At 39.5% G+C, this 121,915-nt stretch overlaps 4 protein-coding genes across 5 annotated transcripts; 2 read left to right on the forward strand and 2 right to left on the reverse strand.

The window, feature by feature from the left end:
• Positions 1–13,032: 13,032 nt before the first annotated feature.
• Positions 13,033–75,213, reverse strand: poc1b (POC1 centriolar protein B). Of its 2 annotated transcripts, XM_042496702.1 has the most exons (13): positions 74,780–75,213; positions 73,143–73,227; positions 72,348–72,519; positions 72,041–72,220; positions 71,597–71,704; positions 71,037–71,152; positions 69,964–70,097; positions 69,304–69,372; positions 69,022–69,174; positions 68,581–68,658; positions 40,041–40,097; positions 14,655–14,951; positions 13,033–13,488 (listed from the first exon to the last, which is right to left on the reverse strand). In XM_042496702.1, exons 1-13 carry the CDS (start codon positions 74,792–74,794, stop codon positions 13,348–13,350), a joined length of 1,605 nt encoding a protein of 534 aa, XP_042352636.1. In that variant the 5' UTR covers positions 74,795–75,213; the 3' UTR covers positions 13,033–13,347. The 2 variants fall into 2 exon arrangements, with proteins under 2 accessions (XP_042352636.1, XP_042352638.1); XM_042496704.1 differs by lacking the exon at positions 40,041–40,097 and having other exon boundaries at positions 74,780–75,208.
• A 790-nt stretch (positions 75,214–76,003) lies between these two features.
• On the forward strand, positions 76,004–85,896 carry cep41 (centrosomal protein 41). The gene is made up of 11 exons (XM_042496705.1): positions 76,004–76,090; positions 76,418–76,481; positions 76,593–76,640; positions 78,882–78,943; positions 79,241–79,310; positions 79,480–79,624; positions 82,530–82,696; positions 82,776–82,843; positions 82,938–83,052; positions 83,538–83,756; positions 84,469–85,896. Exons 1-11 carry the CDS (start codon positions 76,058–76,060, stop codon positions 84,594–84,596), a joined length of 1,119 nt encoding a protein of 372 aa, XP_042352639.1. The 5' UTR covers positions 76,004–76,057; the 3' UTR covers positions 84,597–85,896.
• Positions 85,897–86,787: 891 nt separating this feature from the next.
• Positions 86,788–92,691, reverse strand: cpa5 (carboxypeptidase A5). The gene is made up of 11 exons (XM_042496650.1): positions 92,608–92,691; positions 92,003–92,084; positions 91,748–91,882; positions 91,439–91,543; positions 89,011–89,112; positions 88,766–88,867; positions 88,547–88,657; positions 88,048–88,138; positions 87,591–87,790; positions 87,369–87,453; positions 86,788–87,139 (listed from the first exon to the last, which is right to left on the reverse strand). The coding sequence occupies exons 1-11, from the start codon at positions 92,670–92,672 to the stop codon at positions 86,952–86,954; spliced, it is 1,266 nt and encodes a 421-aa protein (XP_042352584.1). The 5' UTR covers positions 92,673–92,691; the 3' UTR covers positions 86,788–86,951.
• A 5,445-nt stretch (positions 92,692–98,136) lies between these two features.
• Positions 98,137–115,071, forward strand: tes (testis derived transcript (3 LIM domains)). Its single transcript, XM_042496769.1, has 7 exons — positions 98,137–98,332; positions 104,001–104,086; positions 106,480–106,948; positions 108,223–108,993; positions 112,195–112,410; positions 112,580–112,738; positions 113,895–115,071. The coding sequence occupies exons 1-7, from the start codon at positions 98,306–98,308 to the stop codon at positions 114,084–114,086; spliced, it is 1,920 nt and encodes a 639-aa protein (XP_042352703.1). The 5' UTR covers positions 98,137–98,305; the 3' UTR covers positions 114,087–115,071.
• Positions 115,072–121,915: the final 6,844 nt, after the last annotated feature.

Genomic DNA, 121,915 nt, shown 5'->3' on the forward strand with positions numbered 1-121,915 from the left:
AACATCATCATGGATTGTGTGTCTTTAGAGTCAAACACAGTTGATTACAGCAATTTCGATTCCTCAAGATCAACGTAAAGCTGAGGAGTGTAAAGTAAAAACCCAACCCGGTGTGATTGGGATGCGTGATCCCTGGACCACTCAGAGACAGGCTGTGACAGCAGGCTTAAGGAAAAACCATTAACCATGAGAGGATCCTCGAGACTGGGGCCAAACACATGACTGAACAGACACATGGAGGCCTGATGTGAGAGGGAGGAAGGGACGGGGGGAGCGGAGAGGAGACAGAGGGACAGAGATGATCCCAGTGACACAGTTACTCACAGGAAGAGAGAGAGTATCGGACTTTCAGGATCTATTAGGCCGTCTGTCAATCACACAGCGAAAGACGTTCAAATACAAGCCATTATTATTAAGACTGATCGTCATATCATCAGCCGGATTAGAAATGTTCGTCAGTACAATTATTTAAAACTATGGTCTGTTCCAGGCTAATAAAATAAATCTGCATTCTCTTCTGTTTCTGGCACAGGACCTACATGTACCAGCATGTATTATGTTTGAGATTATCAATGGCAAGCCGATGAGCATGTTTACTTCACAAGGTAAGCTTCTTATCACATCTGCCAAGGGAAAGAAAGTATTCCAGTGAGTCTGTGAATCACTAGTTAAGGCCTGCATCTCATGATTATTTTAATAGCAGTTTATATTTTGTTTGATTTGTTGATTAATCAATTAGTCTACAAAATGTCAAAAAAAGTAAATAATGCCAGTCACAGTGACGCAGAGTCCAAGAGTCCAGTTTGTTAGAGTTTGTTAGACCAACAGTTTCAAACACAAAGATATTCAATTTCCCATGAAATAAAACATTAAACAGCAGACTATCTTCACATCTGAGAAACTGGAAAGAGGATATGTTGGCATTTTTGCTGGATAAATTATTTAAAGTCCACCTTCAGACATATTTTAAAGTATGTATACTTCTTATACTAATATTTAAAACACATGAATTCCACCCATGTAGCTCCTACTTGGTACATGTCTACAAACTGTGCGATATTCTTGCCATTGTAAGGTGAAAGGAAAAAAAAGCAAAATAATCTTGCTTGATTTACCAATAATATGAGTAAGAAATAGTATATTTTGAACAATAGGCTGCAGGCTGTTAAGACACAGTCCAGAGGTCACGACTGGCCCCTGAGCAGAATTTTTACATAGCTTATTTAAATAGACAAGAGAGAAAAGAAAGAAGAAAACGAAACTTACCTTCATATAGTTCCTCAGCCATCCACTGACGTCAGAGGAATACATGATGGTGGAAGTAAATTGACTGGTGCAGCTGGTTACAGAAGACATTGGCAGACATTATAAACATGCTATCCAAATGACGAATACTGAGAAATAACATTGGAATCTGAATGTTTCCATTTAAGGTAAAACAGTGACTAAAGACTTGGCTTCCTCTTGTTTTGCATCAGATTTTGGCCCAATATATATGCAGTATTGGCAACACTGTGCATACGAATGTATCAATGGACAGTCTGGACCTACGTAAGTATAGTAGGTAAAATTAGAAGTTGAGCAGACTCCAAACTAAAAGAGACCATCACTAAGAAAGTGAATAACATGGACATGGTGATCATAAAGCAGCAGTGATGAGTAGTATGTTGACTGTGTGTGTGAATTAGGCACAGTGTGTGTGTGTGTGTGTGTGTGAAGGGTAAATAGGATATGCCAGTCAGAGCTAACACCCACATCACAGATGGCACTTCCCGTAAATGTGTTCCTTAGAATCTACTGGGGCCAAAACACACACACACACACACACCTTTTTAGAGCAGCAGGTTGATGTCACCAGTTGGTCCAAAGTCAATGCTCAATGCAATGCAATCCCTCTACTGGCCACTAGATGCTGCCTGCAAGAAAACCAGAGATACAAACTAAATAAACAGACAACATAGAAACTGTTGATTTTTTTTATCCTTAAAGTTGAGATGAAATGAGTAAATATGTGCTAACATACGATAGTACCACAGAGTTAGTTAACTTGCTAGTAACAGAATGGTACGTCACTGTCGTTTTCCCAAAATACTGTGGTTGCAGGCTGAGGGCTAGAATTTATTCATTTGATAAAAGTGTATCTGTAACAGTGGCAGACTATGCACAGGCATTTTACAGTGGACTGCTTCAGCAAATAACATTACATGCAATACACAATAAGCTTTGTGATTCATACTTGGAATTGTTTTTGTACATTTATAAGGCGCCAGACTGCATGTAACTGCATCAAAATAGAGGTTGTTTATTAAAAAAAGTGACAGTGGAGTATCCCCCGCACCCTCAAAAAAGGTCCTAGCTAAGGCCTTAATGTTATCTTAACGTTAGTCCCTAAAGCCGAGAAATGTCCTAAATCCAACAAACGTCCTAAAATCAGAGAAATGTCCTAAAATCCAAGAGACATGTATGGAGCTGCTGCGACTGACCCCTGACCTCCTGCTATTTTGCAAAAGTGGCCCCCAAGCAAAGCAAGTTGAGCATCCCTGCTGTACACTGATACAGTACAGAGGCCAAGTCAAATTCTTGGAATTTGATTGTAAACATGCTTCACATCTGTGTGGTAAAAAAAATAGGGATTGGGGCTTTCAAAATACCAATGCCTCTTAAAAAAACCCCACAAAAACAGAAAAACATATTGGAGGCCTCGACAAGCTTCCTACTCACCAAACAGGTTGTGGTCGGCCAGGAAGGAAGGATGTCTGATCCACTAGAGTGACCTTCGACCCACATGGCTCTGGACCAGTAACACGCCAAGAAGCCAGGAAGTCCACCACTTCCTTATCTGAGGAACGGAGACTGGCTGTTCCCACGTTTGGGCCCTTGTTCCAGAGAAAAAGGAACCAGATAAAACAACTGAAAACTGAGCCATGTCAGAACCCGGCAGCTTTTATGGGAAGGGAGTAGTTGGACTTTTTTTTTTCCTTTTTTTCTGAGAACAAGTGTTCCTTTTTATCTGAACTCTTTCGCAGCACTGCAGGTCTTTGTAGGCAAAATGCATGTCAAGTGGCATTGGAACCACAGACTGTATAAAATAACGGACGTAGCCACCGTGATGTCACTCATTGGTTTGTGGACACTTTTTAAGGCCTCGAATTCTGTAGTTTGACCGTCAGTGATGCCACTTTTAAAGCTAGAAGTGACCATGTTTTTGGGAAGAGGGTGTAGCCCAAACATTAGCAGCTGGCTTTATCAGCACAGTGATGGTAATGCAAATATGGTAATGCAAATATGGTAATGCAAATATTCCACAAAAAAAAAAAATCATTCAAACAAAATGTATTCAACAGAAAAACTGAACATCAATCTCTACAGAGATCTTAAAGTAAAACCAAATGCTGGTTAAGACTGACTGAATGTTACAATTAGCTTTCATAAAATGAAAACACTGAGAAATAACGAAATCTACGGCTGAGCCATGGTTATGTTACCTAACCAATGTTGCCGCCATGGTAGTAATTGTTGAGGAAAGACACCTACCTGACACTCAAAGCAGCCTGCTCTTAATTATGCAAAACTTTAAGCCTTATATAAAATACACGCAGGTGAGTTTTATAAAAAATGTTTCTTGTACCATGCTGTAAACATGTTTATTTCTGCTGTGAAGTTGACTTTTGGACGTGGCGGTCTATGCAGATTGACTTGATTTTGGAGCTGCCCTCATGTGGCCATTAGAGGAACTGAATTTTTTGGCACTTGTGTGTTGGCTTAATTTTTCAGTCCTTGAGGGTTCAACTTGAATGTAACTTGTGAGCAGCGTCTGCCCATATGTCACAAATCCTTTTAATTTTTCCATCAGATTAACTAGTAAATGCTACCTGAAAACCATTAAAATAGGCATTTGCTAAAGCCCCAATTTTGTTACAGAAAAAGCATTGTAGAAAATGCAGATACTACGCAGGACAGGTTGAGGGACAGGTTAACACTAAAACATCAAATTACAGCTCAAAATAACTCCTGCAGTAAATGGTAAGAAATTCAGCTGCCAGTCACTGACATACTTAATCAGCATGCTTGATTTTATAAAAAAGAACATTACATGGTTGTTACAGAATAATAAATAAGGTTATGGAATTGTTAACTGACATTTATTTGTATTTTGGCGGTGGCTGAATCATTGGCATTGTTTTGGCATGAAAATTTGAGGATATAGAACACATCACCAGCTATTCATACTGTCAATAATAAAAAAAACAAAAATGGACATAACAGTTTGCTATGAATATGCTAACGATGCTATAGTACTTGAGTGATTATTATTATTATTATTATAAGTGATTATTACAATAATATCACATTATTCAGTGATGATAAAACATACAGAAATACGTTTTGGTGATATAGACGCAGTATAGACTACATACAAGTGATCTACAAATGTTGCTCTCAACCCTCTGGGCCTGTTACCTCCTTCAACGAAACTATGACGAATTACATGTTTAATTCTAATATTTCTAGAGGCTTCTAAATGTAGGTCCAGTAATTCAAGGCGGAAAAAAACATTTGCAAACAAACATGTAATTTTTTCTGCTGCTGTGACCTTACTTCTGACCTTTACGGGTTTTGTATCTGTGGTGCTTAGAATGCCAGAATATATTGGTAGCGTTGTGTTATTGCTTATGTTACATATTTTATGCCATATACTCTACTAAAGTAAATAATGACTTTATTGACTGGCTATAGCAACTTGTAATGCTTATTTTTCTCTTGGTAGAACTTTTTAAAACTACTTAAAGTATCTTCCTCAGGCAGGAACATCTGCTTGTGACCCTCTCATCTTGTAACCATCACGTCGGGCTCTTCATTTGTCACCTTTGTGTCCTGCATTTCCCCTCTCATAACTGCGGCATGCAAAGAAGACAAATCGTGGACACACAACTAGAGGAAACACATTTTTTCAGGGACACACGGTCCTGAGCAGCAGTAGCCTGATGCAGTGTAGCATGCTGGGACATCTTTGGTCTCAGCTAAAACACTCGTGGCCTGTTTTTACAGGGCTTAGCGTGTTGAAAGCTTATCTCCGGTGAAAAGGGGGGAGTGGTGGATAAAAAAAAGTGAGGGGAAAGAGAGAGCGAGCACAGGAAAAAAAGCTGACTTCCGCACAGGGAATGTTCAAAGGGACGTCCGCTCCTGCATGATCTGTTTGTTGTCATTTGATCCCGGAGTTGATTTTCTGTCTCTCTCTCTCTCTCTTTCTGCCTTCCTGTTCCTCTCTTTCACTCACAGGAAAAAGAGGGATGCATGACAAAAGGTTTACTCTTTTCCCTTCCTTTGTGTGCCAATAAAATGTTATTTGATTCTTCTCAGACTTCCTGTATCCTGGACACAAGTGTACTGGACCCTAAATAGTTTCACTTCCATGACATATAACAAGCTAAAGTCCATAACCGTCTTACAGTCCAATAAGCCACAAAAGGCGATAGAGTGCTTTTTTACTAATACCAATTCTTGGTCATTTTCCAGGAAAGACTAATTAACTGTGTTAAGCATTAAGTGTCTTTTCTTACTCGCATACCTTAGTTTTAGATATTTACATAACATGTCCAGTGACCATGCAATGTTTTCTTTGTGCTTTTTTACTTTCCTTCCTGTCAGCAAACAGCCAGAACAACTACAGGGTGCAACAGCTATGTTAACTACACAGAGCACTTGATTTGCATCAGTATTGGCTAAATTTGGGTGAAATTTGCCATTGTTTCATTTTAAACTTTCACTTTCAAAATTAGCCTAGGTTAAACAAACACTACACTATTGTTAGAGCTCACACTCAATATGTTTACATGCACAGTTCAGTCGAGCTATGGTCATAGCTCGATTAGGCCACTTAATTGGACTGCTGTCCTGTTCTGATCAAGCATCAGTCTCCTGGGGCTGAAAAATGAAGCCAATGGCCAATGCAGAAGTACCAAAAACTGTGATTCCTCTGATAGCCACTTGAGGTTGGCGTCCAGAGTCAGTCCCCATAGACCCCTGTGCTTAGTTATCATACTTTACAATCTAGTACAAAAACAGTTTGGGTCTCTATAGCTAATTTCAACATTCATGAGGGACAGGGGTGATTTTTTTTAATAACCTTCCTGTTTGAATATATTAAGGCTTGAAACTATGCATAATTATAGGCATGCTGCTTTGAGTAACAGGTGGGATGCTGTCTGTTAACAATGACTAACCTGAAAGCATAATGTGCTTTACAAAGTGCAAGGTGCAAGATGCAGGCACTAAACAAAGCCAACAAATCAAATCAATTGAAAATAAAAACTCATGAAATAATACTATAAATAATAAATAAGCCAATAAACCAATAAAAGTAAAAAAATGCACCTAAGTTAAAACCAATACAAGAAAAAAAAAAAAAGTTAAAATAGTCAAACTCAAGGCTAAATAACGAGATTCAACAAACCAATGGGTGACATCACAGTGGCTACTTCCATTATTTTTATGAATTTTCTGGACACAGTGCTAAAATCCAACTACACGTTTTCTTACTTTGCTCAGTCGGTCAGTTCCTGACGCATATCATAAAATACTGTCTTGACTGTTTACACCACACCACCAATCCTGTGCACTCTTGTGTCCTCTTGGGGGAAACAGGGACTTTATTTTACCAGATCCGCAGTAAGAACTTTAACTGCCAATCATGTAAAAATGAAAACCTGTTTTGTTTAGTTTTTATGAGCGAGGCAACGGAAGCAGGCTGTTAAACCCTTCTGGCAAACAGGCGGCATTTTTCCGGCCGAGGAAAAGTCAAACAGAGACATAAAAAACAAACAGAGGAGCCATTAATTGCACACTGTGCAGGTTTCACTGTTTACCTGTCCCCTTCTACACCTATTTGAACAGGTGTCACTGTGTGTGTGTGTGTGTGTGTGTGTGTGTGTGTGTGTGTGAATAGGTGTGCACATTAGATAAACTACAATCAATTATTGTTAGGTCCATAACCTGAAATCAGAGTGACACTCACTGTAACTCAATAAGCGTGGGTGCGAGGTCTTCCTCTCCTCCTGCCTGTCTTCCTCCTCTTCTTTCTCTTTCCACTCCCCTCTCCTTTGTCCCTGGCCTCCGTTTATCGCCTCGGTCCCTGGAGGGGGTTAAGGGGGAATTTCCGAAAAAGATAATCCTTCTGTTTTTCAGAGACAGGCAGGAAGTGGCAGAAAAGAAGAGAGGAGGAAGAGGAGGAGAAGAGGGTCTGTTGATTCAGTTGGGAGCTAAAGATAATGTTTGCCTTCCGTCTTGTGCCGGCTATGGGGAAACAACTTTTCCATGTGGGGTAAAATTATGGCGTACACAGAAACATTGTGGCCAATTATTGGTTTCTGAAAGCAGAAATACACATTTTTCTACAGAAGCAGAAAAACATCTGAAACACTATTTAGGGCCGTGGAGAACACTGACACTTTCATCTGCAACACAGATGAATAAAATTCTTCTGGAATTACCAGCTCTCTAAAGGGAGGATGACGTATCTGACCTATTAAACTGCAGGCGGACTTTTAAACCCATCCTAAACATTGTTGAACAATCAAAGGGCCAGTTTACTCAAATCACAATCCGAAGTTTTTTATTGTTGGCGGTTTTCTTAAGTAATTCCAATGAAAACTGTTGGCAGTGTAATCTGTGGATAATCTGTTTCCTATAAACACTTCGCTGTTTTTTTTTTTGGTGTGCAGAGTGTCAGAGATTTGTTTCCAAACAGATATTATATGTGCTAGCTGAAAAAAACATGTGGAAAAAAGTGCTTTGTGTTCAATGACCACAAAGTTTGAATTGTTTTTTGTGTTGAGGACTTTTTGGATGGGCCTGAAATCATGGCTTGTTGAAGCATTAAAGCCTTCCTTATCCAAACCAAGCGATATTCAACTTGCTTTGTTTGGGGGCCATTTTTGCAAAAAAATACAGTAGGTCAGAGGTCATCGGCCCCATTCATGTTTCTATGATTTTAGGATGTTTGTCGGATTTTAGGACATTTCTCGGATTTTAGGATGGTTTTAAGATTTTAGTACATTTCTCAGATTTAAGGATATATCTAGGATTTTAGGATGTTTCTAGGATTTTAGGACATTAGGGGCTTCGGCAGGACCTCTGTCAGGGGTGCAGGGGATTCTCCACTCGCACTTTTTTTTTGTTTATCAAGCTCTGTTTTCATGCTGTTATGCTCTCTGTGAATCACTTTATTTTTATTGTGAATTAGAAAATGGTTCAGGGGACCACCTAGCACCCTATCAAGGGCCAGATTTGGCCTACGAGCCATAACTTGTGTATCACTGTCCTAACTGCTCCCTTACATTATATTAACAGTAGATCATATAACATCAGTGTGTCTTCCCCTGCTCAGTTGTAAGTTACATCACTTAACGTTACTCGCCATAGTCTTTGCGTTTGCACTCACCAGACCTGTTACAAGAGCCAGTATTGAGGCCTGCATTGAAATTTTTGCTTAACTCAAAGCAGGTAAATATATTTTGGAAAAAAGTACTTAAAGTATTAAAAGTAAACATACCAAATGCAGAAATATCTTGAAAACAAAGAAAGAAACCACCCCCATAACTCATAATTGTGAAAAAGGGAAAAAGAAAGCCCCAAAACTCAAAATTACAAAAAAAAATAGAAAAGAAACATCTGAAATACTAAAAAAGTATTACATTTGTTTTTTTTAAACCTTCAAAATTATTTCGAAATAGAAACAAATCACACCCGAAACGCAAAAATATAAGAAAAAAAAAAAACACCTACAACACTCAAAAATATATTTAAAAAAAGAAAAAGACTAAAAAAAGTCTGTAATCAATTTTCTGTCAATTGACTGATTGATTAATAAAAATTGCAGCTGTACCATAAGTAAACTGTTGGGTACTAGTTTAAGTGTTCAGATAAATTTAACAAAGTAAAATGGAAAACGTGATACTCTGAAATGTAGTCGAGTAAAAATATAAAGTATCATGAAAATAAAAGATTCAAGTGAAGTACAAATACCTCAAATTTGTACTTAAATACAGTACGTAAGTTACGTACTTAGTTACATTTCACCTCTGTGCACACAGTGCGGGTCCAAATGGCAGTGACATGGAGCTGGTTATAACTTGTAACAAGTTTTCCCTTACAGAGCTTACTCAGAGCGCTGCTTTGTCACTTTGTCACACTGCATATTGACTGCTACTGCTTGTTGCTGCCAACACTGTCACTATATCAGGTGAATGAGACCACTCTTCAGCAGACTACAAACTGATGTTTAAAAAACTAATATCATGTATTTGGTGTTTTTTTAATCATTCAAATTTGACTGGGTTGTTAGTAACACGTTTGTCTGTGGTTTGACAAAATCAGAATACTTATGATATTATTACCAGGCATTATTAGTTATGCTACTTTAGACAGACTTGAAGTGTCATTTTTTTTAAAAGCAAACCTCAGTTGTTTTGGATATCTGATATCTAAAATCCACAACAACTATAACAAAAACATTCTGCATAGCTAGATACTTTTAGTGGCCCTTTAAATGAACAAACATGAGTGTGATTCCAAAGTCCACATTTTTTCTTGAACGTCCATCACATCAGCAGAAGACAAAGGCTAACCGATAACTGATATCTGATTAGAGGTCAATATCATCCTCCTGACTTAATCAATATATATCTAACACTCACAGATATCAGATCATTGCTTTCACTAACACTTCCACAGCCAATAAACTCAATGACAAACACACAAATACAAACACACAGTTCAGTGAGCATGCGCTCGCCTGGTGGCAAGTCAACAGCCCCGGCTGTAAGAGCTCCTTCCTCAATATCAACAGGAAGCCCCTCCTCCAGGAAACTATTAACAGGTTATGGGACCATGTTCACAACACACTAAAGACAGACGCACACACACACACACACACACACCATGCAAAACAAGGCCTGTGTGCACTTAATGAGAGCAAAGTAGAAGTGAAGGTGGAAACTGGTCTTTAATTGTTTGCTTGCAACTTTTTCTTCTGCGTTTATGCACAAAAGCTTTTGTAACTGAATTTGTTTGTGTGTTCTTGTGTTACCACTTGTTGGGAAACACAGGAAGAAGAGTTTGAGGCACCCAAGGGACACTTTAGCAAAGTCAGTACACTTTGGCTGATTCACATTTCTTCAAGGAGTCCCTTTTAAGGATAAGCTCTGGTTTCTAACAACGATCCACATACATTCTGATAAATCATCATTTTATGCTGTTTTTCAAAATTCAAAATTCTTTTTATTCTCCTGAGCATTTATAGGGAAAATCTGATTTTTTTTTAAGTGGGGTTGTAGAAGCTACTTATCTATAGTTAGTAGATTGTATAGTACTGTAGATGTCAGTCAGCATGCCACCAGTTTGGAGAAGCAGGCTGAAGTACTGACAAAGAAGCTAAGCAATGTACTGCTGTGGACAGAGGCAGGAACAACACATATTTTAGTCACCTAGAAAAAATCTACAACAGTTTAAATGTATTCCATATTGAAAATTTTTTCACCAGTAATTTTTCTTACATTCATTTTTCCTACATTTCCTAGAACGGGAAATGAGTGTAAATAAAATGTGCTTTCTAAAACAAGAGTTGTGTTGATTGTGTTGAAAAGCTGTGTTTTGTACTTTACCGATTTATGCATCTTGTCTTTTTAATGTCACATGACACCTCAGGTCTTCCACCATTCCAACAGTCTCCTCTCTGCAGTGGGTGAACTGGATTTGGTTCCCCATCTCAGCAGGCTGCTCCACTTTTTGTATCTGGGGAAATAAAAAGATGCAGGAGGAGGAAAGCCAGTAAAGTCAGGAGCAAACAGCGGCCAGCAGAGAGCTACCCCTTTGTGTGGCTTTTTCACTGCTTCCTTCCAACCAGGCCGCATCGCTCACCACATCTCTAACGCTGTGAAAACATAAACAGCTAAAGTCTCCACGCTGGGCGACAGCAAGCCAAAACATTTCACAGTCACTGGTGGAGAAAAGAGGCAAAATGACACGTATCACATGAACATGCTTTACCAGATAACAAGCAGGAGTGACATGGATGTATGTAAGCCCATTACCAGCCAAACAGAAATGACAGATAATAAATTAGTTATAATGAACCTTTTAGTTTGGATAAATTGCAAGTTAAGAGAGATTTCACTATGTTGCTAAAAACATTGCCCTTAAATTCCTATGTAAAATAGCAGGCACCAAATGAAAAGCTTAACCTCCTCGGTCAGAGTTATGAGATTTCTAAGCAGGTCTCACTTTATACTATGTCATAGTGTTGACAGTATATTTTATGAGATATTAAAGGGGTAGTATGGATGTTTTGAGGTGGGGGTTTTTATGGTGCTTATCCATAGGCAGTGTATTACATATAGTAGATAGCAGTCAGCATATCAACACTTCTGGAGAAGCAGGCCAGAGTACCAATACAAAGTCTGAGCAATGTGCTGTTGTGGATGGGGGTCACAGCAAAACATGTCTTAGCCACCTAAAAAAAATCATATCAGTTTAATGGTACACTATATTTAGATTTTTTAAATGTGTTTTTTTTTTTTGCTGCGTTATCTTGCTGCAGACTGCCGTTTCTGACAGAAGTTACTGGATTTAGTTCCTCATCTATGCTCTCGTCAAAGTCATTTATCTCGCTGAACATTGCTGGTCTACCACTGATTCGACCACTGATTCGATCAGTTCATTAGTTTGTGTAATTGTGTGACTTTGGTGAATCCAAAATAACCCTTTCAAATGCCAAAGTTACATAATAACACAAAGTCACAGACTGATAAAGGAAAAGCAGGAAAATCCATTTTTCAAATGCTGTCTGGCTTTAAAGTGAGCAACTAAACAGCTTCAGTTTGCCGTCGGAGATCACTGTCTGATGGTAAGGTATAGATGTTGAAATAAACTAAATATAGCATACACTTAAAATGATGCTAAGTTTTTTTTATGGGACTCTTCTTTAAGGTGGCTAAAATACATTTTGCTATTGCCCTGGTCAACAGCAGCACATTACTTAGTACTTACTTAATTACATATCTGTACTCCTGCCTGCTTCTCTAAATTGGAGGCCTGCCAACTGATTTCTACTGTATGTAATACACTGACTATAGATAAGTACCTCATACAGCCCCACTTGAAAAAATTTGAACTATCTCTTTAAGTCGTAGCAATGCTCTCATAATTCTGACTTCTGACTCATAAAATGCACCGTCACAAAGTTTTGGCGCATACATTTTGAATTACTAAGCAACAACATTCCCAAGCATCATTCCCAATTTTTGATTTTTTTTAAAAATGTTGTTGGTAGTATTGAGATTCAATATGGAAAACAATCCAAATAAAATATGCTTTTACTGGTATTAATGAATCATCTGTATGGGGAATAGTTTCTCAATAAAATTCAGAGCACAAAAAAAATATTTTTGACCTATAAAGATAATGTGAGGATTTAAAATGGAGGAATTAGAAGTATGTAATTTCACTGTGCTCAAAATTTAAGGGCCATAATTCAGATTGTCAACATTTTAGTCCTTAAGACTCTGTGAACATGAGTTCCAATCAAAATAAAAAACATAGTGTAAGTTTATTTTTTTTCTAAATCAGCCTTTGCCTGGACAGAAATACAGACAATACTAACAAAATAAGTGCAATAAAGAATATCATTTATCTGTATACATTATATTTATATGATGTGGGGAAACAGGGACATGTATTTGAGGCAAAACACAAATTTTAAAATTACAAAAATGATGCAAACAAATTACAATTAATTGTAATGTAATTGCAGAAACAACCAACTGCTACACACACACACCCACACACACACACACACACACAAAGAGGTCATACAGCAGACAAGCACCGTCTGTTTTCATAGCTGCAGCTGCCTTGATTCGATGTAACATCTATACCAACACACACACACACACACACACACACACACACACACACACACACACACACACACACACACACACACACACACACACACACACACACACTGCGCGCGCACACACACGGAATGTCCCAGCCAGACTGTGCTCTGCTGTGCAGCTGGATATCCTTAAGAGGTGAAGAAAGACATGGAGAAAATATGCTGGCATTACACCATTACACAGACACACAAAAACGCGCACACAAACACAGACACACACATTCCAGCCCAAACCCTGATTAACCCACTGACCCCTGAGAGAGACCACCAAGGTGGACATTTAGAATCACACTAAGACACTAATTCACAATCACAAACACACACAACCCTGTCCAGCAGTCTCTGCTGCAGTCTGAGGAAGGGCGTGGTCATCCTCAAGCGAAATGGACAGGTTATCCATCCGTGTCCTCGCTCTCCCTCCTAGACCTCTCCTCTGATGATCGCACGTCCTTGAAGATCTTGGATTGGTGGAGAAGACACTCCTTCAGCTTGTCCTCAGTCAGGCTGAGACGCTCCTCCAGTACTGAAACAGTCTTTGTGTTCGAGGAGGCAGGAGGGGGTCGGAGGTACAATAATTATAAAGTAGTCAGAGAATAATTATAGAAGTAGAAAATCTGAAGAGCAGAGATCAGTCTGACAGCCTTGAAATAAATCCTGTTGCCAATGTGGAAAAATATCACAAGAGCTAAAAAGAGTTTTTTTAGTTGTTATGACACATCAGGATGTTTTTTCAGGACATGTTTTGACCTTGGTGCTGGAAGTAGTTCATCAGCACTGTTCTGATTGTAAAATCTTACTTATACTTTTTAAAAGATATAGAAAATATCTATTTGTCTCTAATACGAAATGAGTTTAGCAGCAAATTGAAGACACCTTCATGAGGTGATTCTCCAATCCCCCCAAAAAACCCACACACAGTTAACTCAAAATGTATAGAAACTTTTCTGAGGGGTTTGCGTGTATGCATTTTATGTTTGCTGTTAATAAATATATAGGATGTGAACCTTTTTTGAAAGCCATCACTGTATCTAAAATCAAACACGGGGGCAGCATGATGCCAAAGTTGTTTGATTCTGTGTGAAAAAGAAAGACTGGTGTCATGAAGTGTCTTCGTCAAAGCAGTGTCACAGGATCTCTGTGTAAAAAAGGGCAAGCTACTTTACACTCAAACTCAAAGTACTTTTCAATCAAACATATGAATGAATTAAATAAGAAAAATATGAATATAAATGAATTGAAAACAAAAACGTCTCCAGTCACAGGTACCACATCAGCTCGCCAAATCATTCGTCAGCTATGTTTGTTCAGCTTCTGGTGACACCTGCTGAAACAGGTGCACACAAGGGCAGGTAAACCATAAACCTACTTCTACAGGTGTCTGTGTTGGTTTGTTTTTTATGTCTTTTTATTTGACTTGGCCTCAGATGCAAATCGCTGTGAGTTTGACAGAGGGGATTAATAAGCTGCTTTAACTGAATTTCCTATGAAGAAAGATTTTGCAGTCTAGATGGTGCATCAAATACATTTTCATTAGTTAATGTGACATTGAAATAAAATATTTCAGACAGAAAGATTTCATATCTTCAACAGTAACCCGTTGGCCCACCTCACTTTCGTAATTAATTCCCCATCTTTATCATGCCTTTTGGCTACTTCACACCCTGTCAGTTGACGGTTTTGACCTTTACTAATAACTGACCTGCGTTAGAATATCCAACTGTTGAACAATGTGCCGCAGGGTGGAGTCCAGACTCGATGGATGACCGGAGAGAACTTCCAAAGGGTGCACCTGCCCTCTCTCCTCCTCCTTTCTCCTTCCTCTTCCCCCCTCGCCGGCCCCGGTCTGGCTCCAAGCAGTTGCACATGCCCTTCCGGTCCTTTCGTCTTCTGTCCATCCTTCTACTCGTGAAGTAGTCACGTGACGCGCCAACAAACCGTTATAGTTGTGACTGTTGGCGGCCTGTGTGGGTGTCAAGTGTGTTCGACCATTTAAGAGCTGCAGATGAAGGCGAGAGAGAGAAAGAAAGACTGGTCTTCAGCTGATTGATTTTCAGTGGACGGTGCCCTCCTATATTTGTGTGGGTGCTTTCTTTAACATAAAAACACAAGTGCTAAGCTCTGCCATGAATTTTTCTCTCATCAAATGTATTGTATCCCAGAAGAAACCCACACTAAATCAAATCACCACTGTGACACCTTGACATTTAATTGAGTACCTGCCACTGAAAACAATGGGACCTCTAAATAATACCCCATTACAGGCATCCTGAAGTATCCAGCCAGATTCACCACTGTACACTTCAATGTACAGTAAGCAGAGAAAGAGAGGACTAGAAACAGTAACATTTTTCTGAAGAAAATTTTAGTGCACTCGCTTCCACTGTAAAACATTTCAAAGAGCTTAAATGTGTAAGCACTCAAAAAAGTTAAAGTGAAGCAAGAAGTTTAATCTCTCAGGTGAAATAAAATCTCAGTTTAAGCATAAGCACTGGATGGAGTTCCATTCTAAATTGTAAGTGTCAGGCAAAGTCTACACATGAAACGGAGTTAAAGTTTCAGTTGTGAATAATAAGAATAATAACTTAAGTTACTGATGATCTTGTTTAAAATAATAACTTCTGGTTTGGTTACACCCATTTTTAGTTCAAGTCTTGCCCACTTCCAATTCATACTCATTATGAGCACAAATAAAGATACAAATAATTTGGTATGTGGTGATAATGGTGTACTTGCTCATTACTATCACCCTATTATTCTCCTGGAAACACTACATTGTGTACAACAAATCCACGCTGAAATCAAAGAAACAGTGGCGTCTCGTGACTTTGCTTACTTTATACAACTTATGTTTTGGATGTTATTATCATACTGTCTGTGATGTTTCATTGTTTTTGTTACAATGATATGCACACCTCTGAAACCTGCCCTCTGAAAACTCCCCCAAAAAAACCCTGTAACGGGGGAAAAAAATGGTAGAAACCTCAGGAAGAGTGACTGAGGAGGGATCTCTCTTCCGGGACAGACAGACGTGCAATAGATGTCGAAAATAACAATAAAATGAACAACAAAACAACAGCAATAATGATAACAATAGCATGTCATTATAATAATGATGGGGTAAAATTACTAAATGCACTCTATGATAGCATGTGATGTTATCTTACATGGCAATGTCTGCTGTGACAGCAAATACTGAATTCACTCTTGTCTATGATGACCCAATGATGCTTTGCTGTCCAGGGGACGCACCGGGGTACGAAAATATTTCACCACTGCCATTTATCTACAGTTTGGGCACATCCTGTTTTGTTCATAGTCTTAATGAGTGAATGAAAAACATAAAAACTCTTCTCAGAAAGTACATGAACGAGCAAATTTCTCAAAATGGTCAAGTATTTATTTTTTCTATGAAATATCACATCTTACATTTGATTTACTAGATATTGGGTAGCTGATTTTGGTGCTCTCTTTACAATCAAACCAAAATGTCACATTTCTGTCATGTTTTGTGCAGAGACTTTATATAAAAGAACATATAAAGTCTCATAGTGGTTTTATAAATTAAGTTTTCAGATACGGGATTTGATTTGAATTTAAATTTTAAACATTTTTAGGATAAACGTATATAATCATAGTTATATTCATATAACATCAAAAACAAGTTTACCACAAAGCATCAAAAACAGAAACTTTATTTATGACTCTCTTAACTGACCACCTGTGGGTCCTGGGGACTTGCTACATTGAAAACCTATCAGCGTCACTGAATAATACTAATAACAGACCATGAATGGAGCCCTACACATTAAGCCTGCATTATTTCACTGTCTGATAGAGGAATCAGAGTGTTAATTAGCCTGCCTAATGTGCTTTGGTGATACATAATGCCACAAAGCCAACATCCTTCCTGCCTCATTCTTCTGTCAGCAGAGTAGGCCTTGAGCCTGTTGTAACTTGGCAGACTGAAGGAGGTGGATGACTCACACTGCTGGATTACTGACTGAACGACAGACTCTGTGACCGATTGACTAACTGACTAACTTGCTGGCTGAAGTGTTCACAAGGTTACTTGCATTCAAAGGCAGGGAAAGCTATAGCGACAGAGCAAACGAGAGAAAATTTACCTTTTGTGGAAATTTGACCTTTCCTTTTATTAAGAGTGGTCTTAACAAATTGATTTTCCTTTTCAAAATTTAAAAAACAATGACAAACAAACATGGAAAGGGAGACTAAACGAAGAGAGCACATTATGTTCACTTAGCCAGGGACACATTTTCCACGTTCATCAGACAACTGAGCATGACTTCACATTAAATAGTTTCACACATGCACAACAGAGGCTTTAGGGTACAGGCTCAGTATTCTACTGGTAGCGGCTGAGAAGTGTTGCTTAAGGACAAATAGAAAAACAGGAGGTTGTGATTCAAACTAGCCACTTTCTAGTCTTTACACTTCTGCCTCAACTTTACTTGAGAGTTTTAAACTAGCCAGTCAAAACTAACTAATGTAAAACATTCACAAACTAAACAAATTGTTAATTTGTGAATAAAGTGACTGACATATAAAAGCTTTGGTAGGGCTACAGGAAATGCAGAATATGTTCTTATCGGAGGCATCTAAGCTCTTCAGCTAACTTGCATTATTCTTTTATTCCCCTTTAAACACAGTCTGCAAATTATGACCATTTCCACCAGTCCATTAATCTGTTTTGATTAATAATTTAAAGCTGGGGAAGGCTGTTTTATTTTGGTATTACTGGGCAACAATCCCAGAATAAACTTTGAGCATATTGTAACTCAAGTGGAATGAGAGAAAGCAAGATTTTAACACCTCATAGTCCTGTTTTAAGCCTTTAGAATATCTAGCCTTTCACAGGAGACTTTGGCCAATCACAGATCATTTCAAAGAGAAAGTGTTCCCACTGGGTGTTCTACAAATGCAGATGCGTGGACCTTTTGGTGAAAGCTTGATCCAATGAGAGAGAATTCTTCAGAGAAAGTTGCTATTCCAGCATTAGCAACAACTGTCTACACTACAAAGCAACCAATTAAGGAAGACAGACTCTTAAAATAGTCTAAAAGAGTCTGTCAATAAATAAAATAAAATGTGTCAATATTAGAGAGTAATTTGAGAGATGGAGAGAAAATGTCACTAATAGTTTGGCCTTCCATTAACTGGAACCAAATAAGGCTCACGGCTGTGGCTTCATGTTCACATTTATATAGGTAATGTTAGCTTGAGCTTGGAATCACAACAGATCACCTCACTGGAAGGAGAGCGTGCAGCTCTTGTACAAATTGGTTGCCAGTCAGCAGCTACAGCAACACAAATCCAGTCAGCGCAAACCCCAGCTCTGGGGTCCTGACAGCACTGACTCCCTGCCGAACCAACAAACTTCTTTTGCTGCCATTACACATATCATAATAAATGGTAGGTAAATGGGCATGCACTCATAGTAGCACTATGAGTCACATTCACTGAGGTTACCGTTCAAGGTGTGGTAACTGGGACAGCCATCGTGAGCAATTTGGGGTTCAGTGATTGAACCCCCAACCTTCCGATAAGAGGACGATCTGCTCTATCATCTGAGCCACAGTAGCCCCTTGTTAGATGAACACTGGCAACCCGCTGTGACATAAATTGCTGGGGGGATTTGTGCAGGCTGAATTCAAGCAGCTACAGCTGCCAGCCAAAGGGCTGTCTACCAAGCTGCTGCCTGCTTTCCTCCGGGTGAAGCAGTCCACAGCGCAGAGGCACGAGGCAGAGGAACCATGGGATGCTTGCTATCCAATTCTAGTCTTATTTGTGGTCTGATAATAATGAGAGAGCCCTATAATGAACTAAGATGAAAGAAATCAGTGTATGGGAAACATCGGGTTACCATTGGAAGTGCATACATATGGCCAAGGTGGTTTGGTGGGAGGGGGTTAGGACAGAGAGGGGAGAGGAGGAGGGAGTATTTTCAAATACAGGCGTTCTTTTTTATATGGCCTTTTCAAGAATTCTGCTACCCCACTTTAATTGTTTGGCATATGAAATCTAAAAAAAGAAAAGAAAAAGTGAAAATGAACCATCACAATTTGCCACACTCAATACTTTTACATGATGGTAGGAAAAGTCGAATTATAGTGTTAGTACGACTAAAACTGGACTTTTAAAATACATGTAAACATAATACCAGTAATAACAAGTATTTTAAACAGGATGTGTAGTTGATAAGTTGATGAATTACACACTTATTACAGAAAAGCAGCACAAACCATGACACACATGAGTGTCTAGACTCAACTCATAAACAGTACTGGGTGAAGAAGTGCTGGGCTGTTGTCCAAAAAAATAGTCGGGTCTTGTGTGAAAGGTGGAGAGGGGGCAGGTGATGTATGGTGTGCACAGAGAGGAGCAGAAGGGGGGAAATAAATGAGGGATGTGTCAGGAGGATGGAGGAGGAAGGAAGAGGAGGGTGAAGAGGAGGAGGGTGTCACACATTCCTGGGCTAATGCATGGAGCAATCGATTCCGGCTCGCTTCCTGCGCACTGTCCTCACTTCAAAGACAGCGTGGAGGGAGGCAGGAGAGGAAGGAGGGGGGAGAGGAGGAGAGTGTGTCTGGAGAAAGGAGGAGGGAGAGTTACTCTTAACTCCTGAGTGGAGGTGAACAAAGCTGTCAGTGTGTTGATGGTGATTCTCTTTTGCACGTATTTCTCTCTTTATTTCTTCTCTCTTTTTCCCTCCACCCCCCATCCTCCCTGGCCACATCTGGCCAACATCTGCTCAGCTCATTTACACTCAGCAGTTGCAGATCTCCATCCCTCTGCACTCTCCCCCCTTCACCAGGAAGTTTGGGTGCAATCAAACATTTAACAGGCAGGGTACCCTGGCTGGCCTAAATGTCAAATCAATGCACACACTCACAAGCAAATTCAAACATATAAAAGTACACACACTTTAGATTTTATGAAACTAATAATCAGCAGCAGCAGCAGCAGCAGAAAACTGGACATATTAAGAGTATTCAAAGGAAGTCTGACATCTCATTACAGCAAAATGCTGAGAATTAAGCGACAAATGTATAAAAATAAAGCATCATGAAAGATATTCACAAGTTAGAAGTAATGAAAAGTGCTAATTGATAGCTATTTACTCTGTCAAGTATATAGAAAAATGTGCAAAATCATGTGAAAATACAGAGCATGTTACAGTCAAGTTAATCTTAATCAAAGCACTTAATCAAATGTACTGACTAAAGCTCCATTAGATCCTGCATATTAGCAAGAAGCTCGATAAGGACACTGTGCCACTGATGCAAAAATAAGTGCAACAGGAAGATTGATTATAATACTTTCAAGGCACACAGAGCTGACGCATGATATCTAAAACAAGAATCTTATGATTATAAGGGTCAGTTTGGAGATAAAATTATCTCTGCTCAGCTCTGTAATGTCAGGGGTCACGGCTCGCTGTAACTGTGGCCAGCAGGGGCAGGAATGTGGTGATGGCGTGCTGCAAGCTGGTGTTTTTTTTTTTTTTTGTGCAATGGGAGATGAGTGGGTGGTTAGACCAGAGTGGCAGAGCACAGCAGGAACTAGCTGCTGTGATAATAAGGAGGCAATGGGGGTGAAGTGACAGTGCCCTAGTGATGATACTGAGGCAACAATGTCAACGCTGTCTCTACGTGACATTGTTAATGGATGACTTTTGCACATCATTAGATTCTGTAGGATAAAGTGGCTCGGTGCAGAATGTTGGTTGAAAGGTTACCAGGTCACGAGGGGTGCTGATGGAGTAAAGACAAAGACAACTGCAATGTTTATTGAATATAATATGTACACTTTGTGTGGTAAGTCAAGTAAATGTGTCATAGTGTACCATGCATACAGCTTATATTACTGCAATACATAAAATGTCTCCAAATATTCAACCAGCTACTAGGCTTGGTCGGTATCATGGTATAATGGTATACCAGGATATTTATAAATCTCAGGGGAAGGTATGTTTTTCAATACTACTATAAATACTATAATACACCACTAGAGCTCAGTCTCTAGTCTCAACTGGTGGAACATGCAGCTTAGCTGAGCTTGGGGCGGAGGGGTGGGGCTGTTGCACTTATACTGTCATATACTGTGTACCCCGGTTTAAATTTCAGGAAGCTATGAAATATTACATTATGCTCGTGCTGTTAGCCTATGAGCATGGAAGAACAACAACGCATGTAAGATGGCAGAGTGCAGCTGCAGCGATGGTCCGCCTTTTCTTGAAACCAGTAAATTTTGTTAATTCTTTGCAATGGTTGACTTCTAAATTTCTGGTATCATGACATGTCTAATTGCACATACTGTTAATAATTGCACATGACTGCAGCAGATTTACCAAACATGGCAATCAGAAGAGAAGCCAATGTTAAAATATTAACACTAGCAGTGATGTTTACGATCAAAAAGATCCTCAAGAGAAAACAGATCAAAAATAGCCTTCCCAAATCAAATCACAGATGTCTGATCAAAAACATGATTAGCATGAGCACCAGAATTAGCTGCGCTCTCTTCTGCCAGGAAACCTCAGACACTGTGACCCTTACATAAAAAAGCTGTTTGATCTTAATTGAAGGGCCTCTCTGATGTTGCACCTCCCCTTCCTTCCTCCCAGTTCTACCTGAAGCCACATACTTGGCTTCAAAAAACTGCCTGATGTTTATTATTTGACACTGAAAATCCTCCTTACGATGAGAGCAAAGATCTTCCGATGCCAACAACTTAAACTACGCTTCACTTTTTCAAGAATAACAATCCTGTAAGATGTCAATGTTACTTCAAAATGACAACTCTTTAGCTCTAGTAAATTGTCAAAAATACACTTAGCCAGTATGAATATAGAATATATGAGTGCAAAATAAATATTGTAAATATATCAGCAGAATAAGCACGCTTCATAAGGTGGTCTGTCACGTTGGTCAGAGCATCCTGTCCGCTGCAGAGGACACAGATGGGCTCTCAGCCTCGTGATGTTTAGAATTCACACTGAGCTGCCTGCCCTTGTGATGGACAGCACTGGCTGTGTTTACATGCAAACCAGAATGTCACAAATATTATAAGCACTACTTAAGGTGAGAGTGTGACTGCACAAGTTCTACAGTGACACTTTAATTATCCACGTGACATGGGGTTAATGAATGGAATCGAGTCGAATGGAAATAATGAATAAAGAACCTCTTGCTACAACAGCTTTTCAAGGTTGATATTGTGTAGAGATGACAAGCAGGTAAAAGTCTGGCTAGACACATGCGGGGGCGAGTGATGACATCTTCAACCACCACAGCAACTGTCAAGAGTTTGTCAGTTAGTTTATCATCATTAGCAGTATATAAAGTTATGCTGAAAAGTAAAAAAGGAGTCGTCTTGTCTGAGATAAACATCAAGCAAATAGACAATGGAGGTGAGTTTTGCATTGTCTAGACATAAAAGGCATAAATTAGAGTTATGTGATACTAGCTAAAGATAAGGCTTAGTCATTATTCATGGGAAAGTGAAAACTATTATTTAAATGGGCTTCTCAGCAGGATAAAGGCCAAAAACAGGTAAAAGGTGTATGAACTGGACATCCAAGAAGGTTTGGAGCTGGCTACCCCCTAATAAAATGCATCCAGATAAATATGGTGTTTTGTTTACCTATACCAAAACCTCAAGGATGGGGTCACGGTTTGGTGCACGTAGCCTCACACAAAATAAATATTACGTAGACTGATATAAGTAACATCGAACCAAAGTTCACACACACAAGCTCTGCTCTGAGACATTTAGACCAACAACGTTAGCAACATATGTTTGGGTTAGTACAAGCAGGCAGATAAGCATATTGGCGGACTGACTCATACAATGGCGTGCTCAAATAAGAAAACGGAGCTTGAAGACCTGCCTGCAGGTTCCCAGTGAGCAATGGAGAAAGAGCTGTGTGCAGAGGGCAGAAGGCATAATACCCCTTTCCCACCAAAAGTAGCGCGTGCATGCATGTTTTTTAAACACTGGTAAATCAGCTAAAAATATGCTATAGACTGCTTTACAACTGCCCAGAGAGCAACACTGTGTACACGGCACTGTAGCAGACAAGTATGCCTCTCTGTCAGTGTGGGCGGGGTGTATTGGTGTGTCCAGTGGACATCACAGACAAACAGGAAAATGGGTGAACAGCAGACAGCAGCATGGGCAGAGGTCTGTGAAAAATTTACAGTGGTCACTTCTCTTCTATTTCTTTGCTTTCAGTCTCTCTTTCAAACTCAGTGCAGCATCATTTGGATCAATGTTTTAGTGCTACTTAGGAGGAGATGGAGGATAATTAGTGGCAGCACTTCATTGTATCTTGCAGGTTGTGTTTCCATCAATGGTGATCGTTTTTATTTTGTGCAGTGGGAATGAGGCTTTTGACACTTAAACTACTGTCTGTTTAAAATAAATAAAAAGAAACATAGAAAAATTGACAAAGAATTAAACTTACTTTAGGAAATCATTCGTACACGCAATGAGCCATAATGACAAAACATACCTTTTTTTAAACAAATGTTTCAAATCTTGAAAAAGGATTCTGAATGGTCTCTGAGGTTACTGTGTACCTCTGCTAGGGTTTGATAAAATTGCTTGTTGATTCAAACAACTGCCCTGACTTGCTGACCAAGTGCTGATATATTTTTTTGTTATTAAATATCCATTTCTAGCATGTTTTGCAACAAACACATATATAGTTTTCTTTACAAAAGTATGTCTATGTTGCACCGTGTTTACTGCCTTAGTTTTAATTGTAATATTGTCCCAGTGTCAGATTTCATTGATCAGAAACGTGAACACAACCCACAGTTAGAAACACACACACATCCCTTCAGTTTGATCTGAACAGTGGGAATACACACAAACACACAGTCCAATTAGTTATATTTGTGAGCTTTTTCAGCAGAGTAGCTTGAGTGCTTCAAACAATAAACCAATCAAACAGGTCTGCGGGTGGTTCCCTTTGTTGCTCTCTGTGGCGCTCACAGGAAATGGACTATTAGCAACTGTCAAGCTCCATCTGTTAACAGTGAGGTAAATAAACCACTGCTTGACTGCTTCCTGAGCCTTTTGTCCAGTATATCATGATGACATGGCAGCATGGCTTTATCTGGGAGGCTGTAGATGTGAGTGCGTCTTAAATGATTTGAAAAGAAGTGTGCTCAGCTAGCATGTTGGTGAGTCAGTGCTGTGAGTGAGCACTATTCTAATAAAAATCTGAAATTGGCCACTTCATGTCACCTACGGTTGATATGATGATTATTATTCAGTATGACTGATCGCATAATCATCATATTATGTAAAATTATGTAATGCATGATATAAAATTACTCATTTTAATTGAACCATTTTATACAAATAAATACAAAAATAAAATAGTCAAATTAGAAACATTCTGGACAACAAATACTGACATCTGCTTTAAAACCTTTATCTAATTCTATTGTGTATCCATTGAGTAACCTCACCACTCCTTTCCTGAATTAGATGGTTTGTGTTGGACTGAACTTGGTCCTGTGACGGTAAGGGGGCATTTCCTGGTCACAGGATGCCATGTTATGCCTTTTATGAAGCTGGCTCCATGAAGGGAGGAAATCCTAGTTAAAAATCAAAGGAGGCATTAGCTGGCTCTGACCCTCTGCCCTGGTTTCATTTTTCTATTTTTGCAGACCAACGCACATACAATGCCCTCTGGACACGAAACACACATTCTAGGCAAACTTTCATGATGGCACGTACACACATGTACAACTGGCTGTCATTCATACAAAAAGACAGACGCACAAACTACCACCGCACACCCAAACACAACTCACACAGCTGGAGTCACTCTCCAGAGATCTTCCCTTGATTGTTACCAGCAGTCAGGGTCCTACTCTTTTCCACACACACAGTCACATGGAGGCGACCCTGTTGAACTCAGTGAGACCAAGAAAATGGCACTGATGTTGGTGTGTTGCTTCAGGTATCAGTAAGAGAATGAAACAAAATCCAGGGTGGTCAGTTTGACAAACACAAAGTCAGCCGTTTAACAGCTGTATCACTACAGCATTCATTTCAACCATGGCTCGGTCCAAGAGACAATGCTTTTTTTTGTTTGTTTGTTTTTTAAACCAGAGACCTCTGCATTGGCAAAAGCAGTTCTATGTTTGAAAGTGAGCCCAACTTTTTCATGTCCGCTCTTAGCAAAAGGGTTGAGGTTCTTCCCAGAGCCTTTTTCCCCTTTTTGGAAGAAAGTGTTCTTTAAGGAAAGCATGGGTTTTAAAAAATCCCCACCCTCAAATGTTCAAGCAAACACCAAGTAGGTCTGACTAAACAATGACATGGCCAAGAAAACCCTCCTGTTAACCCTGATATCATGCTGGCTTAAATGCTCTGGGTTTCCCACAGATTACAATTTATGTATAAAATTAACAGCAAACTTAAAAAAACAACTATATCTATATCTATATCTATATCTATATATATATATGTGTGTATATATATATATATATATATATATATATATATATATATATCTATATATATAGATAGATAGATAGATAGATAGATAGATGAGTCTGTCCTTTAAATCAGTCTGTGTCCCCTCTCTAGATTCAGAGGTTTTTGTGGTCAGTGAACGCATCGCAGGTGGAACTCTACATGAGTTCTTTTTTCCTTAGCAAAAATTTCGACTCGTGGTAAGGATAATTGAACTATTGATCCATTCAGAGCTAATCTTACCAGATCAAAGGATGAGAGGAGCTGCTGCAAGTGAATGCAAATGATTAAACCCAGCTAAATGAACTGTTTCACTTTCAATGCAACTGGCGTTCTTCTGCTCCATCTGTGCCCAGAGTACGCTCTGCGCTCCAAGAGGTGAAATGCTTAACAGACAAGTATATATTTTAACAGCGCTCCAAATGGACAGTCCAGCTCCAAAAATATAAAATGTATTTGTGGCGGCAGATGTTTACAACATGGCGGGCAGCCACAAATCAATAAATGTGTCAGAAACCCTGATGTTGGTGACATTCTTTTGTAAACACACATGCATGAGCAATATCAGGGACAGCAAAATGATCAGAGTCATTTCCATGTATCATAGGATAAGTCAATAAAGTAATTTTCATGACAGTACTAGCAGAAAGAATGGTATTTGCAGTATAGTTCTAAAGCAGTAGCAGCAGCTTTAGTGCTCTGTGTGAGGTTGACTGCAATAATACAAGCAACTGTCTGTGCGGCAATAAACAAACACACACACAATATCCTCTTTCCCTCCGCCCCTGACCTTTATCCTTTAACAGGAAATCAGGTGGCAGGTAGAACCGGCAAGAGATCTGATAGCTCTGCTTCCTGTCTGTATTGCTAAGACATCACATCAGAGGATTCATGCTCCATTCATCTCTGTCACACCTAATTGTCATGTACACAGGTGCTGTCCACACCTACACCACGGCATTGTTGCTCTTCAAACAAAACACACACACACTCATGCACGCACGCACAAAAACACACAGCTAAGGATGTTCTAACTCACATGTGGTAACACAAAAACGTGCAGACTACGAAAACCAACAAGGGCACAGTCACATGAACACTCACACAAACAAACACACAAGTCATGTAACTATGATTTAAGCTGGAACCACAAATGTGATCTAACAGGATCTTTTGTCAGAGGTGCGGCAACATTGATGTTTTTTAACGCCTGAGCAAGAAGGAGAGCAGAAAGCCAAAACAAGGTTTATGTGGCTTTGAGGAAGTGAATACATCCTCCTTATTTCTCATCCTCCCTCTGTCCTTCTCTCTCTCTCCCCTATCTGTCTGTCTCTGACATCCGCACAGAAGCCACCCACACGCTCATTCAAAAATATCCTGCTTGGCGTCCGATTGCCATACAGTTCGTTTTCTGACCCAGTCACACACACATGAATGGGGACGGTAAGCACCTTGACCATCGACAATAACAACACCACAACATAGCAGCCACTATGCTTTATAATACACAAAAACATACTGATAGAAATCTTCCACTGAGGCTCTAGATGTACATATACTGAATTCGGTCACAGAGCTTTATAGAAACACAGAAATGTATGTGTGTCTTACATTTATTACAAAAACACACGCAAGCAAGTAGTTCCCATATCATGACATATGTTCCATGTCCGAGCCAAAACAAAGACAAAAAACAATTCCTTCAGAAATACAAATTCAATTGAATGGATGCAGCTGTTCATTCATAACATCTCTCCTCATCTCTCCTAACTCTGAGGTTTTATGTAACGGGGTCCTCGTTGGCTGTGCTATCATAATACACTGTCAGCATATATTAGATAAGTTATGCATAAATGCCGCTTCTGGATGGAAGGTGTGGATTCAATCCCAACGGTAGACAAGACTTATTCCTGAAAATGTGTGAACACCGGCAGATGGAGAGAGAAAAAATTGAGAGAGCAGCAAGACAGGACAGCATCTTGTTATGTAATAGATATAAAATTATATATGGCATGTATTCTAAAAACAAATGTAGATAAAATGAATTATGTAGTCTTTTGAAGGGGAAATGCACATCCTGCATAATGCAATGGCAATCTGTCTGTTTATATACACACTAGATTGGGCCATATTTTAATGGAATGGTATCAACTGAAATAAAGCAAATCAAATCTGATCCTTTCTTTACTGAACTAACTGTGTTTTGTCCACCTCAGCCTGCTGGTGTTGCAGCACTGCTCTCCACCCAGCAAATGATCATTTGTATGTCTATTACTCACCCTGTTTTACGTTGAATTTAGGAGGAAAACTGTCTTTTTCTCGCATGCCTCCAAAGTGAACAAATGGCAAAGGCACGGTCATCTTTAGTTTTAAGCCTTGACTTTGGAACGGCCAGAAGGATCCACCTGAGGATCAAAGGCTGCAAACTGGCTCATATGGGATCAGCAATTCACATATGCAGGTTGCGGCTTGACCAAGACACGCTTTACAAGACTAGGTTAAAACCTAGTATATGGCTGGACTGTGTACAATGGTTCCCATCATGTTTCCTTCAGGGACTCCTTTACTATCTCTAAAAACACTGATGTTTTTCAGGGATATTTAATATTGTATTAAAGTCACAACAATAACAGTATAGAATGACTGTACTGTACTATTAACCCAAATGCCTAACTGCAGGAAGTTTTTGTTTGAGCACTTATGATACATTTTAAACAGACATTCAGATTTCCTCTGAATGTTGCATCAGAGAGCTGCTGCATTCTGAACTAACTGGAGGCGGGAGAGTGGTTTATGGTTTATGCCAGAGAGGAGGGAGTTGCAGGAATCAAATGAGAAAACTAGTGCATGAATCACTTTTTCTATATCTGAGTGAGCATACTGATTTGATTCTGGAGATGGTTCTAATGTGCAGGAAGCAGGACTTGACAAATCCAAGTCTCATTTAACATTCACTCCGTGAGTAACTTCATCACAGGCCAAAATAAAACTTGGCTGTTGTTGGTGAAAGTGCTCTCTGCGAGCAGGTGTCCGTATTTAATCTTTTGTGAGATAAAAGTAGCATCAGTCTGTAACAGTGCTGCACACCTGTGTAAGGAGAGTGTATTCTCTTTGCCAGCAAGTCTAACAGAGTAATACATCTTCTCTCTAGTGATTTAAAACAGGACTTTCAGTATTTGGATCAAGTAGTTTGTTAAAAATAAGGTGTGTTTAATTAAGTAGGAAAAACCTGCTCTTTCAGTGCGTCAGGTAATAATTTAATCAACATTTATGTAAATGAATCAGATCACTCCTGGTATCAGCAAATGTTGTCATTATACTGGAATTTCTAGCTTTGATACAGTATTTTGAAAAAAAATGTTGAACTTCAATACCATTTTTGACACCAAAAGGGAAAATTGGCATAAAGGCACAAGCCTATGAGTTAGAATTTTAAGGAAAAGGATAACTAAGATTCTAACATGATAATGACAACTTTTCTTTACTTTGTTACAAGCAGAGAATAGCAGAATGACTGTAGTAAACATGAACAATAAGAGAGCGAGACAAAGCGCAGCTGGTGCCGGTGCCGATCATTTTAACAAAACTATCAGCCAAAAAACCCCAAACAAACAAAAAAAAAAAATTAATTAATATTAATGGACTTAATTGGCCACTAGAGGTGGCGTTACCGTTTTACAGTAACACATAGTGTATCTCCCTTAATAAAAGATCAATTCATGTTGCTCAAAAATCAGAATAGCGAATAATCATGTATCAGCTGTGGTCAACATGTGCTGCTAATTAATGAGTGGTGCAAACTCTGTGGTCCCTTTAGATACACTGGAGATGCAGGACTGAACTGTTATTGATCTTTAGTTTTTTATTGGTTATCTATCAGGATACAAGCAGCAACCTCCAAGGCTGAAAAATGAAACCAAAACCCGCAGTTCATCTATTGGCCATTGAAGGCTGGCTTCAAAACAGAGTCAATCCCCATACACCCCTATTGTAAATATGCCCAACTTTACAGCAAAAATAGACATGTCTGAAGCCTTGGACAAAACAGCTCTGGTCTCTAGAGCTAATGCTCCTGTTCATGACAACTGTTTGTGGAGTGAATTTTTAAAATCTCATTTAAATTTTATTAGGCTTGATTCACACATGATTATAAGCAGGGCCACTTTGAGTGACAGGCTGTCTGTGAAGTGTCACCACAGTAAGATTCACCCCTCGCTCCTCCACGTCTACCTTCCTGTCCAAATATGGTCACTTCTGGCAACGCCAAAATGCCGGACTTAAGGCTTTAAATCGGGAGTCGACAAATCAATGGGTGATGTCATGGTGGTGACATCCATTATTTTCATACAGTCTATATCAGAATACGTATAAGATTCTGGGTCCGGAAAGTGTGAGATATAGAGATTAAGAAACAAAACTTATTTGAATGAGACAGGAGACAGACTTAAAGAATGGAGAAAAAAAGCAACTGAAAGAACAAGAGGAAGAGGGGGAACGCTGAAGATGGACTCAGCCTTCTGACCCACTTCAGTAGGATGAATGAGTGAGCATCTGTCACCGAATCCTACCCCGAATGAAGATGACTCATTGCTTAGCACTGCTTAGCTCACCCCGAGAAACGGGCAGAGAGAGATATTTCCCTCTAATCAATCTTACCTAAGAGCAAGATGTCCATGTTTCTGTCAGAGGACATGATGTGGTTAGGTGAGACCCTCTGAAAATCAAAACACACATCAGCAAAGAATGCTCCTAAGAAATATGCTGCAACTGAGACTTCTTTTCCAATAATACGTCTTATTCACAAGAAAACACAAGTCAGAATAAAACAAAAATTCTCTCACCAGATGTCATTTTTTAGGGTGGATTTTAAGCCAAGAACTTAACAGGACAATCAGGATCTTTAAAGCTGCACTGACCCACAGAAAACTGACATTTTACTCGCAATTCTGGAGTCAGATTTCCTTCAGGAGTTGATGGAGACAAAAACAGAGCCAAAAGGAGAATAAACGTCAGATTAAAATTCATCAGGTGACTAGAAACATGACTCTAAAATAATGCTAATGTTGTTGTTGCGCTGCCCCAAAGTGGCCAGGGTGCTGAACAAAGAGTTGCCTTCTACTGCAAGAGGGGAGAGTATTAGGTATATTTTATTTGTTGTTGTTTATGCAGATGTACCAAGACCCAAAGTTCAATATTTTACTTTTGACTTAAATAGGTGTTTTCTTGTATAAAGTTCTTTCACAATGCAGTTTTAGCATTAACTATATAGTAATAATGGACGTTGCCACCATGACGCCACCTATTGGTTTCTCAAGTCCTGTTTCAAGTTTGGCATTACAGCCAGTCTGTCAGAGTGGTCATTATGTGTAAGTTTAAACTTAACCTTACCTTAATAAAGTTAAACGAGTAAATTATAAAAAAGAAATTCACCTCCATACAGTTTCATTAATGTTGAAATTAGTTACGGAGACCAAAACTGTTTCTTGTACCAGGCTGTAAACGTCTTTATTTATGTTGTTAGGCATTTTAGCATGTCTGTCTATGAGAATTGACTTGTTTTTGTTGCTAGCCTCAAGTGGCCATTAGAAGAACTGCAGTTTTTGGCACTTTGGCATAATTTTACAGCCATTTTTTCTTTCTTGTCTTTTTTTCTGGAGGTTGCTGCTTGGTTTCTAGTCACCAGATGGCGGCCAAAGAAGCAGCTGTGAGCCAAAATCTTTAAAGAAATACACTTGTGAGCTCAGCTTTCCTGGGAACTGCAAATATCTGCGGGCTTCTGTTTTATTTGCTCTGGTAGATGCGTTTGGTCCCCCTCCACTTCGGACATATTTCCAGCAGCTTGAAATATACTAATATTTATGGTTTGTTATAATATGGGTTGTGTCTGAGATGAACACTGTAAAGGGGAGCATCATTGAGGCAATTTCGAAAACAACCAAGAGAGCTGCATCTAATGTGGAACTTTCTGTTGAATCCACTATCATGTCAGTATTGAACAAACTGGACTGTATGCTTTAACTAAAACAATGAAAAAAAACGTCACTTAAAGCTTATAAATTGACTAGTCGACTAAACATTGCCTTAAGCCAATTCTCGCCCTACTAGACTGTGACTGACCATCTTCACTGGCAGATCTTATTCACTGGTCACTCACGGCTACATCTTATGTTGGAGATTGAAAATGAACTGCAAGATTTCAAGCCAATTTAAAGCCCATTTGCTAATTGGTATAGCACTGTCAAGATAGAGCTCCCCAGCTCAAACTATAAAACACTACAAATTTTAAATATTGCAAACTTATATTATTTTATATATTATTTAAAAGCTTCATATAACGTATCAGCAGTTTTAGATTATGTAAAAAGGTGATAAATGTCGCTGTTTTCAATCTTGTGTTGCTTAATGAATAGAACACAGCACTTACACAGGAGGGTTGTAGGGCCCCACTCATGCTAAAAATGAATGCACTGTTGACAACAGCAGTCCTTGTTGAAAGCATCAGCTTGCTCTGTGTTCATTAAATATGGCCAAGCACTTGCAGCGTTGGTGTGGAAACAGGCTTTGTTTGTCATGAAGTGGATTGTTCTGGGACCCAAGACGGTGACAGCTATTCCACCCTCTCTCTTTTGGTCTGAAGATGCCTTCATTCTATTCCTTCCCATTTAAGAGGAATGAATCACACTGGAGCACAAGTCGTGATCTGGACCCATGCCTACTGAATAGCCCTCATTATCACAAGCTTGTCTCAAAAACATCCCACTACTGAAAATGCTGAATGGACTACAAACTCTTGATTAGTTCCATTCAAGACACAATCTAGAGGAAAAACTCTTGTGGGGAGTTTTACAGCACTGGGTAATGTTCAAACAAGGAGAGCATGTTCAAACAAGGAGAGCAAGTTTGCCTCAGTGACAATGGTTAGATGCAATTCTTTTGGTAACATTACACATAAATCATAAATTTATGAAAGTCAAAGGCAGGATGTAAAAAAGAAAAAACCTGTTAATAGAACAATGGTCAGAACTGTCAGACCACATGTGCAGGTGGTCTAGTGAATCTGTAATCATATCTCTGTTACAGCCAGCCGGTTGTTAATGCGAGGAATCCAGTTTGCCTGCCTATGTGAAAAGTGTCTGCCTATGATCTGGTGTCCCTGCGCCCAGTTTTACGAGAACACTCCACCCGCTTATATAATAACATCATGCCAAAGATGACTCATCGTCATGGGACACAGAGGTTAAGCTTCCTGCAGCTCCCATGAAAAGCAGCAATGCTTTCATGTTATGAAAGTAACAGAAAAGATACACAGATGCAAGGATGCAGGAGCACCTACACAAACTCACCTGCACGGACAAACTCACAAACTCTTAAACTCAAACAGCAAACGCAGGTCAGATGAGTTGCACAGACATGCATTTCACTCTTGTGCTGCTTTGTGTTGCAGGAAAAACATCTTTTTTTTTTTTTACAGCCAGTGTCTAATTTCCTTAACTGCACAGTTGACATGAACAAGGAAATAAGCTATAGAGACCAAACCTGTTCTTTGTACCAGGGGCTGTAAACAAGTTTATCTCTGCAGCAAAGGTACTGTGTGGAATTTTCAACCACTAGTGGCACTGCAGAGTGATTTTGTTAACACCAGGTACCCATTTTGTTTGTATCTTGTGTTCTAATAGGCTGAGCACAAGCACGCAAGTGACATAACCGACATTCCTGTCAACTGAGCAGGGTAATCATATAATATATTACATATAATATGTGGTGCATCACTGGCTGCTAGTCTTGTCTTGATGTGAAAGTTAACTGACATTTTCATTTAAGGCTTAGCACGTTTATCAGGAGAGGAAGGCATATGACATGCTTTGGTTTCGGATTCTCAGTACAGAGGGGGTGTTTCTGGCACAACTTCACCTACAATCATGGAAAAAGGAAAGCCTTGCTTTCTAATGGGTCAAAGTCTAACATGTAGACCTACTTGACTAAGGCAAAAATCCTAATAATTTTTTATTTTCATTTTTTTATAACACTGTAGATGACTCATTGGCCAAATTCTTACCGTAACAGTTTAGGCACATTGTAAATAAGAAAAAATATACAAATCTAAATATAAATCTATACAAATCTTGTCAGTGATTGCAACTGAATCATATGAATGGCGTGTTTGTTTGTTTGTTTGTTTGTTTGTTTGTGTGTGATTTCAGTGCTGATAATAGGTCATCCATGTAACAGTAAAGTTCGGCAGGTAGGCTGTGGCGGAAATAAACAAGCATGTGTGGCAGTGTGTCTGTAATGCATGAGAGCAGGAAGCTATTAACATGGCATTACCAGACCAACAAGGGGCAGGAAATTAAATTTGGCTGCCTCTGAGAAGGTTATGTCCCAGCCCTCCCTCGTGGTGGGTAATTGATTATTATGGCTTTCCACAGCTCCTGTGCTCGTGAATATATTTCCCACTCCATGTTTTCAACATGTTTTACCAGAACAGACTGCTCATCAGCTTGAGGGTAGTTCTACATGATATGAGGAAATTTTGCAATGTGCAACATCGTTCAATGCTGCAATGACAATATGACTTGCAATAAATAAAGAAATACTATAGTGTGCATATTAGCTGTGCGTTTCCTGTTTGTTTCTGCTTTAATAAGTACACTGCTAACATAGCCTCGAAATATTGAATATTCTATATCTACTGAATGAAGAAATTACATAAATTATTTCCAACATGTAAATTTTTACTGGTCAAAGTGTATTCATATTGGGTATGACTTCAGTATTTAATTATTAAACAAAGCTGCAGTAGAACAACTTGAACTTTATCACAGAGGTACTCACGAGCCGGTTGTGCAAGAATATGGTTGAGTTTGCTGCCTTCAGCTTGATTTGACTTGCATTTGTAGAAATGAATGTATTCATTTGTACATATGAGTATTTTTTGCTGTGGACTTCCATGTCTATCTACTGTGCTCTAGGTATGCTTCTGCATCTGCTGTTGAAGTTCCGCGATGCACATGTTCGGATTACACTTAACGTTTTTATGCTTGGGCAACAAAGGCATATGGTAACCAGTGCCAGCAAGTCACGAAACACCCATGCTGGCACAGGATAAGGCAAAAAAGGCACATCATAACGTGAAGAAAAAAGAAAAGAAAACATCACATTCAAAATGAGAAAATTGAATTGAATTGAATATTTTTTTTTTAATTTTTTTATTTTTGATATGGAAAATTGAACTGGTATACAGACCCATACCACCCTCATTATCATTTTTCACAAAATGTGAAGTTTTTTTTTTGTTTTTTTTTTGGGGGAGGGGGGGGGTTTAAAAAACAAATGAATAAATGACACACTAATTCTGTTCTCACACACTGTACGTTTTCCTACAAAAACTAGTGCACCCAAATTGGTACATATCCCATGTAGTTTGGCTGTGATCACGTGACCTATGTGTGACCAACTTTGTGAACTTTCAGTCACTTGAAGGTACATCCTCAGCATGTTTCTTTTCCTAAACCTAATAACAGTAACTTTACATTAATTACGTAACTGTAGGTTAAGGAAGTAGTCATTCGTGGGGTACTAATTGGTAGGATATCATAGAAACTGTTGTGTGTGCATTTTCGTAAGATAACATAAAAGCATTTTATGAGAATACATTGCACACCCATAATTTGCTGTCCCTTTCACGTGGACGTTACTTAGGTGCTGTTACTACCCCCAATGCCGGCTTAAAGGCGAGAAAACTCTAAACAGGCAGTTAAAGAGGCTACTGTGTGGTTTTCACTGTGCTTCTCCTCTGAGCAGTGGAGAAAGGCATTTACTTCTCTCCTGAAATCATGAAGACTAAAATACATAATTATGATCTCTTCAACTCTAAAAATGTGTGCAGCCACATTAGTGTAGCTCCAGTGGGTCAGCAAGGTCAGACAGGAGTTTTCCCTGACTTACTGTTATATTACCTCACACAAATCTTGTTGATCATTAACACTTAACACCACTCAGGTCCTGTCACGCCTTTCTTTTCACCAAAGATAAAGGGACAAAACAAACATAGCCTACATTCATCTGGATTATGACTATGACACAAAAGGGTGGTTAAATTTCCACATCAAACAAGGTGCTGATCTTTACATAAGATTAAATCTACTGAGTCAAGGTCACAACAAGACAAACAGAAAACTTTCCACCCATCTACAGTTTTTACTTCATGGTAACTTCTCTACAAGTTAGTTACGGCCTCTCTATTATCAGAAATAAGTGGATGAAGAGACTGGGACAAAAAGCAAAGGCATGGGAGGTAGAAAAAGAAAAAGCAGGTCTGCCATCTAATAACAGCATGGTTGAGGTGGCAGGAACATGTTTTCCTGACTAGACTGCATTTCACTCCGCAAACACCCACAGAGCAAATACACTCATCCTGAAGTGAACATGTGCTTTGGAGACCTTAACCCCAATGGATACACACATAGGTTTGCACACATTCACACCTGGGACGACAGTGTACACACTCATGCATGATCACACCCGTACAAATACACCCACACACAATTCTAGCTCTTGTCTTGATGCAGGCAATTGTGTTTACAATGAGGTACAGAGCAGCTTTTCTTATTTGCACACTTCTTCTCACCTGTCACCATTGGCTGTTGCCATGGCCAAGAGGAATTCAATATGTCTTTATTTCAGAGTCTAGGGTCCTAGAGAGGATGCCCTGTAAAATCAGTTAATTTATTGTCCATTTGTTGGCTGTAAATTTAGTACCAGGCACCCTGACTTATAACTGATATCCTCTTGTATTTAGGACTTTTACATACAAAACTACCAAAATAATCACTCATAAATTCAGCTGCAAAGGCTGACCAAACAAACATTTTAGTCACATCCCAGCTTCAACAAAAGTTGTACATGACGCTGCAAAGACTACAGGCAGCATCCAGCTGATGCGTTGTTGTGTTGTGTGACTGAATAACACAAAATGACAAGTTCACTGTCTGTGTTGCTTGTAAGCTAAAAATAAAACCTGAAGTGCTAGCATCACAAACAAAGACTAACCTACAGTTTTAATGCATATCTGATGATATAGTCTTATTACATACTCTGAATGTAATAATATATATGATACACACAGTTGTAACTGGCAGTTTGAGGTTTTACTGTGCTTTGCATTATCATCAGGTGGAGGTGAAAAACAGATTCCAACTGAGGGGCCAGAAACAATTAATAGCTACAAGTTCTTCTTGTGCATTTCTGTTTGTGTTTCAACTGTGTCTGAAGAACAATGGAAATATTAGACTAATAAAACAAGATTAGGTGAAAACCAAGTATACGGCTGGACTGTAAATGCAACGCTTAAGGGCTTTTAATATGAAAGGAATTTTAGTTTGAAAAAGGGAAGTGGCCAGAATACACCAAGTCACGAACTTTTGCTTGCAGCACTGGCCCCATTGGAGCAGTCCACCCCAAAAATTAATAAATACATGTTGAAATGAAGAACAGTACACTTAGACACAGTCATGCAGCAGAAGGATCAGTCTTTCTCTAGAACTGCACACACTGCTTAGCTCAATTCAACACGAGCCTCCTCTCGCCTCTTCAGCTCTAGTTGGGGTTGTATGTCCCCGTGTGACTGGTAGAAGCTGCACTACCGTCCGGCACAGTCAGAGCCTAGTTTCACTGATAATGTCAGTTTGCATACAGCCTATTGGCGTCCATTACCAAATGGATAATTTTGTCATTGTGACGGCACTCGTTCCGACACGTAACACGTAATTTTCACTTCAGTTTCAATCTGTCTATCATTTCCACCTTCTTCCAATGACAGCAGTAGCAGCAATGCTGACACTGTAACCCTTAATAACATTTAAAAAATATATATATTTTTGGGGCTTTTTGGCCTTGATTAGATAGGACAGAGGGTTAGTGTGAACGTGGGAGAGAGAGGGTGATGGGATGGAGAGGGGATGACATGACCCCCTTCATAGCTTTTAATGACAGTGTGTGTCTTACAGACACAACTGCCCCTCAAATAAATTGATGAGGTGATCCTCTCTTTCCTCTGCCCAATATGGCCTTCGCAACCATGGTTGGCAAGTTTCTATCTAGCTTACTAATTCCACCATGCAGTCATGTCACAGAAAATGAACGATACAGTAATAGAGGACTGTCAGCGTTCACAGTTGTGTCGATGCCTATTTATTTCGAAAGATCAACGGCAAATGTGGAAACACAAACATCATCAGTCACTCAGACCAATGGTACAACTCAAATCGCTCACTCAGTCACTCACTAACTCACAGACAGACTTATGTGTTTATAGCGCTTTTCTCACATGCTGTGGTCCAGACAAAATTGAGTCCTCTAGTCTCTTAAAAAAAAAAAGGTCAATAAGTAATACAGAAATAATTTCTAAAAGTTGTTATTTTTGGTGCTTATGTAATGATTTTAATGGGGAAAATACTCTTTTTTTTTTCTTCTAACTGCTCCCTAGGGAGGTTCAGGGTCAGCAGCAGTGCAGCACCCCTGAAATAATCAGTGTTTTCCTAAAGGGCATCTCTGCAGGATGTTTGCTGTCATGGGGACCTGAACATGAAACATGGCTCTGCAAGTTCACTTACTCATGGACAGATCTAATCAATGTTGCACATGTGGATAAGATTTAAGAATGACTTTCCTGCCAACACACAAAGTAACAACCTTCCACAGAGCAAAGCATGACTTCAGGCACACACATTTAACAAAAGTAAAGTAAGATCAGCAATTTAGGTCACTGACCCAGACACCGGATAAACGTTTTTGGGTTTTTTTGCCCTTTTTCTGTAACTTTCGGTTCCTTTCTTTCTTTGGCTCTTTTCTCTACTTGGTACATCCTATGAGTCAGTCAGCAACTCTGGTTCCTCTTGTTTCATCACTCTTTCATTTTTTTCTCCCTCTCTGTTTTACTATACTTCCTCTTTATACTTCTACTTTTCTCTCTGGTACATGCCAAGTGGCAGCTTTATCTGATTCCCTGTACATGGGTACGTCCTACAATAACCATTTACTAATCACGCACGTAGGACGCCTCTGACTAAACAGCCCAGACACAAAAACGGGAAGATGATTGTCATCGCAACAAAGTCAAAACATATTTAGAGAGTTGCAAAATCCCTGTGTGCTATGATTCATTACATTACAATCTAGCAAGTTTTGAGTTTCATGGTAGGCTTCTTGCCATCTCAGTGGTTTTGCAAACTTTTTATATTTTTTAATGTTGGGGCGGCAGTTTTGTCTTGATGTTTCAAAAGCAGCATTATCTTTCAAGTTCTCTTCATGAGAACCTGGAACACTAAGTCTGAGTGGTTTGTCTCTATTATGAAAGGAATCCAGGATTACTTGATAGCTACATGAGGCATTGGCTATGAGTGAAGGACAAACACTGGAAAACCACTTTGTATCGAGCCAATATGAACAGGTTCAGTGTTGATGATTTATGTCTATAGCTTAAGTATAGCATTCTTTTAAATGAGCTTTGAATGAATTGGCATCACACAGCAGAAGTTCTTAGGAAAAGTCTCTTGTTCGAGAGGAAATGAGGCTTTTTGCTGAGAAGTTCAGTTACTCATATCCCAACCAGAGGTTTTTCTTCAGTTTCTTTCCCACCAAAGTCTCAAGTGGAGGCGAATCCTTTCACAGTGAGAAAGTGAATGAGCGTCATTGTGGCTTTGCATGGGATTAGCCCATTTTAAAGCCCCTTAGTAAGATTTACCCACATTATTCACATTTTAATTGACATTCCCACCCACACATGCACATGCTGGCTAAAATCAAAATCCATGGCAATGAAAAAAGGCGGCAGGAGGCTTAATGCAAGGGAGGAAATTTCAAGGTTCATTGACCTCACTCAAGTGTGAGTATTGTGCAGATACAATGAGAGTATTGACGTTATTGTAATGGGGAAAACACATAGGCATTGTACCTGATTAGATGAGTGTGTATGATCGTACAAAATATGTATGCAGCCAATGTAACTCACTGATCTTAATGGTCTGTTTGTAAAAAATCATGGACAGAATCTCAAGACACAGCCAGGGTAAGGAAGGGGTCCAGTATGGGGACCTTAGAATTGTGTCTCTGCTCTTTGCAGATGATGTGATTCTGTTGGTTTCATCACACTGTGAACTCTAGTTTTAAGAAACTGGGGCAGTTTGCAGCTGCATGTGAAGCGGTCAGGATGAGAGTCAACACCTCCAAGTCTGGGGCCATGGTTCTCTACTGGAAAACAGAGGATTGCCCTCTCTGAGCTGGGAGAAAGTTGCTGCCCCAAGCAAAGAAGTTCAAGTCAGCATGAGATGGATAGGATAGTTTGGCACGGCGTCTACAGTGGTGCAGTTACTGCGTCAGACTGTCATGTCTAAGAGGGTGCTGAGCCAGAAGGCAAAGCTTTCAATGTACTTGTCCATCTACGTCCCAACCCTCATCTATGGTCATGAGCTTTGGGTAGCAGAGCATGTGAGCAGAGCAGGAGCGAGCAGGGCGAGCGAGCGGGAGGATTTTGGCTAGAGCACAGGGTGCCTTTTATAAAAAGCTGCAGCATTACCTTATCTCTCGCTCCATTCTGCTCCAATTTCGCTCTGGTACCGCTCACACCATGCATCTGAACCAGAAAGAATTTTAAAAAGGAAGCTGAGAAGTCATACATACAGGTGTACTATTCCTGTAAAAGTAACAGATGACAATGATTTGGTACAAGAAAAAGAATGTGGCAACATCATTTCAGTGGGTACAGATCCACTCTGGAACCATATTTACCAGAAGTAGGAAAGTGTAAAGAAAAATTGGACAACAGTTTTCTAATGTTATCATCTTGCACCACTGGAAACCAAAAATGCAAATATTTTTTCACCACACATGCTTGCCACACAAGTTTGCATTAGAAATTGCTCTTGTGCTCAGTTTTAGTATATTAGAGGTGATGGTTTATCTTTTTGTCCACATCAGATGGAGGAGAATACAAGACACAGAGGAAACAGCCAAGACTTCCAAATTCCTTAAACCAATAAGTGTAGATAGTGTTATGGTAAAGAAGTAAAATGTCATTAAAGAAACAGAAAAAAAATCAGTTTGCAGTCAATAACATGCCATTATTGACCAACAGGTTAGAAAGAAATGGGCAACAGTGAACTTGACTCATTTTGAAAAATCAGGTTTGCCACCCTGTCCACACAAGCATTTGTGTAAACACTATGTTGAGGAAGTATCCTGATTTGATCAGCAGTCAGTTCCACTTCAGCACAAGCAGCACTAGATCAGAATGTAACAGATAATGTCGCGGTGGCAATTAACAGAAAGCCATTTTCATCTATCGGGGCTGAAAATGACATATTGGGCTTGCGAACAGAAATGTCAACAACAATCCACAGACCACTCTAACACTCTTCAGCCCCACACCAAAATGCCAACCTGTGGTAAATGTTCATAGCAGGTGGCTTAATGAATGACAAGGAAAGGCAGCTGATTGGGCTACAGAAGCCCTCAAAGAGAAGGCAGCTAACCTTGCCACCGTTGAGTCGAATCACAGGGAGGGAGTCCTGTAAGAGGGGCGCTTGCTGGGCTGCTTGATTGGCAGCTGGATCAGTGGGGGGTTAGAGGTCATGCTGTGTCTCTGCCCTTCACAGTACAGGCAGGAGGGAGCAGACTCAGTGGAGAAAGCTGCCCCAGGCCCTGGCAGCCACAGGTGGGCTTTGTGGTTTGTCATCATGGGTCCTGTAGCATCAAGCTGCCTCTCAGCCCGCTATCAGAGGGACAAACAACAAGCCGGCTCATCTGTCCATGTGTGTCCACATATTAACATATGCACATGTGCATGTGTGCATCTTCACAGTATGACTCTTGTTAATATTCCAAAAAGCTTTGTTTTTTTGTGTGAATGCTCATAGTGAGGACCAATTTAAGGCATTTGCAAACCTGTAGAATGTGTGTTCAGGTAAACACCATATGACAATTTGTACATATGGTAAACATCTGAGTGGCCTTCAACTTTTTTATACGTCTTCAGGCCTTTTTGGACACGGAAGCTATGACTTTTGGTTCATCTATTTGCATAAGTAATTGCTTTTTGGCTTTCACATATAGGTTCCAAGTACACTGTTGCATGCTCGCGTAATTTTTGACATTTATCACATGAGCTAAGGGAACAAAGGAACCTGTTGGGGAGATTGTTTACAACATGCAAATTGGCCGTCTTGTTATCTCATCTTCAAGTGATCAAAATGTGGCACAATAAAACATCTTTCCCACTGAAAAAACCCTGCTGACACCCGCTAACATCTGGCTGTTTAGTGCAATAGGAAAGTATAAAATCGGCATTCAGTTCCAGGTCAAATAGTAAAGTCAAAAGTAGGGCACGGGTATTTATCACTTCTGGCTTCAATCGGCATTGATGGAAACACGTTGGAAACGTGCTAATTTCAGTTGCTTAACTGGTGAGATACAGTGATGAGCCACCACTAATTACCATCCATCTCCACCTAAGCAGCTATAAAGCAATGATCCAAATAACTCTGAGACAGAGACTGAATAAGTAAGAGCTAAAAAAAGAGAAGTAAGCACCGTCAACTTTGCACAGACTTCTGTCCATGCTGCTGTATACTTTTTTACCTGTTCTCCGGGCTGTCTCTGACGTCAATGGACACACCAAAACAACTCCCACACACACACACATGCTCCTCTACTGCAGAGCTGTGTACAAGCTCTGCTCTTCTGGTAATGGGAAAGCAGTTAAAAATGAAAACTAAACTTTTGGTGGAAAACTGGGATAAGTGTCACTTCTTCATCTTTCATGACTGGCTGACATTGGTTGTCTCACATAAGAACATTGTAATCCTGTACTTGCCTTCCTTGATAATATCATGAGACGCAGACAGTATAGAAAAAGTTGCAGGAACATTACAATGTCTTTAGTTGGCAGATTACCAGAGCAATACAATATGACGACTTCTTAAAAAAATGGTAGAACATTTATGATTACAGTGTCAGCAAGAAGCTTTTCATAATTTGTTCTCTTCATTTTGAGTCTCATCTCCTTGAACATCCTACTTCAGTGGCTGCATTGAGGCGTCAGATTAGACATTGGCTGAAAGAGCTAAATTAGGCTGACATCCACTGTTACACGCCAAATGATAGGATACAGGAGGACCATGATAGATTTTCTTGGAAGAGGAAATTCCAAGAAATAAAGAGTGTGTGTATGTGTGTGTGTATGTGTGTGTGTGTGTGTGTGTGTATGTAAGCCAGTATTCTTGAACTGCTTCAAAGGAGCTGTGTTAATATGTGTACTGCTGCTGCAACAGGACTACATTCTCAGTGAAAAATCAGACAAAGACTACATCCACACCAATATGAAAATGCATATTACATGACCAACATACACTTGGCATGTGCATGTCGGGTGTGAACAGGGAACAGATTGTTTACTCTGCAGTTGGTTGTTTGGTTATAGATAATATGAATATGGCAAGAGTAAGACCAGAGATTTCTTTGCTCGGACTGACGACAAAGTGGACGGTCAAGCGGAGGAAAAAAAAAAAAAAAAAAACAGATATGGAGTTGTTGAAAGTACTACTTAGAGCTTTTTTTGCTGGAGGAAGCAATAGCTATGGGAGAGGAGTAAGCTGAAGAAAAAAGTCATGTCTGCACACTTGCCACACAAGCTTAGAGAAAGCAAAGTTTCAATCCTTCTAAGAACCTGATGAAGATCTAAGTTTTGAAACATTTTCTTCATTATACTTGTGGGGTGTGGAGTAATTGAGCAGGTGTTACTTTTTCTTAAACATATATGCTGTTTTTTAACTGTTATAATTAATCTCTCTCAGTGGTAAAGGAGTACCCACAAAAAAAGACAAAATAATAAAGGATATGCACACCTAGCTTTAATGTTTTGGCTTGATACATCATGATTGATAAAACCTAATCGGAAGGTGAACTTGGTCATTCTTGTCAAGAGTCTCATTTTCTGCCCATCCAGACTAAAATACAGCTCTGGAGTTTTTAAACAAACTGATTCCACAGCATTTTCAAAGGTCTCCATTTTAGGGGTTCCAAAAGGCCAGAGCTATGCATTAACTTACCACTACTCATGTCTTTTACAATAAAAATGTATTAGTGTGGATGTGGCCTCTAAGTGATCCAAAAGCAATTCCTGGAAACTTTTAAGCTGCAGATCTCAGTTTGAATAAAGCTCCTCCTCTCAAACCTTAAGGATTTGTTGCTGATTAATATGTCTGTAGTTTTTAAGGAAGTCCTGTCTGCAAATTGTAAAACCTGCATACTATGTGCTTTGGCCAAAAACAAAAAGATTAGCAAGTTATTGTTGTGCCCAAGCTGATTAATCCAAATAGCAAAAGCCACGTTCGGCCCATTTCTCTAAACAGGACATTGTCACCTTCCAGTCTGGCAGTCACAAATAGACAACACTCGCTCCAAACTTACCATGATGTGAGTTATGCACTAATCATTCAAAAATAGAGGCAGTCTCAGGGCTGTGTAGACGATTGTACTGTATAGGTGAGCTAAGAGCCCAGAGAAGCTGAACGTGGGTGGTGTAGGTGGATGCTTCTGAGATAGAAGAATCTACTTTTTGAATTTCTAGAGATGTGACGAGATTAGCGGGCAGAGGAGGTGTTTTTTTTTGGTAACCCCTGTGACATTCCTGCACTCACCCACCTCCTCTAACATCAAAGCCAGGTTTTTCTGTGGGTGTTCGGTTTAAATACCACAAGAGATGGTTACATCAGATTCTATGTGTTTTTCAAAACTATCCTGGCCACTTCTGCCTTCAAGGCCTCAGCAAGAGCATGTCTGGATTCTCCTGGTTTTGTGCAAATCTCAGCCTTGGCGCTTTCAATATTACAGTACCTGTAGGCTTGACTGCTTCTTCAAGTCAAACAAATGCTCATTGAACCCAGCCAGTCCAAAAATACTTGCATTTCAGGGCAAAAGTAGGAACTCTTGGTCCAATAATGACAAAATAAAGTGACTGTTCCAAAATTGTTCCAAACACATTAAGTCACATAACGCCAAAGATTTATATAACACTAAATATAATACTATGAATGTCCTTAAATTTTACCAAAATGGTAAATTATGTGCACAACTGACATTGCAGGTCCTGGTTTTCTTCCTGGTCTGTTTCTGCAGCAAAGCTGAGAGTCACTTCACATTATCAGATTTTTTATAATGATAATAAATCCAACTGCTTATATGAGCTATGGGAGCGATTCTCAAACCGTGGGTACTGGAGTTCCATCTTGTGGGCTGCCTCTGCAGCCAGTGGCAGAGGCCAGTTGGTTTGATTAAGTAGAAAAAAAATAGTTGGGGGGTTATTTACAAAGCTAGTTATTTGTATGTATATATGTGCTTAAGACTTGAATAAAAAATGTCAAATTAAAATGCATTAATTTCAGTTACCTTTGAATATCAGCACGCAAATCATGACACATCAGGTAGAGACAAACGTGTTTTGTCACTGTTGAATAGCAAACATCACTTGGGATACAGTGATACAAAATGGATTCGTTTTCGAAACTAATGTAGGAAAAGTGGTATAGGAGACAACCTTGCACCAATAAAAACTCCAGAAGATGTAGCGAGGAAATATGACCTGGAATACATTACACTGGATTCCTAATGGCAAACAGAGATGCTGAGCTGCAAGCACAGTGTGTTGAATATCGTGTTATCCTGTCAAATGAGGCGTTAAAACCATCAATGCTCCAAAGACACTTAAACACAAAGGAGCACGGATGTGTTGGGAAGCCAAAAGAATATTTCCTGAGGAAAAGGGATGGGCTTCAGGCACAACAAAAATTAATCAAAACATTGCTGATAGTTGCATAACACATATTAACAGCTCAATTTAATTTTTTAATCCTTTTTTTTTTTCATAATTCATTTGGGTAGGTTGTCTCTGAGGCTGTACCTGAATTATGCCAATCAGATTTGGCCGTTCAATACGAATATTTGACGATCTAGAGTTGTTTTTTTCATTTAAAGTTTTAAAGTTTGGTTATGCTCAGCAGGACATTCAGTGTGACAGTGACATTCACGTAATATCGTTAACAAGCTAACTGCGCTGACAACATTTTTTGCCAACACTAGATATCAAATAAAAATTAGAGACTGTGTCGTATTAAGTTGCTGTGAGCTGTAAATTCACCACTTCTCAGCAGAAGAGAGAAGATGTTATCTAAGAGCCTTTCTATGCAGAGTTCCTCCCCTCTGTGCCGCTGCCTGTGTGGCCACAGCTCCCTGTCCCAAACAATAACATAAAAGTCAAGAGTGCTCATTCCACAGAAAACTCTGGTTTGCTGTGGAATTGGACTGGTGTTCCAATGTTGTGGTTCACTCGACCACAAACACATGCATGCATGTATACAGTACAACTGTGCTGTACATACACTCACATGCTTAGGTATGGCTCTGGTTCTGAATCTAGTCCCCCAAGAAGTCATTGGAACACAGCCTGAAAAAGCAATTTCATGCACATTCAGGCACATTTCAGTGCTTGTGTTGGTGGGGAAGTTACACACAACACCTTACAGACCAATAATCTATGGTATATTTTATTCACTTGTTATTTCAAGGAGAAGGAAGTGCATGCTACGACTTTCACTATGACTTTGCAGAGGAGGGAAAATACTCTGGAGGCAGGAGAGGTCCTACTGAGGAAATGTCTGAGAACTGGGGGAAAAATTTGAGAGACAAGGAAAACATTTCAAACAGTGAAGCCATTGTCATTTTTTATGGTACCACCTCCACAAGGTCCAAGGGTTGACGTCAAACAAGCCAAACCTTAAAGCCCACTCTGTCTCAAAACAGGTGGATCAACAGAGGCAATCATTTCCTCCTGGACACTTCCAAACACCAAGGCTATTGTGCTCTGCAATGAATGGAGGAGATGTGGTCTGTAATCAAGACAGTGGAGTCCAATTGCTTCAGAACATAGACAGTTGGAGAGAGGGTTTAGGAGTAAACAGGTGTATAGAGACAAGCAAAGATGGAGACAGGGGACAAAGAATAAAGGGAATGTGTACTCAAGGAGCGGCAGCTGTAAAGTTACTGCTTTTGGAAGCCATATTACAACCGGAAGGTTACTTGCTGAAGGATTCAGCTAGTTTTGTCAAAGTATTCTTAAATTAGACATCAAAGCATAATTTAACACAACTGAACTGGGCAGTTTAAGAAGCGTAAAAATGTGAATCAACATGCTACTGTCAACATCTGCTTAACTCTTTACTGAAAAAGAACGAATGCCACATTTCCATTGTTCGGCATGATACGCCTCTACTCAACTTGCTCTTTTGTTGTTTCTTCTTAAGCCAGAGTTGAGGATAGCAGCTGATATTTTTTTAAAGCCACCTCAGTCAAGGTTCCAAGCTCAGCCAATGCTAGAGGGTGTTCAAACACTGCAAGCTATGCTTAGGCGATATCTAGTTTTTAAACATTCCTCAAATTTCACTGTGGTATATGACAGTATTTGAGTGCGGAGCTACCAGCGGCACTACTTGTTAAACTCAAAATAAACCCTTAATTTACCAAGTTAGATGTGAAAATATGCTGTTTTCACCCCATGTACTCTCTCTCTGTCATTGCTGGCCTGCTATGCTACAGCCCTGTCACATTATCCCCACCACTCACAGTCGCCGTGTTCATCAGTTCAGCTGCCTGTTTCACTAGAAGACATTGACCTCTAGTGGAAAGTGTCTTGCACTATGTACAATACATCCTCAATCGAGAATCTCCCTATTAGTTTAATGATGAAGGATGAAAGAAGAGCATCTGTATTTTTGAAAGTACTGAAAATCATACCGTCAGGATTTCTAAATACCCTGGTATACCATCATACTTTGATACCGCCCAAGCCTACAGCAGACCTCTGATTGGTCAGAGAGAATTGTTATTTGCTAGACACAGAACATCCAGCAGAATCCCACAATTTTCAAGCTATCATCAGTCGCAACCACACTTTTTTCTTCACTTCATCAAAATCTTAAAAAATGATAGCCCACAAATCTACGTTGTGCAATTGACGATGTACAGACGTTCCTCTGTTTGGTTGCCAATGAAAAGATTCAGTGTGTGTCGCATCAAAGATGATGACATAGCAGTCTCACGTGACATCACTATCAGTTGAGAATCCCACTTACAATGATGGGGTACTATCCACAGTGGAGAGCAAAAAATATAAACGGACCTGGTACCAAAGTGAGTTGAGTTGAGTCCAGTATAGTTGAGTCAAGCTAAACCATACAGTGGAAATGAGGCATACAGATGCTGCTCTTCACAGAAAATCTGCTGAAGTAGTCAGCACACAACATACAGTATATCACTGTATAACTTCAAGAGAAACATTGGATTCCTGAGACCTAATCCAATTGATCTATGCCAAATTCTGGGACATCAATGTGCAACTTGTTGACCCACCCTCTTGTCATTTGCCCTCACATGAGCCATTACAAAAATAGCTCCTGAAACAAGATTACTGAATGATTCTTGACAAGGACCATGGCTGTGAGTTCAGTCTGAGGCCTTTGAAGTGTTACAACTGATTTGTCATAGCAGCAAAGGGACTTTCTAAGAATAACTAACTGTGGAGAGGGAAATAAATGGGTGACTTCCTTTCATTAGGCTCACTTAAGTGTTCAAATATAGCTAGTCACGAGGGGACTTGCAGCACAAAGGTGGCATGTGGACATATTCTTAAAGGGAAGTGTGGTGGGTCAGAAGGAGGGCATTTGTGCTGATGTTTCATTTATACAGTTTATTGTCATGAAATATGCTCTTTTTAGTACAGTATGTTGGTTACACTTAGCATAATTATGAGTTAAATATTAATGATGTGAGACTGGAATATGAGGATGTCATAATTGCACTTCCAATTTTGATCTATAATTTTACATTATTGCCATAAAGATGATGCAATATGTTGCCTGTATGAAAAGTCAGAAATTAGAGTTTGAATCACTCTACTACTCTTTTACAGAATCTGATTTTGACTCTGCCAGCTGTTTTTCATGAAATCCTGGTACATATTCTTGAACACGAAGTGATTTGGAAAGCAGAGAAATCAAAATGTGTTAGAATTGGAAAAACACATTTATTTCCAGGAGTTTCAAACTGCCATTAACAGCAATTTCACATAAATGAAAAGAGATTTTGAGCTTGTTGGTTGTATGAAAATAATATAAGTCAGTTTTTTTACACTTGTTTTGACATAAACGGATGTGCCTGCATTACCTGACTGGGAAATTATGACTACTTATCAATATATTGAAACCAAAACAACACATATATTAATGAGTCCGGGTTGTAAAGGTTAACCAATACCAATTATACAGATGCACCAATTTATTGGCCAAACATTGGTATTGGCCGATATTTGCCTCGTTGCCCAGAACTGACCTATCAACATATGAGATGAGATTCTCCGATGGCAGTGGGTGATGATTTTCTGTTGTATCACATCAATTTTGGGCAGGCCGAAAAGCAGTGCTTGACACTAACATCCTCCCAGGTGAAATCACATATGTATTTGGGAAGAACAGGAATCTTCCCCGAGACACCTTCTGGACGAAAGGCAGAGTAAACTCACTATTCAGGCGTGAAAAGACACTCAGTTTTTTTTCCTGATGATACTACATTGTGAGCCATGAATCTGTGTTGAAAAGCTAGATAACTTCTAGCAGCCAGTGGCCAGAACTAACTGCTAACGGAAGTTTCATTAGGTTACATTATGTTGCTTTCGAGCTCTTTTAAGTAAAAATGATTATTGGGCAAAGGAAAATGTAATTATTATGATTTGTTCAAATATAATCTTGCAAAATTTACTTTTTGGTGATGAACTTGAATAAGTATGTTGTTTTCACAACAAAAACATATAAAGAGAGAGAATTTTTATATATAGCAAAAAGGCTTTTCAAGAAGTATTTCATGTTTAGGTTGTATTATGACTGTTTCATAAATTTGTTTGATTCCATCTGTGCTCATTCAAGGGCCTAAAGACTTTAAGACAGTTTTTTTTGTTTCCCTTGCTTAAAAGGGGCGAATACACAACGACAAAAAACAAAATAAACAACAACATTTACATATCTGTATCAGCTGTCAGTCAAAATGATATTCTAAATATTAGTATCTGCCCAGGATTAAGATCCAGCTCTCAATAGTCAAAAGCCCCTTTAGTTCTTCTACCACTCAAATGGGACAAAACAAAAGCTGAATCATTCTACAAAGTCTGCTAACTGACAATAAGTATTCATTTATACCATTCAGTTAATGTATGACTTTATTTCCTAGCAACATCCATGTGTGAATTGTTAAGCAATACTGTAGTACCAAGCAGCCAACTGTGACACAGACCATTCACAAGTTGTTCTGTTCTTCTGAATGGCAGTTACATAACGCTGTGCAGCTACACAGACAGTTAATACTTTAACAACTGCATTGTGACCAAGAACAGTACACATGGCTTTTCCCGCATGTGGAATTTTGGTGCTCTCTTAAAAGTGTTTGTTGCTGCTTTACCTTGGACATAATTATTTTTATCAAACTGAACTAAAAGACACTCAGGGCTTGTATTCAAGGGAGAAATGTGTTACCATATGGAGGGCTTAGGTGTATGTAGGACAGCAGGAGGTTAATCTTTCTGTGTAATCTTGATACATATCCAACCATGAGCATGACTCATATCCTTTTATCTCTGAGAAAGCGAATCTGAAGATTACTGGACAGGTAAACAACTCAGAGGGAGAGAAAAGTGACAGACAGGATAGACAAACTGCTGACGTAGTGATAAAAATAAAATCCTGTACTATTAAGTTCATCTGCTGCGAATACTCACATGAAAGGTATACCATAAAAGTACAAAAAGAAGGCACAAAAACATCTGAATATACACTTAAGAAGCTCTAAATGCAATATAATATCTTCAAACAGAAACTAAACATCCCAAAGGCAGTGGTTCTCACAAAAAAAAAAAAAGAGTATCGAGCGAGTATCCATACGGGAGATGGGATTGAGCTGCATTGCCACACAAATGCCTGCTAATCAGCTTTAGCACTTACGCTAATACCAAAAGGACTGCAAAGCACCTGTGGGAAACTCTACCGCCATTCAGAATAACCCCACTGCTAATTTCCAATTGTCCCACTGTAAAACAATGCAAGCTCAAGGCCAGCCCTAATCCCCCTCTCAGACTATGCTAGCGACCTAACGCTTCCCATGTTCCCACAAATACCGGGCTCACAGCCACCGCAAAACACTTAAGCATCTTAAAACAGGAGGATTACATCTGAACCTTGACAAACAATCAAACAAAAACAAAAAAAAAAAAAAACAATAATACCTCTAACAAAATAAAATGTTTTGTATGGTGACCAAAATCACAGCTTTGGCATAAAAACTGCAATTCTTTGGTCTATAAGTCAATATCTGATTCTCAAAAGATCAGAAAGGTATCAGCAAAGTCCAGAAACAAAGAGGCAAACAATCTTAAGCAGTGTGCACAGTGGCTACTGTATTACAATCCCCAGCAATTTCATTAAAAAAAGACGCATAAAATGACCTACAGGTTGTAAATTCAAGGCTTTATCGGGTCAGTTAGGTGGGAATGGGTGAGGGTAACAGTCTGAATAACATTCTGTATCCCAATACAACAAACTATGACTGGCACTCCTCTCCCTCCAATTTTCACTCACATTTTCACCATTGTCTCCCTGAAATTTCAAACATTGTTGTTCCCAGAAACCACTTAGACCCATTTCTCACTAGACAAAAATATCTAAAACATTATCATCTGGCTTTTGTCTTCAATGGTTATGGTCACAATCAGCATTCACGCTTGGGACAAATGACTCTGCAGTAGTCACAGTTATTTATCGCCATTTATCCTCCAGCTCTGATCGCCTCCAATCGGCAGTGATGGAAATACCACATCCACGTGGACAAGCTATTTTTTGGCCCTTTTCTGGCACGATACAATGATGCCGCTCCACAAACCAGGTCCGTCTCCATCCAAGCAGCACTCAAACATTGCTCCAAATTAGTCGTCACCAAGACTGAAAGGAAGAATCAGTAACTAATAGATATAAAAAGAACTGCAGTGACTTTTTGATGGCTTCGATGGCTTTGTGTGTAAAAACCTGCTTGGAGATAAACCCAGTTCTGACTGATAAAATGTACAAATGTGTTCTGTGTCTTGAAACAAATCAAATTACTCATTGACAATGCTTCTTTTTCTTTCTTTTTTTTTTTAAATTTGAGACACAAATGTATCTCTCTTGAAGCCCAGAGCAGAAAAACTTCATTTTAACCTCTTTTTTCTTTTTTTACACTTTCATATCACCTGCCATTACCTGTGAAGTTATTATGTTAATGCTACGTTCCTGTTTTTTGCAAACTTGTAAATACCAGGATGTAAACATGACCCATATTGCTGTTTAGGCTCAAAACCTTACAAATGAATTCCACAGGGAAGCTACGAGAAACGTAGAAACAAAAGTTGTATCTGACAGGCCAACTCAGTGTGTGATCAGATGCTGTTGGTCTGCACTACAACAAGAGTTACGTTAGGATCATTTTAATTGGAAGCTGATATGAGGTCCCAGATTCTGGAAGACCTTTGAAAAAGACATCTAGACAATTTAGTATGCAACTGAAGTTGGTTCTTTTAAATTGTGCTTTATAATCAAATGGTCCCACTATATTGCACCCTTTTCATCTTTAAACAATAATACTCAGAGAATTACTCTCTAGTTCAGCCTCTGTTCTTCCTCCCAACACTGAGTCAGTCTGTGATGTTGGAATATTTTCAGGGCACCCCTTGTTCCAGCACTTCTTCATGCCTTTTATTTTTTTTTTTAAAATCATTTCTGCTCTTTGACTTTTTGTGATTGAACAGAAGTCAGAAAAATGTAGGTATACGCATAGAAGGGAGTTGAGACTGTAGGAGAGGTTGTTGATGGGTGTAAAGGTCAGAGAACATCCTTGAACCTGTTCATTGCTGCAGCAGAACCATGTCCGATTGTCATGCTGCATAAGTGAAAAGGAAATGGAAGATAAACACAAATGGGAAAAGCAAGTAAAAAGGTAAGCCATGAGCAGATAGAGTAAAGAGATATAAAGAGAGCAGATTGGATTTGGAAAAAGACAGGAAGAGGGTGGATACATCAAACAATAAAAGCCCATTAAAGCCATCCATCACTGCGGCTGTGGTCAGAGGTGGGGGATCCAGTTATCCCTCTCCAGGGAACACAAAGATGAATGACTTCCTAACAGGTGGACTACCAGCTTAACGGGGAGGGGGTCTCAGGGAGAGGAGGTGGGGTTTAACCTGGAACTGAGGCAGTGTTGAGTTACAGCTGCACCTCCGGAGAGAAACCATGACCCCGTGGCTTTCTCAACTCACAGGAAATGGATTTGTTTTCCTAGCACTTTCCCAGTAATCCTCCCCTCTCAGACACACATATGACTGTGTAAAAAAAAGGGAGGAAGACAAATGTGCAAATACTTTTGGAAGCACATAAAGACTAAAATGCTCAAACACATTCTTAAGCATGAAATATATGGCCTTGGCAGTATTATCAACAGAAAAACTGTTCCACAGACAGCTTTAACACAGATTAAGAATAAAATGTGCAAGTGCTACTTCCTCTGGCAAACAGATGGAACAGACATGAATATTCTCAACCCACCACCAAACTAAAAATAGCATTAAAAATTCCATTCCTAAATGCACTGAAAGTCAACTAAAAGTATAGCTCTGTCTCAGCTAACCTTTGACCTAATCCCTCAAGCAGGTAGATGTCTCCCAATGGAAGGAAAAAAGAAAGCATAAAAAAATGTTTAGGAAAATAAATAACTTGATTTTTTTGCAAGCCGGATGAGCTGTACAGAAATAAGCCCGGCCGGCAACAGAGCCATGAGGCGTCTGATCGGCCTACGCAGTTCACCAGGCCACATCCTCTCTGCCTCCACTCAGGGAGAAAATAGCATCAGCGAGCAACACTGCCAGATATTAAGGTAGCCTGTTATTTCCACACACAAAAGTGTTGTATTGGTGTAGCAGCAGTTGTCCACCACAGTGAGACAAACATTTTTTTTTATTACTTTTGGGCTTTTTTGCCTTTATTGATTGGACAGGTTAAGTGTGAAAAGGGGGAGAAAGGGAATGACACGCAACTATCACTGCAAGTGGCAACTTGGACTTTGATGCAAACATTAGGAAAGGTGATCAGAGATGCAAATCATGTGTTTGCCAACAGGATAGAGTGGTAAAAATACCAAACATCTTTTAATTTAATGACGCAAACAGAGTTTCCAGAAAATGACACAGGATTTTGTTTTTTTTGGCATACTTGTTAGCTTGTGAAAACTGGGCAGATGTTGAACTGACTAAGACGAGGGCAGTTCCAGAGACAGCAGCAACAGAAAGTCTGCTGATTTGGCAGGGTGCCGAGAAAGTCTAAAATCCGACCCCCAACCCAACAAGGATCAAATACAGGTGTCGTTTGATTGGAGACATTCTAATACTACTTGGTAGTGGATTTTTCAGCTGTTAAAGCTGTCATGCACCAATACTCAGCCCTACCCTCTGGGGTGTACTATACATACAGGAGAATTAGAGATGTCAACGCTTAATCGTTAACCAGTGTATAGCACTTGCTAGTGCACTAGTGCTACTCTCACTGAGGCAGACTAAAAAGAAAGGCTGGTTTGTATTTCACATCTTTTTCTTTTTTCCTAAAATTGACCTGTTAGTAAACAGTTAATAAGTGTCGGCCTTTCGACAGCAGAATAAACGGAAGCTGACATCCCTAAGGAGAATAGAAAAGGTAAATAGAGGAGAAAATCCACAAACTCAAAGACTTAATCCCTGAATGAAGTGAACACAGATTCAACATCCACGCTGGAAATAATTAAACAACATGAAGTGATCACAAGGGGCAGGAGGAGTGTTTTTGGTTCTCTCTCTTCTTTCCAAGATCTTACAGGCAAGATGACAACAACATAATAAAATCTCACGTCTGCTCTTTTTTATCTCATCCAAGTTCTATTTTCATCTTTCATTCCTGCCTCATGCTATTTCTCTGGGCAGGGATAACAGCAAGCAAAGAAGAAAAAACAACACACTATCATTTGCCTTTCAGGTGTCCCTGGTACCTGTAATAGACCTGCCCGGCTATCTTTAGCCTCCTGCATGGAACGACTGTCAGCACGTTCCCAGTTGTGGCCCCTGAGGATACAAGCTGTACCCTTGAGAAAGCACATTCAGAGCGCTGAGGATTGGTCGGATGTGAAAGGATGGCGGAGGTGTCATGACAAAAAGGAAGCCCTGAGAGAGACGGGAACAGCTTAGAAACAGTCAAAATATGCCACAGTGAGAGAAACTGCAGTAAACCTTTAAATATATGATGGCAGATTTATTACTGACATGAATTTTCCCATCACCTGAATGTTACACAAAATCACCTCTTAACCAATCTATTAACCAATAATTTACAGATTTTTACATCTGTCCTTGTTGGTATTTCACTTTAAAAAGTTATGTCCTTCAAAACAGATCCTGGTCCACATTGAACCACATCATCATCCTGTCACATGCTTCCAAATGTCTCATCCTTATTCTACATCAACACATTCAGAACAAAGCGGATTGCAAAATGATGAGATCTTCAGGGGCTCCAATGTCCTTGAACACTGTAAAGTACAGTACTGTGTATTCGTCTTAAGGTTTGTTTTGGAGTAGGTGCCAAGGTTCCCCACACATTTTTATGGACAAAATTTCCAAACTTTTCTATGACTTTTCAAAGACCCATACATTTTTTTAAAAAAAACTCATGATCATATCATGATTGTATCCTTACGCTCACAATGGTCAAGAAAATGTAATACATAAGGGCATATTAGAGCTTAAAATAAATGTAAGCAATCATTTAAATTCCAAATTACATGAAAGGTTATCCACGAACAATTAATGATATTACAAAAGTTCAATTTTTACTTATTTCATGACTTTTCCAGGTTTTCCATGACAAATGATGATTTTTTTCATTAATGATTACTATGTTTACTTTTTCCATTGACCTATTCTAAGTTAAAGTGTTTGAATAAAGAAAAATGTTTCCCTCTTATAATTACCCAGGTCCAAGACGACATTTCAAGTTATTGCATCTGTCAATCCAACTTTACAAAATCCAACCCAACCCATTCAAGAGACTGGAACCATGGACTGATCGTTGATTATGTCATATCAGCACTAGAAATTTCAAAATTGTTGTGTTTTATCTGTCCTTTTTAGAGACGAATAAGTAGAAATGTATATATACTATCAGTGGTGGTGGTTTAGCAGTATATTTAAACAGCAAAACAGAGAAAAAACACTTCCAAGAGCAGGAAAAAAAACTCTTCTACTGATGAGCAGACACACCAACTGTAACAGCATGGCCTTAAAGTAACAACCTGCTTCCTATGAGTGAGTGTTGCATAAGGTTGAGAAAAAAGAGAGAAAGGGGAGAAACAGGAAGGGTGAGAGGGGTGAGGGGTGAAAGGACGGATGGGAATCCGAAGAGAGAACCCTCCTGAATTAGTGATATGGCTTGCCCTTCTCTTGTATTTTTGATGAGGAAGATCAAGTTTTTGAACACTTGCACGCCAGCGCCAAGGAGACTGGAGACGCCACTGGAAGTCACTGAGCAAAACACAGCATTACAGGACGAGCACAATGTCCTGGGATGAGTTTCCGCTTTGACTCCACTGCCACTAGGGGTGAACAACTGGTCAGGAGGTGTCATGTAAGATTCCAGTTACACAAGGTTTCATCAAATACTTACAGCTGCAGTGAGGACATTTTGTCCACTAGAACGAGGAACTGTCTTTTCCTTTATTAGTTTGCTGTTTTTGTGCTCAGCAGGTAGTGAACATTTGGTCTCTCTCGTGTCGTTGTGAAGAGGGCTCCAATTAGACATGTAGGGTAATCTGGCAATGAGTTTCGCCCAAAACTTTTTTGCTGGCTCAACTTTTGCAGCAATGCAATATCTTAACACACAACACATTGCGTGCCCGACCAAACACTTGCAAGTGCAAATTATTGGCTGATTAATTTTCATTATGTCAACCATGACAACTATTTGCCAAGAAAATTAATGAATTAAGTTGCACAGTGATAAAAAGTGCAAATATGAGCAAAATGTACAGAGCCGAAGAGTCATCTATGTTTTCACCATCTGACATGCAATCCATTTGCAGCTTGCTACCATGTGGCCTAATCAAGCCATATCTGTAGCTTTAGTCTAACATAACTGTGCATTTAAGGATACTGACTTACAGAGCTAACTACTAGCATCGACACAGCCTCCACATTTAAAAGTAGACTCAAGATTTTCCTCTTTGATAAAGCTCATGGTTAGGGCTGGCTTAGGTTTGCCTTGGACCAGCCCCTAGTTAGGCTGATATCGGCTTAATCTGCCGGGAGACCTCCTATTATACACTGAGCTCCTCTCTCCTTCTCTCTCTCTCTCTCTTCATCTGCAAACACTCACGTCCTAGTACTGCATAACACTTACTCGACTTCTTCTCCAGATCATTTGTGATTTGAGATTTTCCGGATCATGGCTGCGCCTGGATTGTGATTGTTCTGATGCTGTGATCCTACCTGCGACTCAACTTGGATCGTGGTCATGGCTGTGCTGGTGCTCTGGTGCTGTCTGCGGCACTGACGCTGTGATCTTACCAGATGTCAATGTCTATTGCCATTATTATTAGTCATGCCTCGACTATAAACACACAAATATGATTATTATCACCATGTACATAAACTGCAACATTTGAATGTAACATTACATGCTATCATAAGTTACATTCATTAGTTTTTTGTCTATAACAAAAGTTATATGTTATGTTATTGTTACCATTACTGCTGCTGTGCATCTCTCCCCCTCTCTCTTTCTCTTCTCTCTCTTACCTATACATAATTTTGCAATGTACTGTAATTTACTTGTTTTTTACTACATCTATTGCACGTCTGTCCGTCCTGGAAGAGGACGGAAAGACGTGACGGGGGGGGGGCGGGACGGGGGGGAGTGTCTTAGTCAATGTGAGAGTCTAAGGACAGAGGGATGCCATATGCTGTAAAGCCCTTTCAGGCATATTGTGATTTGTGATAATTGGCTTAATACATAAAATTGACTTGACCTGACTTGCCTTTGCTTGACAGGTGTTAGCAAACACTTATTGAGAGGATGACCACAGAGATGAGCCATTTCTGTTATCCTTTGTCAGATGTTAGCTGCTACTGGTCACACTTGTTGAACTGCCTGGGATTAGAGCTGTCGTTTAGCACTACATCGAACCCATGTAACAACAGCAACAGAAAGTTGTCTTACTTTTCTTATCTCAACTTTGAAATTTAGGTAAATTAAACGAAGGAAAGCTGTTCAATGAGGAAATCTCAAATTGCACTTGTTCTATTGTTGGGCAATTTACATTCGCATTCTTACATTCCCTTCTTTTTCTTTTTTTTTTTGCAAGAACTCTATTTAAATGCATATCCCTCCACTAAATGTCACCTATGTTGCCTAGATGGAAAACCAAAACAATAAGCTAAGAGGCTTAAAACTGTGCAGACCTGTCAAGTTCAATGTTAACGTCATTTGATGTTTTTATCAAAATAATTACTTGAAGCAAGTAAGAGCACATTATAATAATCATATCAGGTGTACACAAGTTTTGAATGCCTGCATGTTTATCAGAATCAGTCTGCATGAGATTGCCAGCCAGTGTAATTCAAACAGTGTGTGACAGAACATTGTATGAATGAAAGTGCGTGATTGTGCTTTGACTAAGTGTGTATGAGCGTGTTTGCTGAGTGTAACAGTGTAAGTTTGTGTGTGGGCATGTGTGAGTATGAGGGTGTTATGCAGCCTCTGGGAGTCCTAGTCCTAGTGGAAAGTGAACACCCCCTTCCCCCCTGGAGCTGTTACTATCTTTAGCTCATTTCCGTCGTGTCTTGTCACTCGTGTTCTCCTCTACAGCACTTAAATCTGGTATCTAAACCTCCAGGCCATCCAATGTCCTGTACTTCCCCTGCACAGGAAGCGAGAGAGGGGTGGGGGTGGGGCCATCTGTCTAAATGTAGACACATACAGTGCACACTGCAATTACATAAACATGCATGATCTTACATATTCACAGTTGATGGATGCACCTAAAGAGACCTGCTGAAAATGACAGCAGTAAATTTACTACACAGAGTCACAAAGGATAAGGATTATACACTCGTTCATTCACACTCGAAGGACCACAAAAGAAACACACACACACACAGATGCAAACACAAAGGTCCGTAACAGGAGGCCTGTCAGTAGAGGACACCTTGTCTGGTCAAACTGGCGTCACAGCTAACGTAGATGGACACGGGAGATGGCGCAAGAAACCAAATCTAACCTTCTGCTATCTAATCGCCTCTTTAGGACACACACAAACACACACAGGAAAGTTTATCAGGACTGTTCTTAAAAACCTTTAGCGTCAACACTCCACCAAACTTTATCTAGATGCTTAACCTCAACCTGATCCTCACGTTCATTCTTAACTCACATGTTCAGACGTAAACTAACCCTGGCTGTTGCAACACAAACTAACTTCAAATGGAACTTACCTATGAGGACATTTCAGTCCTTATTAAGACAGGTACACCATGTACCCACACGCTCTCACACACACATTATAACACTCAGCTGGCCTCATTTCACGGTTGCCGTTCTCCATGTGATTCACAGCTGACTTGATATCTGTTCAGTGCAATGGGTTTGACACTCTCCATGTCGTCGCCCACTCTCTGCTGCCACTCAACACGAGGAGAGACTCAAGCAGCTGAGAGACTGTGCTACATTTTGAGAAACACCCAGTATCACAATTTGTTTTTTAGTTTATGAAGTGCATAACAAACTACTTTTTATAAATAGTTTTTTACTCTGTTCAATATGTTTAAAATGGTCAATTTATACAAATTTGATTTATGAAAACAATAAGGCTTAAAAAGCGAGAAAAAAAAAATTCTTTAGATATACTATAATGTATAAGAGAAGTAATCCCTCTCAGTCAGCACGTGGACCCACTTTCAGTGTGTAGCAGTGTATTTTTAAAAAAAATTTTTAAACTTTGCTCTGCTTATATTTTATGACCATGTAACCCCACAGTGCACAGGTAAGGTCAGGGCTTTACAAAAAAAAAGTGGCAGCCAGGTGCCAGACTGTAAGCAGCAGGCATTCAAGAGACATAACATTTGAAAAACACACAACTATAACAAGGCGAAATGCCTAAAAAAGTGAATTTGTGGTTGGCTTTCATAATGTATGTTTCACATGCTTGTACAGTGATCTGTCATAGCTGAGTTCCAAGGAGAGAGTGTGACGGGTGCAGTGCTCAAAGACGCACAGAGAGCAGCTGACAGACACTATATGGTTGGTGGATGAGATTCGTCACTTTATAACTACTGGGGTGTATATCAAAGAGTGAGGACACAACCCCGGGCCTCTGTCTGCTCTTTGATGACGTAGTGTTTGCTGATAACACTCCATTCAGAAGCACTGAGCCCTGCTAGTGCCGCCAGCTCACTGCAGAGCTTAATGGCTAATGCAGAGAGAGAGAGAGAGAGAGAGAGAGAGAGAGAGAGGAGGGGGACAAAGCCACAGCTGATGCTACATCAGTATCATCATGTCACGACTGACATCACCTCCCTGTCCATGCACACATCCTGAATGGATACCATGCAAACAACATGAGAACACCCTAAAGGCCTCATGGGTAATGTTTGCACGTACAGTTACGTCATGCATGGTCGTCCCATGTGTGTACATGATTCAAAAACTAAAGATTATTAGTTTGTGTGTTTATAACTGATGATATTAGCTGATTAGTTTCTGGAGGTTACTTTGTTCTTTAAAAAAAAAAAAAAAAAAACATCAAAAATAAATAAAGAAAATGCTTTCCACTCTCTGTTGCAAACAAGCTTCATGTCAAAAAATATATGGACACTCGAACACTACACCAAGCTGACAGTTAAACATGTCATTAAAGCATGAAAACAGCCATTAATATGTTGCTGTCCATCAGATTTAAAACTTGGCTGTAAAAGTTTAAATTATCTAGTGAGCTCTAGCATTAAGATATCCAAGTCTCCAGAAGAAAATATTTGGGTTTTACCTTTCTGTCATGATCTGCCCTAAACTCCTCTTCAGGTGATGTTTTTCCTTTCTTTTATTCTATTCTGATTTTCTTTAGATTATTTTTGGAGCTTTTTTGCCTTTGTTTGATAGAACAGCAGGAATTGAACCCACTGCTGGTGCAGCAAGGGTGTAGCCTCTGCACATGGGGCGATACCAACTGAGCTACTTATCACCCGTTTCCTGTTTAATTTTGTTTCAACTATCTCTCATTTCAGATCAATTCACCTCCTGCCCTTGTGTTTTCCCGCCAACATTAATTGTCTGCCCCGCCCTGGTTAGTTTCACTTGTTCCTGTAGTCCTGCAGTCTACACACCTGTTCCCACTTCCCCAATTAGTGTCTTTCTACTTACAACGGTTCCTTTGTTCTTTGTCAGTTCTGTTACCTGCTTTCCTGTGCCTGTCTGCTTTCACCTGCCTTATTTTGGGACTGTAAGCTTTTTGAAATAAATCTCTGAATTCATCCGCCTGCCTCTTTTGTTGTCTCCATTTGGGTCCAGGGCTGCTACCTGCTCTCCAAGACTGTGACAGTTTCTGCAAACCACAGATACATTGCATTTGTGTATTTCATATGTATCATTCATTCATCAGCCGTAACTGCTTATCCTCTTAAGCGTCGCGGGGGGGCTGGAGCCTATCCCTGCTGTCACTGGGCAGACATATAGAGACAGACAACTATCCATGCTCACATTCACACCTACGGGCAGTTTAGAGTCACCGATTGACCTGACCTGCATGTCTTTAAAATGTGGGAAGAAGCCAGAGAACCTGCAAAATGGGGGGAAAAAAAGCACACTCCCCAGAAAAGAGCCCCTCCTCCCAAGATCTGAACCCCACGCCAACCCTGGTTTGAACCTAGGACCCTTTTTCTGTGAGGCGACAGCACTTACTATTACAACACCATGCCACCTGTAAAGTATCATATGGTTTCTAGACAAGTGACTATGTCACTGAAGTGGTAGAGGGGATGGTGGATGGTGTGGCATCTAGGTAAGACACCTGCCAAGGTGCAGAACAGTTCAGGACCTACAAAAACAGAACTGGTTGTCTTTTAGAGAGCCATGACTGCGTTTCCAGTCGTTTTTTAGACACCAAACATGGGCAACTTGTTGCTGTGTTTCTATTGTGGATAGAGACAAAACTTCGGTTGTTTCTTACGAAGACGTCGCTGTGTTCCCTCCAGGATACTGCCACAAAAAACTGTTGTTCTAAGCCAAATGATCTTTTTCTAAGCATAACCAAGTGTTTTTCGTGTCTAACCCTAACCACATGTTAAACACAGTATTGTTGAAATGTAAAGAAACATTTCAACATATCGGTGACATAATAACAAATCACTGTAATGCAGCCATGGTCTGCAGAAACACAATCCCAACATTTATTCTGGTGATTGAGTTTTAAAGCCCTCACAAAGAAAAACAACCCCAGAAAAAGTGTACACAAAAGTATGTGGACAGGGTTGTCCTTTCAATCCATACCTCAAAGAAAGTATGTGTCTTAGCCATAGTGCCATTGAGGTCTAAAGAATTCTTTTTTATAAAGCATAAGTAATAAGAGGAAATGGCCCTAACTTAAAGGTATGAAGGTCAGCAATGGCTACAGGAACTGTGAGTAAAGGAACTTCCCCATCCGGCCACCCACGTACCTACCTCAGGCCATCTGCATCTCCCGTCCCTTCCCTCTCTTTGCCCATTTGTCTCTCAGGCTCTCCTACCCCTTTTCTCTCTGTTTCCGCCTACGCTTGGACCCATTAGGGCAATGGGGGGGAAACACGGATGCAGGGTGTAAGGGAAAGCACTCTGAGGACATCACCAATGGTGGAAGGAGGAGGAAAGGAGTTGGAAATGACCAGAGGGGAGGAGGGAAGGAGAGAAAAGGAAAGGAGGAGTTCCTCAGTAATGGAAATTAGAACTGACAGGAGGAGTAGCACTGGGGGCTCCCTGTTCGACTCGTTTTAACCAGGGATGACTCTCTCACACACACACACACACACACACACACACACACACACACACACACACTCCAATACTCAGTGACTCATGTACGCACACAAACAGAGCCCAAGTACACACACATTTGTACACATAACTTGGCATAGTTGTATGTCTACTAACACTTGTACACACTATATTAACATACATGCAGGCTCATTCACTCACTGACATGCCCATTGACACAACTGCACTCACACACATAGATGCACAGAGGCTATGACAAGCTGCAGGAGGCACAGAGAGGGCATGGATTTGCATGAATGAGTCAGGAGCTGTGTTTGTATTTTAAATTTTTAACAAAAATAGCTTGTGCACTAACAGCGAGTAAGCATGCAAGGGTCCAGCATTCATGTTGCTATTTGTGGCAAAGACCAAACTGATGTATATGTATGAAATGTGTGTGACACCAGGGTGCAGTGAGTTAGTCATTGAGTTAACAGGCAAACAGAGCTCCAGTTAGTCTATTATTAGAGCTGCGGCTGCTGCTGCGGCCCCTGCGGGCCAGGGCCTCGGCACGTGGATTCCTGCTCTCTCCCCATCTCTCTGATCTCCCTCTCTCTGATCTCTCATGGGCCTTTCCATTCAGGCATGCTTGGGCGATTCATGCAGAGAGCAAACCTCCATCAAGCAGCCCACAGAAGGAAGCAGAAGATGAAGCGAGGACGAGCGAGAGAAGGAGCCAAATCTGAGACACCGTGATGTTGACTTCACAGCGACTAATTTATAGTTCAACGTACCTCTGCACAGAGTCTTCACTGCGGCCAGGTGGCCTACTCTGTTGTGAGCATTTATAGTTGTGCAGTGGTGTATCTGCATCGCTCTGTAATTACACCAACAAAAATGCAAGTTGGCATTGGGGCTTTTGTGCCACAATGTTGAGTTTCTGTGAAGTTAGGTTTTTTTTTGCAAATGTAAATTTGAACTTGGAATTGAATATATTGGTTCTTAACAGTTTAAAGTACACTTAGATATATAAATACAAATTAGTTCATTCTTTACAAATCACATAACACATTCACATAATTAGTAAAAACTAAACCAACAATAGTTGGGATAGGGATTAATAATTGTCTCCCATACTCAGGAGAGTCTAAGCAGCCAGAGATTCCCCTATTATCTATTAAGGACTGACTACAGTGAGAACAGCTGCTCCACCTTAACAGTCCACCATAAGGGATCCTGGGCGGTTTATAATGCGAGGCTAACTTTGCTTGCTAACTTTGGGCCTAACCTCCTTCACTGTAAGTAGCAGGTGGCAAGAATGACACGGGAGCTTGACTCGGGTCTTGAGGAGTTTTAGCACTTATTCACAAACAACCCAAACTGTTTACACACTGCGCTGTTGTTTTTACCCTCATACTCTCCACTGCAGTTGCTGTAGCCTCACTGTCACCGTCGCTGGCACACACCAGCAAAAATGAATTCTCTGTCTTTCTCTCTTGGCCGAACACTCACTACGCACACAATCTGACACCGAAATTCATGTTACACATGAATGTTATGTGAAGTGCAGTAAAGTTTGATTGATTCTACTAATACCCTTAAAACACGCATGTAAAGGACATGTCTTATAGCGACAATATTTTTAAAAAGTACAAAATTTGTGTCCATTATAACTTACAAGATACACAGATGAAACAACTGTCTTTTGGTAGACATATTTTCCCTACATACACAACATGATAATGTTATTACTGTTTGTCTAAGACATTTTACATTGCATAAGTTAGCCTTGCTGTTAGCAGACTTTTCCTCCACTCATATGAAGCCAGGATAAATCACACAAAAAATTAGCAGGGGCTTAATTGTCTTCAAAATGTTTTGTTATTTATCTGCGACATACATTTTTTAAAAAAAGTTTCACAGAGGGAAATTGTTTTCAGTTTAAAAACTAATCAGGGGGTCTGTGTTTCTGGGATGTGTAAAAAGAGTGTGTGCAATAAAAAGAGGAAAAATAATAAAACATTCTTTAGGTGCTAAATGAAGGAGTTTTGCACATGACCGCAGAATAAGCACGAAAGAGTTTACAATGACACTCAAACATGTTTTGGTCATCTGCAAATTTCTCTTAGTTTCTAATTTGTTGCCACCTAAGATGTCACATACTTATAACTGCTTCAAATGCAATGTAACTACTTATTCTCCTTTTTAGTTGAGATGTAAAAGTCATCAGGTGCAACTTCTCCTATAAGAATGCTACCAGAAACCTTTACATTTGCTATTAAGACTGACATCACATTTGGATGCAAATGTAAAAGCTTTCATGACTTGTGTATAAGTTGGATTACTGATGCATCATATCAGTCACAACTGAAGAAAAGAGAAACATTAAAATACACATTTTGTGGATATTTACTTTAAAACAGTCAATTTAATGACTTCTACATTTGAGAATTCACTGGAAATGATGTGTAACAGTAAACGTATCCACCTGATATCCCACATAGGTTAAAACTCATCGCTTCCTCTGCACATTTCCAAGTTAACATCAGAACATCTCAAGTCATGAATGACTGTTCTGCGTCTATGTTATTACTGGAGTCTTGAACCGAAACCACTTATCTGACTTGGCCATCCTCACTCTAAATGACTTCCACTTGGCTTGGTCCATTCATGGGTTTCCTCCCACACAGAAGCCAACGGCAGGGAAGGAGACACTAAAAGAAGTGGGGCAGCACACTAAAGAAAAATGACGAGAGCTGCAATAGCAGTATTCATGTAGACTCGGTTTAACACATTTTTCAGGGACTCAAAACGGTATAAGGAGATCTTTAAAAGCAAATACTTTTGGTTGTTCAGTTGTTGAATAAAGCCACACAAAAGAATGCCCACAGTAATAGAAACATCTTCCTACATTAGTCCTTCAACTGTGCAAAGTATTCAAAAGACCTTTACACTACTTCACTTTTAGTTAAGAGTTTTAAACGCGTCACAGCCCTGAAGGAAAAACATGTGCACCACTTCACTTTAGAAACTATATCTATATTCACAACGAAAACATGCCCAAACTCACATTCATCTGCTTATGAATATACAGGAACAAATTTGAGGCCATTTTCATGCTGCTAGGGTCCTGGCTGTGAATATTAATATTACTATAAATCATTAAATGCTACTTTCATATTCAATTTTCAATATATTTTGTAATGATACACTTTAGATTAATAAGCACACCAACTGACAAGTGCCTTTTTATCATTTACTAAGCATTGTTTTCAGTGTTTCAAGGCATACTGTATAAGTAGAGGTTTAAAGCTTTTGTGTAAGGGATGGCTGTCTAAGTAATGCATAGTGAAAGCTACATTATCACTGTTGATGTATAAACATCAACAGTCAGTTCATTTCACTAAAGCATGCTGGACAGGTGGATAAAGAACTTCAAGTATTTTGTCTGCATAAAATACTTTATTATGAATGGCTGACTTTTCAGTGAATGTCCTGTGATTCTTCTTTACAACAGTAGGGGGCAGTAGTTGTGTGTAACTTTTAATAGATGCTGTGTAAAGAGGGGACAGGCTGCTGATCTTACTCCTGCCACTCAGGGACCACACCTGCAGCAGTAGTATGTGTAGATGAACTGTGGTAAAATTCCCTCCATCTAATCAGTGCACTTTTCGTGAGCATTTGTTGTTTTGCCTACCATCCACGCCTCCACAGAAACAAAGAGTTTACAGCTGGATCTTACAGTTGACTGATGCCTTTATTTCAAGCTGACTCGACTAATGCACTTTTTACTGGTCTCCCAAAACTCAGCACTGAGAGACTTCAGAGCACACTCAAAACTACAGCTCGGCTGTTAACCAGAGCCAAGAGGACAGAGCACATTAGGTCAGTTTTAGCTTCTTTGTACTGGATTTCTGAGACTTTTAGAATTGAATTCAAGGTCGTCCTTCTTGTATACAAAGCTCTAAATGGACACAGACCAAGCTACATTGCTAACTCCCTTCTCAACCATTTAACTTTACAAACACTGCAATCATCTGCTGCTGGTTTATTGAAGGTCAAGCAACAGCCGAAAGAAAACTGGGGACACAGACTTTATGAATTATGCCCCAAAGCTATGGAACACACTACCTATATATATCAGAGAAGCCGGCTCTCTAAATATTTTTAAGCGAAAGCTAAAAATGCACCTGTTCACTACAGCCTTTAACCAGCTATGACTTTCTAAAACTCTAAAACGCTAACTGTTTTAAAAGTCCTTTAATGCTGAACTGCCTTGGTGACCTGCTTTAATTGTATAAAGCACTTTGTGCTACATTTCTTGCATGAAAGGTACAATATAAGTAAAGTTTATTAGGCTGGAAACAAAATGCCAGTTATCTAGTCTACAAGAAATGCGCACTCGAGTGTGAGCAAATGAATCACTGTTTCGTGGTTCTAACATGGCAGTGCATAAGGTATTTTCCCACAAACCTTATATGTTGACCAGCCATCCTCACTTCTGTAAAGCATATTGTTTTCCTAATACTCATTAAACCTGTACATTAAGACCCATCTACATCAATCTCAAGTTTCTACCCTGTTTATATGGGATCAGCAATAATGGAGTAAGCGGATAGCAACTAATTCACATCCAGGATTTTACCTTGCAACATAATGTGAACTTGAGTAGCAAGTTCAAGGCCAGGTCACTGCCCTGCCATCCCACATGGGCCCTCAGCAACAATAAAAACAGCAGAAAGGCATAAACATGGCATTCACAAGGCTGTTAGGTCGAAAAAAAGTGCAAGAGACCAGCTGAAAGCTGGGATAATAAAACAAGACATATATGTATAATCATCTAAATCTGGAAAAAAAATGCAGTGAGGCTTATTCCAGGACAAATGTTGAACAGGTGCATATAAACTGAACTGCAATGCAGCTTAGCTAAGATAAGACAGGGTACATTTCATTTCAGCTGCATTTACATTTTCAATGAATTAAATCCAACATTTTATGAATGCAATCACTGAATTGTAGTTGCCCCGCAGCTCTGATTTGTGAATGTGCAGAACTGTATGATTTGAGTGGAAAAGTGCTTTTGTACATCATGATGCTGAAAAAAATGTGTGATGGAGCAAACAGCAGAGTGTTGCTTTTTGTTGGCATCAACACATTGCTGGCAAGTGAATGGACTGCTTCCCTTTGAGGCAGGTGTCACTGCTGCAGCAGGATCGCAAAACTATAGAGTGGTCTGCACTGCCACCTGGTGGTTATCATGAAAACATCCTGACTCACACCCCCCCTCAAATACACATAGCCATAAACAGTAATAACAACACAATTTTAAAGGCATAAACTTTGCTTTCAGCCTGTAAAAAGCAGTAATGTAATTATTTTGATATGGTGAATAGCAGATGGGTATTGCCACAACTGTGTTTTAAGTTTTTGTGTGGTATGTCTGAAGGGAAATATACATGTCGAAAACCATCACTCGCACAACTCAGAAGAGATTCACTTTCATTTTATCAAATGTAGCAGACGACAGACTCTCACTATTATGTTTTAACCCTCTTAACCCTGAGCAGATTGGACTGGTTTGATTTCTTTCAAAAACATTGGGAAAAAGCAATGAGTAACAATTAGCTCTAAAAAAGGAGAGAATTTCTCTTTTTCTTTAATGATATTTTATCTTTTTTTTTTGCACTAATTTCAGCTAATGTTCTTGTCAATCTTTACAAGTTTCTTGCTAACTGTAATGTATTTTTTGTGAGAAATCATCCTAACGTGTACACGTTTAATTGTAATTTGTGTCTTTTTATGTCAGTATTGTTTGGCTTTAACAATTGCACATATTGCATCTTCAGTAATTGATTTCTCTATTTCAGTAACATGATGCGATATGAGATGAGGCTGTGTGACTGTAGATTTACGGTGCTAGCTTACCGTGTTGCTGTGAACAGACTGCCCCAACTCTATGACATGAGGGTCAGTGGATTGAGTGTCTGCTACTGCTGGACTGACCTGTGGAAAGAAAAAAAGTCTTATATAGCTGCTGCCCTTTTGACCTTTACAACACTTCTTACCTATATGATTTAATGAACACAGAAATGTTATGAGTAGAATGTCTTTAGACTGTGGACATTTTCCAAAACTCCATATTTCCTAAAACAAAACAACATTTCAGAAGACAAAATAACATTTCCCTAAACAAAACAGAATTTCCAATATTACCCTTACATAATTTTGGGTAATGTAGTGTTTTCTGAAATGTTAAAGTGTCTTCTGAACTCGCATCATGTTTTGACCCTCAGGGCCATCGTAGCACAGTCTTGAATAAATTCAGAAACATAATATGCATAAAAAGTTTGGTAAAACTGAACTAACCTGAATGGCTGTGGGCTGCGGGTGGTGAAGGTGGGGTACTCTGGGGTGGATGTCAGTCAGGTGAGGTGGAGGATCAGGGGTAGACCTGTGACTGTGTTGTTGCAGGATGTCTCTGTAGGATTTGGTGTCAAAGTTTGTCCTCCACATCAGCACCTGGGGGATTGAGGGAGTAGCACAGTTCATCAGAGTTTCTTCTACAGGAAGTAAAAATGTGACCTTGAAGTTAAAAGCTGCTCAGAGTCAGGGGAACACAGGGTCACTATGTATTCATGAAACACCAACCTGACCATCAGCTCCCCCCGAGGCAAATAGGTCTCCAGCCCTGGAAAAGGCTACTGTTATTACAGCCCCCTGAAAAACAAAGCAAACAATGTTTAAGAATAAAAAAAACAACAACTTCACCATGACAAATAACATCAAGAACAAATCCAGGAACATGCTGGCATCGTTTGCACCACCGGTGTTTAGGTTTAAAAGTGACCGTGTTAACTGGTGACTTTCCGCCGAATGTTACCATGGTTTTTTGCAGCAACGTATGTAAATGACTGGCGAAGATAATTTACACAGATGCATTTAAAATTTATTAAAGTAAAATTGAGGGCCTTTATGAGGACACCTTCATGTTCTTTTAATGTTTTATACAGTTGCCGTCACTACAAGCAATCATGACGCATTTGGATGAGTCACCAGTTTACCCGCTCACTTGTTAAACTAAAACACGTGTTTGTCTGAAACGGTCGGAGCCCTGTTGAACTTGAGTCCGCTGTTGGGAGTATGAATTCTGACAACCCAACATGCAACAGGCAGACATTTTGATGCAGGCAACAGTTTTAATTAAATATTTAAAGCTTGCTGACTCATCAACATGTACATGCATATTTTTGATGACGTCAGCTGCAAAAGGGGTCTGATGTCTGTGGGTGAGCTGTGCTGTAGCGTCACCTTGTGTCCATGAAGCGTGTAGATGAGGCGTCCCTCTAGCAGGTCCAGGATCTTAACAGTGCCGTCACTTGAGCCACTGATCAGGTAGTTGTTGGACGGGTGGAAGGAAAAGCTGTTTATTCCTGCACTGTGGACTAAACCAAGAGGTGCAAAGTAAGCCAAAAACACACATTAAAGACTGACTAAACCTTCACATTACTTTTTTTAAAAGCTTTTTTTCAGATGTTTGGGAACAAAATATTACATTTCTACATATTGTGTTATGACTGCAGAGTGACTGCTCTCTATCGGCTGATACATGGCGACTGAAATTGAATTTGCTATTGGCTGATCCTCGCACCAGGAGCCTGCTTTTGTTACCAACTGAGCCCCCTGTCACCGCCTCGTTGCCACCCTCTCACCAAGCATTGCAAACCTATTCAACTGCCCAGTAGGGTGCCAGGAACCATTTTCTAATTCACGATAGAAAATAAAGTGATTCACACTGGGAATTGTTTTAGTACTTTTATGCATACGCACAGACTCGCACTCACTGGATACGCTCGTCGGCCAGCGAAGTAAGAAACGCTTGCACCTCCTCAAGCGACCACGGCGTGATCTTTCTGTTTGCCATTTTGGGACGGCAGCTGCTACAATAGCTTTGCGGTTTGCGCTGTTCAGGGTATTCTGTGCGTGCCGCGCATTGATGATGCAGTGACGATTCTGTCTGAGGTCAGTGGTCTGCATTGTTTCACGTCACCTTTTAGTACCTCATAGTACCCCGTCAGCTTTTTTGGAATCCCAGGAGGGCAGGTACCAAAAAAGGTGGTACCAGGTACTTTTTTCTTAATGGAAAACCAAAAAAGGGGAGAAGAGTAGAGTAGAGCCTGTACCATGTAGTGGAAACGCACCAAGAATACATAAGGTGTCAGAGTGCAGAATAGGACTGGTTGATTTGCATAACCATAACCCTAACCCCTTCTTACAAAACAGTTACAGTCTTGGCACAGAAAAGTTGATGGATATTTCAGGTAATATCTTCATTTTTTAAACTGAATATACAGTATTATTATAGTGCTGACATTTTGACATACCTTGATAATGCTGAATCAGCTTGTTAGTCCGTAAATCCCAGAGTTTCAGTGAACTGTCAACTCCTGAAGATGCGATACAGGTGCCACTTGAGTTGAAACCAACAAACGTTGCTGATCTGGAACAACAAAACACTCAGAGGAGTCAGTGACCTGCAGCAGGTCAACAGTCTGATGTGTAAATCACACACAACAATGTCATCTACAGTAGAGACTAAGCAATGACTACACTTAATGTGTTTTATTTAGGGGTTTTTTTACATCAACTTGGTAAAACCTTTTTAAAACTTCTAATTATAGTCACAAATGTTTGGGCTTTTCTTTTGGAATAAGAAACTATATTCTCCACCTCCTCAAATCTCCTGTTTGGAAATATATTGGATGTTCTATTACAAAAGGGTAAAAAAATATAAAGTCAAGAGACTTTGCCAAGTACAATTTCATAAGAAAAGATAATATGGTTAAGTTGTTGCTGTAAAGTGTTGTAACAAAGCTATAATTTAAAAAAAGCCCACATTGATGGCAAAATTAGAGCTAAAAAGACTAATAATTTTGGGACTTACTCTCCATAGTCAGTGAAACAGTTGATGCAGTGTTTGGTGGACGTGTCCCACAGCCGGACAGTGCGATCGTCTCCACAGGACGCTATCAGCCGCCCGTCTGGTGAAAACCTGAAGTAAGGAAAAGACAAAAAATTACAACTACAGCACAAACTGCTTAGTCTTGTTCACTGAATTCTATCTACTTGTCTCCACCAGATGTTTTTTCAAAAGACTGAAAATGGGGAGAGTAAAATATTTGAAAAAAGTGCATAACTATTATTTTCGTTTGTAAAAAGTAATATGTTACTGTGTTTTTCCTTGGATGAATCCTTGGTGAGCTGGACCAAAAGTTAATTTCAGAAGCTGGCTTAATAGTAAGGCCATTTTTGGGGAAACCAAAACGATACATGGACACAAATTTGCCAGAACATAAGAAGGTACTGAGGATGTGGTGCTGCTGGGTACCTGGCACAGCGCACCCAGTTGGTGTGCTGGTTGAGAGAGTAGACAAAGCACTGCCGGTGAACGCTCCACACTTTGACAGACTTGTCGTCAGACGCTGTCACTAGTCTCTGTCCATCATGGGAGAAAGCAACACTGCGTACAGCAGCCGTGTGGGCTTTGAACACTGTTGACTCTCCTTTCCTGTAACACAAAAATACATAGTAACAAACACAAGTGTTCACTAACCGAGCTTCATCCAATCACACATACCGCACAGCCTCAGCCTGTACAGTCCTGATTTAAATGGTAAAAAGTGACATGAGCCTACATGGAGGGTGTCCACAGTCGCACTGTTCTGTCCTTGGAGGAAGTGGCCACCAGGTTACCAGAGGGGGAAAACTGCAGCCCTGTGATGATGTCCTGATGACCAACATAGCGGAAAGCCCTCGCCTTTGGAGCCAGATTCCAGATCATCAGGCTCTTATCCGCTGACCCTGAAGCTAGAGAGAGACAAACAAAAGATGAATGGGGAAGATTCAGTCAAGACTTCAGGGTTCATACACATTTTTACCAATACATTTCCATGACTTTGAGGCAAATGTTAAAGACCACACATTCTCTGAAACGACCATTGACACTACTTGTCAGTTCTTTTTCATGACTATATAATAGCTTTTTTATATTAGGATTATGACTGAATATGTAGATGTGACTTAGGGACTGTTCATCATTTATGAGAGGGGTGGGGGTGCAAGAAGGGGGAGGCATGTCAAATAATGGTTTAAGCACTGAGGAGTTTTTTTTTATTATAAGGGCATCCACCTTCAAATGGCTGTTTTTGTATTTATTATCGTGCCAACTTTTAAAGAAAACATGCCTTCCAAACCTGCGGGCCCCTGGTTTTGGAAGGCATGTTTTCTGTAAAGGGGGGGGGGTAAAGAAAACAGTTACTCATGGGTTTGAAGGGCACGTTTTCTTTTAAAGCTGTTGGCCATTTTTGTTTTTCTTAAATGTGTTTTCCAGTTTTTTTACAACCATACAAACCCTGAGACTTACACACTCCCAAAGAACATCTTAACAGCATCTGTGAATTTGTAAAGCTTGCAGAGGCAACACAAATTACCCAGTTGTTTGCGGTTTGGATTGAAGTCTGCACAGGTGACAGCATCTTTATGCCCCTTGAAGTGTCTCTCTAAGGTTGGATCCTCCTGCAATGACAATGCCCACTAAGTCAGCGAAACTCAGCATTTCCTCTGCAGTTTCAATTATTAAACGAAATTGTTTGGTAGAGATGTGGTGAAGGGGGGATGTTCACATGGATTAGCACAGTGAAGAAAAATAATAGCTCTTTTAACTATTAAGACAAGACCTGTGCGATGAAAACTTAACCCCTACTTTATCTCACATAACCTTTTCTGTCAGAATCAGTTGCATCATGTCTGTAAAAGAACTGCTTTAGATTGAAGTCTAGGCGGAGGAAAAGTGTTGCAATGCTACAGTAGAAGTGGAGGGCTGGGAAACAACTCTCTATAGGACACAGCCTATCCGAGTAAACAGGGATGTGTTTTATGAAAGCAAAAAAGTCGTACAAAGTCATATTTACAAGTGCTATATAAATACTGTGAAAGTGACAAAACGCTCAGTCTACAGAGAAAATTACACAGTCCATATTCAGAAACTGTGCCTTTAAACCAGCCGTCTGTGAAGTTGTAATGTCACCGTTATACTATATGAAGGTAGAAACTGCTGCAGTGCCATTACATTCATTCAAAAGTCCCCAGGAAGAGTGCTGGGTTTTGAAGCTAATTGGCCAAACAGTGGTACAGCAATTTCTGGGGTCCATCATTTGATGCCATTGGACCAAAAAAGACTTTTTCCCATTGACTTACATTGAGAAAGAGGTGTCTGTAAATCAATGGATACCAGGCATGGGCAGTATCACAGTATAATGGTATACCAGGGTATTTATGGAGTTAGCGCTGCACATTAATACCATCATATACTTTATACCCTGATGAATTTTCAGAAAGGACTGAAGGAATGAAACATAACAAACTGTCACAACTTTTTAATATAAAGTCAAGTGAAAACTTAAATTTAAAAATGAATAACTGAAAATAGCTCCTCGAGGCTTTACATAGTGAAAGCTCTTCCCATGCTGACACTTTCCTTGCACCTTTAAATTAATTTTATCGGCAATCATTAAAATAAAGTGCCGATACAGGTAATTGGCAAAATGACAAATATCGGCCCCAAAAATCTGCCGAACCCTAGTATATTCAAAAACTTAGTATAAGAAAAACAATGTGTTTTTTTTAACATTAAAGCATGTAGCCATGTTCTGGGAGAAACCCAAAATGCAAGTATGACCCTAAAAATGAGCATATGGGACCTTTAAGTGGAGGATGAGGAAATGCTTTGAGGGCTGGGCAAAAACTCCCTTTTGGACACTGCCTTTCGGAGCAAACCATACATAGTCGCGTTTCATGAAAGCAGTGAAGACAAATTAGACTGAGTACATAGTTCAAGAGTTGAAGAACGTCATAAACCAACGAACAAGACAACTAAAAGTTATGCGGTAACGATTTAACTTAACAGAGAGGACCTGAGGTGTGTTTGACAGCTCCTCTCGGCAAATCCTCTTAGCAGAGACGCAGCTAGCAAACTCGCCGACTCAGCTAACATTAGTGCAAGTTCACGTTATCAAAATAAACACGCTTCTGCTTATAAGCCTTTTTTAACATTAATAAATATACTTACCATGACAGACGCCATTGTGGGCGTTTGTTAAAAGACTTAGAGGTAGAATTGAACCGCCGTGTTGCTCTTTAACGTCCCTCCCATGGCTGTCAAACAGTGCGCCTTCAGTAACTGTCCCAGACCTGACCTGCCGAGCTCAGATTACACGGTCTTCTGCTCGACAGTCTTTCAGCAAACTTAATTAACTTTGAATTATAAGAGCTGTAATTGACAACTGTTTGTACAAGCTGACGAATGATAACCGCTATTTCTACAGCTAACGCTAAATAAGTAGCCACCTGTGGTTGTGATGCTGTGGCAACCATAGGCTGTATGGCGGCAATGAAGAAAGTAATGCTGCATTCACGTAACATATAAAAAAAAACGGACATGCGATAATCCGTTGTAAAAATTTCATCCGCGAAAGTTGGTGGTACATTTAATGAGTTAAAGCCGTGTATAATGACTCGAAATTAGAGGCCTGCCGCCACATGTAACTGAATAACATGAAAAGCATGAATATTATGTTAGGAGCTGTACTTTATTTATCAGAGGAGGGGGTGGCTGGGGTGTGACTTTTATTTTTAACCTCCACAAAGCTACAGATATTTTCCTTGAGCCTCCCCGAGTGACTTGAGGTAAATGCATGACCCTCCTTCCACCATATAGTAGTTGTTAGATTTTTAAAATGTAGGCTACCCTTTGATGTTTAAAGTTAAAAGCTAAAAACGAAATCTGAAAAAAAAAAAGTCTTGAGTTTTCACTTTTGCTGTGCATGCTGGCTAAAATGGCTATTATAAAGTGTTTGTTTTTTTTTGGTGAATTAAAAAAAGACATGCAGCAGGTTTGGAAGGCATGTTTTCTTTAAAAATCAGCAGTAAAATATATACAAAATACAGCCGTTTTTTTAAGGTACTCCCCAGTGCTTAAAAAAATGATTTGACATGCCTCCCCATGGTTGCACCACCCCCTCCCCTTTCATAAATAACGAACAGTGCCATAGTGTTTGGTGACAGCAGCCAAAGGTATTAAACCTCGACAGCACTGCCCGCACACCACGGATTTAGTTTGGCGAATTTAGATTTTTTAAAACGGTGCTTTCTACGGAACGTGAAAGCAGCACTGCACGAATGAAGGTGGAGCGTCTTTCGCTGCTAAGCAACTAGCCAGCCATATCATATGAAACTGCAGCGGTAGCGCAGTATCAGCTTCTGTGATTGGCTCGGGAAAGCGTAATGACCAATCAGCAACGAGATTGTTAAACTTAAAAATTGATGTTTGGTATTTCGGTTTGAAAAGATGTCGCTCAATCGGGGCATCGGCAATGTGGAGGTAACATTACTTTAATGACAGCTTTACTTATAATATTCACCTGCTGTTAGCATTGCACTACTGATTATATACTGTAATTTAAATACAGCGTGAGCCAACAGAAACAAAGCTAGCTGTCATAGCAGCCTTGCTAGTTAGCTATGGTCAGTGTTACCATATCAACGACAGTGCACCTGTAAAAATGATATCGTTAGCAAAGTTAGCACTTTCTGAAAACTCCCATACTCGAAGAATAAATCAGCTAACGTCAAAGTAAGAATGTGATACACGGTCTTTCTTTTTGGTCTTACAGCTAACAAAAAACTCATGTTTGTCGTTTCTTTCCAGTACATGAAAAAAAGGATACCGACAAACGAAAAGTATCAGCATATCAAAACAAAGTTGGACACAGGTATATTTTCCATGCACAGATGTACTATGTTATAACCTACTTTCATTTGTCGTGAGTCAAATTATTTATAAATGCTTTCTTATGAGTGTTGCTGTCATTTTTGTATTGTAGGATGCAGCCTTACAAAGTATATGGAAAGACTGGAGGAGATTAAAAAAAGTGAGTAACTCTATGGAGGAGGAATCTGACCTGGCATGTGTAAATGTTTATAAGTAGGGATGCACGATATTGTTATCTGATATATCTGATATGCCTATATGTCACAAGTCATTTGGCCAATAACTGATACCGTTATCAATAAATACACTTTCCCCCCAACCTAATTTTTGTGATCAATAAGTCTCTTCTGTAATGGAGTTACCATCATATCATGCATACTCTTTTCCTGATGGCCCACCAGCAGTTAGAGACATAAAATACAATGCTTTTCAATAACATTCATTCATTGTGCAAAATCAAAAAATACTTTAACCTAGGGTTGATGTTTTGTACATGTTCACTTTGTCAATTAAAAAAATATATAAATATCGGTTTGTTATATCAGCAGAAATCAGCATGTTGGCCAATTCTGTCATTGTTTTTAAAGCCAATATTGGCCGATACCAATGACGTGTCGATATTATCATGCATTCCTATTTGTAAGTATCATGTTTTATCTTTTATTCTACTAACTATATGCACTGTGATGCATTCATATAACCCAGATGTTTAAAGGAACAGTGTGTAAGAATTAGGGGGATTTAGTGGCATCTAATGGGAACGATTGTAGATTTCAGCCATGCGATCAAGATTGGTCCCTGGGCTGGACTTGACATTTCTGGACTATGGGACATCTCTGAAACAGGTTCATACAGACAGCTGTATTTTTTTTTTTTTACACTTCCAAACAACAATTTCCAAGTCTTCATACTGTAACTTCTGTGTCTGAGAATCACAATTCACAGTGGGTTCCTTATAGATAAGAACAGCTTTAGCGTTCATTCACACGGACACATAAAACTGCTTGGATCACAGTTTTGACCCGGTGCGAACAAAACAGTGTCTCTATCCAGCCGGATATCAGAATGCTGCTGTACACTATTGGAACCATGACTACATCCAGTCCATTAACATTTTATAAACACTTTCCCTTCTGCCTAAATGTGAACAGGTGGAACTAATACTCTGCTTTGACAGGACTGTATAAAACTCACACATTATCCAGTTACAGTGAAATCAGCCCTGCTACAGCACAGGCCCTGTTACGAAGAGTGATGTTGGTGAGAACTATTTGCTGTAGGATTTGCCAACTTGGCACTTATTTTCTGTGGGGTTTCTTTTCTCTGTCTACCTGTGTACTTCAAGAGGTAAACTGGAGACGTTCAAACCCACTGATATTTCCCAGTTGAATAACTTCTTTGTAGACAGTGGTGATGTTGTGTTGACTCGTCCTCTGATTTCTCAGGGATAAGTGACACAGATTCCTTCACTCTCCAGTGGAGGATTGTGCTGCTGTCCACAAGTAGTCCTCTGTGTGACAGGACTTTGGGGGACATGCTGATCAGGTGCCAGCTGGGGACTGTGAGAAAGTGTGTGCTAGTGAGGCCACACTGTGGATAATACCAGGATCCATAGCACAGATAAAACTGTCTGAGCAGCCCGATTTGGGTGCAGTAGTGGGAGCTCTGGCTGGAAGGCAGCATGGGAACAGACAGGACAGAGCTGAGGTTTAGTGAAGCATTAGAGGGGGCTGAGGACATGGAGGACATGAAAGACCCAGGTGAGTTATGTGTCGTACGGCTGCAGAACAGTGGTTAGATTATGCCTGTAGATAGACTTTTTGACTTTTGACTAACCTTTTGGTATCTTTAGGTACAGCATGAACCTTCTGATATCTGAGCAAATTGGCTTGATTTCTTTCAAAAACATGCGAAGAGGGCAATGAGCAATTTATCAAGAAATGGCCCTAAAATAGCAAGAAATTAGTAAAAAAAAAATCTGCAAATAAAAAAGGAACAGTAAAAAACAAACAAAAATAAAGACAAGAATGACCTCTGTCTCTGTTTGTCTGTCTGTCCATCCTTCTATCTATCTATCTGTACCCCTCTCTCTCTCTCTCTCTCTCTCTCTATATATATATATATATATATATATATATATATATATATATATATATATATTACTTTATTAGTTTTTTTGTCTGTGGAACATTTCTTGCCAAGTTGCTTACTATGTTTTTTCCATGTTTATGAAGAAAGATATCAAACCAATTGCAGGCTTCAAAGGTGCAGCACTAGAAAACTGATGTTGGTTAAAGGGTTAATGTTATTTCAAGACCATCACTTGGGCTTTGTGGCTCATTCCTCCTATAACCTTTTGTAGGTTTGAGTATAAGTTGTTTTTTTTTCTTTGTTTTTCCAGATTACAGGTATCGAAAAGATGAAATCTTCAAGCGGTTAAAGGTCACAACGTTTGCACAATTGGTAAGTATTAATGTATATTTCCTAACGCACTGCAAGATTCATGTCGTACTTCATAAATCCAGTCAGCAGTTATGGTATGATGGAAGAGATGACGTTAAAAAGTGCAGGGAGAAACCCTGATCCATTTACAATGCTTCATGATTAATAGCTTACTTGTGTGAATAGTTTTAGACAGACAGCCTAGAATTCATTTAGCTTGGTGTGTTACATTCATTGACAGACTCTAGGATATTCTTCTGTTTTTGCAGTTTTTCGTCCCTGTAAAAGCATCTATCTAAACTTTGTTTTTCACTCCAGATACTTCAGGTAGCCTCTGTATCCGACCTGAATGAAAGTGAAATTAACGGTGAACCACACATCCCAGAAGGTACAGTAACGAGCAAAATTACTCATTCACTTAAGACTGTGAAACTGCCAAACCGCAAATGATAAAAATGACCCGCTATCATTGTGTGTTGTGGATATAGTGTAACATATGATAAATGGATGACTGTAGGTGACAGTCTGTTGATTTCCTGCTCCTTGCTGGTTTGCAGACGGTCTGTCTGTGGGGTCTGATGCAGACCTGGAGTGTATGTCTGAACACACCAATGGCTCCCCACAGCCGTCGCCTCTGTCAGATCGCCTGGATTCAGGGGACAGCAGGGAAATCTGCCACTCTGCCAGGTCAACACTGCTAAGGTACTTCACAGCCACACTGAATACCTCATACTGTACACAAACACTGTGTCACTTCTAGTGAGAGATTGTTTTCTAAAATTGCTTGTATTCGCCACTGACATGTTTAGAGTATTCTTAGTGTCTAAAAACAGTATGGGAAGGATCCCTACAGAGAAAAACCTTTTAAAGAATAAGATCCTTTGTTTTTAACCAGAAACAGCCCCGAAACCCACCGGATAAATAAACCCACTCGTCTCAATATAAACAAACAGTAATTTTATCATTGTAAGACACACTTCATTCAAAGTGGACAGAAGCAAAGTAAAAATCACAAAAGCTGTCTTGGTTCATCTTTCCACTGTTCCAACTATCACCAACTCTGGTTTGTTTGTAAAAAAAAAACACTGACTTTACCCAGTTAGAACTGTACACATGCTGGGTCTAAATTAAAATGACAATGGTGATGTACAAATTATTATTCCCACTAATATCCAAATCATATTGCAATTGCAGTCAAAATAATAACAATTACAATTTTTTTCAGAATTGTTCAGCACTAATGCATACATAAGCCGCATTTATACTGCCTGTTCAAAGCGGGAATATTGTGTCGCTATGCTGCCTTGCTCTTCTGTATATAATGCATGATAACGGAAAGGGGGACAGAGTTGGTTGGCCGAGACAGGAGGTAAAAACAGCCCTGGTATGAGGTCTGTGCAAAACATAAAGCTGGAAAGACATAACTGTTGGTGGGGAGGTGTGACATTTTGATTATGTATTACCACGCTGCATGGGATTTGAAAAGCAGCTGTGAGAAATTAGCGGCTAATTCAGAGAGAGGAACAGCAGTTGTAAACGTCTGCAAACTGGGAAAACGGCGAGTTTTGAGAACTCCTTACTCTCCAAGCAGAGAACGAAATCACTTAGCATATAACATCGAAGATAGCGGCAATGCAGTGCATTATCACTCGCTGGAGTGGAATGATGCCGCCGTCATTTGTTTCTGTGTAAAAATGTGAAGTAGGCTAAAAGAAGGGACCTCATAGAGGCTCTAGAGCATCTCAGTGTAAAAAGAGCTATAGACACACACAGACAGACTCACACAATCATATTCAGTCACACAAAGCACCTAACAATCACAACTCACAACCACAAGCACACATGTAACCCTACACTCACCATATCTGTATATGCACTTAACATACTGTACATACCCTTTTTGTCCCTTAAGGCGTCTGCCTGTCCCAAAACCCAACCCTCCATTATATCACACAATAACCTCAATCAGTACGCTCTCAGCATCCCCTCCTGTCACCTGTGCCTCCCCCCCAAAGCTTGAACAGGGACCCCAGGAGTGTAACTCTATCTGTGGTCTCTCCAGGGGGTTCAGCCTCTGTAGGCTCTGTCTAATGGCAGAGCTTTTAGGTCATCTTCACCTTGTGGGGAGGACAGATGGAGAGAGAAAGTAGGGCAGCACTGGGGTAAACCTACACAAGGGTGAAGTGGTGTACTTCTACAGTGTTTGGCTGAGCTCCATATTCACATTTGCTGCAGAGAGTCTTTTTCCCCCCGGATCTGATTTCACATTAACTAGTCCAACACCTGTGAGATCAACACTTCCCTGCTTCGAGACAGAGAATCAGTACTGCCCTGTGCTGAATCATCTTTGACTGGCATAGACATGTGTATGTGGGATGCACAGATGAAGTGGTGTTCGATGATTGGTGCCATGGAAAACATGGGTCTAACTAGTCATCAAGTGTCAATAAATTGGGATTAGTCAGTGAATATACTAAATCAATGCATATGGTTGTCTAACCTGATTTAGACTAAAAGAAGCTGTAACCTACAATAATATGTAGTTCTGGAGAAAGATAGTTGATTGTTGAGTCTCATTGCAAGGTTGTTAAATACCAACGCTTTGGGTTGGTGGTTCAGTCTGATTATCAGCCCAGCATTGTCAGTATTTGATGACCTGGTAATGAGATTGCACTGGTATTTTAGGACCTGGGAAAACACAGTAACAGTAGTTAATCTAACTAAAATTTGAGTACGTCACATTAGCCAAAAATCATTTTAAAAAAATTGATGGCTGTTTTTCACTTTTTCCTTTTTGTTTTCTTTGCTATAGGTTGGGATGGCACCTTTGCACAATATACAATAAATATTGGATACCTAATTGTACATTATTACTTACTTAAAGATCCAGTGTGTAGGGTTTGGGGACATGTATTGGCAGAAATAGTTGATATTATTCATAATAGTTTTCATTAGTTTATAATCACCAAAGTATAAGAATTTCATTTTCATTACCTTAGAAAGAGCCATTCATATATACATATAGAGCTGGATCTTTTCCGCAGAGTCCACCATGTTTTTTGTAAAGTAGCCCAGAACGGAAAAACCAAACACTGGCTCCAGACAGGGCAATTTGCGTCACTAACCATCAGAGTTCTCCTACACACTTGGAACATGGGAGAAGTTTCAGTTGAACAGCCTCACTGCTAGATGCCACAAAATCTTACACACTAGACATTTTCATGTTATTATTGTGCCAACACCAATTATTGTCACCTTTCAAAATGTGTTGAAGTTAGTGTATTTAACAAAGTTTATGCACTTATCTATATGTTTTGTACTGAAACATGTCAGATGCCTCATAGGTCCATAAAATTGCGTAACCTATTCAGGAATTGTAGCTTCACTGATGAAAAACAATACATTTTGAAAAATACAATAAACCTTATTTCTGTAGATACAAAACAGCAAAATATGTACAAACAAGGAATGGAAAGAAGGAAGAATCAAAACCACATTTGCCAAAAATTGAAAGATAATAAATTAAATTGATTTAAATAACACATTTACATGTCAGGCTGTATTTCTGACAAAGACATTGCAGCTTCTAAGCTTTTACCTCTTACAGTGTTATTAGTGGTGTGGGAGAGATGAACCTCGACAGGAACAACCAGAGAATGGAGAGTGAGTTGGTGTCCAGCCCAGAGCCAGCTGACCGGCCTTACCCCGACTGCCCCTACCTGCTGCTGGACGTACGGGACCGGGACGAATACGACCGCTGCCACATTATCAGCGGTAGGTGGCACGAACATGAACCCGGATCATCAAGCAAAAAATATCCATTATTTTAATTTGAATCATTTCTCTCCTCCAGCACACAGTTTCCCCATCGCCATGCTGTCTCGAACAATGAACCCCTACACCAAAGACGTGCTGGAATATGTATCCTTGAATTTTATTAATTTAAAAAAAAGAAAAAGAAAGGTTCAGGATGAAGTTACTACTGTTTTATCTGAACTTAACCCAAAAACCTTAGAAAAATTCAGCTGGAAAGATCATCATCATGTATGATGAGGATGAGAGGATAGCCAGCCAGGCAGCCACCATCATGTGTGAACGAGGATTTGAGAATCTGTTTATGCTGTCTGGAGGTAACGTATTGCTCAGGTTTTCTTCATCTACTTCCTTTAATGCAGAGATACTCAACTGGCTTCGCTTGGGGGCCACTTTTGCAAAATGACAGGAGGTCAGGGGCCAGTCGCAGCAGCCCCATATGTGGTTCTAGGATTTTAGGATGTTTTTAGGATTTTAGGACGTTTCTAGAATTTTAGGTCTTCTGTAGGATTATAGGATGTTGCCAGGATTTTAGGACATTGGGGGCTTAGCTAGGACCTCTGTCAGGGGGTGCGGGAGATCCTCCACTGGCACTTATTTTTGATAAACAAGCTCTATCTTGATGCTGTTTTATGCACTCTTATCTATACTAAAAGTACAAAAACAATCCCCAGTGTGAATGACTTTATTTTAATTGGGTATTGAGTTGAGTATCAGTGCTTTCCTACATGTCACCACTATTTGGTGTAGCTGTGGACGTGGCTGGAGCTATCTATCGTCTCCCTCTGCTGTCCTCTCCTAGGTCTTAAGGTCATTGCTCAGAAATTTCCAGAAGGGATGACGACAGGCTCCATCCCCACCTCCTGCCTGTCCTCTCCTACATCACTGAAGGGAAAGAAGAGCTCTTTGCAGCCGCAGCAGCCATCTAAGGCAGCAGAGAGGAGGTGGCGGTTTACATCAGACGAGCTGACCAAGGTCCAGGAGCAGTTGGAGGAGATACTCATCCCCAGTAACTCCAACAGTAAGACCACACTGTCAGAAACTCAACTTAATGAGAGTATTGGGGAAACTTATATCAGATCAGCAGGCCTACTCTTTTTTGGCCAATACTCAAAGCCCACAATAATCAATATAGGGACTGAAAATGTCGAATCGGTGCATTGCACTTTTTCTGTTTCGTTAGTTTAGTTGATAGGTTTATAGGCTTATAGCAGTTTATAAGTTCATAAGCAGTTGTTAATTTACGGAGGATTCCTCAGGGGAAAAAATGCTCCATTTAAACCAAAGTGAATTCAGTATTCTTGTATTTTTGGTAAATTTTATTCTCCACGTGTGAAGGATTATATTGTTGAGGTGACCTGTGTTAGGTCACAGTAGTGATAAACTGAATTAATTGATTGGAGGTTTACCAACTCATTCACATTCTCCATTTTCCCAAATACCAAATTACATAATTGCTTCCAGGAACTTTCCCACAAACTTGATGTTGGATATCACATCCTTTTCAGCAGTTGATGGGATCCATAAATAAGGCATGACAGACCAGTCCTATCAGTCAAGATCACAAAATGGTTTAGATTGTCTCATTCGTTGTGATATTTTTGCTCCATTTCATGAAATTCTGTTATCTGGTAGATTTAAGTCACACCTCATAACCTTCACCTGAGAAAGTTTGACTCACAATTGTTATTTTTGACCATCATTTTGCTTCTTTGCACGTGTGTTCATTGCAGGCCGCATGTCCAGCCGCATGTCGACCAGCAGCTCCCAGTCTAAAGCGTCCAGCGCTCGGAGTCGACAGAGTTCCTCCACAGCTGGGAGGGACAGCGCCAGGGTTCAGAGCAGTAGACCCTGGAAATAACACCACCTCCACCTCCCTGCACCCAAACCATACAGATATACCAACAAACATACCTCCAACACAAAGTCCATTCACTTCAGGCTCCGTAACTGTAAAGAAACACACCTCTGGTCCAAATAATCCTCCAAGATACTGTAATCCCGTACAGTCAGAGGTGAGCAGGAAACGACACAGCTCCTTAATTTAAGCAACTTGTAGACACACATACATGTGCTTCTGATATTCTCTACCATCTTTAATCCATCTCACACCCAGACGCTGAATATTCTTTTCAAATTTTGTTCCCAGCAACTAAAATATATACATATAAAACTCTCATTGGGACTTCATTAACACTGGACAACAGTATGAAATTAAAAACAAATTTTCAAATGTCAGCTGGAACAGAGCAGAGAAATTCTGGAGGTTTATGTCAGACTAAAGTATTTTCCCCTTGATGTTTTTTCTTGATATATTTAATAAATGGTGTGTGTTTGAATGTTTGCACAGTGCCTCATCTGCGAACGTGGAAACCGATGGATCTGTTTGCACTTAAATGAATTTCTTGACACTAGTTGCATCTGTTTTTTTCCACTTCACTCTGTGGATAACCTGTTCTTTTTTTTCTTATCATTTTTATGTCCAGAGCGTTCACATTTTGCTCCATTACTACGACAGGCACCAAATAAATGGCATTCCTATCATACTTTTTCGCTGGAGACAGTATGTTGATATGATTTGATATGAAGGATGTGCTGGGGATTGTTGTATTACATGAGATGTAATATATAAATACATATAGTTACAAAGCTTGAGAAAAGCTGTGCTGTATTTTTGTAATTTTTTCCACATTATTCTGATGTCTTATCTGATTCCAAAACTGATGATAAACCAACAGCCTTTATGTACAACTTTTTCATGTGCTCATGCTGTTACGTGACTTTCGTGTTAAGTTTCCTTTGTGCGTGTGGATTGAAGTACTGGAAGTTGTAATCAAACTAGCTGATTAGTTGAGGCCTTCACAAAGACAGTCATCACAAAAATAGCAATGTAACTAACAGAACGAATTGTGCATTTTGTCATGGTAGTAAAAGCAGCACTTCAGTACCTTACAGATGCATTTGAAAAACAGTATTTCTAATTTGTGGCCTTTTGTTGTAATGATGTATTGCATGATTCATGGTCAACTTTCCCCTCTAGACACTCACACAGTGTCCTTTGAAGTGCATTTTATGAAAATATGGACTGAAAGATATGTTTTCACTCAGTCTTAACTCACATTAACAATCTGATCACATGATTATGTTTGTAAATTAATGTCAAATAAAGTGAATAATTGTTTGCTGTATCCGAATTGTTTCCTTGTCTTAATAAGACAACACATAGCGAAAAGGTTCTTTCTCTCAATACCCTTTCACATGCCCCGATCCAGATCCCCAACAGCAGTCGCTGTCAGCAGGCTTGATTAGGCCGCCTGTGCCTTGTTAGTCAGAGTGAAGCTATCAATTAGGTGTCTAACCTCCACTTTTACTGGTGAAATGTCTTACTTTTTTTTGTAAACCAGGTTTTTGTGTTTGTTTTTGCTTTTTGTTTTAACCTGGTTTATTGATGATAGTAATGATTTTGCCTTTTGTTTACAAGGGTCATTGTGGTTCAGGAGAGAGGTGAGGGCTCAGCAGTCTGGGCTCCTCTGGCTGTGGCTGTGTAATCAGACACTGGTGACTGACAGACAGAGGATTTGGGGCCAAAAAATAGAGAGAGGTATATTGATTGTGACCCACCTGCAAATGTTTTGGCAGTTAACTGTTGATGTTAGATTTAAGAGTCATTCCCCTCCCCCCCCACTGAAATGATTCAGTGACGCCTTGCTTGAGACCATGGTTTTCTTTTCTTTTCAGTTGTTTTGTTTGTTTGTTTGTTTGTTTGTTGTTGGTTTTTTGTTTGTTTGTTTGTTTGTTTTTTACCTTTGTGGCTTTTTGCTTAATTTTTCCAGGATTTTTGTTCTTTTCTGTTTCCATTGTGAGTTTTGGTTAATAAACCTTCTTCAACACATTGTCCACCTAACTCCAGAGCCAGCCAGCCAGCCACACAAAAATCACACATTTATGTAGTGTTATTGTTTATAATTCTACAATTACTATATATATTCTTCTTTTTCTTTATATTTTCTTGTAACTTTTTTTAAAAAGTTGAAAAAAAATTGAAACGGCAGTTTTCTGTTGTGCTCATTTATTTGTCTGTTTGTGGTTTTCACGATGTCTGAAGAGCCATGATGTACGATGATGATCATGGTTATGATACTGGAAGTGACATTTGCCAACAATATTCTCTCCACAGAGATTTACACCTCTACACACACACACACACACACACACATTAATAGGGGTTCTTGTAGGTGTGGTCCATGATGGCCATCAGAGCCAGCCAAGTCTCCTTGGCGGTGGGGATGATCTGATTGGCTGGCAGGACGAAGCCGTAACGGCCGGTGTCCCTCAGCTCAAAGGTGTAGGAGTACTTGATGCCCTGGTTGTAGGTCCAATCGATGGTGCCACCGCTGGCTTGGTCTACAATTGAAACAATTGTAATTGTAATTGTATTGTCAGTACAATTGAATTGTATTGCTCAGGGTATTTTTATATAAAGACAGCAGGAAGGAGGACCACCATGCAAGTTGTTAGCTCTGGGGACAGTATTAGGTGTGAATATCTGATTTCTCTATGTCATTGGTGTTCAGTGAATATGGTTCATTTCACATGTAGAACCAGAATGTAGAATTTAAAAAACTTGACTTACAGATGGTGTTGATGATGCTGCCGTATCTGTAGCGAGTACCGTACAGGGAGGCCAGGTCAGTGATAGCCTTCTTAGCCAGATTGTGCTGTGGAAAGAATATGATCACATATGAATATCCACCAATAGGTTCTCATATTGCTGTTGCACATTCTTACATTTATAACTTAAAATAAACAAGGCCTGGGTAAGTAAGTCATAAAAGCTAAAAAGTATGATTTTTACCAGCTCAGCCTGGTCCTTGACTGGAGTCCTGGTGTAGCCATAGGGGTACAGGAGCATCTGGGAGTAGGAATGGATGGAGATGAAGGCCTTGAAGTTACCGTGAGACTTCACAAAGTCCACAATGGACTTGACCTCAGACTCAGAGTGAGCACTGGGACCACGGTAGGTCTCTGAGCAGGGGTTGCCACTGGCACCAGCTCCTACAACAACAGAGTCAGAGAAACTGTCTATAAATACCACCTGAAGACACAAATACTCATGCTGCAAGTGTAGTTTCAATAAAATGCAAGTGGGTGGAAATTCTACACATACTAATTTTTCATACAACCTGTAGCACTGATTATTTTTTAAACAAAACAACCACAACAAAGTACTATACACTGAAGGTTTGAAATTTGAAAAGGAAGTTAAGAATGACATACAGTTCTAAATTTCAGCTACAAATGAAAGGTGTTACCTCCAAAACCAGCATCCCAGTTCCTGTTGGGATCGACTCCCACACAGTTAGACCCGGGGTTGGGCTTCCTGGTCTTACGCCACATACGGTTCTGGAAACATCAGAGTCACAATTTTCACTTTTCTTTCTGTTGAAAAGGAAATGTAAGTCTTGATCTATTTATCTTTAGTTTTCTTGATTGATTAGAAACACGTGTCAGTTTGTGTTAATTTGTACAACAAGTTCCTGTCTTTATTTATGATTACTGAGTGGATTAACCTGAAAGGTTCTAATATTACATATATATTATTAACCTGTCCATGTCTAAAACATATTCACCGCTGCAAAGTAATTTTGTAGAAGAAGACAGGACAAATTTTGTTTTTATGTCCTTGAAAATGGAATGGGAAACCGAAGCCGAAGGTCCTACTAATGAATATTGTGAATCAAAAACCGAAATGTGGCAGGAGGTAATAATAAAAATCAGTCAGTAAAACAATTCTGGTGATAAAAGGCTTACGTTGTTGTGAGTGTAGTAGTAGCCATCAGGGTTGGTCACAGTCTCAAGGAAGATGTCCATCTTGTTGAGGATGGCGGTGAGAGCGGGGTCACGTCCATAATCACTCACAATCTACCCACAGAAATATAAAAACACAATGTTCAGTGCAGCTGGTTAGTAATCAGAAGCTGCAGAGACAGTGAAGAAAAAACAAAAACAACGTGAGAATTATAAAAGCACCTTTTTGGCAAACCAGGTACCGCTGGCCTGAGTGACCCACTCTCTGGAGTGGATTCCAGTGTCGATCCAGATGGCGGGACGGTTGGTTCCACCAGTGCTGAACTGAGACAAGAAATTCAAGAAGCAATGAAACAAAGAGTAAAAGAACAATTATTAAATTTGTGTTTCCTGATATATATATATATATATATATATATATATATATATATATATATGTATTTATGATCCCCAGCCTGTTTTCTTACCTTGAGGACATTCAGGGGACGACCTTGGTAGCTCTGACCGATCACAATCTTGCTGACCATATTGGGATTCTCAGCCACCAGCATGTCCTGGAACGCGTAGATCTAAACACAAAAGACAAGATTCTGGTCTGTAGGGTTAGGGTTATGACATAATTATGTACAGCACTGTCTGGTCTTGGGTGAGTTAAAATCTGCTGGTAACAAATCCGTAATCTAACTGAAAGCCTAGCGCTCTCATTATCAGGAGACACTACTATGTGCCATTTGGGCCTTATATAATCAGAGTGAGAACTGTGTGCCTATGTTGTCAGTGGATGTTATTCTAGGACTGTCCCTTGTCATTGATTCTGCTTGAAGAGTAACTAAACCTCCCACTTTTGGCTTGAGTGCATCCTCCCTGGAATGTGAAAAAAACGTCAAAATTGGGCAGGGTTAGGAGAAGGTTAAGACACACCCAGTCACCCCATCATGCTGCCTATTGATCCTCAGCACCTCTCTGCCGACAGGGTGCTCAGTTAGTGGTGAAAGCAGGCTCCTGGTATGAGGATCAGCCAATAGCAAAATTAAATTGCAATCGCAGATTTCAACCTTTAGAGGTCACTATGTATGTTTATAAACAATATTTTTACTTTGCATCAAATGTCAAGAGTTGGACCTGAATAAATCAAAAACACCACTAAATACCCGTATGTACTGCTTTTCAAGTGAAAACAGTGGTTTTGGGGTTTAGTTACTCTTTAAGGTTAGGATCTCTCTGATTTGGGGACCTCGGGATTGCTTCTCTGCCCTTTGCGGATGATTTGGTTTTGTTGGTTTCATCAGAAACACTGGAATGATTGCAGTCAAATGTAAGGCTGGGGTGAGAGTCAGCACCTCCATGCTTCCTTGTTGGCAAAAGGTTGAATTTAAGCCCCAAGTGAAGCAAATCAATTATCTTAGAGTCTTGTTTGTGTGTAAGGGTAAAATGGAGTGTGAGATTGACAGGTATTGGTGCGGCATCAGCAGTAATGCAGTTGTTGTACCAGACCTGTGTGATGAAGCTAAGCCAGAAGGCAATGCTTTTGAATTTCCAACCCTTACCTATGTTCTTGATCTTTGGGTAGAGGCTGAGAGAACGAGATGTCAGATTCATGTCAGAATTATTATTTTTTCCAAAGGAAGGCTAGGCTCAGCCTTAGAGATAGTGTAAGGAGCCCAGACATCTGGAGAGAGCTCAGAGTAGAGGATTTAGTAGAGGAGCCAGTTGAGGTGGTTTGGGCACCTCCTTTGGAGGTTTTCTGGACATGTCCAACTGGTAGAAGACCTTGGGGTAGACCCAGAACATACTGGAGAGATTATATATCTCATCCGGCTTGGGAAAGCTTTGGAATCTCCCAGGAGGAACTGGGAAACTTTGCTGGGGAAAAGGACTTCTGGACGATCTTGCTTAGCCTGCTGCTGCATCAACCCATCCCTCGATAGGAAGCAGAAAATGGATGATTGGATGGACCTATGAATTTTGTTTGTATTTAGCCTCATTCCCATGGCACAAAAAAAGCTGTAAACATCCGCTAACATTCGACTTTTTAATGCAATAGAAAGTGTATCCGCATTTACACCCGGTCAAATGACTCTGCAGCAGTCATGGGTATTACCACCTCTAGGTCCAATCAGCATTGATGGAAACACAACACCTGGTTGAACGCATTAATTTTAACTCCTTCACAGGCGAGATGCAATGACACGCCACCACTAATTACCACCTTTCTCTTCCTAAGCAGCACTAAAACATCCATCCAAATTAGTCTGCACCAAGTTTAAAAGAGAGACTGAAAAAGTAACAGATATATAAAGAGAACTAACCAGACTAAAGTTTTCAAAAGCCTCTTCCATGCTGCTTTCTGCTGTTTATCTGTTCTCAGGCCTGTTCGTGATGTTGAACGCACACACAATAACCCAGACAAACACAGAAAAGTATAGTTGTCAAAAGAATCTATAGCCTATTTTTAGCAGATTTACCCGTGTATGAAAAACCTGCGTGTACACGCTGATTTTTGGTGTGAAAGGGGTATTTGTTTCCAAAAATGTACTGGATGTGCATCACTTTTGAAGTTTTGGTAAAACTTTATTAGTTGCAAGGATACTGACACATTTAACTAGACCCTCAAGTGAAATATGACCTTAAAAAGTTATTTTTTAAAAAACAAATACAATTAAAACATACATGTAGTACAACCTCTGCTGTACTACATGGAATGTCTGCAATTGTTTACATCAGACACTAGGGCAAATCATTAATAGCTAATAATAATGCTACAAATAACTACCTAATGACCTTTTCATTTTCTGATGTAAGAACAAAGAATTAAGTCTAAACTATTCAATATAAGTTGTCTGTGGTATTAATGCTTTTACTGAGTAATGGTAGCCATTGAGTGTGTGTACTAACCTCGTCGATGGGGTGGTACCTGGAGAAGTCAAAGCTGTCTGTGTTTCTGGGCTCAGGGACACGAGCAGCAGACACCATTTCTTCCTCCTCCTCATCTAGCATTGCCTGCAGGACAATAACATGGGACATATATTTTTAGAAGCTAAAAACTTTTTATTTTTTTATTTTTTATTTTTAATAAATCCATTACTGAAATAGATTGGCCCAAAATCTAACTCATACTATGAAAAGCTCAAAACTGCAGTAGATTTAGTTTTCTTCCTGTTGAAGACTGGACTTGAGAATCCGAGATGTTTGCAGGTCTCCTACCTGAAGGTCTTCGATCATGATGGAGTACTCAATGTCTTGACTCTCCAGGTGAATTTTGACGGACTGCAGGCTGTGGACAGGAACTCTGACATCCACAGGGGTGGCCACATCAGTCACTCCCCTCCAGAAGTCCAGCTGGAAAAAAACATAGATATCCTCAGAGGTTTGTCGCTAATTTACCGCTTTGCTTTTTCTTTTTTTACTTCCAAATTTAATTTTAGAATCATTTTAAAATTGTTGTGGATGATAACTGACCTCAAACTCGCTCATGTCCTCCAGGCCCTTGATAAGAGACAGCTGGACTTCATCCTTTGCAACAATGCGAAGCACTTGATGCCTGCAAAAAGAGAACCACCATGTTAAAACATCCTTTGACTCAACTCAAGATCTCAGACCCAGAGAGAAGTTGGCACATGTGAGATGAGGTAAGATTTCTCAAGGTTGGTACTCAAAATGTTCATCATGCATGCCATAGTAGGGGGACTCAGGGGACACATCCCCCACAATTTTTAGAACATGTTAATTTGCCTTACCGGACAATTTTCCCTTTTTTTTTTTTCATAATATCTAATAATCTTATAATTCTAGAGTAATTTTCTTGTCACTTTTACTATTTTTTTTTTTGCAATTTGCTAGACATTTTTCACAAAGGTGCTAATTGCCCTCATCCCATGTTTTTTTTTTGTAAGTTTTTTTTTAAAGAAATCCAAACAATTTGAAACTAAATTTCTGAATGCAGATTACAAAACTGTTGTCAATTCAGGTTCTAAAGAGTTAAAAAAAAAGTTGGAGGCCCCACATGTTGATTCATAATTTCACATTTCTGTACAGCAGTGAGAGGCTTTGGCAGACCCACTTACCCCTCAAACGTCTCCTTGCCGAGAACGGCCACAAACAGCGCGGTGAGTGCGAGCAGAACCCTCATCGTGACCACCAGTGTGAACCTGGCAGGGCCAAACACAGGCTTTTATGGCAGAGTGTGTTTATGGTCACGTGTCCAAACCACAACCTTGCTTAAGGTGAGGGAGGTGTGTCAGCGGCTGGTTCCTTTCCCACGCCAGTCTGGACATATGAGACCAGAAGTTGCATCATGTGTTTAATGACATATGTTTTTGACATATCCGGAGTTGGGTCAGTTTTTAAAGAAAAGGATGGGTTGTTTTAAAGCATCTGTAGAATTTAGTCTAGTTCTTTATTGAATTTAATTACAAAACATGTTATACACACAAAGGCTCAGAGTCTAATAGTCAGAATAAGTAAAAATTAAATAGCTAATGAATTATTTTCCCTATCAACTCAACTGTCAGTTACTTTTTGGATGATTTGTTTAATAATTTTGTCTGCAAAATGGTATAAAATACTTTTTTGAAAGCACAATTAACAAGTTTAGTCATTGCAATCCAAAGTGTTTGTGTTGTCCAAAATTTAAAATGTATTTAGATTATTAGAAAACACAGAAAAGCACAAACATCACATTTAAAAACGTGCAGCTAGAGAATGTTTTATATATTTAATGCATAGTAAATAGCCATCCCTCAATCGACTAACTGATGCACAAGTAGAAACCTTGACTTAGTATAAGATTTATTTTGCTAGATTACATATTACCCAGAAATTATCACTGCATATATGTAAATGACAAAAATACCAAAGAAAACATGGAATTACTGTTTTGACTGAATAGATTTTTTTGATAGTTTATTTACAGTTTAAATTGAATAAGCATAGATTTTACAGCATATTTAGTTACAGATTGATGCTGACCATTTTTTACCCATTGGATTTATTTATTCTTTTATTTATTCTAATTATTTTAATGTTAATTGCTGTAATTTTCCATGATTTACTACTTACTTTTTCTGTGCTATTTTATCTTTGCTCTGTGAAGGACTTGGGACTACATGGTTGCATGAAAGGTGCTATATAAACAGAGTTTGATTTGATTCAATAATCCAAGCAGTTTCAATAGCATATAGCAGATGACACCGTTTTCGATTTAATGCAGGTTCTTCCTCAAACACAACCATCTTTCCAAGGTGGCAATCTTAATTTCTCACATGGGCCTGTTTTTGCCCAACATTTTGCTGGAGGAGCTGCTCTCTATATGGTATGTTTGAATTTATTTACAAAAAAGACAAATTTTGGGGTTGATTTCAAGACTTTTTTTTTTAAATGCATACCAAGTTTAACCTTGTCTCTGGACATTTATCTAGAAATTATAAGATATTTTGTTTTATCCAGTTGTAAATGTCAAGTCATGTCTTTATCTCACCACATATGTAGTTTGTCACTATATCATTTTCACCTGATATTATTGTGTGAATAACTGCAGTTTCTATGGGAAAATTGGACAAAAATTATAAACAATACAGTATAACAATGTTTGGTCATTGTCTGTGCTGGTCTGAAGTCTGTTCACAGCTTATGATGGAGTCTCTCTGCTCAATAGGAAGTCACGGTCGTCCACTGTGTGTTTCAGCTTCCTCTTTGTTATTGTTGGGGCAAGACTGCAATCAGCAAACAGCCTCGGTAAGCCAAATTTAAACCAGCTGCTGATGTACTGTGAACTCCACATGTTAACACTAAAACACATTCAGATATGAGACAACTGAAGATGTCAGAGGGCAAAAATTCACATCTGGTGCTTTCACATGGTTTCCTTTAAAAATGGGATATCCACCCCAAAAATGTAACACCAGCAAGAAGAAACAGAAACATTAATATCCAGCTTTTGACTACTCTGCTTCTACTTATAAATAAGTCACATTTTAACAGGTATAGTCATCAAGACAGTTTAAATATTGAACAATGGACGTTAGATAACATTTTCAGGATTTTTGAAAGTCACTAAAATTCAATTCTTTGTGCATATTGATACCGTCTTATGTCTGTGTAACACAATACTGACCACACATTTGAGCATCTAATAATTTAAAGTCAGTTCACATGATAGCAAAGTAAATATCTTTGACTTTACTCACTAATTTTACTTCTCTCCACTGCAAATGTCCCAAAGCCTGCGAGCTTGTGTTAAGCCAGCCAGCTGATAAGAGGAGGAAAAATAAAGAGACAGAAGCCGAGATGGAGTCAGCTGTGGAAAACACCTGCTGGAAGGTTTCTGATTCACAGAGACTCACAGTAAAGCAGACAGTGTGTCCGTCCAAGTCCATGTGTCCCTACCAAAGTGTCCTTGAGCAGGACACTGCAGTCCTACCTGCTTACTTTAGACATTACTGAAAGCATCAGCTAAACACAGACGTGTCTAAATTCTGTTTTCATCACGGTGAAACAGCATTTTAAGAATTTTTAACTTCCTTAATTTCATGTAATCTACTTCTGCTAGAACGTGACAAATTTTCTGTTTCCAATAAAACAAAACCATTTATAATTGCCACTGAAAAACAGGTTTTTTATAAATGCTGTAGCATTAGTGGACTTTCTTCAGTCTGACAGCAACGAGACGCTGCAATCATCAGGCTGAACCTTCACTGGATTTTGCTGCTGCTGCTGATGATGATGTTTGCACATTTGTGAGTTGTACTGCTGTTTCGTTTCACTTGCAAAATTAATTTGAAGTCATTGAGTCATATTTGCTCAAGTGATGAAGTTGGAGAGCACTGCCAATATAGAAAAGCACTGTGCTGTATCAGAATCACAAATACTTTATTGATTTCCAGGGGAAATTGTAGTTCGTCACAATTGCTAGAGGTAGAAGTAGAAATATAGTATGTAAAATTAGTTTAAAAAGTGCAACATGTTACAATGTTAACACTTATATGTAAAATAATTTAAAATACGAATATGGATAATGTGCTGAGTATGAAAAGTGTGTCAGAAAATGAAAATATGTGCCGTATATTACTGCAGTCGAATTATTGCACCAACTATGGCCATCTATAGTTATAATGAGCTCTAACACAAACACTCTTTCTTACGGGACCTGGACATACAGAGGCGTATGTGTGTTACAAGTGTGTTACAAAATGACCCAAAAAAACTATACTATGGATCAGTTGCCCCTATTTGTTGGACAAAAAACTGTGATCATTATAATTAGGAACAAGATAGGAGATGTGATGTCCAGTAGATGCATTTTACACCCAGGCAGGTGCGTTTTCAGTTCTGGCCTGTGGTGCCCCCTATAGTCTAGAGCTGGGGGTGAAAAAAAAAAAAAACAGCATCATTAACAATCCAAATGTAGAAACCATCTTGCTACAACAACCTCCACCATAGAGATAATAATAAGATGTTTATGTATTTTATTTAACATGATTTGTATGAACAAACAGATGTAAGCATATATTTTCAAGCACTATTACATTTAAAAACCTGCAATAACAAATAATCATTTTATTTCTATGGCAGGCAGTTAGTGCATTTATGCTACATCATACACTTTGTGGTTAAAGCCGATAAGTGGCTTTATTTTTAGGCATCATATCCACTGCTGTTAAGTGTAACTTTAAAATACCTTTTGATTTATCAGTCTTTTTTTCTAAATCCACATATATTCTTATTCAGGGTCACATGAGGTGACTTTAATACTCATCTTTTGATACACCCTCTACACCTTAAATGCTGCAGGTCGTTGAGGTTGAATTAAGTTTTGGAAACTGCAGGAGAAATGACTTCCTCTCTGTATATGAAGAAAACAGCTTATAGATGCTGAGCCTAAAGGGAATTCAGATATCTATTCCAGACAACATGGATCAGACATCACAGGGAAGCAAAGTGTTGCTGAAAAACAGCATCCACACTCATCAAACATGATTCTGTAATGGATAACACCATCAGAGCTGTCAGGGTGTGACATTGTTGTTTCCTTTCAGAAGGCCAGCAGCAGTTCACAGAGGAAGCTGCTAACCACATTGTTTCCTGTCACTAAGGCAGCGCTGCAGCTGTTTCACAGGCGTTTCATTACGAACCATGAAACACCAGATCACAAAACGAACCAGCTGCGGTATGTGGTTTGTGTCTGTGAACGTGTGTGTCCCAGGCTGCTTCCAAAGCCTACTATTGCATTCAAAAAATGTAATGTTTTCTAAAATAAAGACACATTTCATTACATTTTTTGTCATATACTTCTCAATGTTTTAATAAATATTTTTACACCATGCCTTTAAAACAAAACTCACAGATTCATGATAAGGACAATAAAAAAAGCTCTTTGGCAGAAAAAAACTGCAAAATATTGAATCAGAACTAAAGCAGGTTGAATCTGTCATAAATACTATCACGTCCTTTGTTATAACGACAACACGCCCCCGCTGCTCTCTGATTGGTCACTCTGCACTCCATGACAGGCATTCTCTATTTCTATTGGTCAGTAGGAAGATCTGTCATGGCCGAAGCTCTCCCCTGAAAATCAATGAAAAGTGAACGGGACCTCCAGAGTGAGAGCAGCGTCAAGCTCGAGAGAGGACGTAAGTATTTTTCCGGAAGTATGGAAACTTTCTCTTAAAAATAAAAGGAGAACTGTTTCTTTTTCATCATAAATGAAATGTTCATGATGTGACCACGGTCTGTAGTAGTGTGGTGGTAATCAAATTCAGTCCAAAATTTAGTGTTTTTGAACCCGATGTAAACTATATATTTTCTTTCATTTTAAATTTAATTGATTTTATTTTGTGTCGGTTCGTCTGAGAAGCAAACTTTTGTAGGCCTTAAGTGTAATTAGATCGTCAAAGTAGCTTTAACAACACATTATGCAAAATCTTGGAGTGACCTCAGTTTTTTTTTTGGCATTTTTTGTGTCATAATAACTACAAGTGGGTGTCCTTTAATGTACAGAAGCTGTTGCCTATCAGCTCATTGCTCTTTTCCCATGTTTTTGACAGAAGTCAAGCCAGTCTGCTCAAGTTTCAAAGGTTACTTTGTCAAAGTAACCTAAAGTAACTCATTACATTTGATGACTTTTTGATTCCTATCCAACAAATGTTTTAAACTGGGAGAAAACAGTTTGTTTGGTAGTTGGCTGTCGCAAAAGAAGGCGTTCCTGCATGGCAAACAGGTGAAAGGCAACTGATTGAATGATATATCCTACTAATGCTTTTTTTTAACCAAAAATGTATATTTGAATGTAACCCTTTTGAAAATTCCAACATTTTCTTTAATAGGCCTGACTGCAGCCTAATTCAATTACATATATATTTTTTAATCATGGTTACAGTAATTAATTGCAATTAGCCTACATTTATTGTGTAGGCCTAGTTTAATTACGTGTAACTAGTTAGCCATTTTTCAACAGGGCTTGTTTGTAACATAATTTGTCTGTTAGTGTCACATCGACTCTTTGTACATGTAGATAGACCCGGGCAGATTTTGAAAACAAATGTTTTATTTTGAAAGCTCTCGCCGGAAGCCTTCTTGTTGATTCCGTTACTCTTGACACCTGTGCAGCGCAGGACCTCCGAGGAAGGAGCGGAGAGTGAACCGGGCTCTTGTATCATTTCTCCGGTCCGTTTTCAGGCACTTTTTGGTTTTGACAGTACTTTTTAGCAGCGGCTTTTCTGTTCTCTTCGACTGGACCGAGTCAACTCCGCCCAGACAGACTCAAAAATGGAGATAGAGAAAGAAGTAAAAAAGGTAAGCTTTCTCCCGGTGTGCTCGGTATCTCAGACTGACCGGGGAACGCCCTGAAAAGGTGTGCCGAGCACGGTGCAGGTGGTGAGGAAAGTTACAGTATCTCAGGCACACTTTGCTTATTTTTCCGCTTTCATTTTGAACGTTTTTCAGAGTCACGTTTGAGCGTTTTTTATTGGAAAAAAATGACATGAAATTAGGCTTATGTAAATAACACGAGCTAACTTGACAGAACAGTTGATATAAAAACACTTGACGTGTGATTACACGACTTAACTTGTCGCCTTCTTCATTAGCAAAGTTACTTCCCTTTGAGAGTGTGTTCCCCTCTGAGAGAACCCAACGCCAGACTGCGTTTAAAAATTTTAACAATATAGTGTAACCCTGCGCATCATCAAAACCCACGAGCTCTACAAGAGCTAAACAAATATTTAACAAAACAATAAAGGCCATTGTAAAGTTCGGCATAGGTATTGTTCACGAAAACCTTTTAGTTTATATAATATTGATATTTTGGTATTACTGCGCATTGCTCTATTTGCAGACAGAAACGTCACACTGACAGTAAAATGCAAACCATTCGCAGCAGTGAATTTACCAAAGAGTAAGACTTGCTGTTTGAAACGCTGCTGAATTGTAGCAGTGCATATGAAATATAAAGTTATGTTTTCCTCTACACGTACTTAGGTTTTAACCATTTAAAACTTGAGCAAATCCGCTTTATTTCTTACAAAACATGCGAAGAAGGCAATTAGCAACATAAGAGGAAATGACCCCCCCCCAACCAAAAAAATAAAAAAACAAACAAGAAAATTACCCAAATATTTGCAAAAAGGAGAAATAACTATAGTGAGACAAACAAAGGAGGAAATTACCAGAAAAGTGCTTTAAAATAAAAGTAACTATGTGAAATAATTTAGAACATAGATCTATGATAATTACAAATATGTGTCCTAGCTCTTTTTGTCCATCCAGGTTTCAAAGGGTTAAGCAGGAAGATTAAAAAAATATGAGGGGAGTTTTTAATGGGTTTTTAATGGGAAGAAGAAAAGTTTTCTAGTCTGCTATCTGACTTAAAATGTTGAGGTTCTCTGATAATGTGAGTTTTACTTTTCCACACAGGGATTTTATTTAGAAAGGAATACAGTGTGTTCAGTGTTTGTTCATTAATTTAAAATCAGAGTCAGAGTTAATTCCAGATGCTAGTCGTTTTTGGGCACATTTTGCATTCATTGGATTCCTGGCATATATTGGATTCCCTCTGCTTATGACCCATGGAAAATCGCAGTCTAACTAATTGGACATTACTTTTAGATAATACCTGTGAAGTTTGTGTACTGCAAGCCAGTCCAAAACATTAACTCATCAGCTAAAACTGAACTGCAAATAATTAGTTTAAAGCACTTCTTTTGGTGGCCTTGCGGCCTTTTACTGAGGTCATTTCTCCTGCAGTTGTTGTTGGTGGGAATCCTTGCATAGACTTGCAGGTAGCTGGCAGCAGTGGAGGGCAGTACAGGTCGCTGCAGGGTTAAAGGGTGGTTCAGGGGATGTGTTGGGAGTAGCAGGGAAACTGCAGCATGTTTCCAGCATAATGCACCCAAAGTAGTGTTTCTTGCTTTACGTGCAGAGACAAACTATCATTTTCAAAACTGTCAATTAAAACTGGGCAAAGCACTTGTTGATGCCCATACTGTATGTGCGGCATGGATCTAATATATAGCTTGCAACCCACAATGTGTGCCATTTCAGGATTCACCAGCCAATGTGTCTGAATATAAGGTCTTATTTGATTCTCTTTTTTTTTTTTGGCATTGAGACTTTTTGACTGGAGCAGGGTCACAAAACAGACAGCTTTTTGTCACCAAAGTGAAGCAATGCGCCTGTCTGTAATAGAGCCAAAATGTATTCATGTGTCTGGTGACATTTTCTGACTATGTGAATAGATCTATTTGCTAGATCATGAGGGCCATTGTTAACCAAGTCCAGTCTATTAACCCTTTAAAACCTGGGCAAATTGGCCCAATTTCTTTCAAAAACATAGGAAGAAGGCATTGAGCATCTTAAGAAGAAATGATCCAGAAATGAGCAAGAAATTAGTAAAAAGCACAAGAAAATTGCAATTTGCACTAAAACAATCCCCAAATAAACAGGAAAAAAACATGGAAGTGACTGGGGAAAAAAGCTTAAATTATTTTCTCTATTATTCTGTAAAATATTTTGTAATATATAATGACTACAAATCTAATTTTCTGGAAGAATTTCCCTAGCTTTTAAAAAAATACTTTCCTAAATCGACTTATCCCTTGCAATTTACATTCCTGGCCAAGTTGCTCATTGACTTTTTTTCTCATTTTTTGAAAGAAGCCAAACCCATTTGCTCAATTACTTCAAAGGTTTAAATATTCATGAAAGGCGTCTGAAAGCAGCACAAGATTAGTGATGCTGATCCACATTTCCAAGGGTTAAAGCGCAGGAGACACTTGTATACAGTATATACAATAAGCTGCTGCTGGAAAGTGGGTCTGTGCAGCTGGATGACCCAGACAGACCCAGCCTGACATCTGCTCTTAATCGCTGGGGGAGATAAGTCTTGAGCGGCTGCTGGAGGCTGCAGGTCGCTCAGAGCGCCTCAGTCAGGGAGAGACTGCTGTAATTACTGTCAAACTGTAACTGCCCTTTTCACGAAAAGCAACTTGTGCGTTTTGGTAATATTATGCTCAATTAAGCTCATGCCATCATCCAAAAAGAAGGTTGAGGTAATAAGTTGTGACAATAAGCACACTGTGTGCAGTCTGGGAAATCCTCATCACTGAAATTCAGTTAAATTGAAGTTGTTTTGGGTAATTTTTCACAGAGTTGTGTTCTGCTCCAAGCACGTAGATGGTTGTTCAAGTTGCCATGGGCAGGAATTTTGAGGAAAATTTTGCAACTGGGAAGAGTAACTTCATGCTTGATGTTTGCTTCAACACATTTTAGATTTGTCTGTCGGACTACCAGACTTTCCCTGGCGAGCAGTCACAAAAGTACTACATAAAAAAAGAAAAAAAAAACATACAGCTGTCTCCAAAACCAAGCAAGACACCGAAACAGAAGAACAACAAAATTCTGACTATATTGATCATCTTCACTCCATCCATATACTCTAAATAAGGACGTTTTGGTCAGAAGAGTGTATGTTGGAAACATGGTATAAAGTATTGAAACTGAAACCAAACTTCAACAGCTAGTGTGGAGAATGCAGTGCTACTTAAATGTAGAAAAAGCAGTTTATGAATTGTGGAAGCAGCTGGACTGAACTAAACTCCGCTTTCTTGAATCTGCCTGAAATTCATAAACAGAGGTCCATCAGTCATGGAATTAATTAAGATTCTTATTCTTTCTCTATTTTCTTTATTTAGTTCTTTCTTTATTTTTTCTTCTTTTGCTCTCTCCCTCCACGATTGCCAGCAAGCTGGAAATATGTTTGAATAGGGTTTGCATCATATATGAAAATATTTGGGAACCCTGTTAATGCACACAATTTTGCTCTGCTATTAGCTATCGACAACAAAAGTTTAAATGTAAAAGATTAAACGTGTCTTGTGGTTTTATGTTTTGATGCTTCAGAAACAACATATCTACATGCAGGTGGCCCGCTGAAATGAAAATGACTCCATAGCCAGTGGCTACCTTTGTTACGGCTGCCACTGGTCTGTAGCTCAGGCCTGCTGCTACACACTGACTCATGAATATGACTCACCAGATCTGAACTGTATAATTTGTGTCTGACCAACCTCTTTCCAGAGTGTTGTCACAGCAATCATTCTCCCTGCAGGCTTAGTCATAATACAAAGTCACTGATTAACATCAGCTGCTAATGCAGTATGTGGATCTGTGCTCCGAGGAAAGACACACACACACACACACACACACTGATGGCCTCTGCCAGAATTCCACAAGTGGTGAGCACTTAGCTTGGTTCACTTTAAATCCCAAAACTTAATTTAGCATTTTAGGTATTTAACCGATCCTCTCACCCAGAGTGTCTTGAAATGGACAACAACAGATTCTCTGAAATTAGCAGATCACAAACTTCACAAGCATGATAAAGTGCAAGTCTATAGGTTACAGCTCCTTGTTAAATAAGAAATAGTAGATTCATGGTATCAAAAAAAAGTATTGTTTCAGAGTCTGTACATAAAATCTAATATCAGTATGTCACCATTACCAAACTATTTTGTACAATATAGCCAGCTGTATCTAGAATGGAGTTCTTGATTGAGTATTGGTCTGAAAAGTGGAACAAGAAAGGAAGAATTATATGAATGTTGCAACGTCACTGAGATTCACTGAAGTCTTCACCACTTCATTACCATAACAAATCCTGCTGCTAAACTCGAACTCTAAAGTCTTCTTCTCCTCAATTGCTCCCAGGGGAGGAAAGTCTTACTACTCCTGAAGGTGAAAAGGAAGATAAAATATGGGCATCATGGCTCTGCCGTTATAAACACTCCACTGTCTGCATTCCTAAGTAGTGAGTGTCTTTTGGGTCAAAAAACGTCTCTCTGACAAAAGGGGTGCCTGCCGAGATTCCACGAGGCTTTCAACAGCATTGAATAGTTGACCATATATGGTCATAAACAGCAGTAATAGCTTAACGTGGACAGGAGCATTGTTTGACACTGAATCCACAAAAAAAAAGGATATAAGAAGAGCAGTACAGTCAGAAGCCAGAAAATTGGAAAAAATGAAGACTGCAGTTACAAGAATGTAAGAGAAATGTTGATGAAACATTTCAAAAGCAAAAAGAAAAGGACTTTGCTTGAACAGAAATCATCTGAACTTTTATTAGAGCAGTGACTTTAAATGCTGTTTTTTGCCCCTAAACTAAGGTTATATTGTTAAAAAAAAAATAAATTAAAAAACAAAGTCATATTTTGTTTACTTTTCCTAAAAAGTGCGTCGGTAATGTTGTTGCTGCTATTCCTGTTGCTTCCAGATGTGATTTTACCTCTAAACCATTTTCAATCCAGAGTCATTATTTCCCACATTAAGCATCAAAAATTTGTTCTAAAAGAGTCTGAGTCCCCTGAAAATGTCCATGCTGATGTTGGTCTACAGTGTAAGGCACCACAACAGAACCACTGGGGCTGCACAATTAATCCAAATATTATCATACTCATAAAATGGCTGCATGCAAATGAAGCATTGCAGTGCTACAGAGATAAAAAGAGAAGAAAATTCGTAATATAGCATGAAATAAAACAAATATTGGCTTTTTTTTTTTTAGGTGGCTTAAAACTAATCAATTAAGGCAGAGTTTGCTCAGTGCTGTTCGATTGAATGGATGTGATGTTGCATTTTTTTTCACCAATAATATGTTGGATGGATTCATGTAAGTGTATGTTTTTAGACACATTTTCATTTTTGTAAAACAACACCCCTCCTCCCAGACTATTACGCAGTAATTTGGTGGCCCCTGTGCAGTAACTCTGAGGACCTGTAGGGGTCGCATAAACCCCATTGAAGATTCGGGCCATAAAAGCAAATACCATTCTCTTGATATTAGGAATTTTCTGTCCTGGTTCCTCGCCCTGCTCAAACAGGAGCTCAGTGTTTCCCCTCAGTGGTGAAGCAGTCAAAACCAAACTGTGATAGCACTTGTAATCTCCCTCATGTGCTCTGCTTACAGATGACCCTCGGGCACGAGTTTGGCGCTGGAGCGTCCTGTTTGAAATGCAAGGACAAGTGTGAAGGCTTCGAGCTGCATTTCTGGAGGTTTGTACAGCTTATGTCAAGCAGTTTAGAACATTCACACAAACAAGTTTGATGTTTGCAATTTGGTCTCAATCCCTTGACTCCCTGAGTCTAGGCTAGAAACATTTGGTAATTAAAGTAAATGAGCAGCAACTGTGCTTAAAGGAGGCCTGTTGGTCAAATCAGAGTCCTCAGGTGGAAGTGCACAGTGGTCCACAGTAGAAAAATGGGTTTAATGGCCAGCTGCCAGGAATGCTGGAGTATAATTACAAAACGGGACGTTAAAGAAAAGCATGCCAATTCAGCACATTGTTCCTGGAATGCTATGGTTGTATTATAAACTATAGGTCAAGAAGAGCTAACTAAACTTCCCTTCACAGGCCTGACTGTTGAATAACATCACTTTCCTCTTTGCTTAATTAAAAATACTCTGATAGCAGCAGGAGCCATGACCTAAGAGGAACATGCTGTTTCCGAGTACAGCCGCTTTTCATGTTTGTCTTTGAACAGAGTCCCATGTCCCTTCAGCTTAATGTTAAAAAAAAACGATGGAGAGAGTGGGAATATCAGTGTAAGTCTACAGACTGCCTGATTAATGGTCTGATTGATGCTGAGAGTGGGGAGTTGTACTACTCACGGGTTCTACTGGTTCTGAAAATGCCCTCCAAGCGACGTCTAAACAAAGATGCTCACATAAGTTTTAGTGTAGACATGATGTTTAAAAAGAACAAAACTGTTCAGGCACCCTGACTGCCCAGGGTTCTCTGCCTTGCCTCCCCTGCCTGTCACAATATGCACATTTATTTGGACCAGTGGCTCATGAAATACTGTTCTGTCTAGACAATTGGCCACACTTGGCTAATTTTTCTGAAGACAGCAACAGGTGCCCTGATACCCTCCGCAGCACCAGTACAAAGGCCCACCATGGGTCTGTGGTCGTGGTTTTAATGTGTCTGACATTCAGCCAGGAATGTTGTACTGTTATAGTGAGATGGTGATGTTTTCCAACTGAGCTTTTTGCAATATCACAAACTTCAAAGATATGAAATCCTGAATATTCATTGATGATTTATTTCTTTACCATTAAAGGTCCCTTGTCGAGCTTTAGACCTTTAGCATCGCTATGGTGCTTTTTTTTTTTTGAATGGCTTCCTATTTTGAAGATCCCATGCACAGTGACATTGACACATGCATGCACACAGATAATGTACACATTTTTATTTGTGGTGTGGGACTATCTCAGTTATAATCACCAGGTGACAAGATCACCATGATCATGCAAAGAGAAACTGAAATGGGTCATCAAAGACAAAGAGTAAGAAGAAGATTGCAAGATAGTAAGCAAAGATGTGAATAATTCAGGATTCAAAATACTTAGAAAATGTTTTATAAGGAAGGAAATGCACAAAAAATATTTGTTAGACCTTAAGGAAACACAATGGGCTTCATTCACAAACATGAATGATGATTCTGATTCTGATTCACTAACATACTCACTAATACTAACCAAATTGGCTTGAGCGCTCGTGTTGGAAATATGCCAGTACTTTTGCGTGCGCAAAGGGAGAAATTTCTTCTTACATATTTGTAAATGAGCCTCAGTGAGTTTTGGTGAGTAACAATGAATGTACAATCATTTGACAAAAGCTATGCATGTACATAACTTTATATACAATTATAAATGTACGTATGTTACAAAAGTTATATGTATAAATAAAAACTCCACAGGGCCCCTTTAACATCACCAGAATGAGAGGGAAGGACTTTTATGTACTGTAGGAATAAGTCTTCATCAGTTCATAGTTCATGGTTGAAAATGTGTGTTCAACAGTTTACAAGTCTTTTCCTGATATTAAAGCTGTTTTTATTGCAGTGTGTTCTCACCTATACAAGTTTGACACTGCTGAGAGAAATCTGTGGGCCTGGTCATGCTGAAGCATGCCTAGCAGTCATAAATTATGTCATAGTTCCTCTACAAATATGAAGCAAGTTGTGTTGGGACATGTGAAAAGTGCAGATATCTGAAAATGAATTGAACACATTGTATTGTATTGTAGCAAACTTGAAGCAGATCATTGTTGTAAGAAAAAATAACAAAAGAAAAAATGTTTATATTAAAAATTAAGTAAAATGCAGTTAAGGGATGCAGAAGGGATAAGATGCATATTCAGTGCATTACCAAAGCAACAAAACATGGCCTACAGTATCCATGTAAAGTGTAGAAGAAGGACATTTTTCCATTCTGAGCAAAGTATCAATGCATTATATAAATCCCTTTTTAGGAACTGACTCATTAAAGCATGAGGCGATTTACATCGATAACACATGCATGCATAAAACAATGAACTTTGAAAATATTTGAAAATCCATGAAAATTTTTAACCTAAATATTTTCCTCTTCCCATCCTCTGCAGAAAAATCTGCAGAAACTGCAAATGTGGCCTTACAGAGCACAACGTGCAGATGAACTCGGAGGAGAACAAGAAGGTAGGCAAGCTGTTCGAGGACACCAAGTACACAGGCCTCATGGCCAAGCTGAAGAGAGACGGGATCCCCGGCAACAAGGGCAACATGGTGACCATCACTCTGCCCACCTCTGCCACTGCTTACATTGTACCGCCGAGTGCTTCCTCCACTGTGGTGCCCCCCTCTGCCACAGCTGGTTCTGTGCCGTCTGCTGGAGCTGCTGCAGGCTCTGCACCCAGCGGCGCTCAGGCTCCACCTCAGCCACAGCCCGTACCAGCCAGCGTCGCACCGGTAAAGGCTAACAAAGTGCCGGTTGCTGTTAGTGCCTCATCAGCCAATGTGGTACCAGTCCCCAAAGATGCGCCAATGAAGTCTGTCACATATGAGTGGGCACCACCAGTTGCCAATAAGTATCTGGTAAGAGCTCAAACTTGTGATAAAATGACTGTAACAAAGCTGGAGATTTTTCTTAATTATTGAGTAATCGTTTAAAGAAACAATGCGTAGAGTTCTGTAGTATCCAGAGGTGAGGACTGCAGATTGCAACCACCTGAAACTTCACCCATGTGTCAAGGTCGAACGCCCACTTAGGATTCCTTCAGTGTTTAATGATAAAGGGGGTTTCATCAGGAACCAAAGGACCAATATTATGTCTCCATATTGTGCCTTCCTGTCCAATACAAAGGGTCCAGGTGATTAAAAAAGCTTAAAAAAAGCTTTTCATTTTTGAAATTAGTGTTTCTTTGATGCTAATCTGTGCTCACCATTTTTCTCCAATAACTTAAATCTAGAAGGTCAGGAGGTTTTACCAGGAGCTGAATTATCTGCAGAGGTTTCTTTCTCTCCAAAACAAACAGACCTGGTGATGTTAAACAGTAAAAACACTGAATAGAACAGCTTTATGTAAATATAATCTGTGTTTCTGAGATGCTGCTTATAATGGAGGGACTGCTGACAGCGGTGGAAGATGCGAAAATGCCAAAAACGCCTATTTGGAGCCAGTATTTGGTTTGTCTGTTCTTAGCTACTGTAGAGACATTGTGGTGCACCATGGCGATCTCCATGGACGAGGACCTGCTTCCTGTGTAGATAATAACTTCACATTTTGAGCTTTTATTAAGTTTTCACAAGAAAAATAGCAAATACTAGCGTAAGGTGTAGATATGTCTGCAAAAAAACATATCATGGCTTGTGTCACAGGTGTGTATTTAGTGATATTAACCAGTTTAGTAGGTGAAATTAATTGCAGAAACATTTAATTGCCATTTATGAAAAAACAGTTTATTCTGATGAGAAGTTTGCTGGCTCTGCTTCCCCTAATCAGCACCATGATGAAGTTTTACCACTCCTCATTACGGCTTCTGTCCTGAGACAGTCAGTTTAGTCCATGTGCACTACAAAATGTGATCTTTTTCACTTATCACCTGCTTGTAGTTATTATCAGAACAAAAGTGTGGAAGTAAGTCCTGCATCTCTTTGTTTTGTCTAGTACTGTATCTGTAGGACCCTTGTTTGGCATGTCTTTCTCACCACAAGCCACTGTTTCAGAAGTTTTTTTTCTAAATTATTTGTCCTTACTGTTTCCCATTGGTCCTGTACTTCTCTCTGTGCATTCTTCTCGCCTCTGTCCTTCACATAATCTTCCGTTATCCCATCTGAGCCCCTCTTCTGATATCTCCTCTGACATCCAGGTGGCACGTTACTTAGAGCTGCTCCCACCAGAGAGACGTCCGGTGGTTGGTACAGAGGGAGCCACTTACCGTCGGCAGCAGATGGCCCGCCAGCTGCCCGAGCATGACCAGGACCCCTCCATGTGCCACGAGCTGAGCCCTGCTGAGGTCAAGCAAATGCAGCAATACGTCCGCAAGTACAAGGACGAGGCCCTGGGTGTTGGAGATGTTAGGCTGCCTGAAGAGATGGCTGTGGTTCAGGCAGGAGGCCAGGGAGGAGTTGGGGTTGGGGCTGGAAGCGCAGCAGGTGCCAGAGGGCCAGGGTTTGGACCTGGAGTTGGGGGTGCTGGGGTTGGAGCTGGTTCTGGCCCGGGAGCTGCAGGCTCTGGGCCTATGGCTGGGGCTGGAGCAGGAGGTAGAGGAGCTGCAGTTGGAGTTAGTGCTGGCTCTGGACCTGGAGCAGGAGGTAGAGGAGGTGCGGCTGGAGTTGGTGCTGGTGTTGGACCTGGAGGAGCTGCAGCTGGAGTCAGTGCTGGCTCTGGACCTGGAGCAGGAGGTAGAGGAGGTGCAGTTGGAGTTGGTGCTGGTGTTGGACCTGGAGGAGCTGCAATTGGAGTCAGTGCTGGCGTTGGACCTGGAGCAGGAGGTAGAGGAGCTGGAGCTGGTGGTGCTGGACCACATTCAGGCCCTGGGACTGGACCGTCTGCTGGAGGAGCCATGGGTACAACTGCCACTGCTGGAGCCATGGGCGTCCCTGGAGCTCAGCTCGCTGGTCTACAACAACAGAACTTTGTAAGAAGTTTATGTTTATTTATCAACCTGCCATTTTCCTTTACATCGACACTGTACCGGCATTCAGGCCAGATTAAATGGTTGAATATTGTATCAGAGTATTAAAAAGGATATCTGCTGATACTGATAGAGCACTTATAAGCAGCGAACTGATGAGAAGTATTCAAATATTTAAATGTGTAAAACAAAAACTTTTCTTAAAAAATTCCTCTTGTTAGCTTTTAACTATGGCTTGTTCAGAGTCACTAAGTGGACAACATTAATTTGTTGAATGATACAGTTATTACAGTATTATACAATCATACAACTATTCTAAATTATTGCCCAGATCAATGGAATATTGCTTGTACTTCACTGTAGTTTTAATAAAATACTAGCTAGTTGCAAATACAGTGAAGAAACTTTCCCCAACAGTTTTAGAAATATAAAGAGAGCTGTGTCCTTATAACAAAAGGCATCCATTCTGCAGAATTGTCCTCATGCAACACAGCAAATCCTTCCTACAACCAGAGGCACTGCACTATGGTGGACTCAAAGATAAAATAAATGATTATAAATCAATGCAAAAGTGTCCAAAGCTGCAGGAAATCTTTTTGCAATAACAGTGTATAAAAATACTTGGTTGGTAATACTCAGTTTTGGCAGCAATCTGCACCAGTTTCTGAGTCTGCTGCTATTCTTGTACAAGGCATAGGCGAGATCACATGAAGTATTGCTCCAATGTGATGCAACAGGATAAGCTACTGCTTTTCAACCATTTTGGCTTGTTAACCCTTAAAATTAAGCAGTGGCTACTTGCAACCTGTTATCACAAATTGTATTAATCAGGATTTTGCAGACTTCTTTGGGGAAGAATCAGATAGGAGATCCATGCACTGTGTTAAAAGCTGCCAGTAATTTTTAAATCTGCAGCATTTCAGTCTAATAGAGATCTTTGTCGGGCATTTTCAAATCATCATAACAATGCAGAACAAGTAATATAAAGACACAAACGCATTCATCTCTGGTGATTGGGATCTGCTTAAATGAGAGTCAGTCCACTCTCAGGTTGAAAGAATCACAGCCTGCACTCTCTGACACTCCCACATGGGGAAGAGAATATGTCTCCACAGAAACCTAAAACAACTAAAGCAATACTATACAGTACAAGGATATACTGAATACAGCACATCAAAAATGACATCAAATAGTCTAAAAAACACTAAATTAATATTGAAAGTACATGGAAAAAGTAGAAAAAATAGAAAAAAACTAATAAATTACTCGCCCAAAAAGGCTTTAGAGATACTGGCAAGTTCAGTCAAGTGCTATTTGGTACAGCCAGGTCTCATTTATGGGCTTCATATCAAAGGGGGTGAGTACATATGCATACAGCACTTTCAGTTTTTTTTGTTTTGTTTTTCAAATAGTTTTTTTTTTTTCATTTCACCAATTTTGACATTTTGTGTCCATTTTAAGTACAGTGTAAAATACAACAAAATAGGAAAACACCAAAGAGGGTAAATACTTTTGCAAGGCTTTCTACCTTTAGAATGGGAAGCAAGGTTGTAAAGTGTTTTCTGAGGGTGTGATTAACCTCTTTCAGTTAATAGTGTAAGTGCTGCTAAATCCATAATGACAAACTAAAATGACAGTAATTAAGTAGATTCACCCAGATGTCTCATTACTGTGTAATAATATAAGAGGCGTTTCTCACAGACAGAACACTAGGTGGAGCCATAAGACCAACTCTGATTCAGCCTTCCCCATACAGGATGATGGATATTGATTTAATTATAATCCACAGTGGGTCATGAGTCACAACTGAAGTTTTTAAGTTCCCATCATCACCACGTGCAGTGAGTTTATTCTTTCTCTGTGAAGTCTTATGATTTAGATCACAAAGTCCTTTTCTTTTTCCTGTTCCTATGTTGTTCTTAACAATTCCTTAACTTTATCCTCCCACTTAATCCCACTCTGTATACTTGACTGCACATTGTCAAATACACACTTTTCTCGTTTTGCAGGGAGTGTTACAGTATGCCTTTGCGTTGTAAAGGGGAATTCCACATATTTTCAGTTGTAAAATGTGTCATTCTCTACCATTCAGGGAGTACAGTCATCTAAGGCAAAAAGTTCATTTCCTATAAAATGGCCCTTTTGTCCATTCAAAGGAGGCATTCTTTACTTTGAAATGGACTCAAAGAGAAGGATATTGGCCTTTGTGTTAACCCACTGGAAGTACATCATAATTGTGTTGTTATTAGAGAGAATGAAAGAAATCTCTCTTAGAAACTGACTGTTCTGACACAGTATTATTTTACGTAAAAATATTCATATTTTGGTACTCCATTTAATACATGTATTGTGTCATAAGAGACCAAACTTTTCTGAAACGACTTGGTGATTAAAAGATTACATGACTTTCTTGAATCATATTACAAGTTGATAATTTTATCAAGAATTCCATCTCCTTAAATGTCATAATTTGACTAAACACAACAAGCACATGGAAGACATTAGCTAGTACTCTGGGAACATTTTTTTTTTACATTTTCTAGATTAAATAATCCATTTATAATCTCTGCAGACCCCGGAGGTGCATCAGCCTTTAAAGACAGTTTTTGCAGTGGTTGAACACTGGAATTACAGAGTCTGTCAGGTGATGCCATTAGGTCTAAAATGATTTTTTCCCAGGAAATATGTCATAAAGGAGACATCTATAAAGCATTCATTCATTCATTCATTCATTCATTCATTCATTGTAAAGCAATGTATACATTTTTTGAGCATCACAACCCCTGTGAAATGACTTGTTTCACTTTTGGGATTTGATCCATAACCTTGAGTAACATTTGTAAAGTCTCAGAGAGTTTCGAGATTAAATCATATTGATGCTGGATATCTGCTGGCTCACCAGCACCCCTAAAATATTAGCCTTTTCCCACAGAGGCTTACTAACATTATACTGATAGCCAGTAAGTTCTGAGACTTAATAATTGACAAATCAAAAAAGACTTATTGATTAGTACTAATAATATTTACTTGTTACGCTGTTATAAACCAACAAGAAACAAAACTGAAGTGATCAGTCATTAATTGGAATCAGGGAATTTTACGTCACCTGTTGAAGCGCCTTCTTAGACATCAGTTCCTAAATGAAGTCACAAGTCAAGTCCATCACTACACCAACCATCTCGATTTCTCTTCTCTGTTTCGCAGTCATGCAGTCACTGCCAGCAGCCAATGCGTCTGGGCGAGCCAGCTGTTTATGCCGAGCGGGCCGGCTACGACAAGATGTGGCACCCAGCATGCTTCGTGTGTTGTACCTGCAACGAACTGCTGGTGGACATGATCTACTTCTGGAAGAAAGGCAAGCTGTACTGTGGACGCCACTATGGAGACAGCGAGAAGCCGCGCTGTGGAGGTTGTGATGAGGTGAGGGAGGATATGATTATTTAACTTGTTTGAAAACTATTTTAGTATTTTATTTGTTTTGTTTGATTTTCATTGTAACACAGTTATAATGCTATTTTGGACGCATCAGAGTTTCTGGAGTTTTGAGGTCAGTAGCTCTGTCCAATCTATATTTTGTGCCCGTCCACAGCTGATCTTCAGTAATGAGTACACTCAGGCTGAGGGCCAGAACTGGCATCTGAAGCACTTCTGCTGTTTTGACTGTGACTGCATCCTTGCCGGAGAGACGTATGTCATGGAGAATGACAAGCCTGTCTGCCAGCCGTGCTACATGAAGAGCTATGCTGTGGTAAGACAGACTTTCTTTCTCTTGGTGTCTGTTTGTTTGGTTTAAAATTTTAGCATTTCTTTGTTGGGAGCTGTTATCCAAACCACGATTCCGGTATCTGGATATTTTTGAGCTTTTGTGGAACGAGAGTTAAACCTCTAACTCTAGAAAGAAATGTGTGTCAATTTTTCGTAAAATAGAAGTGGGTTATTGAAAATTTCCTTTGGCCAGTCTAGCAGTAGAAGTAATATTATATTGGCAGTATCTAAAAATATACTGAGGCTAAAGTAATGCAGATTCTTGTTTAGCTGTCCAGTGAAAAAATCGTCGCAGGAATTGGCATTATTTGGAGAAATGCAGTATATAAAGCATTTTCTGTAAAATTAAGAAAAATAAGGGTATTGTGGATCATTAGATTTGTGTTAAGGGTCTTGCACTCTTTGAACAACAGAGCTCAGCGTAAAACTGATATTAGAGAATGATTGTAAACAAACGCTGGCAGCCCAAAGTCAAGAATGTGAAGCACCCGGCATGTGTTTACATGCTTTGTCTAACATAATCTCTTGCAAAGCCACTGTTTTAATGTTACTTCATACTTGCCTTCACTTCTGACTGTGTCGATGTAAACCATAGGATCTGTGTATTTAAAGGTAGAAATACCCCTGGGTCACGAAGCAAGTGTTCATAACTACATTAAATTAGGCAAACATTTAATTCTTTCATGTATTAGCTATTGGTGGGACAAAAAAAAGAGAGAAGTGTCTAAAATGTCAGTGAAGTAATTGAATATTAAACCTTGTCCCGAAACTCATTTATCACTAAAACAAATTTGACTTAAAAGGAGAATTGAAATCAAAAACGCTAACATCAAAACATACATTGACAAACACAACAATGTGTTCAGAAATGTGACTAACATTGGTCAGAACTGTTTTCACAGAATAGTGTTAAAGGGACAGTTCACCCCAGAATTAAAAAATACATATTTTGTCCTTTTACTTGTACCATTAGTTAGTTAATGTAATGTCGTGCTCACTGAGCAGAGTCTGAGAAAAGACAACATGACTAAAATTTACATTGGAAGTTTAAATACAATATGAAAATTAATAGTGAAAAAAAAAATCTAAGTAAAAGTTAACTATTTTCTTTGACATAACTGTCTCCTCTGCTATCCCAGAAATGCTCATCCTGCCAGATTGCGGTGGAGCCTGAGGCCCAGCGGGTTTCCTATGGCGAGTACCACTGGCACGCCCAGCCTCAGTGCTTCAAGTGCTCCGGCTGCTCAAAGTGCCTGATCGGCCAGCGCTTCATGGCTGTGCAGGCCTTCCTCTTCTGCTCCGTGGAGTGCAAGAAGAAAACCATGGCTTAGACGGCCAAACAGCTCCCTACATCTTCTCCACAACCACTTGTGAAACCAGGATGGGTTCAGCTCAGACCAGAACCAGAGGACGGAAAACAAACACTGGTGCAGCTGCACATGGGAGCAGATGGACTGTGGTTGTGTTGACATAGAACAGAGTGCCTGATACCTCTAATGTAGAGACGTACAATAACATTTAGTCCACTTGCTTTTGGGTGCTCTTTTCTGTCTGTCAACAGTTTTGATAAATCTGTCTCAAATAGACACCAAATCATCCAGTTTATCTGCCTTAAAATCTGTTATCTTCTTTCAACAAGTACGTTTTTTGTTGCTGCTTTTCTTGCACTGTGTTAATTTTGTATCACTGGTGGCAATCCAGTTTTTTTTTATGTTAAATCTGCCTTACATAGTGTAAGTGCTGTTCTGCTCTTATAGCACCTGCTGTTGATTATGAGTCACGTTTTACTGCTTCCTTGTTACAAAAAACTACTGATACTCTCCTCTTTGCAGCAATATGACAAACAATAATAGCAAGGTTTGGGTCTGCTTTGCATCTGTTGCACTGTATTTCAGAAATCGTAACAAACTACACCAATATTATTAAACAAAGAAATTCACTTCAATGTGGATTTCAGTAAAATATTTGAAAGTAATATCACCCCAGCTGTGATAACAGTATATTTGGCTACAATATGTGATCTAATGTAGATGTTTTACTGCAGTAATACTACAATAATAATAACAATCTATTAAGGTATATTGGGGTATTTTCATAGTACTTTAGGGGGACAAAACAATGTGAAAACCCTTCAGTATTCATTACCAGTTATCAGTTAATGTACAAACTATAGATCTTTTTCAGGGCAGACACTGTGACATACCATGGTAGGAAAAACACAGCTGTATGTAATAACATTTACCATTTGAAACCTGAGAAAATTGGTTTGATTTCTTTCAAAAAATATGGGAGAATGCAACAAACAACTTAACAAAACATGTCCCAAAAATTTGCAAAAATTCTGGGCATTTTCCCATTTTTTTGGATCATTTTCTAATAGTCCTCCCCTCTTTTTTAAAAAATATTTTTTAAATAACTGTCTTGTCACTTTTTTACTAATTTCTTGCATGGTACATTTATTTCCAAGTTCGTCATTCCCTTTTTTTTTTTTTAACAATGTTTTCAAAAGAAATCAAATCAGTTTGCTCAGGATTCAAAGGGTTAAATAGCTTGTGAAAGGCATCTGAACACTGCACAAGAAATCTGATGTCGATCCAGGTTTCAAAGGGTTAATAGTGGCTGCATTACACTTTCAGGAGGCCTTGACCATGTGCATGCTGGCTCACTGGAATAGCTCACTGGGAAACTAAATGGAACTGAGCCACTGTTAATGTTATCACTGTCACCTGTAATATTGCTACTATGACAAGTCAAAAAAAACAGCCCTGTAATTAAGCAGTGGTACATAGACAGATGTACAACAGGTGTTAATCATTCTGTCCCTCTTGTGTGTATTATATGTTGATAAACAAAGTTTACAAAGATATGAACTATTGCAGGGATTGTATTAGAGTTTATGTGATAAAATTGAATGACTGTTATGCAGTTCAATCAGAAAATGCTGTAGAGTTGTTATGACTTTCACAAATATTCTGCTTTTGTATTAGATTGCATTTGATTGTGCAGGTGATTGGATCTCTTCCACAAAGTGCTGTCTAGTCTCGGGTCCACATAATTAATTAAAAAAAATAAGTAATGATTAAAAGCAAAATATAATGCATCATCATGTATAAATAAAATGAAAAAAGCTGAACAAACCAATCATGCAGTGCAGAAAACATGTATTCTCACTCTGTATTTAGGAATCACTTAAGAACTTAAGACATGAAAGTTTTTATCCTGCGCTGCTTAGATCATCCACTGGGCTCCTGGTGAATATAAATACTGTAAAGTTGTTGTATAGGAATAATGGCATAGTACCCGAGTGAATTCATAGTAATGAATTCAGGAAAATCGCTGGAAATTTCTTTTTTCTTTTTTTTTTTTTTTGGTGCCTGTACATTCCCTTTCATGCAATAAACTGCACTTTACTATCTTTCCCAATAATGTTACTGATATCAAACCTCTGAGTCTCAGCAAAATCCTTGATATATAATGCAGTTGAGGTTTATCACTAAAGCTCCTTCACAGCTGTGGTCCATCCACACAGGTGTTTTCACTCAAGCTTGATTAGACCTCTTCTCCAGACTGGGTGTGTGCAGACAGCTAGATTTGACTTGCACTTGTTGTAATAGCAGGAGTGGACAATAATTAAGTACATTTACTTTAGAACTGTACTGAAAAGTTTAGTTTGTAGGATTTAGGGGTATATTTTGGCAGAAAGTATGTTTTCTGTAGTGTATAATCAGCTGAAAACAAGGATCGCTGTGTTGCTGTTACTGAATGCTGTGTTCAAATGGGGTCATGTTTACCATGATCACAGTCCATTTGAGCTCCCTCGTGGTGCATGCCATGGACTTTCACAGTGTAGGGTAAGTTTATATATTGTAATTTTAGTAATTATATAATAGTCTGAGGAAAGTGTTCATATTACCAGCAGCCTCATCTGACACTATGCCTTTTCCTGCACTGTGTGACTCGCTAACTAGCTTGCTAAATTGTTAAAAAAAAAAAACGACAATAGCATTTATGTTGCCATGGTTGAGCAGTGGTGCTCTCAAAACTTAACCACTTGAACACCAAGCATATTGTTTACATGGCTTCTAATGTTGTAACTAAGAGCTCACAAGTTCCATTTGGATGCAGCAATATAATGAGTGGTTTGTAAAACAGAGGTGGCGGGTCCTCGTCCATAGAGGTTGATATGTTGCATCACCATGTTTCTAATTTAGCTTAGTCAAATATTGATTTTAGATAGGGCCATCAGTCAGCAGCCCCTCCGCCACAAGTGTTGGTAAAACACAGGTTTTTTTTTTAATGTGAAACTGCTTTATTTTTACTTGTTAAAATAACTCAAGTACAAATCTTAATTTTTGCTTGTATAGTTTGACTCAAATGTAGTTGTGTATTTTATGCATCACTATGCAGCGGCTGAACAAACATACTGGTCTAGTGGACACTGCCAGGGCCCTGCTGATCCTCCACAACATCCAGTCTTCAGAAAATCACAACAGAAGGTGAGCCTTTTTAATTCACAGTTTTCACAACAGACATTTTGACTCGTCATAGCAGCAAAAGCACAGTTGAAACTAATACAGTGAGCCAGTATGCAACATACCACTAACAGGACCCTGGAAGAGGCTTACATAAACTGAATACAGCCATTGGTAATGTTACTAATTACACCTGTGCTTTTCCTGCTACGACATCCCTAAAAAAGCTCTCCTGGTGCATTTAGTGAGGTGACCTCATATTATTTCCATCATGGCTGAGCAGAGATTGAGTCAGTATAACTGAAAACACCAGGTTGGATGTGCAGGCCCTTTGATACTGCTAAATAAGGAAAAGCTGTATCATAAATCCATTATGCATATAAACGTATCGTATAATTGCCACGGCGTACAATTTATGACCAATGCACAAAACATTACCTTTTTTACCGTGACATCACCCATTGGTTTGTCGACTGCTGTTTTGAAGCCTTGAGTTTGGTATTTCCGCTGCCACATCTTGTTTTTGGAGCCATAAGTGGCCATATCTGGATGAGAGGTTGAGCTGTGGAGGAGCGAGGGGTAAATATGATTTACAAATCAAACAACACCTCACAGTAAGGCTGTCACTCAAAGAAGCCCTGTCCTTAAATATGCATAACGTTAAGCCATATAAAATGTAAATGGGTGAGATAAATAAAATTCAACCCTTTGCAGTTGTCATGAATGTAGAAATTAGCTATAGAGACCAAAACTGTTTTTTGTATCAGGCTGTAAAGTTGAATATTTTAACATGAGTGTCTGTGGTAATTGACTCACTTCTTGCCAGCCTCAAGTGGCCATTCAAGGAACTGCAGTTTTGGGCACTTCTGTATGGGCTTCCTGTTTAAGCCCCAGAGGTTGCAGCTTGGTCTGGAAACGGTTCTAAACATGCAGGTGGCGTAGCCTGCTAGAGGCTAATGATGTTAACACTATAAACAACACTAAACAATAGTGACAGTGCTTACAGAGCTAACAGTTTCACCTGGAGAGGAACCAGAGGGTGGGTGCTATACTTCTACAGCGTCTTCTACAGCTTCTTGATATCCAGCCCATTCTCATTCTGAAGTTGTCAAATACTGCCGCTTTTGGCACCAAAATCTACCTTTCGCTTCTGCATGATACGCTGCTGGATGTAGTCAGCTGAGAATGTGGCCAGACAACACTGTTCACGGTGTTATCATATGCCAGTGGACAGCCAAATGGCAGACAACGCCACAGACAAGCGGCATCATTTGAGAATGTTGCTGGATGGAACCTGTCATGTCCGCATGACACGCCCCAGGATGGCACTGCAGGTAACAATGTTACATAGAGAACAGAAGGGTGACTATAGCGTGGGCAGTAGGGTTGGTGGATGGGTCCAACAAACCCCGGACTTTCATATAGGAGTCAGGTGCTGCCTGTCAAAATGTGATGTTTTTTTCTACACCTTTCCATTGGAATCCTTCCACTTTTCCTAACATCTGCACCAGCATGTACATCTGTTAATGTTCCAGCATTGGTTGCCATGTGCTGTTGTTGCCTAAACCTAACCCTGTGCGGCGTAATCCCACCATGTACTTGACATCGCGGTAGCAAAATCCTGAAACAATGACAGTAGACGCAGAAGATTACCTGGAGCATAAGATGTAGATGCAGCATTTTGATGCAATGATACGCATCTGCGGCCTGACTGGCTTACCACAACAAACCACAGAGAAGCTCGGATTACAAAACTCACAGGTAACGTGACTTCATCCTCTGCTCAGGACGCCATGACTCCACAATATCGTTACATAGTAAATAGTGGTTTGCAGCAATTTCAGTGCTCTGAATGTTGCATACAGAACCTTTAAGCTATTTTAAAATTGAAACTTGTTAATGACTCTTGTACACAAAGGCACAGTAAGCATCAAACAGAGACCTCCTTCCTGTAGTTGAAACACTACCTCATCCAAAAACTGCTTTACCTTTAATCTATTAGTACAGCTCAGGGTGAACTCTCTCTGACGTATCAACGGTTGCATTCTGATGGGAACTATGTAGCAGGACGGCCATGATGGAAAAACCACCTCTGAGGGGCGTGTATTTTCATTCACCATGTGGAAACAGTGCACAATTCAAGGAAGCTCCATCTCTAAGAAGCCCCATTGTCTTAAATGGCAGCCGGCCCAAAGCTGTGCTGCTATTTCCCCTTCGTCAACCACAACTCTGCCAGACCTGATGTGACCTAATAGCCTGGCTATTATATTGTGACTGATCACCCAGTCATAACCCCTCTCCAATATCCTCATGTATCCTTTCTCTAATTTCCCTGTAGCGGAAATTCCTTACCTTTCCAGTTCTGCCGTAACAGGAAGTTGGGGCATTTTTGGCATGAGACTTACAGTGTTGATCTAAGAATTTTGTTTTCTGAGAGTAGAAAGGAGTGAGGTCGTCTTCTGGTGTGCTTTTGTTGGAATTTGCATGTGATTTGTTTCATACTTGAATTTGCATTGTGCTGCAGCTTGACACATGATTTGCATTGTGATTAATTTCTCATGAATTTGCATCGTGATATAGTTTACTTGAACCCCTACCGGACTCCATCACGCTTGTGAATTTGTTTCGCTCTTCAGCTCCATGCTTGCTCATGAAAAATTGAAGCTTAGTTGCTTAAGTGTTGACTGGCTTGTGGTTTATCATCCTAATACCAAATGATGATTGATGTTTCTGGTCCTCCTGGGGGAGCTTGAGGATGTCTGATGTATAGCAGAGAACTAAATGATGGACAAGAGAGGTATTCTTTGTCTTCCGTGTTTCCTCTTTGAAATCTTAACCCTTTGAAACCTTAACATTTCAATTACTTTCAAAAACATGGGATGAAGCCAATGAGCAACAAAAGAAGAAATGACTAATTGAAGTCTTCATAAAGCACACTCAGAGCTTGCACTGAGAGAACCCGTGTCATAAATCCCAGTTATAAATGCATGAATGTAGGGCAGCATTTACGCAAACTGTATCCAGTGTATAAGCAGTGAGTCAGAGTCACATGGAGAGAGATAAGAGATGAAATCAAATTGCAATTTTGTAATTCATTGGAATTTGAGTTTTCTATTTCCACAGCCTGCAGCTACAGCAGGGCACTTTGGAAACAGACACATCAAACACTGCTCATAACTGAGAGGAAGTTTGTTTCATGGTTTTATGCTCGGGTTACAACACTGTGTGCTGTTGATCAGCACTTGGGGAACTTTAAAGCATTTGTGCATTTTAAATAAGCTTTTTTTTTTATTTTTTATTACAGGACATTGTCTTAGTCCTGTAACAAAGACCAGCGATAGACCACCTCTGTTTTATGTCTAAATACTGTGTAACACATTCTTACAGTAGAGGCTGCAGGGTGAGGATTACATGAATTCATCTGAATTTGCTTATAATCATTGCTTAAAAACTTCTACTGCTAGCGTCAGAGTGGAGATACTACAGATGTGGGTTAAGTGTCACAGAGCAACTAAGATGTTATTCTTAAGAGTAGACAAAAAACATTTATTTCCTTTGTTTTTGTAATTTTATGAATATCTTGTATCTGTAATTTTAGACAACCAACATTTAAGTGAAATTTTATTTCAACTGCCTTGTAAACTATATCATTTAAAAAGGCTTCTTATTAAGTATAAATCCCGCTTGGCATTCTCTCTAGTATTGTGTTTTCTGTGCTTCATATGGTGCTAAACCATAACGGCTCAATACTGCTACCTGAGACTGGAGGGCCAAAAACACGTCCTTGGTGGATGGTTGATGAGATCTGCAGTTGTAGTGAGTATTTTTCCCTCAACAGCCAAAAGGGGCAATGTGCCCATTCCACACTTGACTATGAACTTTGACAAGCCACACACAAGGCTATTCAAAGAAGGCTGGGACACGCTCTTTGACCCAATGGTAGCACTGGGCTATGACACATGTGCAATATAACTAGGGCTGCAATGTTGGAGGGTTACAGCAGACTGTGCTATGAATAAAGGGAAGGTGCCTGCTCAGGAACTCTTTGGGTGCACTCTTTTAAGTAACCTTTTGCGCGGCCGGTCTGAACTTAGACAGAACTTAGGGGCTGATCACACAGTCGCATCGCTAGAGAAGCGTCGCCAGCAAAACCATTGCTTCCCTATGGTACAGAGCTTCTGTTGGGCGTTGTCCCCTTCTTGCTGTGTGACGTGTTTTTTGGGGAGTTTTGGGGTGCATATAAAAGTTAAAATATTTTCAGTGTTTCTGCTCAAGGCATGGAGTCTCATTGTTTGTTTCAACGATAGCAAAATTATAATTGTTACCCATACATTTTTTTCATACAAAAATATTCTGCAAGATCAACTGTGTATGTCTCAGAAAAATGAATCAATCATCCCACATGTTGTGTGATAGTGCACCAGCTGTTGAGCCTTCCATCAACTGCATAACCAGATATCACAGTGCATATGATTACCCCAATGATGTAACCTGACATGATGCTGTGAATTTTCTTTTTTAACCTTCTTGGCGATACAAAAGCAGTGACAGACGATTTTCACATGGGTGACATGGACGGCTGCCAAGGCCGCCATCCAGAGGTTTAGAGCCAAAATTGTCTGGCACTGCACAAAGTGAAAAAAAATATGCTTAATTTGAAGTGTTTTAAACAGTATTTTTCTTCAGCT

The sequence above is a fragment of the Plectropomus leopardus genome, chromosome 11 (genome assembly GCF_008729295.1).
Source record: "Plectropomus leopardus isolate mb chromosome 11, YSFRI_Pleo_2.0, whole genome shotgun sequence".
Taxonomy (NCBI): Eukaryota; Metazoa; Chordata; class Actinopteri; order Perciformes; family Serranidae; genus Plectropomus; species Plectropomus leopardus.

Excerpts from the sequence above, each read along its gene's own strand:
- poc1b (XM_042496702.1), bottom strand. Across the intron at positions 40,098-68,580 it reads AGTCTGTTCACAGCAACACG|ATGCATGGTGTGAGCGGTAC; the intron begins GTAAGCTAGCAC and ends TTTCTGGTTCAG. Across the intron at positions 13,489-14,654 it reads AGTTGGATATTCTAACGCAG|ACTGTTTCAGTACTGGAGGA; the intron begins GTCAGTTATTAG and ends TCGAACACAAAG.
- cep41 (XM_042496705.1), top strand. The coding sequence starts at position 76,058 with ATGTCGCTCAATCGGGGCATCGGCAATGTGGAG. Across the intron at positions 76,641-78,881 it reads ACTGGAGGAGATTAAAAAAA|ATTACAGGTATCGAAAAGAT; the intron begins GTGAGTAACTCT and ends TTGTTTTTCCAG. Across the intron at positions 79,311-79,479 it reads TGAACCACACATCCCAGAAG|ACGGTCTGTCTGTGGGGTCT; the intron begins GTACAGTAACGA and ends GCTGGTTTGCAG.
- cpa5 (XM_042496650.1), bottom strand. The coding sequence starts at position 92,672 with ATGAGGGTTCTGCTCGCACTCACCGCGCTGTTTGTGGCCGTTCTCGGC. Across the intron at positions 91,883-92,002 it reads AGGACATGAGCGAGTTTGAG|CTGGACTTCTGGAGGGGAGT; the intron begins GTCAGTTATCAT and ends GTTTTTTTCCAG. Across the intron at positions 88,658-88,765 it reads GTACCTGGTTTGCCAAAAAG|ATTGTGAGTGATTATGGACG; the intron begins GTGCTTTTATAA and ends TTCTGTGGGTAG.
- tes (XM_042496769.1), top strand. The coding sequence starts at position 98,306 with ATGGAGATAGAGAAAGAAGTAAAAAAG. Across the intron at positions 108,994-112,194 it reads GTCTACAACAACAGAACTTT|TCATGCAGTCACTGCCAGCA; the intron begins GTAAGAAGTTTA and ends TCTGTTTCGCAG. Across the intron at positions 112,411-112,579 it reads GCTGTGGAGGTTGTGATGAG|CTGATCTTCAGTAATGAGTA; the intron begins GTGAGGGAGGAT and ends GCCCGTCCACAG.